This window comes from Lutjanus erythropterus, chromosome 24 (assembly GCF_056507025.1).
Source record: "Lutjanus erythropterus isolate fLutEry1 chromosome 24, fLutEry1.hap2, whole genome shotgun sequence".
Taxonomy (NCBI): Eukaryota; Metazoa; Chordata; class Actinopteri; order Lutjaniformes; family Lutjanidae; genus Lutjanus; species Lutjanus erythropterus.
The window spans coordinates 2,849,788-2,986,658 of record NC_139340.1 but is presented as its reverse complement, the minus strand read 5'-3'; the positions used below and the strand labels follow the sequence as shown (position 1 = coordinate 2,986,658).

The window sequence follows — 136,871 nt, the reverse complement described above, 5'->3', positions numbered from 1 at the left end:
GATTATTGTTGCATTTAATGGCATAGAAAATTAATTAGTAAGTCATGTATTTATCTTCATTAATTAATTTATTTTTTGTTTTGACATGTAATCATCATTTCTCCGTGGCAGAAAGTCGCTGTTTTTTTCTTCTGTTTTGTTATGATGATATAACTTTTGAATCATCTTGTGACCCCTCAGATTTATACAGTAAGCCAAGGATAAAATATATTATATTATATTATATTATATTATATTATATTATATTATATTATATTATATTATATTAAATATTTAGAACACAATGCAGAAGCAAGTGCAAGGAAAACAAAATCGTTTAAAACAAAATAAAACAATTTTACACCCTTCAAAATTAGCACAGCTTAATCACACTCAGGTATTTAATTTTTTGACGATTTTAAGATATTAAAATTTTAAATAAAAAAATAATAATCGTAATTAAATTAAGATTTTGTGATGCTGTGCTTTTATTTTGGACTCAAGATCAGTTGATTTCCTGTTCCCCTCTGTTCTCTCGTGAAGACCCCTCCCACCACTCGCCTTGTCTGACCTGTATAACTTAAACAAACATGACAGTACATACAGAGAGGGCATCAGCATGTGAGCAAAATCACAACTGAAAAATGTTTTATTCAGAGTTATAAATGTAAAAATCTGTAATTCTAGCAGAGTATTTTTGTGAGTTTTGGAAAGTTTCATGTTGGTCATATAACAGCAGGATGACTTTTACTCTAGAAACACTTCAGTCCACCCTTGAGTTTCTCTTCCTGCTCCTGATGACTGATCTCTGCAGCCTTTTAGACAGTGTGTTGTTTATGTGTAATAATTAAGTTGAACTCTGCTCAGCAGGTGAAGAACAGCCAGCATCACATTTACTATCCAGGTGGGATCTTTCAAGAACCCTTTTTTATTCCAACGGTGTCATCTAGAACCCACCAAAGGGGTTCTACCAAGAACCTGTTTATATTCCAGGGGTTTTATTTAATAGTCACCGAAAACCCTTTTATATCCTAAAAGTTTTATCTAAAACCCAAACAAGGGGTTCTACTGAGAACACTTTTTTTTTTTTAAACATTTCTTCTTCTATACACTATACACGTCTATACAGTGCTCTTAATGAAACCAAAACAAAAAATAAACTTGACAAACATTTTCTTGAAAACAAATTTCTACAGGAGCTAATGGTTTTGGGTAGAACCTCAGCTCCTCAGAAAGAACCCTTTTGGAACCCTTATTTCTAAGAGTGTCTGCACACTACACACTACAGTGATTGGATGTTGTAAAACCAAGTGGACGAACTTTGATCTCTGAACAAATACCAACAAACACCAACAAGACTGAAAATTATTGTCTGAAAAACAAATTATTTGTGTTCTTTTACAACTGATGTGAACATGAATTATTACTTCTAGGCCTGTTCTGTCCTTGTGCAGTAAATATGATGCAACATGATGAGATCACATTCTATAATCAGTGAGAAATTTAATTTAACAACAACAGAGCTGTGGGACAGAGAGTGCAGGACATCAGTCTCACCACAAGATGGAGTTAAAGGAACGGACTGTGGTGGTAGGAACAACATAATCACTTCTCAGAATGTCTTTGAACACATTTTACACTGTTTTATGTATCTTTGTTCTTCTTGTGACTCTTCTTTGAAAATAAATTATCATCTGAGGTTCTAGCCTGCAGGTCTCTGTCAAATCTTCTTTTCGTTCATGTTCTTATTTTTCCATGTTTAAAATGATCCTCACCTCTTTCCTCATCCTGCCAGACACTACTGAGGAAGGGATAGTTTTATTTGAAGCAAGGCTGTATGAAGTATTGACCCACCAGACTCCACTGACAAAAACAGTCATTTTACCTCACAGTTTTCAGAAAGATAAATACTCAACTGAAGTATAGATACCTGAAAAATCTCCTTAAGTACAGTAACCAAGTATTTGTAATTAGTTATTTCCCATCTCTGGTTATGTTGTTTTCATCTTGTTAGATCTTTTTTGTCATTTTCATCTCATATAGCTATATTGTTACATCTTGTTAGGTTGTTTTTGTCGTTCTACATGTGTACTCAGTTTTCTCCGTTTAGGTCTGTTAAGTTGTTTTGATACGTCTTTTACATTGTTTTTGTCTTGTTACATTTTTTTCATCTCTTTCATGTTGTATGTCATTTTCATTTTTATTAATGTCATTTTATGCCATTTTTGTCTAGGTACCCTTTTTTTCACATCGTTATAATTTTGTTAGGTCTTTTACGTCTTTTTTTGTCTTGTTACATCCTTTTCTTTTTCATCTTGTATGTCTTCTACGTCTTTATTTGTCTTGTTATGTCTTTTGTGTCATTTTTGTTTTGTTAGGTCTTTCATGTCTTTCTTGCCTTATTTTGTCTTTTCTTACGTCTTTTATGGTGCTTTGTCTTGTTGCATCTTTTTCGTTTTATTACATCTATTTCATCTTGTTATGTCTTTTGTGTCTTTTTCATTTTATTACATTGTTTTCATCTTATTGTGACATTTTTGTCTTGTTATGTTTTTGTCTCATTGCATCAGTCATGTTTGATATACACTGATGGATACACCAGATTGTTCTGTAAATTTAGGTTGAAATCAGTCTTGATGTTGTAAAAGCAGTGCACAATGATGCAAACTAAAAATAAACAATCAATTCCTCTCAAATGCATTAAAACTAAAGTAACAAAGCTGTTCTTAAAATGTAAAGAGTAAAAAGTACAGATATTTGTGTTCAAATGTGGGGAGAAAATGTAAAAATGCATCAGAAAAACTTAGATATATTAACAAAGTATCTGTACTTAGTTACTTCTCACCTCTGGTGAAGTATAAGTACGAGGTGACTCAAGTAAAGTACAAGTACTTATGAGTTTGTACTTAGTTACATTCTTCCACTGTTGACAGGATGAATCAGAGTGGAAAAGTACAAGACATTTGTTTTTCTTCTGTCTTCTCGATCCAGTCATTAGTACTTTTGGGTAAACCATTACCTAACAGATCAACTCCGTCCAAAGCTTCATTTTGGTCCTGTTGCTGCTGCCAGACTGTCATTAAAGGACGGATGGACTCAGTGTGTGTGTGTGGTCCTGCTGGTTCCCCTTCCAGCTGCAAAGCTACCGCTCACTCGACCTTCAGCCCCTGAAGTCAGATCGTTCCTCTGGGCTGTCTTTTTCTCCGAGCCGGTGACGGTTTGGATGCAAACGTCCTGCCAAGGTGTCTGGGACTGGTTTTAGGTTTGAGTCATTCAGGACTTCTGGTAATTTGATGAAGTGAAACGCGATGGGAAGCAGAGCAACAACAGAAGGAAGGAAAATAAAAACAACACGGGAGCAAAGATGCAAGAACTGTTCTCATGGTGTTAACTGTGGAACCCATTAAAACTCTTAAACACTCATGACTGCAGATTTAAAACCTGGCAGGAGATCATTTTAAACTCAAAAAACATGAGCCACAGTTGTTGCTTTACCATATTTTAATGTTTTAAGCATTTTATTTGTACTTTTTAAATTATTTCAGTGGCTTGTTAGTTCTGGTTCAAACTCTGAGGAATTAGGGTTCTTCCTGAAGAGCTGAGGTTCTAACCAGAACCAACTGCTAGTGAAGAACCCTTTTTTTTTTTTAAAGAAAGGGTTCATCAATTGTTCTTTACAAGACTGAGAGTTCCAACAAGACCCCTTCTCATCCAAAGAACCATTTTCTGACAAAAGAATTCCTCGTGGATTGTTGAAATCTTTGAAGAACTCTTCAATTAAATGTTTCTTTGCGCCACAATGTAAAAAGGTTCTCAGTAGCACCCCCTGGTCGGGTTCTAGATGAAGTCCTTGGAATATAAAAGGGTTGCACCATTGGAAGATAGAAAGGTCCTGGATAGAAGCTCCAGAGAGGGTTCTGGGTAGAACTATTATATAGAAAGATTCTCTGTAGAACCTCTCATTGGGGGCTCTGATTGAAACTTTTCACTGATGGTTTAAGGCATAATCCTTTGTGCTTATGGAACCCTTTTTGGAAGAATCGTTCACAAAGTGTTCTTTATAAGACTACGGTTCTATCAAGAGACATTTTCAACCAAAAAACCCTTTTTTGAAGACAGAGTCCTTCAAGGATTGTGGAAATCCTTGGGGAATTCTTTTGTAAAGATCTCTTTCTACCATAATATAAAATGGTTCTCAGTAGAACCCTCTGGTTGGGCTCTAGATGAAGCCCTTAGAATATCTAATTCTCAGAAATACTTCTCAGTATTACCATATCGGGTGGGTTCTAGATAAAACCTTTGGAATATAAAAAAAGTTCTTGATATAAACCACCATTTGGTTTGTCAGCACCCTTAGAAGGTGGAAAGGTTCCAGAGATAGTCCTGGGTAGAACTATTACACCATATGAAATATAAAGACGAAACCTTTTACATATGGGTCTAGGTATAACCCTTTATGTTAGGTTCTAGGTAGAACTCTCAGAAGGTACAAAAAATTATAATTGTTGCATGTTTTATTAGTATTTCATCCTATTAATTGAGCATTTTTATAGCATGTCTTCAATAAAGTTTGATATAAAAACTAAATAACTATGAATCAGGAAATAAATTCAAACTTTAATCAGATGAACTTTCAGCTTCTTAGAGCCTGAACAGCAAGAAAACTACCAGGATGTGAAAACTTGTCTGGCTGTAATACCACCAGTGTCCTGCAGGTGGTGCTGTCCAACCAAAACAGAGCTTCGTGCCACACAGGAGAAAACTTGTCACCTGTCAACATTCAATAATCATTAAATTAATGATCAATAACATTAAGTAGGAGAAAAAAGAAAATGAAAAAGAAAGAGGTAGAGGAAGAGGAAGATGAGGAAGGCAGGGAAAGATATACTTTAGAAGAGAGAAGACTACAGTAACTAAATAAAGGCAAAGTAATTTGACCTTATTTAGCCTACAGTATCATCTAATCCTGTCTGTAATAGGGACAATAGTGTGTTTGTGTTACTTCATTAAATATTTAAACACACACTGGCTGAGTGTGAGTAAATACAATGTGTCTGTGTGTTTATCGGCTAGTAAAACTCGCAAATGAAAACCGTGTGACGCTCGTTAATGAACTGCCTTTAAACTAAACACACACACACACACCCAAACAGACACACACCAGCACAGCCTATAACCGCTTAGTGGGCAAAAAATGAGCCACTTTTGATCATTTTAGAGACAAATTTTAGCTATAACAGGCTAATGTTAGCTTAGAGCATGCTACTTCCTTGTTAGCAAGCAGCAAGTTTGCGTGCTAGCAATGGGCTCCACCAAAGGTTCTACTGAGAACCTTTCTATAATCCAAGGATTTTTCTAGACCCCACATACAGGATTCTACCAAGAATAGATTAAACTTTTGTGCGATCAATCTTTGAACCTACTAAAATCCCAAATTTGTTCAATAGGATTCAAATCTGGACTTTGACTTGGCCAGTCCATCAGGTCCAGAACTCCAGATTCCTTTTTCTTGGTCAAATAGTCTCTGCACAGTTTTGAAGTTTGCTTGGGCTTATTGTCTTGTTGGTAATATGAACCATCAACCAATCAGATTCAGTCCAGAAGGGATTCCATGATGCACTAAGATGTTGTGGTAGACGTTCTTGTTCATGATTCTGTTGATTTTCACTAATTTGTCCACACCGTTTCCACAAATGGAACCTCATACCATGATGGAATCTCCACCGTGTTTCACTGTTGGTGCATCTGGCATCAAAACGTTCTCCAGCTTTTCTGCGGACATAAACACGATGATGCTGACTGAACAGTTCAAACTTGGACTCGTCCGTCCAGAGTACCTTCTTCCAGTCATCAACAGTCCAGTGTTTGTGCTCCCTGACAAATCTGAGGAGTTTCTGGATGTGGGCAGGCCTCAATAATGTCTTCTTAGCAGCTAGTCTTCCCTTTAAGTCTTGTTCCGTCTCTTGTCTCTAGTACTTAAAATCTGCTTCAGTTAACTTTTGTTTCCTGCCTCTTCCTTGGTGTATTTTGTAAGTACCGGTCTCGGCAGTTGACTCCAAAGCATACTTGACCACACTGTGAGACACTTTATGTCTCTCCGTATTTGTCTCAGAGACCATCCAGCATCATGAAGTGCTTTAATGCCGACTCTTTCATTTTCAGTCAGCTCTCGACGTTTTACCATTTTGTACAGGATTGAGGAATTTCAAACTGAATTCACCTTTTCATATCCAAATTTGAGCCGACTCACTGGACTTCTCTGACAAGTCAGAAATGAATCAAGTGTCTAACTAATGTATTGAATTAAAGCTGCAGGCAGGTGTGTGGCAGCTGCTGCCTCATTGTGGGAACTGGACAGACGAGGCTCTGAATTGTCCCAGTAATTACACATTATGAAAATCTCACGTAAATCAAATTATTATATAAATGGCACACATTCATTTTGAAGTTGTTATGATGAATTCTGTGGGAGGAGTTTGTTAACGACAATACAATGTGTGGAAAACGCCAAAACTGACCACTTAATTCACAATGGCCAACTTCCTGTTGCGTTTGAGCTGTGGCTCCAAGAGACTTTTGTGTGTCCGGTGTCATACGTGTGTGTACTGATCTTCATGCATGCAGGTGAAATGTGCCGTGGGGGCCACTTCACCAAAACTCATATCAGACGTAAATTTTCACCATAACTGACACAAATTTGGTGAGTTTCTGAGCATGTTTATGCCTCAAAAGTATGATTCAATTCTGAGAAAAATAATTATTATTCCTTCACCCGGGCCCTAATTAATCTGTGTTGGTGCAGCCCAGTCTTAATGTACTTAATTACCTTAAGGGATGTTTCAACTTGACAGCATCCAGCTGCTGAAGTGCTGATGTTTGTTTTAGCTAACCCTCACAGTGCTGACTCACAGAGGGTTCAGAGAGCACCTTTGAACACAGTAATGTGATGGTTGATTAACTCTCAGCTTTATGAGGCTGCGTGTGTGACAGCATCCCTGTTATTGGGAGTCGGCAGGTGAGGACATAAAAAAAAAGACGAGTTCAAAGAGAAGCTTTGGACTCTGTCAGGTTTTTTCCCTCCTCTTCATCACAGCCATAACTGCGTCCATTAAAGCCCAAACCGTCGAGGAACGAAGGGCCTCGGAGCTCCGCCAAGGTGGGAAATTTCATCTGTGACTCACATGCTCGCTGTTTGTCAAATCAATTTGAGCACTGGGCTGAGTTAACAGCGCTCTCAATAACAACAGCACTGCAGCGGCCAAGGAAAGAATGAGCCGAAATTGTTTGGAGGAAAGAAATCAAAGAGATAAAATACACTGTGAATTTCCCCAGAGAGCTGAGTAATTTCTCCACAGTATAATGCCGTCTTTTCCAGAGGAGGGGAGGTTTGGCAGAGTTGAGTTTCCCACCCGAGAGTCCCACGGGATCGTTTCTGGAATGTGAAAATATCTCCATTTTAACAAGTGATTTATTCAACCTGGTATTGAGTCTAAAAAGACGACTCCAGAGAGTGTGAGGTCTGTTCATTTCCTGTTTTCCACCTCTCTTTCAGCTTCTATCAGGCTTGTAGAAATGTTCTGTTTTCCATGTCCAGTGACGAATAAGAAGAGAGAACTGTGTAAAATAAAGCTTTAATTTATATTTCTTCATATAAAGTCAAGCTTCCCGTAAATTTCAATAATGTGTATTCCATTTTCTGCTTCACTTTCAATTCACTTTGGGTTACATTTGATACATGGAAAACATGTAGCTTATCCTTGTATGGCAAAATAATAAAACTGTTGTTAAACTGCTAGCTAACTATGCTACTTCCAGCTGTTTATTATAAATTATTATTATTATTGTTATACTATATTATTATTATTTGCTAGCTCGCTAAAAAGTTACCAAAATGTTTGATTGTTTGTTAGCTAGCTAAAATTTAACAAAATGTTATTGTTTGCCAGCTTGCTAAAAGGTTAAAATATTGCTTGCAAGTGACCAAAAAAGTTAACAAAATATCATATTGTTTGCTAGCTAGATAAAATTATGACATAATGTTTGATTGTTTGCTAGCTACCAAAAAAGTAGTTCACATTTTAGTTAGGTTAAAACTGGAAAAGCTGCTTTCATTTTTCACAGAGAGCAAGTTTAGAAATTAAAACTATTAAAGGAAACCAAAATTTTTTTTAAAAAACTACATATATTTATACATATAAGAGTGTTGGTATTAACAATTTTAAACTTTTTTGTTTGGTAGGATATGATTTGCCCTAATTGTCAAGAATGGTTAAATTTCAAAAATAGGCATTTGGTCCAATTTAGCCTTTATTCCCAAACTGTGAAAGACCTCAAACTAACCACATACATTAGGGGCTAAATCTCGTTAAATCAGGGTCCTGGAAAGTCCTGGAAAAGAGTCGACCAGTAAAAACAAGTAAATTGTTTGAGAGCAAAAGGAAAGAAGAAGATGAAGAGAGATGTCTTCCCAAACCTCAGATTTTATTTTGAAGGGGTGATTGAGTTCATGGGAAGCCGCCGTCACATTGCTCCTAAGTGTGTGTGTGTGTGTGTGTGTGTGTGTGTGTGTGTGTGTAGGGAAGTGGTGATGTTAATCAACACCAGATGAGCGAAGAGGCCAGACGAGTCGAGTCACTGTGTGTGTGTGTGTGTGTGTGTGTGTGTGTGTGTATGTGTGTGTGTGTGCAGTAATAACAGTCTAGGCTGGCGGAGTTTGACCCAAGAGCCGGCCCCCCAAAACCTCGGAGCTGACACACATACACACTCGCTCTGAAGTCACCACCTGAGAATGTGGGGACATGGGGGCCAGCGCAGCACCTTTGCGTGCGAATGGAGCTCACTGAGTGTGTGTGTGTGTGTGTGTGTGTGTGTGTGTGTGTGTGTGTGTGTGTGTGTGTGTGTGTGTCTTGGAGAAGGTTTGTTTGAGTGTGTACTTCAGTGACAGGCTCAGCATTTCAGCCCGATGGTGGATCTGAAGTCGCTGTTCCCAAATGTTTCTCCATTTACATCAAATATAAACCAAAAAGCAACCAGTGAAGTCATGATGCGTTCAAGGTAAAATAGGGTAAAATTTGTTAATAAGATAAGACACAATAAGAAACAAGATGACAAGATAAGAGAGGATAAGATGAGATAAGATAAAATATGACACAACACGATGCAGTATGATATGGTATGATACGATACTATATGACACAATACAGTACTGTACAGTATGATACAATATGGTATGATACAATATGATACCGGATGATAGGGTATGATACAATACAGTGTGATACGTTATGGTATGTTACGATATCGTATGATTCAGTACGATACGGTATGATATAATACAATACAGAACAATATCGTACAGTATGGTACAAAATTATGTGCTACAATAAGATATAGTATGATATAATACAATACAGTACGGTACGATATGATATGGTATGATACAATACGATACAGTACAGTACAATACAGCATGATTCAGCATGATACAACATGATATGGTACTAAACAGTATGATACGATACAATGCAATACAACATGATACGATATGATGCGATATGATGCGATACGATATGATACAATGTGATGTGATGCAATAAGATACACTTCTCCAAACTGGGGGCGTGTCGACTGGCATCTACTGTAGGTAACACTGACTATGGATAAGAACCTCATACAACCACTCTTCAAATAATCCAAACCATCCCTTTAATATAAGTGTCTACCCCTTAAGTATTGTTGTGTTTTTGACTACCTACCTTCTGAAATTTGTAATAGTATGTTTGAGATATCTGGGGAAGAAAAAAAAATACAACTCGGAGACTGACTTCTTCTTTTTCTTCTTCTATGGTCTTCTTGGCTGGTCAATGAACATCAAACATCCAGAGGTTATCTCAGCTCTGTTTGCTCAAAGACGAGCATCCACACACTGACGCCTGAGAGATTAACTCTGCCTGAGAGCTTCTGTTCTTCAGCCAGCTCTGGAAAAAACGAAAAGTTAATTTATGAGGAATATGTCTGAGAGCTGCATATTTTCTTCTCCCACTTCATTCCTCAGATATCAAACATCCCACACTCTTAACTGCTCATCAATATCACAACTATCAGAGCAGAGAGGTGTGTCTGCTGATGTGCTGGAATGTAATGGAAGTACATTTACTCAAGTACTATACTAGTCTGTTTTCTTTCTTGTCAGTACTTCTACTATTTTAAAAAGTCACCAGGAATTTAATTTCAGAGAAATAGACAATTACTTTGTGTGATTATATGAGATGATGTGAGACTGTATGAAAACTTAACTTACAGATGCTATCTTATCAGTTTGGTAACCATGGTGATTAGGGATACGACCTGATTTCGGTAAAAAACAAACAAACAAACAAACAACAAAAAAAAAAAAAACATTAAGGATCCTGAGTCAATGTTCCTATCCTAACTGAAGATTGGAAATGTCTATTAAATATTTTAACTTCCAAAAATCTTAAATAAACTCTCCAAACTTTAGGATAACCATTAAGCTTTCCTAACTTTCACTTTTCCACCTGTGGTAGAAGCTAACTTACTAACTAGCTAACAGTTGCTAATGATAATGATAGTGTTAGTGAACAGTGGCTAACATTACTGTTTGTTAATCATAACTAATGGTTGTGTTTGCAAACAGTAGCTAACACTAGTGTTAGGTAACAGTCCTCATGGTAGTGGGTTTTTTTTGTTTGTTTGTTTGTTTGTTTTTTAACAGTAGCAAATGGTTGTGTTTGCTAACAGTAGCCATCAGTAGTGTATGGATGCTCTTGTATTGCTTTTATCTCCTAACTGGCTAACAATAGCTAATGATAACAAAAGAGTTAGCTATAATATTAACTAACAGTAGTTTGTTAACAGTAGGTAACAGTTGTGTTTGCTAACAGCAGCTAATGGTGTTTGTTAACAATGGGTAACGTTGTGTTTGCCAACAGTAGCTAATGGTTACGGTTGTTAACAATAACAGTTGTGTTTGCTTACAATAGCTACCGGTAATGCTTTCTAACAATAGATAACAGTTGTGTTTGTTAACAATTACAGTTATGTTTGCTAACAGTAGCTAATGGTAGTGGTTGTTAACAGTTGTGTTTGCTAACAGGAGTATATGGATCTTTGGATCTTTTGCTTTTACCTAAAATTGTTATAGATCCACCAAGTGAGGAATTACATGTTGTTGGGTGAACTGACCCTTTAACTGAAACAGCCTCAGCTGTGCCCTTAAACGAGACACTTAAGTTCCAATTAGCTGGCTGGTTCTGTGGAAGCAACAGCGGCTGCGGTCGTATACTGAGCAGCTCCCAGTAGCTGACAACAGGAGGCTGTGGTCTTACTGGGCAGCTCCCACATGATAATGTAGCAGCTTTATGAAACTGAATCACGGCATTGTTGAGACAGAGCGAACGTGCCCGGTCAGCCTCCTCTGGATAAATACGGGTTGAGTAAAAACCTCAGCGGCGACCTGGGAAGTGGAGATTTGTTTTCAAGTATTTATTTGGAAGAGCTTTCAATCCATCAACCTGCTATGTGACTAACCGAGCATGCTGGGAAATGTTTTCGTCAGCGGCGATCCTTTCCAGACCCCGGAGTTTTGATGACTCATTCCCGGCCAACATAAAACCGTCTGGAAAATGAAACTGGTGTTTTTGGTAAGCGATGAAATGAAAGTGTTTCATGACGGCAGAGGAAAAGAAAAAACGCAGAGGTGCTGTGCCTTCAAGGCACAAAAAATGCTTTAATCCAATCCAAAAGTTACCAAAAGCACAAAAAATTCAATTTGGACAAACCTCTGCTCCTCTGTCTCTGTCAGTGAATTAAACAAGACACAAGAAACAGGCTGCAGGCTCAGGTTTGGTCGTTGCTCCTGGCAGCGCACAATAAAAACTTTGCTGTGGTGACTAACAGGTAGAGATGTGTTATTTGCATTGGTCAACTTATTGGTTTTTGGTTGCATGATGGGAAACTGTGACTCATCCGACATGGAAATCTCCATTATTTTGGTAGTTTGGGTCACCATTCCTTTTGGTTTTGATAATTTATGACTAACAAACTTCAGTTTCTGAGTTATGGCAACACAGATGGTCAGATGATTAAATGGTTTTAAACAAATGTGCACTAAATAAACTTTAACTTTCAGGCAAGGGACATGATTTTAGTATATAAAGTGTTGTGGTTGGTGGTCCGATAAGTATGGACCAATCACGATTGAGCTGGCTTTGGTTGCATGCAGGTAAACAGGCAGAACATGCTGGCTGAAATGCAACCCATTGCTTATAGTCTGATAATATTTTTTTTTAATTAGGTTTAAGTTTTTCTTCCCTGATAAAACCTTATTTTGAAGGGGTTTTGAGAACTTTTAGTTTTTCAAGAATTCTAAATTCTAGGGTAACGAAAAACAGAACAATTTTTATTTTTAGGTGATTATACACTAAAACGAAATGCACTGTAAAAACAAAAAGGTCAAGAAATGGCCAACCTTTTACTAGCTAATAATGTTTTGTTGAGACAATTTACTTTTCTTCTTTAGATAAACTTGAATTATTGAGTTTTTTAAACTTTTTGTGTAAATTAATTGAAATGAAATTGAATAAATTAATATTTTTCAAATGCAGCCATTTAATTTTCAAGCACCTCAAAAATGACAAATTACATTCACAGCTAACTTGACAAATTTAAAGGTTTCTAAAACTCAGAGATTCGAGTTTGTCTAAAGAAGAAAAGTAAACTAGAAAAGCAATTTCTGAAGAAATTGCGGGTGTGAATGCTTCAAGCTGAAGCCAAACTGCAATGCTGCCTTGAATACAAGAAAGTTTTGAATGATTTGAATGTTTGAATGTATGTAGAAAGGCTGATGCCAAACTGAATAGCTGCATGAATGATATAAGAAAGTTTGAATTATGTGAAATGTTTGAATGTTTGAAGAAAGGCTCACGCCACACTGAATACCTGGCATGAAAATAAATTAATATTTGAATTTAGTATAATATTTGATTTTTTTTTTTTTAAACACTGAAACTACTCTGAATAGCTGCGCTGACAATAAATGAATATTTGAATTATGTAGAATATTTGAATATTAGTTAAAAAGCCAAAGCCACGCTGAACAGCTGATATGAAAATCCAATAATGTTAGAATTATGTAGAAAATTTTGAATGTTTGTTAGAAAGATGAAAGAACTAAATCTGAAGAAAGAAAGGTAACAATTTTACATGAAGCAACTGAAACTTTGAATTTATTGACCGGTAAAAAAAACTGCAGTCTAAAATGTCCAAGGTGGACACAGAAAGACACAGACAGACAGAGAGACACAGACAGACATGCAGAGCAACAGAGAGAGACAGACAGACAGACTTTTTAAACTGATAATTTCAAACACCTTGACCTGCTTCAGGTGTAATTGTCTCTCTATGAGGTTTTAACTGCTAAGAACTCAGGCTGGTGAAATTGACCAATCACCTGTGTGTTACAGAACATTCAAATTTGAATACTGAGAGGACCTAACTGCTGTTGGTTAAATCAGCCAATCGCCTGTGAGCAACAGCACATTCAATTCTAGGCAGACAGACACAGAGAGACAGAGATAGACGAACAGTCTTTTTAAACTGTTAGTCATTTCAAACCTGGAACTGCTTCAGGTGCAATTGTCTCAGCATGAGGTTTTCACTCAGGTCCTCACAGTATTCAAATTTGAATGTTCTGTAACACGCAGGTGATTGGTCGATTTCAGCCTAACGGCTGTTGATTAAATCAGCCAATTGCCTATGAGCAACAGCACATTCAATTCTAGACAGACAGAGAGACAGACAGGTATGGAGAGTGGCAGACAGAGATAGACAGACAGTCTTTTTAAACTGTTAGTCATTTCAAACCTTGAGCTGCTTCAAGTCTAATTGTCTCTGCATGAGGTTTTAAGAACTCAGGTCCTCTTAGTATTCAAATTTGAATGTTCTGTAACACACAGGCGATTGGTCAATTTCAGCCTAACTGCTGTTGATTAAATCAGCCAATTGCCTGCAAGCAACCAGACATTCAATTTCAAATACTCCAAACAAAGGCAAAAATTGAGAAAACGTACCACTCAAACTCCAGCCCTTTAACAAACAACCGTAATTGCTAGAGCTAAAAACGGGATACGGTGAGCGAGAGGACGAGATGGCGAACGCGATGGTGCAAATTTTATTTCTGTAGTGTGAAAAATGAGGCTGGTAGGGCGATGGAAAAAACAGGGATCATCTGCTTTCTTCCAGAAATGTTGGGCTCTCGCTTAACATGGGAGCGAATGGGGCAGCCGGTTCGACTTGGCGCCCTTTCAGACCCCGCTCAGCCCAAACCGTTTGTCCGTTGGCTTCGGCGGTCACACCTCTGCAACCAGCACGGCTTTTCCTACAAAATGATGTAAAATTTGTGTATGTAGAGTGAACGGTGTGGCCATAGCGGTGAGTTAAAGAGAAAATTTCTGGATGATTTTGTACCCCCTCTCCACTCTAGCGATGACATCACCCACTCTAGCTTTAACGACCGCATGCAATACACACCCATTATAAAGTCTGAGAAGAGATGAAAATTTCATATTTTTTAAACTGCTGCTGTGGAAAAACTAAAAGAGATATCGAAAATCTGAATTAGTCACTGAAAGTCCACGTGATTGTTAGCGTTTGAGAGTTGGAATGGAGTTTCTACGTGAATGTATGAATCCATGGCGACAGGGTGAAGTCGAGCGAGTTTGAAGGATTTTCTCATTGACTTCCATTATAACAAAGTTTCAGAAAACGGTAAATAATTTTTAAAGTTTGAATGGGATTATGAAGTTGAAACAAACATAAAAAGTCAGCAAAATGTTGAATATTTTCCAGTTTGAATGGAGTTTCTAACTCAAAGTATGAATCGGTAGTCAACGTTTGAAAAAAGGTGAAATTTTGAGATTTTTGAAGATTCCGTAATTCATTTTCAATGGGAAAGCCGTTCGGAAAAAACCTGGAATATCTCGGAAAGTTTTGAATGTGACGGCTTGAAATATACATTCGGCTGTCGTAAAAATTCAGATGAACGTTGTGCCTTGAAATGGTTTGAATCGGTTGAAGTTTGTGGAAGAAGAAGCATTACAAAGCTTTTTTTGAATGGGATTTAATAGGAATGGGAATTTTAACGTGGAGCATTCACACCCAATTATTTCAACTCAAGATTACAGGTCGGCAAAACTTTGTTTAGTTTATTTGAAACTGTAAGGTTTGAATCAAAACTCAACAATTTAGTGAAGGCAGTTTTTTTTTTTTACAGTGTACAATACTCTTACATATCGCACCTTTAAATATTTATCAGACCCTTCTGGTACGTTTTATTATCCACACAAATCTGAATACGTTTTGTTAAAATACAGTAAGAACAAACTATGGTTAAGTTGTACTAGGGAAGTACTGATGTTTTGATTTGTGTGGATTTTATGTAACCACTTGCAGTTAAATTTCCCTTTTTATGTAACAAATTAAATAATAAAATACTCAAATTCTTGCATGTTGAATAAGTAGAATAAAGTCACGGACTTGTTTCTGTATTATTACTCCAGGCCGCACTGATGCTATGAAAGGCATCGAGCATAAAGGCAGAATATGAACCACAATAAATGTTTTTAAAACCATGTTGTCAATTGTGTTCAAACGCGTCTTTAACAAACAATAGAGATGTCCCATACAGGAAACAGATGGGTTAAATGAGCAATCTGTGTTTCATTCTCCCCTCGAACATAAGTGCTTTCTGGATATTTTTAATGATAAGTTCTAGTTTGTTCAGCTGCATCATTGTGTTGCTGTTGTTGTTGAAACCTCAGTGTTGTTACTTCATCATGTTCTGTGGCGGACTCATGTGGTTCGTAACGAGCCAGTGCCTTTTGTTTGTCTTCCTGCTGATGTTGTGGAAAATAAATGGAAGTACAGTCAAGAACAAAGCTTTCTTCTTCCAATAGTCGCTCTTAGTTGACTGATATACATACTGGATTTATACTTTAAAGGTCCTGATGGAGGAGAAAACAGGATTTACTAACTCATTATTTTCAGATACTAACTTACTCAGTTTTATGTTGCAACATGCAGTTTTTTCTCAAAAAACAATCTCTTCATAATTTTCAGTTTTCAAGTCATCAGCATCTAGTCTTCTGCTCTAAAAAGGTCCTATCACAACCTGTTTCCAGGTCTTGTTTGTTTTGTTTTGTTTTGTTTTGGTTTGTTTTGGCTTGGTATTTCCTTGTTTTATTTTGTTATTTTTGTTTTGGGTGTTTCATTTTGTTTTATTTGTATTATTCATTGTTTTGTTTTGTCTCTCTGTCAGAGAGCTGTGAAAGGTTTCATCCAGAACCCCCTATGAGAGGTTCTACAGAGGACCCTACTATGAACCCTCTCTGAGGGTTCTATCCAGAACCTTTATACCCTCCAAGTGTGCTGACAAGAATGCACCCAGGGGGCTGTACCAAGAACCGCTTTATATTCCATGGGTTTTTAATCAAGAACCCACCCATTGGGTTCTACTGAGAATGTTTGTTAGGTCATGTATTTTGTCAAGAACCCACTGAAGTGGTTCTACTAAGAACCCTTTTATATTACAGGGGTTTTATCTAGAACCAACCCAGGTTGTTCTATTGAGAACCCTTTTGTCTTAAAGGTTTTTTATCGAGAAGCTACCCAGGGGCCTCTACCAAGAACCGTTTCATATTCCAAGGGTTTTGTCAAGAACCCACCCACCCATGGTACAGAGAACCCTCAACATAAAAATTTTTCAAGGATTTCAGCAAAAAGGGTTCTTAATAGAACCCTTAGTCTAATCCTTGCCAAATCCTGTCTTTAATAAAGGAGTTTTCAGAAGCAAATGGTTCTGGGTAGAACCTCAATCCTTTAGGAAGAACCCTTTTGTAATCTCATTTAGTTTTTCTTCATTGAGCTGTTTCAGACAGGTCAGAGTTAGCAAACACACACGCTTAAACACGAGTAAAGTAAAGTAAACGAAATATCACCTCACTGACACACACACTCATCCTCAGATTCCTCTGCTGTAACAAATGGACTTTAATTGTCTCCGGAGCAGCGGAGGATCGCAGCAGGAGGAAGTTTTATTTATTTGAACTCCTGATTTGTGATCTCCTCGCACGTTGCTGCTGACAGGACGGCAGAAAAATTCTCCCGCTTCAAACGGCCGCGTGAGCTGCCGAGCCGCCGCTAAATCATCCGTCTTCTGAAAGCGCTTTGACCTCGACGTGTCGAGTCAAAGCCGCTGATGTTCAGGCTTAGGCCGAGACGACGGACAAATGATGAGATTCAGTCCAACCTGAATTGAAAAATGCAACACCTGCTTCCACCAGAGACTGTAAAATAAAGATATCTTCTAAAGGACGACAGAAACATCTTGTTCTGGCAGGTTTCTTGTCTCACTGCAGGATTAACTGACATATTAACATTCTGCTGCATGCAAAAGACACAAAAGAAAGTTGTGTTTTAATCAAGAGACCTAAAGCAAACGCATCTGTTCTGAAGCTTTACTGACATTTCCTTGTTTGGTTGGACACATGTGCCTTCAGTTTCAATGACGTGAGTTAAATTCCCCCTTTCTACTGGGAGGAAAAATAACATTTTTGGCAGTGTTTTGTTCTTCTTTAAACTGTGACTAAAGCTTGGAACCAGATACCTTGAACTGCCAAACTTAAACCAAACTTTTGTAACTGACAGTTCCTAAAAACTTTCCCAATCCGAAGTTTTTTTTTTGAGTTTGAGGTCTCAGATTGTTGCTTTTTTCACATAACTGATTACTTGATTGCTAACTGTACCCTTTCCTGTCTTCACTTCAGCAGTCTCTATCAAAATAAAGGCATGAAAAGACCCAGAAATATTGTACATGGACCATAAATTAGTAGGCGATACTCGACTTCAATCTAATACTGCACAAAAATAAAAATGCATAAAATTCAATGTTGTATCATCTCAAAAGTGGCATTTAAAGGGTTAAAATTCTGAAAATAAATGAATATTTGGCAGTTATGATCAGGACTGAAGTTGGCTAGAAGATTTATTTATTTATTTATTTATTTATTTAAGTGGAAAATAATATTAATATGTTATGAATTTTATACCTTTTGTAACCTTCGGGATATTTTTGTCCTTGAGTGTAAATACTGATCTTCTTATTATGGTGCACACAAGCATTAAAAACATAAATCATTTGAGTCAAACCCAAATGTATCCAGTGGGCTTTTGTTTTCAGATATCAGGCTTAACTTTACATTGACAGTTTCAGCCTTTTTAAATATACAGTCTACTACTTTACTATTTGGACTTAAGTACTTGTTTTTGCACACGCGATGGCAACTTATTTCTTCTTTAACTTATATGTACATGATGCGACATGGGTTTTCTGCCCAGAAGTTATCTTAAACAAACCATGATTTATTCTACAGCCCTTTGGACAGAGTCAGGCTAGCTGATTTCCCCTAGTTCTAGGACTAGGAGCAGTATCAGTCTTCTCATCTATCCACAGGACTGGAAGGAGAGGGTGAGATGAGTGGTATTCAGCTGGTTGCAGTTTACAATCTGACCAGTAGATACCACTAAACTCTACACACTGATCCTTTAAAAATACCTTACATCTGGAATTTACAAAGTTTTGGTTCTCGTCACAAGAAGCTTCATGGAGTGTCCAAAATCAGGAAACATTTTTCCAAATTCTAACATCAAAGGAAAGACCAGGAAACTGTAGGATTCATTATATAATTTCAAATATATTTGAAAACAGTCCAGTATTCATGAGGATGAACCAAACTGTAGGACAGCCAAACTTTGATGCAGTCAACACTGGACTCTTTATATAATAATGAAGTTATTACATGATGATTTGAATATCATACAAATATGTTTTGCATGCAGAAAGAAGATGAAAGGTGCATCCGACTTGAGCGGCCTGATAACTCTTCCCTCAAACAAATTGCTAACAAGCTCGCTGTTCACCACAAGAGCTGCTTTTAACGAGCAGTAATGTTCAGCTGTGAGTGTGTGTGTGTGTGTGTGTGTGTGTGTGGTATAAATAGGAGCAGAGGTTTCCAGAGGCTGTCAGGTTAAAGTACAGGGTAGGAGGCTGTGTAGGAGGTCAGAGGTCCAGACGGTTTCATGAGAGAGACGACTGGCAGGACAACAGTCGAGCTGTCGTCGTCTTCGTGGGAGGGAGAGCACAAAACTTTATTCAGTCTGAAACAAGTAAATAGATCAGTCGGTGAGGTGAAATGATGTCACTTCCTCCTACGCTGCTTTGAAGTGTCATTTCATTTACATAACAGATATTTTCTCTTTTACTCTTCGGAAATGTGGTGTTTAATGTTATTTAAGACTTTGTGGAGGCAACCTTTAATGCACCTGTTGGAGGAACCATTTTTAAGAGCTGGATCCCACAAGGTAGCAGAGGCCCCTGTTGTCTCAAAGGGACACATTTCACCTGGGCAGTATTAGACACAAAATAGTAGCGCACAAATAACAATATTTGTAGCAAAACCCTGTTTGCAATGTTTCCATGGATACATACAGATAACTGTCAATCAATGACTGATACCGTAGAAAACTTGGTGATTCACAGGCAACTTCTGGAACTATAAAGAGCTTTTTCTCTGTTTTGTGAGTGGATTTATGGACACTGTATCACTCTGTGAAATATTTTTAAAACATTACTTCTAGCAGGCTTGTTTGACCATCAGTGACTGTGTATTTCATCAAATTCCTACAAAAAATAGGCACTTTCTGTGACCTCAAGATAGCAATGCACTAACAATGTGCCTGACCGCACCTCATTTTAAGGCCATCACATCCAAGGACGCACATATGGGTGCAAGTACATTTGCTGCCTACACAATGAGAGTGCTGGGCAAGAAAATCATAACTGTGTCGGTCAGAAATACTGCAATGACAACTGTGCAGTGCTGCACTGCTGTAATGCTAGTAGCTCTGCTAGGCTGTTCTGCTTTGAGCTAAAAGCTAACGTCAGAATGCTAACATGCTCACAATGAGAATGCTAAAAAAAAATGCTGATGTTTAGCAGATACAATGTTTATTAAGTTCACCATCTTCGTTTAGTGTGCTAGCATGCTAACATCAGCTAATTAGCTCTAAACACACGGTACAGCTGAGGCTGGTGGAAAAGTAGTGGAAACATTCCAGCAATGTTTGAAGTTATGTAGCGAGTACTTTCCTGCAATAAGTTTGTGATAGCAGGTTTAGATGTGCTGAAATTTTAAAAATAGTCACTAAAGTTAATTCTGAAAGAACCATGAATATCTGTTTCAAATTTTGGGCAATCTATTTAAAAATGTCTGGCTGGTAGTGCTGGAAGAAAAAACAGAGAAATTTCAGGGAAATCGATTTAATTTGCTTGTTTGTTTTTTTTTTTTATATTATAGTTTGGACCAAAGTGTTTTTTAACCCTGGAGCCCAACAGTCTTCTAGCGTGGCTAAAAACAGCAGCTAACCCCAAGAGGTGAATAGCCTCAGGAGTAAAACAAAGTACTTTCTTCTAAAGAGCATTTAGTCAGAGACAAGAAGTGACTCATGTGTTTGTATGCAACTGTTTTCTTGTCTGCAGAGTCAGCCTACAATAATATCAAACATTATTTCTATTTTAATACCTGGACTTTTTGTAGTTATTAGCGTGCATAGTTATTTAATCCCACTGGTATGTCTTAAAGGATTATGGTACCTTTTCATTCAGATGTCAACCTCTGCACACTAATCCCGTAAATAATGACTAATGTGAAGGTCAAGAACGCAAGGCCTGTAACAGCTCACAGTGACTCATCGGCTCATAGATGTCAGGACAGCAACAGGAGCAATCAGGGCTGAATCTTCCCATTTGTATATGAGTTTATTCTCCTTTTCTCAGCACATGTACGGTGGAATAAGGTGATTAACTGCACTGATATCAAGAAAGATGCTTCATTGTGTAATTTTACTGCTGAAAAGTGGGATTATTTCACTTAACTGTCATTTTAAAGGCTGCATTCAGACCACCTTGAGCTGTAAAATACATTGTCGCCAGGTTATTTTGCAATGTTAAAGATCTTTAGTGATTTTTACAAACTGTGCACAGTGTTCTGGCATCTAATAAGCATTTAAATGTATTTATCTCTCACTCCAACTGCACTTCCTGGATCATATGTCATGTCTTATTGGCAGAATATGACATATAAAGTTCATAAATATGTTTTCATTAGTGTATAATCACCTGGAAATAAGAATCATTGTGTTTTTCTTACCTTGGAATGAGCTATTTATATTTCCAGAGGGAGCAGGTTCTCTTTTGTGGACACTGCCATGTTTGTACAGTAGCCCAGGCCGGACAAGACAAACACTGGCTCTTGATATGCCCTCTCATGTTTTGCATAAGTTTATCAGCTATAGTAAGTCTCCTACATGCTTGGAAGCAAGGGTGCCACCAGGGATTTTAGACCTCATGAAAACATACCACATCAGAACTTTGTCAGGCTCAGGCCTTTCAGGCTCAGCTTATCAGGCGCGATGTTACCTGATGTTGCTAATATTTGTTGGCGTCCCTGTGGGTTACGGGCCCTTAGAATTGTCCTAACTTTCCCCCTCTCATACTGGGATCTTGCATGGAAGGGGAGGGTAAGACAAAGGGTTTAAAATCTCCAACCTCTTTCTTTCTTTCTTTCTTTTAAATTAATTAATTAATTTTTTGGCCAGTTTGGGGCAGCAGAAACAAGTGCATGACACTGATATATTATCACCTCTTAAGTTCGCATGTTTAACCTTTCAGCAAACTTATTTACTTATTTACGCATCACTGCCGGGATGGTTTCTCTGAAATCAACATCATGAGAGTGCTGAGAACAAAAACTGTAAAGTCGGAGTTGCAAAGCTGAGGGGAGCTGCGGATTCAGCTGATAATCCTTTTATAGTATCATATAATTTTCACTTAGATATGTATTACAGATACACGTTTGGAGGGGCATCGTTGTTGTATGTTGTATGTTTTAAAAGAAGGCTGGTTGTTAATTGTCAGTTAATTGTGTTTTTAGAAAACCCATTCCTGACTGCTAAACAAGCATCTTTGTTGCTCCAACGGGACCTAAAAACGGCTTCGTTAGAACAAATGTGATAAAACTTCCTAAAGCAGGAGAAGAATGTGATCTTTGTCCCTTAACCTGAGAAAATCAGTTAATAATGTGATTTAGCAGCAAACAAACAAAGAACAATGCAACTTTTTCTGTTTTATTTGATATTTTTACAGTGTGAATGAGGAAACCTCTCCTCCTCCTCCTCTTTCCTGTCCTAGTTTGACCTTCAGCCTGAGGAACTAAGGAAAAACACTCATTAACTGTCTCTACTGTAATTAGTCTGATTAGTTCACACTTAAATGATGCAGCGTCTCACACCTTTATGAAGCTATTGTGCTGGAATGTGATTTTTTTTCTTGCCTTGTTCTAATCAGCTGATGTTGGTACATTGTGTCTGTATCTTCCGGCAGTTTGTGGCTTGTTTTATTGTGTTTTTATTGTTTTTTCAGAATTTGCTTTTACCATGTGTTTACTACTGGAAACTCCCTCCTGCAAACCCAGTTTTGCTGCCGGGAAACAGTTTGGATTGAACTGAATTTCTGTCCGATTTCACATCTGCTCATTGTGCAAAAATCTGACATTTGTCCTAGTGGTTAATCAAGTTTCTGTGCAAATAAGACAGGAAGCAGAGCAGATTCAGTGTTTTCAAGTTTTTTTTTCTGACTCATTGTTAATGAAAAGTTATTGATTTGAAAAGCATTTTGAAAGCTTCCACCAACATCTGCAGCCCATTTACCAGAGCACGTCTGTCCCGGATACGACTATTAACCAGAGCTGCAGCCTGCCGTGTCTACTCCGGCTGCTTTCACCGCTAACCAGGGTTGGAGGATGAGCCGCAGGTCCGACCTCTCCAGACCGGCCTGACATGGAAAATAACATGACTGCAGCAGGCCTGTAATTTCTGTGGCAGCGACCTTTAATCATATCTTGATCTACATCCTTTAGCCCTGCGCCTGTCGGTGGCCTGATGCTAATTTGAGACCTCTTATGTCTGAAAGCTTCGACCTGATCGCTGTCCCGTGTTTGGTGCCATTTCATATTTTGGAGATGCGTCAAAGAGCCAACGACAACCAGACGGAAACTTGTCAACCGACCGTGAAACCGGAAAACAGTCAAACATGAATTAAATAATATTTTTAAACATCTGGAAATATGAGGTTTAATCTTGATCTAATCTTGTTCTGCTGCATCAAATGTGGCCAAAAATATGTGGACACCTAAACATTGCACCCATATGTACAGACATGTGGTCAGGGTAGGCAGTACCTCAACAAAGCCAGTGAAATTTTGAGTAATAATTTGATCACGCATGGATTTTTCAGAAAAAACAGTCAGAATAGTTGTTCTGGTTTTACCATTTATATATTGATGGGCTTTGGATATTACTTACAGTTTTAAAGACTCTGACAGTGATTGTGCATAGCTGCAGAGTTGGATTGATCCCTTTCCCAGCTAGCTGCTAGTATTTTTTAGCACAGCAGGCAACAACACCTGACTGGCAGAATTAAGTGAGTGAGATCCAGAACTGATGTTGAATGATCAGGTCTGGCTCATGATGGAAGGCCTTGAAACCAGGACCCTGTGTAGGACAACAGACAGAAATTAGCATCTCGCTTTTAACTGAATTTCGAGTAAATCAGGAGCAAAAAACATCAATGATTGCTTGCTTCAATCCACCAATCATTATAAAATGACTACGAGCTGGTTCGTCAAGATAAGCAGTAGGTGGCGCCTGTTCTCCAGTTGGAAGATGATGTAAATAAAAGACATCAAACTGTGAAGACATGATATTTCTTTTCTAGTGTGATACCTGCACAAAATGCATATAAAAATGCGTTAATGAAAGCACAGATTCTTTTGGAGACAAGCTGGTGAACATAGTGGGGTATTTTGAGCAAGATATTTTGCTCAGAGGTTGGTGGAGACCAAAACAAAGCTAAAAAAGAGTGCATTTTGGATTTCTATTTATCTGGTGACACAAACACAACTCCAAATGCTGCACCATGGCTGCTGGACGCTTTTATTATTAAGCTGAATTTTAACTGAAATTCAGCTCCACAATAAAAGTAGTCAGATGTGGTTTACTTTTATACAAGCTGCTTTTAACATTTTCTCTGTCTCTCATAAACCCTTGAGTTTAGTCATGTTTTTCTGCTTTAAATTCCTCCTTTAACTGGAAGAATTTGATGCTTTTTATGGTTCTGAAAAATGTCCAGAAACTTTCCTGCTTTGTAATTTGGTACTAATTTTCACAGAGAATGAAGGGAGTGTTCAATTGGTGCACTTTCACTTAATTAATTACAGTTTGTACATGCAAAAATACTGTGTTACAGATTAATTCAAGGGTGTTTCTCTTTGCTCTTGTTTGTTGGTTGGTTAATTGGTTGTTTGGCTGCTTGTTTGGTTGTTTGGTCACTTTCCTGCTTGATTGTTCGCTTGGTTGGTTGCTTACTTGTTTGTTTGGTTGGTTGTTTGCTTGCTTGGTTGATTGGTTGCTTTGTTGCTTTGTTGGGCAGTTGGTTGGCTGGTTGGTTGGCTGGTCGGTTGGTTGGATGCTTGCTCCCATGCTTGGTGGTTGGTTGGTTGGTTGATTGATTGCTTGGCTGGTTGTTTGCTTGGTTGCTTGCTTGCTTCTTTGAGTGGTTGGTTGGTTGATTGCTTGGTGGTTGGTTGGTTAGTTGGTCGATTACTTGGCTGGTTGTTTGCTTGTTTGCTTCCTTGCTGGGTGGTCTGTTGGCTGGTTGTTTGTTTGGTTGGTTGCTTGGTTCTTTGCTTGGTGGTTAGTTGGTTGATAGCTTGGTTGTTGGTTAGATGGTTGATTGCTTGGCTGGTTGTTTGCTTGTTTGCTTCCTTGCTCGGTGGTTGGTTGGTTGGTTCATTGCTTGCTTGGCTGGTTGTTTGCTTGATCGGTTGCTTGTTTGCTGTATTGCTTGCTTGGCTGGGGTTTCTTTCTTGCTTGGTAGTTGTTTGCTTGGTTGCTTAGTTGGTCAGTCTCTGGGTTGCTAGGTTGGTTGGTTCGTCCATTGGTTGGTGTCTTGGTTGTTTGGTTGGGTGGTCTGTTTGCTGGTTGGTTGGTTGGTTGGTTGGTTGGGCAGTGTGCAGGATTTGTTGTGTTTTGCATCAACTGAAGTACAATTTGAATTGTCTTTTGGGAAAATATTGAATTAGGGCTTTATTAAATTTACACTTATTATGTGGAATCTGATAATGCACATTACATTTATTGATTAATTCATGACAAAGCCACGGAAGCCAAACAACATGTCAGAATAGTCTTATTCAGGGAGGATATGATCAACAATAAAAGTATAAACTAGAAACTCTTTTAGCAGCAAACGAATTCCGCCTGCTTTTGAGCAAGGCACCACTTCTCTGCTGTACATAGCAGAGTCGAACCCTCTCCCCACTTTAATTGAGCTTTAAAAGCATGACAGAGCAGAAAGTTCACAAGTTGTAGTCAGAGCTTGAGAGCGCATTTACTGCTGTGTAAATGCCACCTCTGCATGTCGCAATAAAACGCTGCAGCAGCCTGCGGTGGCACAGTGGAAAGTTACCGCAGCTCTTCAGCCTATTTGGTGCTGCCAGATATACAAACTGGTGGAGTTTAGTCATGGAGCGTGCTAATGATGAGGAACAACGGCTGCTGGATGCCTGAAGCCCTCTGTTTTCTGTATAGCTTAATCCCAAACAACAAAAAACAGGCCAGCTGAGCAGATCTGATCAGAGAGAATAGACTGATTCATAACTGTGCTGTCAGCCAAAGACTTCAGTTAACCATTATCTTTAAAAAACACTATCATTTGTTTTAATTACCCACCATAAATCAGTGTGTGGATGTCTCAATTAAGAGCTACAACTGTGCAGCTCCGTTAGCGAAATCTCAAAGCCATTAAATCCAAACTTCTCAGGCACAAATCAACCTGTCAACCTATTCAGAATTAACTTAAAGACAGAAAGAAACACAGAGCCGCAGCAGAAAGAGAAAAAGCTGTGGCTCTGTAAAATCGTCTCATAAAGAGAAGTGAGCGATTGTGGCTGCCAGACACAGCCGGTCTGAGCCAAGCTGCATTAAAACAGGGTGTATTTTAAACAAAGGTTGCTTTTTAATAGGGCCAGAGGGTGGCATATATCGTAGATAGCTGTTGACTGGTGTTTAGCGTTAAAAACAGCGTCCTGCCATGGCAACGCCAAGGCCAAGAGTTCCCCCATTGGCGGCGCTGCCAGCCAACCTGGAACTATTTTATACACAAAGAAGTCACAAATGAGAAGTGAGTTTTAATTAAAGGGAAGAAGGAGAAAGAAAAAAATGACTTTACATGAAATGGTTTATATAACTGTGTCAGCTCTGTCTGCACAGGTATCATCATCATCATCATCATCATCATCATCATCATCGTCATCATCATCCTCATCGTCATCATCATCATCACCATCACATTCATCAAAAGGTAAAGTAATAAACAAGCTTGTATCTCACTGCTACTGTGCATTATTAGATTTTACATAATAACTGTAAATTTAACTAAATTAAGCCCTAATTTAGTGTTTTCAAACTAATTGTACTAATTGTGCTTCAGATGATGCAACACAAAAAATCCTGCACACTGACCAACCGACCAACCAACCAACCAACAAACAAACAAACAATCAGACCAACCAACCAAGACACCAACCAACTAGGCAACAAAGCAAACAAGCAAACAACCACCAAGCAAGCAAGAAAGCACACAAGCAACCAACCATACATACATACAACAATAAACAGATTTTAAAAACAAAACAAAAAAACTGTGAGTAAGTCAAGATTTGTTTTAATTTATTTCGGTCTGCAAATACAAATAAGATCATCGCATATAAATCTACGAATTCATACAAATAAATGCATGGTCTCTTACAGAAAAATGTCAGATACTTAAATGACGCAGTGAAAAACATTACAATAAAACAATTTAACATAACTCAGACACTTCAGCATTCAGAAAATCGTGCTGGCTGAAGATACAGCTTATAACGCAGCCTACCCTTTTAACAACACATCATATTTAGCAAGGAAAGATCAAACAACACAACATGAAAAAACAGGCAAGCATAAAAGAAAGAAGCATAAATAGAAATAGAAAGTTAAAAATAAAGTCTGATTTTTATCTTCAAAAAGCTGCAGACATACAAATTACAAACAAATACAAAACAAATACAAACCCTACTTGGAAATAGTAACAAAGGTTATGTAATGTCAGACATATGACAATGATAAAAGACAGGACAAGAAAGAAAAATAAAACAAAATAGGGAGAAATAAAGCATAAAATTAAATAATTACAAATACAACAGAGACATTACAGCGGTGAGCCGCAGGAAAACAAAGTTGCAAGTTAAGACAAGTCAAGACACGGTGAAATGGGAGGAAAAAGTGAAATTTTATTGATCAGTTCTACTGGTGTAGAAGTGCACCATCATTGTCATTATATATGTTAAGTTGGAGTGTTCGGCTGCCACAGGAAGTTCATTCTCTGTTGAGCTTTGTTGGTGAGGGATATTCAGTGATGTCCACTTGAGGTCCTGTGATCATGATGTCCAGAAAGTAGTATATTGCTATGTCCTTCAGTTGCTTGGTTGTCAATTACATGAATGAGTTGGTATTAATTTCCCATGTAAGCCTGCACTTTCTTCAGGAAACAAATCCTGATAATAAACTAAAAGTTGGGCAAGACTTCTGAATTGCTGCAGTCTCCAATGAACAATCATGTTTGGTTGCATGCAGGTTAAAATCTGTGTGGACAGCAGAAGAGATGGAACAGAGTGGCCAAGATAAAATTCAGCTTTTTGTTTAGTTCATTTGTATTACTGTGTGACTTTGGTGAATCCAAACTAACCCTTCAAAACACAACAGTCTCCAGCTCCTGTTTTCTGTGAGGTAAAAGGGCTGATTTTGCTGATGGAGTTTGGTTGGTTTGGACAGTGTTGATATTTAGCTTAAATAACATTTTTTCCCCATCAGAAAAAGCTGTTTTATGACAAACTAAAGTGGCAAAAATATCTTAAATATGACGTGGAGTTTGTTGTAGTATCATTGTTTGTCCTCCATGAAATTGCTATCAAACCACATTTTCTGAAAGAAAATGGCTGTTACATAAGCCAAATGTTGCATTGTCCAAACCAACCAAACTCTATAGGCGAAATCCTTCATTTCACTTCACAGAACACAGGAGTTGCGGGTCTGCTGTTGCCTTGATCTGTTAGTTTATTTGTGTTATCGTGTGACTTTGGTGAATTGGAACTAACCCTTTAAAACACAGAAGTCACACAATAAGACAAGCAAACTAACAGATCGAGGCAGCGGTAGACCAGCAACTCCTGTGTTCTGTGAGGTAGAATTAGTGATTTCACCTATGGAGTTTGGTTGGTTTGGAGAGAGCAATATTTGGCTCATATATCGGTGGTTTCTGGTCCAAATAGGCTGTTTGTTCTTTTGAGGTGGACCTTTTTTAAAGTGGTTAAAATTTATTGTTTTTGTTAAAGGAGTTTGGTTGCTTCACAAAAATTAAGCAAAAAAACATAGTAAAACAGGGACCAGGTGGACAAATACTGAAGTGACTCTTTAAATCTTACACACTAGACCTGATATACAACTTTTTTTTTAATCCATGTTTGAATTTCTGCTCTTTTGCTCAACTTTTTTGTTAAAAATAAACCACTCGTTCATGAAAATCTGAATGAAAACGCTCAGATGCATTTTCTCCTGATTTTGCTGCTGTAGCAGAGAGCAGCTCTGAACCTCCACAGCTTGTGTTTCACACTCCGTCTCGTCAATATTTCCGTCCAGAGGAATCCTGATGCGTGACAGTTCATATTTACAACTGTGATCTTGGAAGTCGGCAGCACGTTACACAACGTGAGCCGTCATGACAAGAAGTTACAAATGAAAAACAACCAAAAAGTTCCAGTTTACTTTATAACGGACAGATGTTGGACTGAGTGAATAATATTGTGACGTTTTTTATTTGCAGCTTGAAGTTGCGTTTTGGTCATGTGAATTTGGCTCCTGGCGTGCTGGAGCAGGTCCCTCACCAGGAACAAAAACACAACGATGTATCACTCTGTCTCCGGCTTCATTGAACACAATGAATCCTTCAGAGTCATGACCCTGTGAAAGCTGGGTCACCGCAGTCTTAGGAGCGTAGGAGGACACGGAGACTGGCTGCCAAAGGGCCGAAAAACTGAATAAATATAGACGCGCACCTTGGCTTTGTCACAGCCCAATATATAAACAGGCGGAGGCAGAGCAACCCTGACCTGCCCGTAGCCACCCAGCTCGACTGATGAATTTACACTTTGTGCAGCCAGATCAAGTGTTTTTACAGTATTACCCAAACTCTGACAGATGTTCTCACCAGATGTGACAGTGCAGTCCTGGGAAAACCTCCTACATGACAGCGCTCCCAGTTCTGTCAAGGCTACATAAACATGTGTCCCGGGTCAGTCTGTCCCTGTGATTCTTTATTTGATCAATTCTGTCAATCTGACTGATCTATAAGGACACGGATCAATAAATAGCAGCGACTTGGAGGTCCACATGAGCACGGAAGACACCAGTGGTGCTGTGGTGAAGGAGGGGCAGCAGGCAGACGAAACACATGAAGCAATCAGCTTTAATTTATTGTGATTTGTGATATAGATTGATATAACAACAAGTTGTACTAACAAGTGTATTATTATCTTAAATGTTTTGAAATACGTTAGTCAATATTATAATAAATGTCTTTGTTGACATCTTTTTTAAACTCTATTTTAATTTTTGTAACTGTATGTGGAGTCAATGAAATGATTTATTGTAGAAAATTTATTTGTTTATTTGAATGTAAGTAGGTTAATCATATATTTTGTTATTTGTTTAATTATAAGTAGAATAATCAGTATTATATAATATTATTTATCTATTTATTGATTTATCTGAATCTTTTGCAGTATTTATGATTGTAAATGGAATTATAGTGTTGAAAATGTATTTATTTATTTAAGTGTAAGTAGATTAATCGGTATTGTGGTAATTTGATTTACTCATTTATTTATTTATTTGTTTATGTATTATGTTAAATATAAGAATGATCAATATTACAGAAAATTTATTATTTATATATATATATATTATTATATTATATTTCATGTATTTATTTGTTTGAATCTATTGTAATATTTATGATTGTAAATTGAATTATACTATAGAACATATATTTATTTAAAATGACTTGTTTGAATGTATTGTAATATGATAAATGTAAATTTATTACCGCTATATTTGATCTATAATACTAGCACAAATTGCCATACTACTACTACTACTACTACTACTACTGCTAATGAGAATAATAATATATTTAATAATAATAAAAATGAAGGAGAAGAGAGAGATAAAACACTCAAGGTTGTTTAAATATCCATCCAGTGGATGATAGAAAGCCAACAACAAATCCTAGTGAAGTTTTTTGCCTGAGTATTAACTGGAGGCAAAAATCTGCTCTGGAGATCCAGAGTAACAACAAAATCTTAAGAAGTGTGTGGTTCTGGTAAGGAAAAAAAAACTTTATTCCTGCAAAGTTGCCCTATAACAGGTGACAAGATGGTGAACAACTGCAGCATGTTTCTTCACACATGAGAAGGAGTCCACACTTAGTCAGCTAACATGACAATACATCTTTTTTGACTTCAGTCCAGACACTGCTGCCATGTTTCACAGCACACCTTCACCCTGTTACCACCAACTTTTCATTAAGTCCAGTGCAAACAGATAAATGACAGCTTTACTGCAGCTGGATGAGGCCAGAAACCATGAGACCAACCAGTACACCTATACAGGCCCCAACCAGTACACCTACTGTATACCAGCCCCAAGGTTTCTGTGTCAAAAGACAACTTTATTTAACACATAATATAATATAGTAACACAGGACCCACCTAAATTGAAGTCCTGCAAATTTCTAAACAGATTTTGAATCAGGCGGCACGGTGGTGCAGTGGTTAGCACTGCCGCCTCACAGCAAGAAGGTCCTGAGTGCAAATCCCCCAGGGGCAGGGCCTTTCTGTTGCATGTTGCATGTTCTCTGCATGTCTCCGGCTTCCAAAGACATGCATGCTAGGTTAACTGGTGACTCTAAATTGCCAGAGTGTGAGTGGTTGTCTGTCTCAATGTGTCAGCCCTGCGATGAACTGGCAACTTGTCCAGGGTGAACCCCGCCTCTCGCCAAGTGTCAGCTGGGATAGGCTCCAACCCCCTGTGACCCTTCGGGAATAAGCGGTTACAGAAAATGGGTGGGTGGGTGGATTTTGAATCAATCAAACCACCAAAACCAGTTTAGATCAAACATATGAGGGATACTCACCAGCAAAAGGATTCATGCCTCTTAAAGACTGTGGGACATGTTATGAAATCAATTAAAGGTCCAGTATGTCTGACTTAAAGGCATTTATTGGCAGAATATGACAGATGCAGCTAAATATTACATACTGGACCTTTAAATGAAATCAGCTGACAAACAATAAGCCTGGAGCTTTTGGAATCCACTCTGCTGATTACTAATGCAGCCTTGCATTTTGGGACTTTAATTATTAAGGGTTTTCCAGTGTTAGATGATGTGTTTGCAATCTGCAAGGTCACCACTAGATGCCACTAAATCCACCACACTGAACCTTTAATTTGAAATTACTTTTATATTTAAGAATGCAGATTGATTCATCATGATTATAATCAATGTATTTATTTATTTGAACTTAATATAATGTATAGATATAAATAATTTAATTAATATATAGTAAATGAATTTATTATTTTTTAAATTTGAATTTATTGTAAAGATGTAAATGTAAACAGAATAATAAACATAGAAAATGTATTTACTTATTTTTATGTATTCACAAATATATTTTTTATTTGTTTGATTAATCATATTTGAATAAAATTTAATGCGATGTATGATGTATGTGATTATTATTATTATTATTATTGGGTGTGAATGCTGAAAGCATTCAAACCCTATGTTCTTCTACTACCAAAATTCTTTAATCTTATTATTATTCTTCCGCCGCGATTTTCAAAGTCCTATAACTTCAGCATACTTCAACCGATTCAAACCATTCAAATTTCAACTTATTCAGATTTATTATGACACGGTGGGAAACCTCTTCAATTTTCCATAACATTCATATTTTCCGAAATATTCCACGTTAAAATTCCCATTCCTATTAAATCCCATTCAAAAAAAGGTTTGTAATGCTTCTTCTTCCACAAACTTCAACCGATTCAAACCATTTCAAGGCACAACGTTCATCTGAATTTTTACGACAGCCGAATGTATATTTCAAGCCGTCACATTCAAAACTTTCCGAGATATTCCAGTTTTTTTCCGAACGGCTTTCCCATTGAAAATGAATTACGGAATTTTCAAAAATCTCAAAATTTCACCTTTTTTCAAACGTTGACTACCGATTCATACTTTGAGCTAGAAACTCCATTCAAACTGGAAAATATTCAACATTTCGCTGACTTTTTATGTTTGTTTCAACTTCTTAATCCCATTCAAACTTTAAAAATTATTTACCGTTTTCTGAAACTTTGTTATAATGGAAGTCAATGAGAAAATCCTTCAAACTTGCTCGACTTCACCCTGTCGCCATGGATTCATACATTCACGTAGAAACTCCATTCCAACTCTCAAACGCTAACAATCACGTGGACTTTCAGTGACTAATTCAGATTTTCGATATCTCTTTTAGTTTTTCCACAGCAGCATTTTAAAAAATATGGCTACAAAATCATCCAGAAATTTTCTCTTTAACTCACCGCTATGGCCACACCGTTCACTCTACATACACAAATTTTACATCATTTTGTAGGAAAAGCCGTGCCGGTCGCAGAGGTGTGACCGCCGAAGCCAACGGACAAACGGTTTGGGCTGAGCGGGGTCTGAAAGGGCACCAAGTCGAACCGGCTGCCCCATTCGCTCCCATGTTAAGCGAGAGCCCAACATTTCTGGAAGAAAGCAGATGATCCCTGTTTTTTCCATCGCCCTACCAGCCTCATTTTTCACACTACAGAAATAAAATTTGCACCATCGCGTTCGCCATCTCGTCCTCTCGCTCACCGTATCCCGTTTTTAGCTCTAGCAATTACGGTTGTTTGTTAAACGGCTGGAGTTTGAGTGGTACGTTTTCACAATTTTTGCCTTTGTTTGGAGTATTTGAAATTGGATGTGCGGTTGCTTGCAGGCGATTGGCTGATTCAACCAACAGCAGTTAGGCTGAAATTGACCAATCGCCTGTGTGTTACAGAACATTCAAATTTGAATACTAAGAGGACCTGAGTTCTTAAAACCTCATGCAGAGACAATTAGACTTGAAGCAGCTCAAGGTTTGAAATGACTAACAGTTTAAAAAGACTGTCTGTCTATCTCTGTCTGCCACTCTCCATACCTGTCTGTCTCTCTGTCTGTCTAGAATTGAATGTGCTGTTGCTCATAGGCAATTGGCTGATTTAATCAACAGCCGTTAGGCTGAAATCGACCAATCACCTGCGTGTTACAGAACATTCAAATTTGAATACTGTGAGGACCTGAGTGAAGACCTCATGCTGAGACAATTGCACCTGAAGCAGTTCCAGGTTTGAAATGACTAACAGTTTAAGAAGACTGTTCGTCTATCTCTGTCTCTCTGTCTCTGTCTGCCTAGAATTGAATGTGCTGTTGCTCACAGGCGATTGGCTGATTTAACCAACAGCAGTTAGGTCCTCTCAGTATTCAAATTTGAATGTTCTGTAACACACAGGTGATTGGTCAATTTCACCAGCCTGAGTTCTTAGCAGTTAAAACCTCATAGAGAGACAGTTATACCTGAAGCAGGTCAAGGTGTTTGAAATTATCAGTTTAAAAAGTCTGTCTGTCTGTCTCTCTCTGTTGCTCTGCATGTCTGTCTGTGTCTCTCTGTCTGTCTGTGTCTTTCTGTGTCCACCTTGGACATTTTAGACTGCAGTTTTTTTTACCGGTCAATAAATTCAAAGTTTCAGTTGCTTCATGTAAAATTGTTACCTTTCTTTCTTCAGATTTAGTTCTTTCATCTTTCTAACAAACATTCAAAATTTTCTACATAATTCTAACATTATTGGATTTTCATATCAGCTGTTCAGCGTGGCTTTGGCTTTTTAACTAATATTCAAATATTCTACATGATTCAAATATCGATTTATTGTCAGCGCAGCTATTCAGAATAGTTTCAGTGTTTAAAAAAAAAAAATCAAATATTATACTAAATTCAAATATTAATTTATTTTCATGCCAGGTATTCAGTGTGGCGTGAGCCTTTCTTCAAACATTCAAACATTTCACATAATTCAAACTTTCTTATATCATTCACGCAGCTATTCAGTTTGGCATCAGCCTTTCTACATACATTCAAACATTCAAATCATTCAAAACTTTCTTGTATTCAAGGCAGCATTGCAGTTTGGCTTCAGCTTGAAGCATTCACACCCGCAATTTCTTCGAAAAATTACTTTTCTAGTTATTATTATTACTATTATTATTGTTATTATTATTATTATTATATTATTATTGTTGTTATAACTATAAGAGAAGTAGATGTATGATAATAACAATTTATTCAACAATTTATTTCAATATTATGTCCTAAAATTATATGAATACTGTAATATAATCCATAACATTGAAAAAAAAATCCTCCTTAAGGTCTACCCGGTTGGAATGCAGTTTTCCAGTCATTTCTCATCTGCGGTGTCAGTGTCAGTTGGCCCACATTCGGACCACCTTAAATATTTCTTCTCCGTCGTTACAGTGACACACACGCTCATACACACACACGCGGAGGCGGGCAGGAGCCCGCTCCTCCTCCTCCTCCTCCGCGGCAGCAGCAGCAGCGGCAGCAGCCTGTCAAATCACACCGGGGGTGAGACACTGGCAGGCATAGGTTTTACTCAAAACTCTCCGAGGACTTTTCACATTCTCTTCTCATTCTCTTTAACGCCTAAAAGTCACGTTAATCTTGGTAAACCGGTGTGGAACTACTTAACGTTCGGGATTATAAACAGTTTGCTAACATCTCGCGGGCGCTTGGACTAACTAAAGAGGACAAAAAGTAGTTTTTTCTTCTTCCAGCCAAGGACTACATATCGTAAAGGGGATTTTACCGGGTCGTTTCCAGCTCTTTATTCGTGTTTTGTCGCGTGATGTGAGTCCACCGAACACGCTTGGAGCCCTTAACCTGAACATTTGACGCCACTTTTTCTCACTTTGTGTTTGGTCTGAATCCACGATGCTGGCGAACACGGCGCTGTACGCGGCCAAGAAACGGAAGAAGCCGGTCCAGAAAATGTAAGTTTACACCATAAACACACTCAAATCCCGGCAATGTCCCGGCAATATGCACACTTCATGACCTTATGATCTCTATGGTATGTCTGCTATATTCATATGATACTCCTTTAAATTTGTCTGGTGACCCTGTTGCACTCAATGTGGTACATTTACTGTAATACTTTTGTAATACACACTAAAATCCCGCTAATGTCCCGGTAATATTCATACATTGTACATAAGAATTGGATATACAGTGATTTTATTGTAGTTTTTGACCTTAGGATCACTGTGGTATGTCTTTGGTGATACACATGCGGGCACTTTGAGTGTATTTGAACTCTCCATTGTACTTTTACTCTGATACTTTTGTAATACTACTCTTAAAACGTTGCTTGTGGTTATCATGACACATATAACTTAAAATATTTACAGGAACATTATACATTAATAAATTTATTATGCTTTTATTGCACTATATATTATATGTATGTGTTATTTTTCATTCCCAAAGCATGCAGGTGATACTTATAAATCACCTTATAAACTCATTTAAATGCCGGTAATGTCCCGACATTATGCCCACAGTTTCTCATAGTCTGTCTGAGGTACATAAAAAGTAGATATACAGTGATTTTATTGTACTGAATGATGGTATGTCTATAATATGATATTCCTAATGGCACTTCCAGTGTATGTTGACCCTAATACACTCTCTACTGTACTTTTACTGTAATACTACTGTAGTACTACCATTACAGTAACTTTGCTAATGACCCTTGACACAAATAGCTTACAATATCTCCATAAAACATCTTGCATTAGTGACTTTTATTGCATTCTAATCAGTTTTAATAATGCTTTGCTCCTTTTAAAGAAACTAAAGCACTGGTAATGTCCCAGCAATATTCCTGCAGGATCTCACAGTGTATCTGGGATACATCAGAAGTAGATATGCAATGATGTTATCACACTTTATGACCTTATTTTCTCTTTGATATGTCTGTAATATTTATATGATACTCCTGTAAGTTTATCTGGTGAGCCTACTTTACTTTGTTATAGAAATATTACCATTATAGAAACATTTCACATCACATATTTATGACTTTTTGATGCTTTTGTTGCTATTTGTTTTGTTATTTTTATTCCTAGAGCATTCATACACGAAAGCAATGGAGAATAATGAAGTACATTTGCTTAAGTACACTTTTTGTGTACTTGTACTTTTCTTGGATCTGTTTCAGGGCATTCTATACCTCTACTCTGCTACATGTCAGAGGCAAATATTGTACTTTATTGTAATATATTGAGGTAATGCTTAGATATATGTAATTCCTTAATAACAATCAAATAATATACAAATACGTCTCCATAGTATGTCTATAATATTTGAGTGTGTGTGGTGACCCTATTTTACTCTCTGTTGTACTTTTACTGCAATACTAGTGTAATACTATAATTACAGAAACTTTGCTTATGGTCGAGCAGTGAATTTATAATGAGCATGACACATATAACTTATAAAACTCCCATAAAACATTATGCATTATTGACTTTTTGATGCTTTTATTACGCTATACTTAATTTTTACAGTATTTTTATTCCCAGATGTGCAACAGTAAGTCAGTTAGCTGTCAACTATTAAATTGTCTGTATCCAAATTCTTTGATTTTAGTTCCTCTAATGTGAAGAATTTTGGGTTTCTTTACTCCTCTCTGACAGTAAACTGAATATCTTTGAGTTGTGGACACAACAAGACATTTGTGAAAACAGTGATCAACATTTTTCACCATTTTCTTACATTTTAATGATAAAACTAATTGATAAAATGGGAAAATGATTGACAGACAAACTGATAATGAAAATAATCTAAATGTTTTTGCAAAACTACTGACTTTTGGATGTTTTTACTGCATTATAATCAGACATTTTGCATTATTTTTATTCCCAAAGCATTCACACCGATAATACTTTGCACCTTATAGCCTTTACATTGGAGAGAGTTTCTTTTTTAGGTGGTTACAGCTGTGCAAACATCTCTGTACTAGTCAGTCAGTATGCAGTACAGCCTGTGCACCATGGTAGTAAGGATTGTAGGAGGTAAGAAATGATGCTGAATACATTCTGGTTTTGCAGCCATTCAAGGTTCAGGCAAGATTATAAGACCTGAACTGTTCTTAAATAAGCACTTGGATATATTTTATAGATTTCAGTACTCTAATTAACAGATATTGCATTATTTTAAACATGGTATTTAAGAAGTATCAGAGTATCTGTGCTTCTCACAAGCTTACTTCACTCTACATTTGCAATAGTAGCTACATTGTCCTTAGTTGAATCCATAAGGCCGTAAAGTCTATTTTCCCTGCTTGTGGTTATGCAATGTTGGCCAGCCAGACCGAGGTAATGTGAAGTGCTGAAGTCCAACAACACTGCAGGCCTCTCCAGCATGGAAAAATAGAGAAAACTGTTGCTTCAGTATTATTTAAATCTAATTATACCATCTGAGACAGCTGGGCTTCCCAGACTGAATCGTGCAAATGATCACTGTGCCCTAAAACTGTAGAAACTCTTTGAACTTAAAGAAAAGTCAATGCATTGAGGAGGGATTTATTGTTTATTTATGGTGACTTTTTGTTTGTGTGTGCTCTGTAGGCATGGAGGTGAACAGTGGAGCGAGTGAATCCCTGCTTCAATAAAATCAGTCTTATGTTTCTGTAAAGATCAGTAAATGTAAATGTATATTTCAATTAAAGTGCACCTTGTTTTCCCCCTCGAGGACCCACGGATGGCCCCACACCACAGTTTTAGAACCACAGTTGCATACTTTAGCACCAGAAACGCATTCTTCAGGATTGTACAGACCTATACAGTAAAGAAAGGCTGTTTTGGTGTTTGCACAAGGGTTTTTGAATTACATTTTATTCCTAATTTTATAACAATGACTTAATGGTTCTGCAAGGAACCCTTTATGAATGTTTTCTCTTGCACAGTTAATACTTCTGTACTGTGTCAGAAACAAAGTTAATCATGATTCCTCTTGATCTTTTCCTTGAAGGAGCTCTGGAGGTCTCTGGACCCCATTTTGGAATCCAGTGCGTCATACTGGAGCAAACAGAAAGTGGTTGTTTTGGTTTGCACCATAACAGAACCCTTTTGGTTTCTGATGAGTGCCTCTGTACGTTAGACTTTTATGGCACTTTAAATAACTTTTTATAAAGATTACAGAATCTGTTGTGTTGTAAAGAACCAAATTGATCCCCGGTGGTTCAGAATTGATCGTATCGATCTATGCAAGGACCTCTTCATAAAAGTCTTTTAGAACCCCTTCAAGGATCTCTTTTTGGCAGTCAGTGCTTCTCACTGGAGCAAATGGGCAGTGGTTCTTTTGGTTTGCAGTCTATGAATCTGATTGAATTCACATTGGACTGTTATGGTTCTTTTAAGAAAGATTACAGACTATATTGTGCTGTAAAGAACGCTTGTTGGTGCTCAGTACAAAAGTAAACATGTCTCAGATTTATCGTTAATGTTTCAAAGTTGAACCCTTAATAAAGGCCTTTTAGAACCACTTCAAGGACCTCTTTTTGGGAGGCAGTGCTTCATACTGGAGCAAATAGACAGTGGTTCTTATGGTTTGCACCATAACAGAACCCTTTTGGTTGATTAATGGTTCAAAATTGATCTTTTTATGTAAGGAACCCTAAATTATGAGAATCGCTTCAAGGACCTCTTTTTGGGAGCTGGTTTCTTCTTACTGGAGCAAATAAAATCAGTGGTTCTTTCGGGTTATACTGGAACAGAACCCTTGTTGTTTCACAATGAAACCATGAACCTGGCGAGTGCTGGTATGCTTGTACACTGGACTTTTGTGGTAATTTAAAGAACTTTTTTATAAAGATTACAGACTATGTTGTGCTGTAAAGAACCCTTTAGAGGGCGCAGTATACTTAGCACAAAATTAAACATGGCTGACATTGCAAGGAACGCTTAATAAAGGTCTAATAGAGCTTTTTAAAGCTTTAATCAAGCTAATGTTCTCAAATGTTTCTTTATAAACATCTGTGTTGGAAAGAACCTTTTCAAGAGGCTCTCTAAAGCATTGTGGTCCATGGGTTCTTTATGTTCCCAATGCTGGTGCAAAGAAGCCGTTATAGATGTTTTCTAATGCATTCCTCGAGTGACTCTTTAATGAACAATGTCTAAATTGTTCTTCAGAGAACCTTAGTAAATCTTTTTAAAGAGGCACTGTTCAGCATTGTGCTCAGTGTTTCCTTGTAGACCCTTGGCAGTGCTATAAAGAACTCCTTAGGCTGGTTCTATAATGCACCATGCACAAATGTTCCTCGAGTGACATTTGATTCTGCTGTAAAAAACTATTCATAAAGGTTCTCCATAGCATTGTATTTTTGTGTTTTTTTTTGTGGTCAAATAATTTGTTATGAACCCTTAATGGTGCCGTAAAGAACCCCTTTAGGAAAATTATCTAAAGCACCATGCTAACAGGTTGTTCTAAGACCCCTCATGGAGCAATAAACTACTTGCAGAGGTTCTTTGACGCAGCATGACAGTTGCCATAGGTTATTCATGGTTCTGTAAAATACTTGTTGAATGGTTCTCTAAAGCAACATGCTATAACAGTTGATTATACACCCTTCATGATATTGTGAAGAACAGGTTCTTGTGGGCAACATACTTGAATAATTGACATTTCATTGTGCTGTAAAGAACCTTCTAGAGAAATTATCTAAAGCTCCATGCCAAAGGGTTCCTCTCAGACCCCTCATGGTGCCATAAAGAACTTCTAGAGATGTTCTCTAAAGCACCATACTCTAATATTTTGTTGTTCAACCTTCATGGTGCTGTAAAGAACGTGTAGAAAGGTTTTCTAAATCACCTTGCACTGATAGTTTGTTATACACCCTTTGTTGTTCTGTAAAGAACACTTTAGAGAACCTATGTAAAGTACCAAGTGTTCTGAGACCCTTCATGGTGCTGTAAAGAACCCTGTGAGAACATGAGAGCTGTTCCAAGCCACACTGTCCTTCTCGTTGTTGTTTTACTTAGACCCTTCATGGTTCTGTAAAGAACTTGTAGAGAGGTTCTCTAAAGTACCATGCTCTAATAGTTTGTTATATACCCCTCATTGTTCTATAAAGAACTACTAGAGAGGTTCTCTGAAGCACTGTGCTGACATGTCTTTGAACCTTCGTGGTGCTGTAAAGAACCTTTTGAGAACCTAAGAGCTGTTCCAAGCCACACTGTCCTTGGTGTCATTTTATATGGACCCTTCATGGTTCTGTAAAGAACTTGTAGAGAGATTATCTTAAGTAATATGCTGAAAAGTTTTTTTTTTCCCAGACCCGTCATGGTTCCGTGAAGAACCCTTTGAGAACATGAGAGTTGCTCTCAGCCCGTGATTTTCACCAGTTTGTGATTTTTAAACTTTAACAAGCCAGACGGGAGTGTTAACTGCTCCATACAGAACCACAGGCCTGAGCAGAGAACCACGGCAGAACCCTGCCAGAACCGTGGTTTGAGTGTGTGTGTGGTACTACCTGCATTAATCATAATCAGGACGTGGAGAGGGAGCACTCTCACGCGATGTTTCCACGAGGGAGGAGGGAGGGAGGGAGGATGGCGTAATCTGAGACTCTCTCTGTTTTTTTTCTCCTCCTCCTCCGACTGCCACAACATACTTTTTTCCCGTCTCTCCCTCTCTGTCTCTCTGTGTGTTTTTTCGGGGGGTTGTTTCTTTCCTCCCTCCCTCAACACAAATTAACATAGTTCTGTGTCACGCAACCAGTTACATAAGTCTGCCATGTTCTCCCGTTTTGGTTTTTAGGAAAAGTTGGTCTCAGGGAGTTTATCTTTCTTTTCTTTGTCCTGTTTTTTTTTGGGGGGGGGAATGCAGTTGGTGAAGTGAGATATGTGTGTGTGTGTTTAACCCACAGACGAGTCTAGAGGCGGCGTTACAGTGATCTACCCCGAGGCATTTTGCCTCCATGTTTACACTGCATTGTAAAACTAGAACATTTAAATTTATGGTAATGTCTGTCTGTCTGTCTGTCTGTCTGTGTGAGAAAGAGAGACTTTACTCAAACAACGAAACGTTGGTATAGTTCGATAGACAGAGACGTGGCCAAAAGTATGTGGACATATGAGCGTTGCATCCATATGTGACAGCTTGGTATGTCTTTCCAAAACCATGTGCATTAATCTGCTGATACCAAAAACTCAAGGTATGATACCATGATAAAGATAAAAAGTCAATTCAGTTCAACTCAAAGAGGCTTAAATAACAAATAAAAATAGAAAGTAAAACAGAAATTTAAAAAAAAGTTTTAAAAAGCAAAATATAAAAAGATAAAAAGTAAAATTCTGATTTCCCCTAAAATCAGATGAAATTTACATTTACATTACATTTTACCTGGCAAAGTTACAGTGACTATTACATTAAGCCAGAGGAGGTTTTTATTTAGGTAATTCAATTTTTGATGTAATACTTTGTGGTTATTATGGTGATAACACTACTGAATTTGCCCGCAAGAGCCTCCAAAATAAACAAAATATTAAAGTTCCTTGTGTAAATCTGATGTGTACAGCATTCTTTTGTTCTTATAAAATAAGTTGTTCCTTTTCCTTTTTATCTTTTTAGTGCCTCTACTTTCCATATTTTTCCTTTTTAAATAGAAGTGGTCAGCCAAGACCTAAGCATGTGCAAAAAAATGGCAACAAATTATTTAATTATAATCAGATATCGTGACGCACTTATTGCATTAGCTAGATGCAAACAAAATTAGCATCGTGACTGTAGTAATAGTATCTGAACATCCAGATCCTTTTTGAGGAAAAAAGGTGACGTAAACATGCTAACTCATGGGATTAAAGGGATAGTTTGGATTATTTGAAGTGTGGTTGTTTGAGGTATTTATCCATATCCATATATTTTTGTATTTATCCGTGCATGTTATATTTAGAATATTTTAACCACTTGACCTTACTGTTAGACAGCCTTTTGTGATGGGAGACAATATAAGCCAAATCTCTCAAAGCAACCAAACTCCATTGGAAAACATGGTTGTTTTACCTCCCAGTAAATAGCCTCGACCCATTTGTTAGTTTGTGTCATTGTGTGACTTCTGTGTTGTAAAGAGTTAATTGGAAGTGTTATTTGGCTTATATAAATGTTTTCCATCAGAAAAGGCTGCAGTGAAAATATATACATAATACATTTTGCAGTACATTGCTTAGCTTCCTACACCAGTACTCCTGCTGCTTCTCCAAACTGTCGACCACAATCTACTGTAGGGAATACACTGACCATGGATACATACCTCATATAACCCCACTTCAAAGAATCTGAACTATCTCTTTATCTTAAATGTAAAGTTGAAGTGTGAACACACTCAGCCAAAACCAACAAAATGACTGCCAACTACAATATTTGCTTTCAGAGAGTACTCATGACAAAAGGAGGAACAGCCTTCACTTAAATATTTATTTACTGTACAGATTCTGTGACCTGTAGTGGTGGAACATCATGCAGAATAATCTGATATTTATGTAATGGATATGTGCTGAATGAAAAAGTACTTCTACTTACTGCTCCTGCAGTTGTAGCTCGGCGAGGAGCAAACGGTGTGCTCCCTCCCATCTGAAGGAAGAATGAGGTAAATGAAGGTCACAGAGCAGTGACTGAAAATGTGGTGAAAAACCTTCACCTTTTCAGCTCAGGAGGATCTCTGTGGTTTCACCTCAGTTTTCATGTCCCTACCTTAAAAAGCTACCTTAAAAAGAAAAGAGAAGTGGACCTGCTACTGGACTTTGAATCTGTGTTCAATAAAATGCTGTTAAACCCAATTCCTAGTTGAAGTCAGGGTTATTAAATAGCATTTCTCCTCTAGTCTGCATTCAGATTTTAAATTTAGGGGGAAGTCACTTATATTTGATATCTACTATCTAAATTTAGACATTGTTAGCAAAAGATCTCCCCAAAAAAACAATGAAAAACAGCCTCAGACACAAAGGAGTGCTGACAGGGGTGTCCACATACTTTTGGCTTGATTTTAAGTTAAAAATCAAAACATTTCTCATTACATGCAAGGTTGTGTGAGTGAAAATAACAAAAAACTTGAAAAATAGCAAAATGAAATGCAAAATGAATGTAATGTACATTAGTTTAACATTGAGCTTAGCTTAGCTGATTAGTTGCAGCCCTACTTTAATATGTCTCTTGTTATGATGGCTGGATGTCAGTGACGTTGGAACTTCATTAGAAGAAACATAAAAGAACACAGTGATGTTCTGTCAGGACAGTAAAATGTGGAACATGCATGTGAATCCAGAGTTGGACAACACAAACTGGTCCAGAAGCGGTCAGCAGTTGCAGCTGGTCAGATGTTTTTGTTTTGTTTTGGGTGCAGAGGTCATTCTGCTGTGTTATGTGATGATGTGTTGCTGAGCAGCCCGCTGCAGTCGACGCTCTGTTTCTCTCATGACTGACATGTGACGGACATCAGTCTCCCGACTTTCACTTCCCAGACGTTATGACACCAGTAAAACACAGTGATGTAACCGAGATGCTGCTCTGTTGTTTTCATCTCTGGGTTTATGGGGTGGCTATTTATTTCTTTTATGGGCAAATAAGTTGAACCCTTGAACTGTTGATTTCAATTCACACAATAAAAACAAATAAAACATGGATGTAACAATTACTCTAACATAAAATATGCTCATATATTGTGGAATAATGTCAGGAATGATGTTGATATGTACCATGAATATTAGTCTGCAGGATTTTTGCATCAATGTGATGAAGTGCCTGTATTGTCAGGTATTAAATTAACTTGATTAGCCTAAACCAGACCTTATCTGGTTATTTAAACTATTGAACAAGTTTCCAGACCATGTACCAGATCAGGATGTGCACTGATGTTGAACCTGGACAAAGTCACACATGAATGTGTGACAGGGGCGTTGGAGGCAAGTGGAACTTGAAAACAAAGAAGAGTATATATGGGCAGGATCAATATGTACTCACACACACAGGACAGGGATTGATTTGACTGATGGTCACCTCATCAACAGTCAAACAACAGTATTTAACGGATACAAAGTCACACAACCTAATATAATAACTTAAACTAATAAAGATAAACAGCCTCTGTGTTTTAAGCATTAACAACACACTCATTGTACAACATGTACATTGGTTAGCTAAATTTTCCATTGCCTTGATCCCTCACACATGAACCAAATCACACAAAGTAATTCATAAGTGCAGTCATATTCGGATGCGATCCAAATTTTGCACAGACCCTCATCCTCCTCGATGTCAGGTGTCCTTGCACACTGTTGAGTGGTCTGTAACAGGGCTGCCTGGCGAGCAGATGGTATTTCAGGCTACACGTTCTCCGCTGGTAACACATTTCACATCACAGTAACCTCCTGGTTACTTGGTTTTGTCGACAGGCTCATCTGGCAGAACTTTGCCGCCGAACTTGCCATTCAGAGGATTTTGTTTCCTTATCCATTGCGGTGCAATCTGAGTGGTACCATAAAGCTTTAGCAGATTTAATCAATTTAATCTTTGATTATTTGATTAATCGTGGCAGCTCTAATGTTTATTATAATTTTAAAAGGCAGTTTTTTTACGTGTTCAAGTTAAATGTCAAGTAAAATGTGAACTGATTTTGGCAAGAAAAGGCAAAACAACAAAAGACATCTATAAAGACAAATTAGAGAATAAACATACAATCCTGAACCTGTTTTTAGTGTTGAAATGATCAAATTTAAACATGTGGAACATCTGCATTCAGTATCATCTCTGTTATTGACTTAGTGAGCCTGATATCTGTGCAGCTCTGATTCTCCTCATGTGCTCTTTTTTTTTTTTTTCCTGTATCATAACTCCAACAGGGAACAGACGCCAACATCGTATTTAGTTTCTTTTGTTCTGCAGAGGTGTCGTTGCCCCGTCGGAGACAAAGTGCCTTTGTGTGAATGCAGGGGAGTGTTTCTTCAAGTCCAACAAAACCCCACACTCTCTCATACACACACACACACACACACACTCGTATATACACTCACACACACACACGCCCCTTCCAGGACAGATTTGGTAGATAAAGCGAGCAGCAACAACACTGGCTGCTCATTGTTCTTGCAGGGAGTTGTGCCGTCAGGAATGCAGCGATAGCCATCTCGCCTCGATTTCAGATATGTCGTGTTCTGGAGTATTATTGGAAGCAGATGTCTTATTTACAGGAGGGAGGGAAGAGAAGGGGGGGTGGGGGGCTTCGTCAGGGCCAATGTCCACATTTACACACATTTATTTTGCAGTTACAGGTCAGTCAGGCTTTTCCCTCAGAGTTTGTGCATTTAGTAGCTGAAAAACAAGAAAATAAAGTGGTTTTGAGTGTGAAATCAGACATTTGAAAGTAAATAAAGTCAATATTCACATTTCTGCTGGGCATCTTTGTAACAAAGTGGTTTTATGTTTAGTCTACATGTGCTTGCATGGGGTCTTAATGTAATTTTAGAGGCATTTTGGTCCTTTTTTTTTAAGAATATTTAACCTGTGATATTAAACATATTTCACAGTAGACTATTCTTACAGTCTAGACATGAGTTGTTCTGTCTCCTACTTTTGTAATCTTTGAGGTATTTTGGTTCTTTTAGACAGAAGTTGATCATTAGATTTCTTTTAAATTGAACATATTTCATAGTCATCTACTGTACAGCTACAGTTGGGGGATGGATTGTTCTTGTTGGTTATTATATTTCATCTTAATTTAATGTATTTCATAGTAGGCTACACCTACAGTGGAGGGATGAGTTGCTCTTCCTCTTAATGTTATTTTTAGCTGCATTTTGGTCAATTTTAAGACCCGTTAACCTGTGAAATCTTAACATATTTCATTGTATACTACTCTTAAAGTCTATGCATGATTTTTCTCCCTCCTAATGTTGCCTTTAGCTGCAGTTTGGTAGTATTTTGTTACGTTGTGTCTTACTTTATTTCATATTTCACAATAGACAACTCTTACAGTCCAGACATGAGTTGTGTAGCTGCTTTTTGGTTAGTGTTTTTGACTTTGAGTTTTTCAAGACATCACATCCTCCACATTCCATTTGTTGCTGAACTGGCTGTTCATTATCTACGTCTAAATTTAGCATTTTTAACTTTCTCTGCATGAGTTGTTCTGCCTGTTAATGTTATTTTTAGCTGCATTTTGGTGTTTTTATAGTAGTTAACCTGTAAAATCATACATGTGTAGATCTTAATTCCACTCTGTATCCAGCTAACCTTTCTTTAGATTTGTTTTTGACATTTTGTGCTACATGTAATCTAAAATTAACATGTTTCACAGTAGACTACTCACTTTCTGCCTCTAAATGTTATTTTTAGAGGTGTTTTGAGAGCAGCTAACCTGTGACATTTAAGTCTGTATGTCAGTTGTTCTGCTTCCTAATCCTAGTTTTGGTTTTATTTTGATGTTTTAGAGATATTTTTGTTCTTTTAGAGAGAAGTTGGTGACTACATTTCTTCTAAATTGAACATATTTCATAGTAAGCTGCACCTACATTTGAGGATGTGTTGTTCTTAATGTTATTTTTAGATATCGTTTTTCTGAGTAGCTGGTTCAGAGAGGGCTTCTCTTACCTTCCCAGCATGAGTTGTTGCCTGCATTTTGATCAAGTTTGAGAGCAGTTAGCTTATGAACTCAGATTTTTGCTGATTGAAAACTTCACCCACTCTCCTGCCAGTACTTTTACAGCTTCGTCCTTTTTTGGGAGCGTTTATCTTGTATATTTTTTGTATATTTTATCACACTGGTCATCTTAATTTAACATATTTTACGGAAGGCAACAGGCATGACCTGGCCTCTCAGTGTGAAGCAGTGAACCTGTGCAGTCTTGTACTCTGACAGCCCAGACACAAATTATTTTACCTCGTAGTAGTATTTTTCAAGGCATTTTGGTCCTTTTGGAAGCAGTTAAACTGTAAAATTATATCATAGGATTGCATATTACCGTGTAAAAGCTTGTCAAATCAAACCTCAGCTTCATAGAATTACATTTTGAGAGCCTTTAACATCTCCTTCCTGTTTTCTATTTCGTAAAACCTGCAAATAATATTTAAGATTTCACAGATATGGCAAAAATAGACAGTGATGAAAGATAAAAGCCAGTGAATCTTGGGAGGATGTTGAGCTGTTGCAGGTTCAGAGCAGCCCACAGTCACTAGTGACAGGAACTCGTTCAGTAGGGTTGATATTTGTATTAAACTTCTGTTTTCATCTCTATGTTATGTAAAATTTTCATGCATACTCCTTTGACTTTGAATATCAAGGATTGTCTTGTACAATATTTTGTGCTTTTGATTGCATCCATGCAGGCAATGAGTATTTCAGCTGAGATTTTGATGCTTGAGCAATAAGAAAAATCACAGTTATAATATCACCAATAATACAAGCCACTGATGGCAATAATTTGTGTGTTTTTGTGTGCATGTTGTCCTACTTCAAGCTGTTGAGCTATAAAACATTTGCTTTCAGCTAATCAGCGCTCCAAAAGTTTGGAGAGTGTCGGTCCGTGTTTTGTGCATCTTCAGGCTGCAGATTTTGACACTTGAAGGCAGCACTGATCAGGAGGTTAAAGGGTCAGAGTGCCTCGAAAGTATGCAGTCATGCAGGTGCACACGCACACACACACACACAGTGATAGTTATCCACACACGCACACACTGAGCGTTAGCTTCACGATTGGCCTCACCTGACCTCAAATCCCCGGCGGAGTCATCAGCAGGAACATCTGAACCTGATTTAACTTGAGGAGCAGCAGACATGCAGCTGCTCTGTGTGAGACCAACCTGTAACTGGAAGGTCACAGGTTCAATTCCCACAACAACCAGAGCTGCTCTGCTGAACGCTTCTTGAGCAACACGCTGAAACATGATCTGATGTTGTTTATTAGGTCTGTGGCTAACGATTATCTGTCAATCTGAAGCAGACTTTGACGTTAAATGACTTGTTTTTTGGCCTAAAATGTTTAAAGAAATAGTCAGATATTCCCATCACAAGTTTCCAGTGCCAAAGCTGACGTCTTTGAACAGCTTTTTTTTCATCTGAGCAACAGTCAAAAAAATCAAAATATTTAATTTGCTATCATGCGAGCCAAACTAAAGCTGCGTTAGTTTGTCTTATGTTATCGTAAATTGAATATTAGAGATTTTTCTGCTTTAATGAGGGAATCTTCACATGTGAGAGGATAAAACTATCACTTTACAAAATTATTTGGTTAACAATTATCATTGATATATCCAGGTTGTTGTCTTTTCAGTTCAACTAATCAGCTTTGTTGTACTGTAGGGCAGTATTGTGTAGTATTGTGTAGAAAAAAATCTTCATTTGATACTTTTTTAACTTTTTTTTTACTTTATTTGATAGTAGAGTTGTAATTTTTGTGCATTTTTCTTAACCAATTAATACTAATAATCAATACTAATTGAAAAGACTAACAAAACACCTTTCTTCTCTTTTTCCTTATTTGACAAATTGTCTTAATTGATTCATGATTATCTGTGAACATCCCTATTTGATACCCACCATGTGAATGGAAGCGTTCCTGAAATAAATTCTTCTGCATTTTATTCATTTATTTTAATCAGATGCCACAGGAGTGTAGTAAAACCGTACTTAGGAACATTTTGGTGGCGTCTCCGCACACTGAACCGCCACCTCCCCTCAACCACACCACAACTTCACCACACCACAGCTCGCACCAGTGATCAGCTGCGATAAAAGAACATAGAAATAGCCTTTTTTTGTAGCTCTGGGTAGAAAAAGGACCAAATGCAAGTTTCGTTTCACTTGAGAAGTTACAATCCTACGTGGCACTGGGTTATTACAACACCCAGCCTGACTGAAACCTGCTGAAATTCAAATATTGTTCAGTATGACTTTAGTTAATTATTACTGCAGAAGTCTTTGTCATTCAGTATGATGAATTTTTTGTCTCCCATACGCAAAGGTGGTGTCTTTGAATAGCTGTTTTTGTTTGAGAAGCAGTTTAAAATCCACAAAACTTTAATTTACTCACATCTAAATGACAAATAATGTTGTTGTTATTAATAATGTTTTATAGTCTATATGTACTGTCGGTGCTGAAAGTTTACAAGGTCATTTTTCATGATTTATCGGTGACATTTTTCTTTATTTTAGCTGTTTTCAGGGAGTTTTCTATAACAATTGGTGTATATATCATAAATCTAAGTAGTGTTGGGCCAGTCGCCCAACAAACTGGCTGACAGTCATCGATCACTGAGCCTTTCATCACGGCAACATCATGATTTAAAAGCCTTCTGTATTTGATGTAGTGTGTCCCCTCAGAGTTGCCACAGAGTTGTGACTTGAGTTCAGTTTTTGACATGTGGGAGAGAAATTAAAAAGAAGCTGGTGCTGCTGTTCATTACAGTACATCTCCATGTCGTGGTCATTATTTTTCTAGTAAACACAACTAAGAGACTACAGAGACTGAGACCCTTTACTCATAACACGCATAAAACACTTTTTGGGCTTCTTGTCCATGCTGGATCAAAGTTAAACCCTGTCCGCTGATGAAGACTGACTGAAAACTCCAAGAAAAAGCGAGTAAATGGACCTTGAGTTGGGAGTGTTTTGTTGGACTGCTGTTTCCAAATTTGAGAATTAGCATTCATGGCTATATTTATAATATTTAGACACTGTTTATTTAAATAAGATGAAGAAATAAATCAGCTAAATTAAAGAACTTTTCACACCGACTGTCTCAGTGGAGGGCAGAAGGAAGTTATTCTTCACCCCTCTGCAGCTTTGAACCAGCCTTGTGCTGCAAAAACTGCTCCGAATTCATTCGACAGGATCGTTTTGCAGATTTTGCCTGATGACAGCTTTCGTTTGTTGCTTGTCTTGGCTGTGATTTAGTGGCGGTTGAGCCAAACCAGCGCAGTATTTAGCTATTGGTTTGTAGATTTATATAAAGAATTAAACAGTCAAATCAGTCATATAGTGGTCTGGAAACTTTGAATGTTTGAGTAGAAAGCAGAAGTTAAGGTAAGATAAGAATCACTGAGCAGAACTTGTTTCTATTCTGATATCATTTTTTTTTCAGTCTCTCTTGTTGTTCTCTGTGCTGATTTGGAAATATTTTGGAGTGAAAGAACCAGAGAGGTTTGGAAAACTCATTAAATTAATGCACCATGTGAATAAAAATATAAAAAATAATAGAGGGTGAAAAATGCAAAAAATAAGAGTGTTCTTAAAGTGTCACCACAGAGCTCCACCAATGTGTTTTGGTTAAATACATGTGACCCAAAATCAACCAAACTAAAGCTCCAGGGCAGGTCTGAGGTGCTCCAGCATGGCTTCACACCCTCTCTGGGAAAAAGAAAAGCCCCTCTGTATGGCGAAGGTCTGGTTTGAGTTACAGAAGAGAAGCCGCCGGGTTTACCGCCGGTCATGGGAGTTCAGTTACAGACACAGACCTGCAAACAGCCTGCAGAGAGAGCAGGCTTCATTTACCTCTTAAAACAGAACAGACAAGCTTATCAGGCCTGAGTGAGCAGCTTTAATTTAGCATCCTTTGTTTTAAAGCAGATAAATATTAGACTGAAGCCAGAGGAAGCAGTTCTGCATTGTGTCGCTTTGCACTGCAGTTGTACTGCAAATGTGTGAAGTAACAGGGTTGTTCTCTGGCTAGAACTTGTAAATGTGTGAACTGGCATTTCTTTTGAAGGGCTTACACCTTTGCTTGTGAAAACGGAAGCGTACTGAGTGATAATCATATTAATGTCACTTGTGGATGTTCTGTTTCTGATCTGTTAGCTATCGAGTACTAAACCAGTATCGCTTCAGTCTCAAATATCATTTTATTATCATCAGTCTCATGATACTAAAGTCAAAGTTTTGTTGTCATGACAACAGGCTGTGGCAATGATGACTTTGGCTTCACTTTAAGCCAAAAAAAACATCAAGGGAATGTGGACTTCTTATCAGTAAAAAAAATGTTCAAAACAATGAATCACTTCTCAAAATAGTTGGCGATTAATTTATTAATCAGTTCATAATTGATTAATCGTTGCAGCTTCAGTCAAAGTAATATAAACTGATGTGGAAATGGCAGTAAAAATGGTCAGGAATGTTTGTTTATGGCAACTGTAACTCTTCAAGAGTTTCTTTGGTTGACTGCAGCTCTATTATTTTGTCTGTTTTATTTGATCAACTGTCCAAACTACAAATATTCACTTCAGTAGAGACAGTATGACAAAGACGAGCACCAACTCCTCTCATTTTAGAAGGTGGAACCAGTGAAAGTGGAGCCTAATTAAGTATCTTAAGTAGACCATCATATAAGAAAAAATCACTGGTTAACTTTTTCCTTCTGTCAGGATGGAAAACAACTTTTAGACCATCATGAGACACTTAAATCTCCCCACTGATTAAAATTCAACGTCGCGTCAGGTTTTCCAGCCTGTCTCTCTGCAGGAGGAGGCTCAGGTATATTACTTTGATTATTAGAATAACATCCTTATCTTTAGTTCACTCAGACCCTAGAGTCACATAGACATTGCAAGTTAAAACAGTAAATAAATGTGACTATTTGTCTTATTAAGGGAAACTCTTCATTTCCTCTCACTCAGTGAATTTATAAACTGAAGTGCTTCAACAGGACATGAATCCTCAGCTCCATCCGACTCTGGATCAGTTTTTTGCCGGGTTTAAGTCGTGTTTATCGAGCTGAAGCGAACTGAGTTGAACACACACAGGTGATAAACAAGTCCTGGAACAGGTGATATCAGGCTGCTGCTGCTGCTGCTGCTGACCTGGTTCCCATGGCAACAGTGGATGGAGCAGGCAGCTTGCTGCTGTGCCTCTGGAGAGTCGAGGTGGTCCGTTATTTTCCACTCAGCAAACCTTTTAATCCCTGACATTCAGCAGCTGTGAGGGAAAACAACTCGGCCTGTAAATTGTTGAATGTGATTACATGAAAAAACAAGATGAAGACGAAGTATATAATTTAAATCTGAAAATGTTGCATGTGCATTGTTCGTTAGTAGTACGTTAGCCAGTTAAAAAGAAGCAGGAGGAGATTTTTATTTAGATTTATATTTTGTGCTTATGGTGGTCGAAACTCCAAAATCTTGTCAGCTTTATACACTGTCAAGTCAAGTTTCCTTCCAAATGCAGCACAACAACAACGAACAACAAATTTTTCCAGAAAATCACTATAAGAAGATGTGAATTAGGTTAATGCACATTTCAATCCTGAATATTTGGAGTTGGTTCCTTGAGATAAGCCGTTCGCCAGTTGCGTGCCATCAAACCATTGCAGAAGAAGAGGGACAACAAGATGACAAGCTCCAGTCAAAACGATGGAAAACCAATTGGACGCAAAGACAGAAACATTGTTTCATGAGTAGCAAGTGAAGTTGAAGTCACATGCTTCATGTATGTCATGATTTATTCACTTTGTGTGTTTGTTTCCATTGCATTATGTCAACTTTTCCACCTCAACTTAGTGCAGAATCAGTTATTTCCCCTCTGGTCTTTTTTATGTGCATTGTGCACTTAGTGATGGAAATGATTAGAGAACAAAGATGTATTCATTATGTATAACATTTTATGGAAGATTTAGAGATTTAAAGCAAAGAAACGTGAGAAGCAAGTGATGTTAATGCTGTGTCACCGGAGGGTCGGACTGTTACTGAAATAAAGAAGAAACATCTCAATATGAAAATGACTTAAGAGGAAAAAAAACGACCACGCCACACTAAAGGGCGATCGATAACTTCACTGCACTTTTGACTTGGATTCTGGAAAGTTGTGACGAGCATTTGTGTCATTTTAGCGATGTAATGATTGATTAATTGAAAATATTATCAGGGGATAATGATAATTGAAATAATAGTAGTTACAGCCCTTTGTAAAAGTGACACCACTGTCTTAAGTTTTTGGTTTCAGAATCATAAGGACAAATGACACTAGAGCTGCAACAATGACTTGATTAATTATCGACTAATAAAATAATTGGCAACTACTTTGATAATTGATTAATGGGTTTGAGTAATTTTTTTTTAAAGAAATGAGTCAAAATTCTCTGATTTTAGCTTCTTAAATGTGAATATTTTCTGTTTTTTTTTTACTCCTCTCTGACTGTAAACTGAATATCTTTGAGGTGTGGACAAAACAGGACATTTGAGGACGTCATCTTGGACTGTCTCATTTTATGGACCAAACAGTTAATCAGTTCATTGAGAAAATAATCAACAGTTTAATCGATGGTGGAAATAATGGTTAGTTGCAGTCCTAAATGACACCCAAATTCAGACTTTTTCATACTCTTTTCCTTGTGTGTGTCTTCTTGTGTGTTGTGTTATCTGTGCGTCATCTCTATTTATCCCAGCTGCTGTTGCACTGATGCACTCACACACGTCACTACACAGAGCACATTTAGCCTCAAGCTTGTTTGTAAAACTCGTCTTGACCTTTTTGAATCCCAAACTCTCACAGGAAACTGACCTTTTCCGAAAGAGAAAGAGTTGAGGTTTGGAAAAGTTTTATCAGTTTGGACCACTTTTCTGAGCTAAAGTAGTAACCCCCTTTTTTTTTCTGTCTTCCTAATGTCCTAAAGTAACCTTCTTCTTTCTGTTCCCGCAGCCCCAAACCACCACCTCCCGATGGCGCCAAGTCCAACCCATCCAAACGCCACAGAGACCGGCTCAACGGCGAGCTGGACAAGCTCACCAGCCTGCTGCCCTTCACCGATGAGGTCAGAGCTCGGCTGGACAAGCTGTCCGTGCTCCGCCTCAGCGTTGGATACCTGAAGGTCAAGAGCTTCTTCAACGGTGAGTGTCCAAACTGTGAAACTATCATCTTGACCTCAGGGTTTCCAGCAGGTTTTAGGGTCGCTACGTGAAAGGTCGCTAAAGTCAGAAAACATTATATTTGACATTAATGGGACATGTACAGCATACATGTGTCTCCTGGTATGTGAGAGTGGAGCTGAGAGTGTACTACTTCTTATTATAATATTATCAAAATTATTATTAAACTGGAATGCCTTGGTTTTTATTTCAGAAATCCAACATGATTATTATTTAGAACAGTTTATGATGTATTTAGAGTATTTTACACACCACACTCGCCGCCTTCTCAACCTCCCAAACCAGTCCCTACAACCTGCAGCCTGTCAGTCTGTCACCAGGGTATTTAACGCTGTTGTTTGTGTCTCGGTGGAAGCACACGTGATATCCTTCATGTCATGTTGTTGTTGTTACCGCAGTGCTTGGATAATGTCATATTTCCCTGTAATGTGTGAGTTTCATACTGAGGTTTCAGACAGATTAATAAATCTCACACACTGTTGCATGTTTGATAAGGAATTTCAGAAAAGTGCTGAGCCAGTGTCAGCCAGGACAGTGAAAAACTTCTCTCACAAGCTAATTAATCACCTTAAAATGTCAACCAGCTTGTCAATGCCTCACCCAAAGTTTTGTTGCCCATTGAGAGTCAAGTTTCGGGCGCTGGCTGCAGACATGCTAACGTTAGCTGAAGCTATGTGGGGGACTTGGCTTTCAGGATATTAAACAGGGTGTACTCTTGAGCTTGTGGATATATTTATTTTGTGTATGACCAGCCGTTTCGTCAGGTTAGATGCATTGCCCTCTCCAAACTTGCATTTTGCATTTGCTGTTTGGTGATGCTATGAAAAACTGATGTTATGAGAGCAGTGAGAGGGAACTAATGAATATAAATCACTGAGACAAACCATAGGGCATATGTATCACACTTGCCGAATTTACAACAAGACCCAAATTATAAAGAATTTGTAGTAGACAGCATTTCAAAAAGTTAATAATGTTTCTCCTCATTCAGTAACTCCCACAATAGCAACATTTTTCAATGGAGCCTGGGGTTACTTGTGTCAAAATGAGGTTGGGAGGTTTGAATAGAAATTTAGTTTCATCTGGGATTTTTTGATGTGACTAGTTAAAATTAGTTCTAAGGGTTTTTTTTTTTCTTTACATATGAATCATATGTAGGTTTGTAGATAATCTTTTAGGGTTTCTGTGTGGGCGCTCACCACCTCTGCTGGTTTCCTGTGGGAAACCCACTTCATGGAAACTCACCTGAAATACAAACAGACAGTGGGTGAGTGAAAACAGTTTATTGCAAAGCTTTTCGAACCCGGTTTAGTTCCAGTGAGTGCACTAAACCAGACAAACAGACAGAATAGTGTCAAACATCCTGCACAAATTCAGCTGACAGAGTCTTTCTACAATTTCTCTGTTGTCTGTTTGTGACTGATAATGGAAGTAGAGAATATTTAGGCTGAGTGGTAAATGTTTAGACTGCAACCCAACTCATGCATACATATATTCATACACACTTTAATCTGATTTACAGTGTTTTAAACAGCAGTGAGAAACTTTTATTTACTAATAGAAGTTAGTAAATTTGGGAAATTGTTAAATAAAGTTAGTAATCCAGCCTCTTGTTTGTTCTCCAAATGTTACATTAAAATCAAGTACAAGAAAAGCAGCAGAAGGAGGAAAAACTCTTTTTAAAGACAAGTCTGTCCTTCTGAGTAGGTTATTGATTTAAAAACAATCTTGTATATTCTGCCATATTTCAGTCAACATGACGCAGGAGATACGTGAAGCTCAGTGAGTTTATTCCAGTGTTTCCAGCGAGCTTCCTCATATTGTTCTGCTGCCTCTTTTGAAATTAGCAGACGTCAGATCCAGACAGTCTGACAGACGAGGCGGCTATTTTCAGTAAAAGGAGGCGGGGCTGTGAGGTGGTTATATCAGTGCGAGGCTGTGAAATTTGGCCCTCATGGCTTTCTATATATTTGGAGCAGACCTGCTCTGAAACAGGAGGTGTGAAGTGAAACGGAAAAGAGATGAGCATTTGTCATGTAACTAAATACGTTTAGGCAAGTCCTGCGCTAAAGTACAATTTTAAGGTCATTATTATGTGTTACTTTATACAGATTCAGATTAATACAAAATACAAACAATCAGCAAATAAACTACGATCTATTATTACAGATTAAGATATCCAGCAGTATATAAAATAGATAAAATTAGCTTCAACCAGCTACAACATTAGTGATGCTACATTCTGTAATGGACCATCTTCATAATCTCTACTTTTACTTTTGGTATTTTACGCATATGTTGATGATAAAATTTGGAATTAAGGACTTTCACTTGTAAGAGATAATGTCTAGAGCTACAACAACTAGTTAATTGATTAGTTGTCAAAAACAAGTCAAAGTTCTCACATTTCAGCTTCTAAAATGTGAATATTTTCTGGTTTCTTTACTCCTCTCTAACAGTAAACTGAATATCTTTGAGTGGTGGACAAAAGGAAGACATTTGAGGACGTCATCTTGGACTATGGTAAACACTGATTGACATTTCTCACCATTTTCTGACATTTTATAGACCAAACAACTTATCAAATAATCCAGATCCATCAATTTATTAATTGTTATTTATTATTACAGATTAAGATACTCATGAATATACAAAATTAGGTACAGTATTACATATGCTACATCCCAATTCATCAACAGTTATAACGGAATTATATTATATTTATTATTTATTCTGAAATTTGCCACTTTTTACTTTTGTTTTTAAAGTTTCAAGTTGGCCTATAATACTCAACAAGGGCTGCAACTAACTATTAGTTTCATTATCACTTATCTTGCTGATCATTTTCTTGATCAGTCGATTAGTTGTTTGGTTTATACAATGTCAAAAAGTGGTGAAAAATATTGATCAGTGTTTCCCAAACCACAAAATGACATCTTCAAATGTCTCGATGTTGAGTTTACTGTCATTATGGAGCAAAGAAACAAGGAAATATTCACATTTGACAGGCTCAAAAAGATTCATTGATCATCAAAATAGTTGGCAACTATTGTGGGTTCAAAGATCAGAATACTGTTTTGACCAGTAGTTAATAACACACAGTACATATAGTTTGTGCATTTTTCTACAAAAGCCTTAACAAAAAAAATTTAATTGTCTCATGTCCAGTGCTATTTTGTTAATTGAATCATTTCTTTTTGTCATTTTTTGAGGAAAATGCCAAACTTTATCTGGTTCCAGTGTCTCAAATGTGATCAATTCCTGCTTTTCTACATTTATATCATTGCAAATTGAATATATTTGGATTTTTAACTTATCGGTCTGACAAAACAAGCATTTGAAGATTTGAGGGCAATTTTTCAAAACAATAATGAATGAATAAAAAGAATGTACTGAAAAAGAAAACAAGAGATTTGAAGTCATAAAAACAACACAAAACATAAAAGAGCAATGAGAGGGGAAGGGTTTTAAATCATGCAGTTAATATGTTGCAGATTTGTAATACTGGAACTGGAACTGCAGAGCTGGTGAAATGTTCTCAACACTCCTTTAAATAAAGAATTATAATAGCAAAAAAACAAATAACAGAGGTGACATGAGAGGTTTGTACAATGAACCAATAAGTAATAAATCTAGTAAAACAGATCATGTCTATAGTATTGCTTTATATTAGCTGTTTTGTCTAAAACCACAAAATATACCGTCAATAATACCTGACACTTAAGTCAGTTTTGGGCAGTTTTTACTTAGTGTTTGTTAGCTTTGACTCCTTGGCTGTGTGTCATGTTTTGTGTTTTTGCTTCCTGGTTGTAAAATAAAATCATTCAGACAAAAAAAACGCAGCCAAATGAAGCTAATGGCACTGTTTATCTTTGTCTGATTTTATTTTTGATTAATTTGCAAATGGAGTTCTGAATATAACAGATGAAACAGAGGGTAGACGACGAGTTACGAATTGTTTATATAATGAAAGCTTTTTCAAAATCTGCTGTGCATCTGGGTTAGCTTCTGCTTATCTACTGAATTTTTAAGATAGATAAATAGATATTTATTACTCTATTAGTCAATAAAATTTTAGTTCTTGTCACTTAAACAAAGTCGTCTTCAGCTGTAATTGACAAAAACAGTAAATTCTCCCAGAACAAAGTAGTAAACAAGGTCAGATCCAACAGAAACGTCTGGTGAGGAGGTGATATATCACCAGTCTCTAACACTGGAATAATAAATCTGATGTAGCGTTCACTTTATTGGTTTGAGAATTAGCTGGAATCAATGAGAGTTTTTGTTCTGGAACGGAGTTGAGGCCAGAAATCTCAGCTGCTGCCGAGTAATCAGTGAGTCATTGGCACCAACTAACAACCCTATCAACCCCCTGCAGACACATTATGGTCTGTGTGCTCTGAAACAGTAAAAACCGACTTATTGGCTCTTTACTGTGTGTGCGTATCTGCAGAAACTGTTCTCATGAAAACAAGGCAAAGTTTTTCCAACAGCCTCGAACTGTTGCCAAAGGAAACAGACAGCAGAGCCTGTTGCTTTGGACTCATCAATTATTTGGCAGCGCCGGTCACTTAGTGTCGGCTGAACAAATGTGTTTGGAGGCAGCGCCGGGAGTCTGGTTACTTTCAAACTGCTCTGTCAGTGTGGCCTTGCAGCTTCGCTCGCAGCGCTTTTATTTTGAAAGATCAGAGGGGAGTTTTTGATTCAGATAAATTAACTCCAAGAACATGAAGAAGTTTAAAGTAGCATAAAACGAAAAGTAAAGTACCTCAAATCTGTACTAAAAGGAGACCTATTACACTCAAGTTCAAAACAGTTCTTTATCTTATACTGGTAGGACTGCATAATTGTTAATAAAATTATATTGAAATTATTTAGACAGATGTTGTGATATTAGTATGAATGATCTTTGCATTTTTGTGTCACATTTTTCATTTTAACTGAAAAACAAAAACCTGAAAACTATTAAAATCATGAGAATGTGACAAACATGTTTTCTTCCATCTGGAGAACAAGCAGCACCGCCTCTTTTCAGTGTAGTCAATGATACGACAATTAAGCTATAGCTGCACTGAATTTAATGACGCCACTAATGACTGTGCAAAAACATAATTTAATAGCTTTATTCACTCATTTTGGTGAATCAGGATCATTTTATAGAGAAAATAACCCTAGCGTTTCCTCATGGACAGACAGATTTATTTGTTGCTAAAGTAACCGCTAACTGCTGCTTAATATAGAAGCCATGACACGGTTAGCTCAGTTAGCTGTGCAGCTAGCAGCGCTGAGAACAACCAACAAGGAGGCTGAAATTTTTCTTAAATTATTTCAACACAGTTGAACTGTCACAACTCTCACTGTATAAAACACAGGAATAAAGAACTTTGAATTTCACTAAAAATAAATATTCACAGACTAGTCAACACAAAGGAAGATGTGCTCTTAGAAATTAAGTCGCCAAGTTACAAACTCACTGTTTGACTGCTTCACGCCTCCTGTCCCCGACTGCAGCCTCTGTAACATTAAATCCCCTCATGGGCTGTAGTCTCTGTCAAACCAGCTTCCCATAACACCACGAACTGAGCTAACTTGCTACATGTGCGATTAGCAGCAGTGCACTGGAAATAAGGTTCATGTTGCAGCAGTTGCCTGGCGGCCTGGCATGGCTGTTGTGCCTGAAGCCAGTGACCAATAAAGAAATGTGTGACAGGTTGACGTCAGCTTGTCTCCAAAAGTAGAAAAAAAGGTTGAAAATGTTGCATGGAGAGCCCCGACTGCAGTTTTGTGTCTCTACCACTTGGCTCCTGTTGTGCCATATCCAACGTAAACCTCCGATTAAACTGGACGTAATGATCAAACTTGATATCTTTCATAATTTGCTGCTCTGATCTCTCGCTTGTTGCAATTTTTCTTTTTCAGAAAGCTGACATCCTCTTTCTAAATCCCGCCTATAAAGACCCTGACAAGTCAGTTGTTTTCTGCTGATAAGTTGGAAATACAGCGAATTAGAGATGTGTCACCAGGCTGGTGTGAGAGATAAGAGATAGACCAGAGTCATCTTAAATCTGATAACTCTGATGACATAAACAACCCAGAAATATACGCATTAATCACTATCTGACTTAGTTTTTGTATTTTCTTATATTGGACAGACTCATTTACTTCATTAAGTGGGCAGATATTGAAGTTTTCACAATGGCTTTCACTTCTTCCTCTACCCTCACCCCCACTCCCACCACCACCACCCATTTCTTGGCCGCTGATCCGTCACTCTCCCTCCCACCGAGCTCCACCCATTTCCTGTGGCGGCCCCTGCAGCACCCCGGGGCCCCTTTTCCTTCAACTGTTCAGCCTTTTCCTCAACGGCTCCTTCGTCTGAAGTTCACAGCTCCCTCCAGCCCCCTCCTCCCCCTCCCCTCCACCTCAAACAAACGCTGCAGGAGTCCAGTTTGTTGTTACAGCAGGGAGGCCTGTTCGCACGGCAGGCCTGCACCGGCACAACCCAGGGCTTTATGCATTCACCAAACTCTGCAACACACACTCACACACTTCTTCTTCTTCTTCTCCTGCTTCAAAGGTCGACTTTTAGTGCAGCGTCAGACTGCATGTGACGTGCATTGTGGTGCATGTGATTATCCACATTTGAGGCTTTTTTTAAGTATTAAAAAGTCCTCATTATGTTGCTTTTGAGGTTCTTCTTTTTCATGATATAATGACAAGTTTGTCCGTCCACCTTAAGATGAATACAGAGAGAAAAATGAGCTCTGTCTGCTTGACTGAAACCAGTTGTTCCTTAATTTTCTGGTACCTTTTTATCATTCGTGATTGTCTTTTATACTTTCATTAGCTCTTGTCTGCAGGGAATGCTGTGTCTTGCATGTGAAGTAATTTTTAGAGCATTTTGCTTTAATAATGTAACATATTTGTTAAAACATGATGATTGGGTGTGATGATTCAAGATACATTGATGCCTTTTATATTTCTGAATTGATAGTTTGGCCTAACATCTTATTTTATTTATTTTCTTATGCACAGGAACAACTAAACGCTACGGCTTACATCAAAACAGTTTGAATGAAATCTCAGTTTTAGTTTCTGGAGATTTTCAGTGTTTCAGTCTTTATAATGGGTGTGTATTGTGTGCAGTCGTTAGAGCTAGAGTGGATGATGTCATCACTAGAGTGGAGAGGAGCTGTAAAATCATCTAGAAATTTTCTCTTAAACTCGTACCCACAGCCACAGTGTTCACTCTACATACACAAATTATACATCAGATTGTAGGAAAAGTCGTGCCGGTCGCAGAGGTGTGACTGCCGAAGCAAATGGACAAATAGATTTTGTTGGCCGAGGTCCAATTTTGACATTTTTGTCTGTGGTCTATTTCAATTGTTCATAAATTCAAACCTTGATTTGCTTCAGGTTAAATTCTTTCTTTCTTCCGGTCCTTTCAGTATTTAAATTTCTCTGTGCTGTAACATACAGGTGGTTGGCCAGTTTCACCAACCGGAGGTCAGTCCTGTCTTCTGATTGGTTGATTGACCTAAAGCTGTTTTTGACAGTTAAAACCTCATACAGAGAGAATTACACCTGAAGCAGCTCAAACTGTGAAGTTATTAACAGTTTAAAAACACTGCCTGTCTGTCTGTCTGTCTGTCTCTGTCTGTGTCTTTCTGTGTCCAACTTGGACATTTTAGACTGCAGTTTTTTTAAACTGTTAATAAATTCAAAGCCTGAGCTGGTTAATGTAAAGTATAAAGTAGTAAATAAAGTTTATTTACTACTTTTATATGCAGTATAGCAATGATGCTGCTGCAATAAAACTTTTTGTTTGTTTGTTTGTTTTAACAACAGATAAAACAAAAGTGCCGAACCTCACCACAATTGTCTTGGTCAATCACCAACTCTGCTTTGGTCAGAAAAATCCATAATTCACTGTGTTAGATGTGAAAATAGTGTTAAATAAAATGACAAAAATCTGGGAAAAAAAAACCCCAAGAAAACAGCCAGTGGTGGACTATATCTGTCCAATCGACCAACTTCCATAAGGCCCAAAATGTATGATTTTAAGGATCTTTATCTCTAGATGATTCTCCACTTGGACTGACTTTCTACCATGTTATGTTTAACCATGTTGGGAGAACAGGCTCGGACAGCGACCAGGCAGGAAGTGGCTTTGATATTCTTAGCCCTTGAGCCTAGACTGAGCTTTTCCAACCTTGGCATCTGGGACAATCAGCATATTTTCCATGCAGAAGTACAACATGTGGACAAACCCAAAATTTAGATTGTCACATACATGTTGATTCATAGCTTTAGGTTCTAAAAGTGTCTAACAATGAACTCAAACCGCGTGTACGTACTGGATAGTGGCTGAGAAAGAAAGAAATCTCTGCATCTTTTGTCATTTCCCAAGGCACAGACATGAACATATCCTCTCTGTCTTCGCTCTGTGCTGCTGTGTGTGGCCTTGGTGCCGTCCAGACGCTGATGGCAGCAGGAGTTTCTCAATTAGATTATTCTTCATGAGGAATTCGAATGAACCACAAGACCTCCAAGGCTGAGAAAGCCTGGCAGGAAAGACGTGCCTGCTCCGCTGTCACTGAAACACAGGCCAAACTTTTTATCTACCGTGATAGAGACTACATTATATCACCAGACAACAACAGATTTAGAGCACAATGGGACCTTTAATTGGATGGATGGATACCTGCCAAGCTTCAAATGTCCTGAGATAAAATATCCAAGACTTAGTGGTTGATGTTAGCTCTAAAACATATTTACAACTATGATAAAATGTTTTTAGCACAACAGATGAAAGCATTGGCTAAATATTATCAAGTGGAAAGAACCAAACTCATTAAAAAGCAATGTTGCAGGGATAATAAATCCTCCCATTCCACATGAGTACAGACAAATAATACACTTGAGGTGCATGTTATTCTGTCATTAGATAGCTATCCTGGATACTCAGATTTCTCTTCTCTTTTTCACGGAAAGAATGTTGTTTCCTCGGTTAGAAAAACAACCAAAAACATTCAAATGTCGACAAGCATGGATGAATCAACACAGCTGTAGGGCTTGTTGTAACTAAATTTACAGAAATTAAAAAATATTAGATCAACAGCAACTTTATTATCCACTAAAAATGGCAGGGCACATGTGCCACAGAGCTTTAGGGCTGCAGCTGTCAATCATTTTAGTAATTGAGTATTCTATTACTTATACCATCGATAAATTGAGTAATCGGATAACAAATATTTTTATTTCATTGAAAACAGCAAATATACAAAAGAGAAAATGAGACAAGTCTCTTAAAAGGAACAATTAATTTCCTTTTTTTAGAAAAATCAACATTTCATAATATTATATTGGGGAGCTGCAGCAATTAATAAATGAATCAAAAATTAATCGGTTAATTATTTTGATCAGCTAGTTGTGATTTTTCTCTCTGCAGATGAGTAAATTAAGTGTCTGAGTTATTTATTCATAACTAACGTCCTACCAAACCCTGTCCTTTTTGAGGATATCCTTATTAAATAGCCTGCTTTGGATCATATGAGATGTGTCACTACTCAGCCTCATAAATTAGTCTCTGTGTTGACTGCTGACTGGAAGGGAAACAGCAACTTCAAGGACGTCAGCATCACATTTGACCAAAGAAAATAGGTTGGAGGTCAATCAAGTGTGCAAAACATTGCAAAAATAGACCCAGAGTGAGCAGTCTTTCACTGCTCAGCCTCTTCGCTGACGCACAGAGCAGGTTTGAATGTCTTCACTGGAAAAAACTGAAACCATCTGATGTTCACTCACTCACAAGCAGCTACACAAGAACTTTTCCTGAATAAATTAGTGTGAAATTTGATTTAAAGCAGGAATTGTCTTATAGAATCACAAGTCTAACCGCACATTTGATGCTAACTTTTAGAATGTCACAGTAAAATATGTTTATACATTAATTTCTTTATATTTTGTCATTTTGCCAGAATTCTTCTATTTTCTATTGATTTCTGTTGCATCATGGGACATTTTTGGTGTCAGACAGACTGGGGAGGAGGAGTGAGTCCATTTGTCTGCTGAGACAGACATAAAGACAGCCAGTGTCTGTGGCCTGTGTCTGTGAATCCCTCATTGTGATTGCGGCGTTACCAAACGAGCCAGTCAGAGTCTGTCTGATGGTGAATTTCCCAGAATGCCTCTCAGCGAACAAAGCCGACCCGGGAGTGTAAAGGCTCATGGGAAGGCCAGGCCGGCGCATCGCTTCAGCAGGATGTGGCTGAGAAAGGAAAGCTCTGTGTCCGTCCCCTCGTCTCCGTCTCTCCTTCTGGGCTGAGCCGCGGGACGGGGCTGACGGGCCGATGGGCCGATGGGAAATGCCCGAGGGTTCGATCCCATGGCCGCTGCTCACAACACCGCCATTGTTCAACACTGTGAACATTTTCTGCAGCAGACCTCCTCTTCAGACACAGCTCTGTTTTTATCCTCTGTCTGTCTGTCTGTCTGTCTGTCTGTCTCTTCTGCCTTCTGTCTCTGTCTCCATTTGACTCAAAGACTTATTAACTTCTAAAAATTAGATATAAACTTTTGTTTGTCTTTCATGTAGTTTTCATACAATATTTAAAATGTTCTACTGGCCAGTTTCATGAATTATAAACATAAAAAACACTTTGCTCTTATTGTTTAAAGAGTGGAGTTGGAATTTTTTCTTGGAAAGTCATGCAAAAGACTGCAAGAGACACAAAATGTCCATCAAGAAATGTCCAGAAAGAAACACAAAGCGACAATAAAGAGACACAAAAAAACTACAATAACACAAAACAACTGTAAGGAAACAGAAAATGATAAAGAGACATATACTGTCTTAAGTGAGGCACAGAACAACAACAAAGACACACAAAATGAGACACAGTAATACTACAAAGAGACATAAAATAACTACAGAGACATAAATTGACCACAAAGAGTCACATAATGTTGACAAAAAGACATAAAAAGGCTGTTCATGCTGTGTGTATATCTACATCTTTCATTGTTGATTGCTTTGCATCTAATCCTAGTAAGATAAATGTAGTAAAAACAAGAAGGTCTTGTAGAAGAAAAGAGAAAAACAATGTAATTTATCAAAAATACTGTGAAACTAGAAACAAAATCTAGTGTTGCTCTCAGTCAAAATGCCACTGAAGACAATACTTCTTTCTTGTCTTGAGTTTTTCATTCTTCCTGTGTGGGAGGTGATGTTTACTGGGCTGACAATGAATAAAGAAAGCTTTAGCACACCTGAGAGGCCGTGGTAATGACAGGTGTGAAAGTGAACCATGATGTATTTGACAAGCACTGCCTGCACTTGCAGATGAAAAATGGTTTATGTTAAGAGGCTACTTTTGAGACAAAGAAATCTATTTGTTTTCTCTGAAGGATTTTGCCCACAGAATAGCTGTTTCTGCTGAAGGTCCTCTCTGTGTTTCGATGAATTTTGAGGTTGCGACATTTTTCCAGAGTGGGTGCGTTTGGTTTTTGGAGTGAAGTCTTCATTGTGCCGTTGATGAGGCCCCAGCAGAGGAGATTTCTGGCTGTGGAGAGCCGTAATTTGTGGTCTTATAATAGCTCGGCTGAACTTCCCTCCTCCTCTGCTGGGCCTCAGGAAACACACACACTCACATACATACATGTATACACACTTGCTTTTTTTTTTCTTTGTTTCACATTCAGTATTTTCTTGCTCTCCCTCCCTTCCCCCTCCTCCTCCTCCTCCTCTTCCCCCTCCTCCTCCTCCACCATGCGTTTTCCAGATGTGTTTCCAGTGTTTTCAGTCAGCGTTCCCAGCAGATTAAAGCTGCGAGAGGTCGCAGAGCTTCCTCTATCTGAACCCTGTGACCCCCCCTGAACCCCCACATCACCTCTGACCTGTTTAATGTTTTAGGACGCAGGCGGGTGTAAAGGTCAGGGGGTCGCTGTTCTGTAAAGGGGGTGGGTGTCAGTAGATTGAAGCAGTTAGCTAGTAAGTGGACGTTTGTCAGCTGCAGTTTCAAGGGTCAAACATTCAGTTTCAAGTTCAACTTCTGAGCCAACATGGACGTTTAAACATACAGAACGACTTTTACTGCTAATGTGATACAGCTGAAAGCTCCAGAACAAACATGGAAGTGGGCCTTGAGTTGACACTGACTGTTAAAAGAAACACAAAATGACCACAAAGAGACACTAAACAACTACAAAGAGACACCAAACAACCACAAAGAGACACTTAACAACTACAAAGAGACACCAAACAACCACAAAGAGACACTAAACAACCACAAAGAGACACCAAATGACTACAAAGAGACACAAAATCTCCACAAAGACATACAAAAAAACTTCAGAGACACAAAATGAGTACAAAGAGATGCAAAACAACTACAAACAGACACAAAACAACTATACAGAGAACCAAAATGTCCACAAACAACTATACAAAGACACAAAATGTCCAGAAAATGATGCAAAACACCCACAAAAAGAACTAGAAATGTCCACAAAGAGACGCACCACAGCCACAGAGACACAAATTGTCTACAAAACAATGACAGAAAGCTCCAGAACAAGTGTGTTAACACAGTTTATGACACTTGAAAATTTAAGAAACCAGAAAATATTTAAGAGGCTGCAGTGAAAGAATTTTGACTTTTGATCATCTGTTATCACAACAATTGTCAATTAATTTAATATTCGATTCATTTTGATCGATAAATCGTTGTAGCTCTGAAACAATACTTTTAGATCAGACTTTAATATGTTTTTTTTTGAGTTGAAATATCATCTGACAAATTCCCACATCAGAATGAGTCCAGATATGTAGATTACAGACATGCACATTTGCAAGAGGCATGAAAAATGTTAAATGAAACACATATGATTATCTGTAGCTGCCAAACTGCAAGTAAAACAGATCTGAAGACCAGCGTTGAGGAATCATGGGAGTGTCGACTGTGGTTGTGAACACGCTGTCCCTGTTGTGACTCGACTTCTTCCCTCTTCTGCTTTTCTTCCCCGCTGTTTGACTGACAAGTTGATGCGAGGCGTCGACAGACACAAACCGGTGTTGCCGTTCACTGTTGTGGTTGTTACACACCGACAATGTATAGTGACAAGAAAATCAGACCCAAAACACGAGTGCAAGTCCTGCTGCAGATTCACTGTTTGGCAGGAGTCCGAGCTGGGTAACCGCCGTCAGGAAACAGATGCCTGGTTTAACTGTGTTTGGTGGAACCTGCCTGGGTCCTGAGGCAAAACGAGGCCAACTAAAGGGCCGCTGCTGCACGACTACATCAATGCTGGTCAGGGAAAGTTGTTTTTTTTTAGTCTGGTTATGGACTCGTGGAATATTAGGGACTTTTTAGAGCTGCATTACAATCAGGTCAGAGGTCACATAAGAAATTCCCCTGCTGGTGTAGGTTTGGGAAAGTCTTGAAAAAAAACTTGATTTTGGACAACTGCCAGTACTGTAAAGACTGTCCAACTGGTATTGGCTCAGTATTATGGGTTTGGCCTTTTTAAATAAACTCATATTTTCATTCACTCTGTTGTTTTTCTGCCTCGTCTCCTCATTCCTGAGTGATGAATGATTAATCGTTTCAATTATTTATAAGGGAATAAATAGCTCTTTCCAGATTCTCAGATGTAAAAATATGCAGCTTTATTTGTTTTGGTATATTACATAAAAAACGTGATATGTTTGGGTTTTAGCTTATTTTTAGAGAAAACAAGCATGAAGACAAGATGAAAACATCAGCTTGAAGTCTGGGCCTTTTTATGTCTTTTTGAAATCTTTTTGTGTCTTTGTGGACATTTTGTCTCGTGGTGGTCGCGGTTTGTCTCTCTTTGTGGTCAGTATTTGTCTCTTTGTTTGTCTCCATTTTATATCATATATGAAGACATTTTCCTGTTCCAGTGTGGGAACTTATGACGAGGGTTTATTTATAGATGTAATGATTAATTGATTATTTGAAAACGAAGATGATTAATCAGTGATAATAATTGTTTGAAGACTTTTTGTAGTTTTTTTTCAACGTATGCATGTAAGAATATAACAAATTTATTGATAAAAAATGTCTCAGTACCTGACTGGTCTGTGACAGTATCTACCGTGATATTATATGTTTAATAATGTTATTTCATTATTTTTATTTTATCTTATTTAATAAAAGGACTTCCACTGACTGCTGCATCTCAGTTTAATAGTTATTCAAACATGAATTGCCATAGACAACTCATGACAGTTTTCACGACATTATCATGCACATGCTAAGTGCATGGCAGGCTGCTTTTATTTTGTTTCAGTAAAGAAGGAGAGAAACACCATTAAATACAATAAATATCCTATCGTGGACTTTTTATTGCTGTGTGTTGAGTTTTTGGAGTTTTTACGTCCGTAGTTGGACTTGATGTTGGGTTTCTTGAGCCATCGATGTCTCTCCAGTAGTGTGAGAGGTTTGACTCTCGCAGCCACTCTCGGATTTGTTTTCATAGTTCATTTTTCTCTTCTTTATGCATTTGTCAATGAAGAGGAAGAGGATTAAGAAAAGAGAGACAGAGAAGAGAGAACTGGTTTGTGTCAGCGGAGTCTGAGCATCAATATTTGTGTTGGCAGGAGAGACAAAGTCCAACAGAGAGACCTTTAAAACGCTGCAACACAAACCGGTTCTGTTGATGAGAAGGAAAAGCAGAAAAGAAAATACTACAAGAGAACAGAAGGGAGGGAAGATGAGGGAACAATTCAGGATGGGACAAATGAGTCAATCAGAGAGCGGAGAGGCGATTGTTACGGATGATTTAACGTGTTGGAGGGGTGTAGTGAAGAGTCTTTGTCCTGGAAAGGTCCTGGAATAAGTCCTGGGACGTCTCCAGCGTGTCCAGTGTGATAAGATCGGACCTGCAGACCCTCTGCATGGAGGATCGCAGTCAAAACACAGCAGACAGACAGTCGTGTAGAAACCTGCCCAGGCATCTGGGGAAGACCAGAGTGTGTGTGTGTGTGTGTGTGTCTGTGTGTGTGTGTGTGCAGCAGAAACATGCAGGCACCGAGTCTTACCTTCCCCTGCTTTTAGATATTTTGTGTTTTCACTTTGACTTACATTTCTTTGACTCTGTTGTTCATTTTTAATCCGCTGTTAACAAAAGTATTCATCTTCTCTGTCTATGATTTATGTATTTGACTGAATCTTCTTCTTTGTCTCACACACAACTAGAGTCACTGTTTTTGATCAGCCACAATGACTTATCTAGGGCTGCAACTCCAATTATTTTTCAATTAATCTGCCAATTATCTTCTCAATTAGTCAAATACTTGTTTGGTTAATAAAATGTCAGAAAATGGTGAGAAGTGTTTATCAGTGCTTCCAAAAGCCCAAGAAAGCATCCTCAAATGTCTTGATTTGTTCACAAGCCAAATATATTCATTTTACTGTTAAAGAAGAGTAAAGAAACCAGAAAATATTCAAATTTAAGAAGCTGTTTGATTTTTTTTCTTAAGAAATTACTTAAATGATTATTTAATGATCAAAATAGTTAGCGAACTGAATCTACAGCCATAATTGCGCTTTTGATATTTTATCTCAACATACGTCAAAGCCTGGTCAGCAGTCAAAGTGACTCATTTTAAACAGAAATGAAACTTAAAATGATTACTCTGTAGTCAAAGTTATTCCAGTACTGATACCTGTTATCAAAATTGCCTGAGATAACAGCCTAAAATGCCGGATGGTGTATTGACGAGCAAGAAAGTTCCAAGAAACGGTTCAAGAACCAGAGCTGATTTAGTGGAAAAGAGCCTTAACAGACTCACACATTTAAAAAAAAAAGTTTTATCTCCTGGAGCCAGGTGGAACCAGCTGTTCATAAATTTGAATTAGTTTAAGTGTTTTTTAAATGGAGTTACCCATTTCCTCTCTCTGCAGTTTAGTGCAGCTTCAACTTTTGCTCTTTTTCCAACAGTAACAAGCTTCTGATGACAGGATACGTTTTTATTTATGACAATCTGATCTAATTTTCCTCTAAAATAACTCCAGGCTGCAGGACACGTGACTGCAGGAATAAACCAGGACATATGGAGGGTAAACAAACTTACACAGTCGCTGCTGCTGTATGTTTCCTCAGACCAGAGACTTTAAAGAAACATGTTTGTATCCTTTCATATCCTACACAGTCCGGGTCACCGTGGCAACATGCCAGGCATCACTAATAAATCCCACGTGTCCTGTCTCCTTGTCTCCTATCAGTGACATCATCTGTTGCTGGTGGGCGCACTTTGTTTTCGTGCCACGGTGTTGTTTCTGCGCCAAGCTCTATTCCTCATGCAGACAACAGTCATAAAGCTGGCAAACAATGAAACAACCCCCGTCTCTTTCATCTGTGACTCAACGCTTATTCAGTTATTTTACCCAGAATCCTCGGAGCGCGTTTTCATGTCCGACACCTGCCAGGTCCACTTTGTAGTGATTGACTGCTGCAGGGGAGATTATGAGCAGTAGTAGTAGTAGTAAAAATCTGGCTGTGTTTAAGTTTGTCAGAAGTTTGTGTTTGTTGCTGTTGTTCGCTCGAGGTGAGAGGATACTTCTGCTCAACCTCATCAAGATTTTTATCTCGTCTATGCAAAGTGGTGATTTGCATTGCCGTCTCGCTCAGCTGTCCTCACAAATCTCGCTCAAACATCCAAACAACAACGACAGAGTGATGAAAAATGTGTGGCACCTGAAAGGAAACTGACTTTTGTTAATATGTGAGGGGTGCAACAAAACAGCAGCTGTCAGTCAGTGATAACACACCTTCAGTCAGACAGGAGGGGCTAATTACTGAATGAAAACATACTGAAATGCAGACAGGTTTACGCTCTGCAGTCTTAACGTTCAGGGTTTGTTATGTAACACCGGATTTACACACTTTTGTCTGACATTTTTGCTGCTAAATGAGGTGCCGAAGCTCTGTGAACCTGTTTGAAAATGCAGTTAAAAATAGATAATAAAGGTGTCACGCTTCTCCAAATCCACAATTTGATTCGACTGTGCGATTTTAAGGTTACTGTTCCATTTTATTTTTTCATTTAAACTTTTTCTTTGCACTGACAGCTATGGCGTTTTTGCATTAATGAGTTTTGGTCGGTAAAGATCATCACATCATTGGTTTTTCATACCCTGACAACTGACAATTACCTTTTCAAATTCTTCTTTAAAAAGATTTAACAGCCAGATACCAAAAACAGGCGGGGATGTAAAGAAAAAAAAAGGGCGAATCAATGATTCACCCTTTTCTTTCAATTATTGGAATTTAAAGCTCATTTCAATCCATTTTTGATCCATTTTGTTGTTGATTCATCTGATGATTATTTTCCTGTGTAATCGATTAGTTGACCACAAAATGATTAGTAACTGTCAATCAGTGTTTCCAGAGGCTCACTGTGACGTCCTCAAATGTCTTGTTTTGTCCATAACCAAAAGATAAAGAGTTGCTGATTAATTGACTAGTACATTAATCAGCATCGGGGAATTTCAATTCCTTTTGTTCTTGTTGAGGTTGTACATCATCAGATTGTTTGGAAAACTCTACTATCGTTGTTGATTTTTTAATAATGTGTGTTGAATGAATGCCAATGATTTATTTTTTCCATTAAAGATCGTGTAAAGTAAGAATAAATGTGTTATTAACAATCTAGTCAAATTTGAAGGATTAAAAAAATCACAAAGTATATAAAACAAGATCTCAAAACCATGAAAAATGTTAATGTACAAATGCACAACATGATGATGCAAAAGACAAAAGCTTTAACTTTCTACTGCAAAAAGAATGAAGGCCCAAGCTATAATGTTTTTTATTTAACATTGATTTAAACAAGATAGTTCAGTTTTCATTTGGTTGAAAAGGCCACATTAGCTTTTTTCTTTAGCTAAACTGACAAATTCAGAACAGATGTCAAAGCACCAATCAAATTAAACATTTTGATTAACTGCTTTTAATGACTATAATTCTGTTGACCAGTCTGACACAGAGTTTTCAGTTTTCAGTGAGAGTAACAACCCCAAACCACAGATCATCTTTCACCAAGAGCCTGCACACACTGAAACCCAGCAGAGGCTTTCTGTCTTCTCTGTACGACAACAAAACTTTATTTTTCTCGCACATTTTCCACACATGGTGCTTCACAGGAGTCATCGAGGCCAAGGCATCAACATAAGTGACATAAAATGAGTAAAATGGCACATTTACAAAGAAAAACTGAGAAAATAAAACTGCAGGAGAAGTCAAAGAGTCAAATTTATCGTGCAGATTTTAAACAACAGCCCGGAGTTTAATGAGAAGCAGCAGATGAGCTCGGACCGATCTGTGCCTTGGCCAGACATGCAGCAGCTTTTTTTTTTTTTTTTTTTTTGCTGCTGAGCTCCACGTGCTTCTCAGCTAATCGGGGGAAACCTGTAAAACACGTTGACTAATCTCTCCTGTGTGTCTTACAGGAAGTAATGTTTGTCAGAGGAAGTCGGGGCGGGAGGAAGCGCCTGGGGCGAAGTCGTGGTGGATAGAAAGGTGTCTGCTAACCTCTGATCTAGCCACAGCCGGGACAAACAGAGCTGAACGAGGCTCGGATTAGCCAGAAAGGACCGGCATTGTTATTTAAAAAAGTTCAGGACATGATGTGCTCTCGGTTTTATGTGACTCTTCTTGAGTGCACACAGGAACGCAGAAGATAGATCCAAATTTGATTAAAATAGAAAGCAAATATCGAGCGAAAGTTGCCAGAATGCTAAAACTGAACATGTAGGATCCGCCAAGAGCCTGCAGGATTTCTCTCCAATCACACACGACAGCAGCTGATTTCAATCTTCACCATGCTTAGCTTCAGCAGCTAATTAATAGAAGAAAACGAGCCGCTGGTTGCGGTCGTTTGTTCAGAGTGAAAACCAGCAGACTGTCGGCCAGCTGTTCCACACATCCCTGACGCATGTAGCTGCACGTTTCTGTGTCAGTCTGATGTTTTGTAATTTAAATGTTTTATTGCATTTCATTCTATTTTCTGTTGCAGTTGTAGAAGAAAACAAGAAAGAGGGAGAAGCGTCAGCAGTCATCAGTGTTGAGCTGAGAACTGAGAAGGATATTTTTTGTCGTCTTAACCCCAAAACCTTCTCAGCAAACATCAAGATGTCCCGACGTGATTCAAAAATAGTCACAAAATGAAAGTTGTGCTGAAATTCAGGGTTTTACCTCACCCTTACATCCTTCCTGGGCATCTGATCAACATAGAAATCAGGAAGTCAAAATTCAAAATCGACTTCTTTTAGTAGAAATAAGTTTCTTTCTCTTGCACCCCAATGGCATTTTTTGTAACCTATGTTTTAGGACCATAATGGTGTCTAGTGAACTTCGAAATTCTCAAGACCAAGAAAAGTCTTGTTTGTTATGTCTAAAATCATCAGAAGTATCAATACTTAACTAGTTTTGAATACCACAGTGTAAAACAATAAAATACTAGCATTGAATTGGATCAAAAGTACCAAAAATCTTAGTTTGGTCTTTATTGTCCTGCTTGAAATCTGTCTTGCAACAAAACCAGACAGTGTTTCATGATTTTTTAAAAATCTTTTTGTCGTGGTATCAAATAGATATTAGGTATCTTTTTTTAAACTTGTATTGTATCCAAGTTTAAAGTTCTGGTATCATGACAACCTTAGTTATGTCCCAACTGTTTGAAAAGCTGGGGTTAGCACCAAAGTAAGTGGAGCAGGAAAAGGCTAACGATAACAACTAACCTTTGTACCTACGGTGTTGCAGTCGTGTCACTTTCACAAAATTTTTAATACAGCCTTGAGCTTAAATGAAATAAACCCAACACTGAATGCCTTTTATTTCTTTTTTCTGTACTGAAAACACTTGTTTTTGTTGTTAGCACGTTGTCAGCTGTCCCTCTGGCAATCCCATGATGCCTTGAGTTGAGTGTGTCGACCTCAAATACATTGTGCAATGGACTAACACAAAACTGACCCTGGCCAGTGCTTGCTGACTTGTGTAAAATGTAGCTGAAGGTTTTCTGTTTGAAAGACAACGCAAGAAAACTAAAAAAATACAGATGCAGATAGTTTTATCATGAAGATATCGTTACTGTTCTTGGAAAATAAGCAGATGTGCCTAATCAGACAGCAAATGCAACATATCTAGATAATGAGGCAACTGTTTACACCGTCATCTAGTGACTAAATTGGTGACTAATTCTGACCACAGGATGAGATAGAATCAGTCACATCATACGTTTGCATCGTGGTTATTAATCAGAGCAACACTTGCGCGGAAAAGGAATATTCTCAGAGTTACGAGCAGACACAACTTTTAGTTTTGCTTAAATGCTTGAAATAAACCTAGCTCCTTTCTGTATCATGGCCTGTAAGTTTTTCAGAACTAGTAAAAGTTGATGTTAAAGGCTTAATCAGGGGTGGAATTCTGAGGAGAAACACTCGGACAAAGTCTGCACTCAGTTACAGTTAGTTCAAAGTTATCTCAAAGGGAAATTCCAGCGTTTTTCAACCTGGTTCTTTTTCTCATAAATGTGACTGTGGATTGTTGCAATCGTCACCTCTGCCGCAGGAATTAGGGAAGCATGAGTCAAGCAGTGTGAGCCTTCTAGAGCAAATAAAAGATGCTAGATACAAATAAACCAACATAAATATTTTCAAACACTTGTCTCTGAGTCGCTGAGGTAAATGACCCTCATGGATCAGCTGTTGTGGCTCCAGTAACTGCACTGGAATCTGTTTGAAATGATGTAAATCGGTTTATTTGGAAAGCTTTAGGAGGCTTGAGCCGCTTCACCCGATAAATGTTGTTCTCTGGAGTCCTGTCGTGTACAGTACCCACCACACATAAACTCTTGACCTTAATGTTGTGAAATGTTGTGGTGTCTCTTAATGTCCTCAAATTCTGTTGTAGCTGTGGTGTCTCAATCTTGTGTCAAATCAACAAAAAATACACATACAAAAATTCACTTATTGCACCATGTCTTAAAGCGACTGCAAACTGAAGAAGTAACAGACCTCAGAGTGCCATAATTGACCAATCACAGTCGAGCATTTAACAAAGCCATGTAGTAATAGTTAATAGTTGATAAAGATTAGTTCCAACCATAATTAGTATGGACTAACAGTTAATTAATGCTATAATAAGCATTATATTCTGTCAACAGATGTCTCTCGTTTACATTTATTTGAGGTTTCCATGCGAATTAGAGTACTAACTGTTATAGTGATTAATAAAAATATTAATTAATATCTTTATTATGCATGTGACTATTATGCAAATTCACAGCTAAGAGAAAAACATTTGTATAAATGTTTATTTGAGAGTAATAATTGTCCACACACTCATCCATCCTCCAGCTTCAGACATGTTTTGGTAAAAGTTGAGAGTTTTAAGTAAATGATAGTAAATATATTGTGTTGTAAGTTTTACAAAATACTTTAATTTCAGCTTCTCAAATGTGAATATTTTCTGGTTTCAAGTTCATTTTTGTGATTTTACCTTGTCTTCTGACATTTATGAGTCAATTTCGCCAGCAGAAAATTGATATGCTGGTAAATAACCCCATTAGTTGTCAACCATTAAATTGATTAACAACTAATTAAATAAGAAAAGAGTAAAAATTCTCTGATCTCAGCTTCTTAAATGTGAATATTTTCTGGTTTCTTTACTCCTCTCTAACAGTAAACTGAATATCTTTGGGTTGTGGACAAAACAAGACATTTTTTTTTACATTTTTCTCACATTTTATGCACCAAACAGCTAATCGATTACTCAAGAAAATAATTTGTTCATTGATCATGAAAGTAATCGCTAGTTGCAGCCCTAAATATTGATGAAGATTCTCTTTCTCATTCCAGAAACATATTTTAGTGACTTTTAAGCTGCAGTGCACACAAGATCGCAATCAGGTGGCCGTCATCCTGTGCTGTGCTTGGAAACCAACCATGCAACGTCACATGTTTGATTTGTCTGATTGGTCGTAGGTCTATCCAGTTGTCCGTCCCCTGCAGTTCAAAGCTAAATCGTGGTCTTCTTCTAGTCTCCAGAACCCTTTTTTTTTTAGCAGAGTGTTGCAGTGCAGACATTTCCAGAGTCAGGATACAGTTACTGATCTGTCATGATCTCATTTTCCTCAGAGGAACAAGCTGCTTCCTGACTTCACTTCCCTTTTATCGACCCAAATCTGTCGGTCAAAGTTAGCATCTCCTTTCATTAGATAATCTGGGAGCTGTTGATGGATTTGCCTTGTATAACGAGACGCTCCTGCCAAGCACTTTGATTGGTCCGAGACGCCGTCCAACAATGACGATAATTCACGTAATGGCAGCCTTTGCAGGAACAGGGGAGCTTGTTATCAATCTTGATTAGGCTCTTTTGCTTTTTGAGTCATTTTTATGTTTTGCTCGTTGCTGTGGGGAAAACTCTTCAGCCAGTGCACATGTTAGTTGTGTTGTTGATGTCAGACTACCTCTGAGGATGTTTTTAATTAAAATTATAGCCTCTTTGATCTGACAGGATAAAACTGAACTACAAATCACTGTTTTAGACATATAAAGTATTTTTTGAAAAATGCGTTTGAGGTAATATTGATGTATGTCCTTTATTTCAGTGCGCCATGTTGAAGCTATTAAAATGATTGTGCATCTTGACATGGTACCATGCTTCATCTTTTATAGCTTTTACATCAGAAGCAGAATTATTTTGATTTCTGCACACATTTGTACAAAGATGACACCCATTACAAGTCGTAATATTGTTGACTTTTGAGCAAATTGAGCTTTATTTAGAGTTAATTTGACAAAACATGCAGATAAACACAAACTAATAACATGAAAATACAAGTGAAGATGCAGAAGCTCGTATGAGAAAGCAGACAAAGGATGTGGCTACATGCTTGTAACCATAGCAACGTAAACAGATGTGCCATATAGACTGTAGTCAATCTAACAGTTTCAGTAAGAATGCATTGTTAGATTACGTGTTTTAAATTATTGATTAATCTGGTGATTATTCGCTTGTAAGGCTGCAACTAATGATCATTTTACTTCTCGATTTATTAATTTTCTAGATTAATTGCTTTGTTGTTTGGTGCATAAAATGTCAGAAAAATGTGTAAAATGTTAATAAAAGCTCAAGATGACGTCCTCAAATGTCTTGATTTGTTCACAACCCAAAGATATTCAGTTTACTGTCAGAGAGGTGTAAAGAAACTAGAAAATATTCACATTTACGAAGCTGAAATCAGAGAATTTTGACATTTTTTCTTAAAAACATAACTGAAAATGATTTATCGATTATCACAAGAGTTGGGGATTAATGCAATAGTTGACAGCTAAATGTGATTGGATGCGTCAAGATCTGAGTGGTTTACAATTTTGTCATTAAATTTAAATGTTAAAGAAGTGTCGTGTCGTTAAAGAAGTACAGGATTGTCAGCATCTGAAAACATAACTGATACTCTTTTTCTTCCTTGTCTCTTCTTCTGCATGTGATGCAGCCTTATTGAGAAAGAATAGCCCTCCTCTATGTGTTGAATCTTCCTCACAGTGAGGAGGAAATGGGCAGCTGTCGGCGGTCACCACCTGTTTTTCTGCTCTGTGTTTTGGTTCCTTTGCGCTCAGTCTCTTTGCGGCTGTAAATCTCACCACTCCACGTGTAGAAACCAGTGACGGCTGACCTGTAGGGTTTAATATTTTAACCTTAGAACCTTCATCCACCTGAGCATCACTTTCACCTTTAATCAGCTTCTGCCCTGGAGAAAAAAACTTTTATCTTTCATCCAGAAATAACAGCCAATCAGGAGCAAGTATGAGTCATAAATGTGTGATATTAACGTTGGGAGGTTGTGGTGCTGCTGCTGAGGTTTGAGACTCCCCCCCGCGAGCCTCGCCGCACGTCTGGAGTTGCAGCAGGCAGCGCCGTCGTTTTAATGACAGGGAAGTGAGATTGGTTAGATCTTTATGGTGGAAAATTACTGGCAGGCTCTGTGCCCCGCCCCTCTCCTTATGAATGAGAGTTTACATAGGCAGCGAGGCAAGTATGTGTGGGTCATTAAGGAAACAAGACGCTGCCAACCTGCAAAAAAGACAGTTTGGTGCAGCAGGAGTTTGATCTGCTGCAGCATCTTCAGTAACAGCTTATCTTTTATTATAGAGAAGAAAAACACCCATCATCACCTTCTTTTGTCTGCAGGAAAGTTTTTTTTTTTTCAGCATAATAGGCTTGTTTGGTGCTGCAGGAACTTGACTCGCTGTTGGACATAATATAATTTCTACAGAACAGATTTAATTCTGGCTGAGAGAAATGGAGATAAACATTTGCTACATAACTAGAGCAATTAAATATTTCTCACCTGTCGTCTGTGTCTCACTTTCAAGATTTATTTTCTTACTTTTTGACATTTATGAGTCATCTTCAGTCCTGTTTGATGCAGCAGGAATTCACTTTAAGGTGCAATAGTCCAGAGTTGGACACAAATGTCTGAGGCTGACGTGATTATATATTTCTGACTTGTTTTCACATGTCTGAGTCCTTTTTTTTTTTAAAGATCTTTTGTTACTTTTTCATATTTCTGAATCATTTTCAGTCTTGTTTGGTGCACAAGGAGCTTCAGTTGCATTTTCAAGTTAATGTGCAAAAATATGTGAGAATAGCGCAGATAAACAAAACAAAACTGATATCATTTAATATTTCTCACTTTCTCCCACAAATTTGTGGACTGATTTCTATGTAAAGGACTTTTTTTTCTGTGAAAACTGAGAGCATGTGATGTTAATGTTCGCTCCAGAGTCTCTTGGCTCTCTTCAGCTCCTCCACAGTGCCAACGAGGGCTGCGTATTGGTACTTGATATTACTTGGTACCATGTATCAAATAGTATTTGATTGTTTTTGTAAGCAGACCTAGAAAAAAAAAGAATATTTGCCACCACAATATAGTTGTGTATTGCCAAGATGTAATACATATCATGATGCAGGGGTTATGATTCAGTATATTGGGATATATTACGACATTGTAACCAAAGTGATATACTGCTATTTTACTATTATTTTTTTTAAAACTGTAATATTATAAAGAACAGGAGTGAAAAAAGATTGCAGTCACAACAGTGACACAAGATAGATAACAACACTGTTATTTAATAGTCTTTCATATTTGAGTTTTATCTAAAAAAATCAATCTGTCTAAATACAAGCAGATCAATATTTTCTGTGATAATGAAAATAATTCTAACCCTAAATAACCCCAACACTGGGTGAAAACAACCAATTGTCTTGTGGTACAAATGGTTCTCAACCATTAACCACTGGGCTAAGTTGACCCAGTAGTTACAACTAATGATTTTTTTGCTGTCAATTAATCTGTCTGTATATTGAATTAATTTATTCATTATGTAGTCTCTAAAATGTCCAAAACATGTGCAACCAACATTCAAAAACCCAAAGACTCCTCATTTACCGTCATAAATGACAAAGAAAAGCAACAACTCCTCACATGTGGGAAGAAGAAACAGCAAATATTTGACATTTTAGCTTGAAAAATGACATCAATAGTTTTTTTTTCTTTCAATCAACTCATTTACTAATTACTGCAGGTCTAGTGTTGCCTTGGTGCTATGTTGACCAAAATTGTGTTTAGTTTTGTACAAATCTTTCCAGATGAGAAATTAGATTAGTTTAACAAGATTTTTGACACAGAACCCGAAGCAATAAAGTTAAACTAAACTAAAGGTCTTTATTCATTCATCATCTCACGTCTCCTGCCTGGATTTTTTCGACACGGTGGTCTAATTAGGTTTTCATCACAGCGCAGACTAATATGTCTTAATGACAGCAGATTTTCTTGTTCTTTGGAAATTCGATCTGCTGCGAGGCAGACAAACAGATTATACAGGTGGTGAGCTGTGATTACTAATGTAATCAGCAGGTTACATCGACCTACATCTACGATTGCCGTCTCTCCGTGTTTTTCATCTTTTTCTTGTCTTTTATTCAGCGGCACTTGAAGCCAAAGCAGAAAGAAAAAAAAGCCTGTTGGAGCAGATCGCCCTAAATCCCCCTCCCACCAACATCTATCCCAGCTGTCTCCGCTGCCGTTTCTGGGAATATTTTTAATCTCTGGAATCAAAGTTGTGTAATTGATAGGGATATATGCCACAAGAGAAGGCAGGATGGTTTAAAGTAAAAAAAAAGGGCCTGTTGAGCCAGGCCTGCGTCACCATCTGAGCAACTTTTTTCTTTGTTTTATCATGTTTTCGCGTCTCCCAAAACTCCCTGCCTGTGATCGGACGCCAGGAAAGTTTAAAACAAAAAGAGAGAACAGAAAAATAACTGTCCCCCAGAGCAGAAAGGTGTGAAGGAAGATCTTTTATCTCCATAAACTCAGAGGAAGCCGTCTTGTGAAATTGCCACAAAGGCATTTTGACATCATGCAGAGTTTCACAACACGCAGCCTGCAGTGCTCAAACTGCGGCTCAGTAGTTTCTACTTTGAATTTAATCTGTTTTCACTTCTCTTGTTTTATCCTTTAGTCACATACGCGGCTAAATGTTTTCACAGTTTCTCATTAGCTTAAACAGTGACGCTCAATGCTTGAATTTGTCCCGACATTGTTCAGCTGCGGTGTCATTGGTTTATATTAGTCTGGCTGAGCTCAATGGAAAGCCACAAAGTTGCTAAAATCACCAAAAAAAATCAAGACTGAATGTTGTAATCTGTAACAGACTGTAAGACGGCTGCAACTAAAGATTGCTTTTTATTATTTGCCTGACATTTATATTTTTGATTTATCGACTAATTGTTTAGTCCAGAAGTTTTCAAAGTGACATGAGTTGCTCCAAACAGTTTCAAGAGAGGCTCAGTGAGGGGAGTTGAAAAATTATTACATCAGTTATCATAGAATAGCCTAAATGTGTGTGAAAAAAGAAATATTTGATGGTTTTCCCACTTCCCCAGAAACTAAGAAATCAATGAAAAAAATTTGAGAAAAATATCAAAAATATTCACTTTGCACTGATATAACAAAAAAGTTGCAAATGCTCCTTATTTTTCTGTTGATTGACAAAATAATTACAGTAAAGGTCTCTGGTAGGGTAAAGAAAAAATACTTCTGTTTTTTTTTTGACAGATATTGAGACTGCCACATGATTCATAATTAGTGGGAATGACCACTTTTGATGTTTGATGATGTGACATTTGTTTGGGTCTGTACCAAACAAACATGTTTTCTTCTTTCAGGAGAAAAAGAGTTGTAGGCCGGAGCATCTTTGCAGCACGACTTCAGAGTATTTCATTATATACTATTTGTCAGACACTTTGGATATTTTAGATTTATTGATTAATTGTTTCGTATGTTAAACACATCTTTAAATGCCTTGTTACATCTACAACAGAAAACCTACAGATATTCAGTTTGTAGTGAGATAAAATAGAGAAAAGCAGCAAATGCTCATTATTTTTCTGTGGGCTGACTAATTGATTAATAGTCTCAGTTTTAAGCTTTTGAGTCCTTCACCAGGTGAGTGACCCACAAAAAGATTGGACAACGGGTAAAAAATATATTTGTATAAATTCACAGGTGTGGGTGCAGGAACGGGCACAGGTAAAAATTTTGGCTTTAGGCTTTTATTGTGAAAGTGTACGACACAACCTTTGACCTCACATCCATGTTAACCTGTTATATCATGATATAACAATGTCCAAAATCTATCGTGATACCAAGTCTCATATCACAATATGATATAAAATTAATATATTGTCCAGCCATAATTGCTAACATTAACCTGTACCTGCCATACCATCCCTATTCTAGAGTTTAAAAAACAACAAAAATCACATTAAGTCGATATATCAAATTGCAATACATATCCAGTGTCATGGTGTCAAATCAAATCACAGGACGTGCAGTATTTGTTACAGGTGAAATGTGGTGCTGCAGAGGTGTCCTGGCCAACATATCATTCTCTAGACTTCAGAAAACATCTTTGTTTGTCACAGATCCCTGAAAAAAAACCCACCACAATGGTTTCAATCTGTTTTTCCAATGAAAATGAGAATAATGATATAAAAATGATCCTTTCCTATAACATCGCAAATCATCAGTCAAAATAATTGCAATCATTCAGCCCTAAAATCATCGCAGCCTTAAGAAGATGTGATGTCCTGATGCTCATTTAGTGTCATTAAGGCCAAAATTTTTCATGTGATTAGACTGTGAGAGTCTGCATGGTGTAAAATGCATCATCTGGTCAGAATTGTGTACACCACATGGTTTGACAAATGCAACACCCAATATAGTACAAACAGAGACAAACAATCATCACATTCTTAAAGCCTAAACCAGCAAATATTTTAGTTTTTTGTCTTTTTTTCTTTTTTGATGAGAGCCAGTGATTGTCCTGCACTGCTCCGCCTCGGTTCCTCTGAAGTGGTGATGGAGTTGTGACCAAAAGCTGCTCTGTGGAAACATCATCGGTGTTACGATCTGATAGCTGGACTCGACCGTTGCTGCTGAGTTTCACTGCTCTGTTAGACTCCAGCCAAGTCACCGAGTGTTTCAGTCCAAATACGTAGTCAGGAAATGAAAACCTCTCTCTCTCACACACACACACTCACACACACTGTGGGTATTAATTATGCAGCTGTGTGTGTGTGTGTGTGTGCGTGTGTGTGTGTGTGTTCATGTGTGTGTGATAGTTTATAGTAGATAATCCCAGCTGTAGGTGTTGGCGTGTTGCTGCAGGATCCACCGTGACACTTAAAATCAACATCAACATGCGGATTATTACAGTTTTCTTAACGTGAAAACAGAAACAGATCGATATCTGATACTAAATACACACAGCAGAGATTAAATCTGCTGATCAGTTTGAGTCATTCATTTTTAATTTCCCTTCCTTTAATCAAATGAGGGATACAATCATGCAATAAAGTTAATAAAATTATATTAAAAACAGACTGGAATGACTTTTGTTGTCCAACACAGTGAAATGAAATTACTAAAATTAACTTGGAATAAACCTGAAAAAAGCCTGTGGTTCCATTTTATGCATGGTATGTTATCATAATTATGACAATTACACTGCAAAATAAAAAATAAATCACCTTCTTAGACTTAAAACTGTAATTTTCCTTAATCAAATATAAAGAGTTGACATAATTAAAGGATTTTGTTTTTGTTTATTGAACATTTTTAGTGCAGAAAAGTTTCCAGACTGAAAGTTTCCAGTAAAAAACTGGAAATACAGTACCAAGGTGGTTTTTCTTGCCTTATTTAGCTCAACCTGGGGCTGAGTGAGCTAGCTGCACGGCTAACCGAGCTAATGTACTAATTACCTGTGGCTTGTGGCTACAGTTTAAACAATGAATTGACTGACAGAAAATTAATGGGCAACCTTATCAATAATTTTAGTAAGTTTGCAGCTTTAAAATATGAGCATTTGCAGGTTTTTTGAGTCTGCTATGATAGTAAACTGGATTTGAACTGAACTTTTTTGGGGTTTTGGACTGTCGGCTGATATTTAATATGTCAGCTTGTGCTCTGACAAATTGTGAGCAGAATTTTCCACCATTTTTCAGACCAAATAATTAATCCAGGAAGTCACTGGCAGACTGCAGTAAATTTTCTGGTCTCTCCAGGTAGATCTGTCCGCTGCAGCTCTATTTACTCATGAAGTCCATCTGGATCCACCAGAGAAATGAGCTCATGTCTCGTGTTTTTGAAGCCGATCTTTCGTCCTCGGTGGTTTTTAAACACTGAGTGTCTCCTACTCCTCCTCCTCTGCTCCTCTCCTCCTCTTGTTTACATACTTGAGCTCCTGCAGATGAAAGAGGAGCCGGCGCCTCCTTCCAGCTGGTTCAGACATGTCGGCAAACTGGCCTTCCTCGCCGCCAGGCCCAAACACCAAAACAATGGCTCCGGTTGTGTAATCACTCTACACACTGAAGAGGGCTGCATTAACCCTTTAATGTCCTCCAGGAAACAAAGCACATGTTCAAAATAAACACTGACTGTGCAGATGGAGTTCATTTAGGATTGTAGGTTAGTTTGAAGGTGACGCTGCAGAAACATGAAGTGAAGATTAACTGACAACACTTAAACGTCTCATTCTGTATTTGCATTGTGTTTTGATTGAGCAGAGTCCAGTTGAGCTGTTCTTTGTACACTCTTAGAAGTAAGGCTTCCAAAAGGGTTTGTCCTGAATGGATGAGGTTCTACACAGAATCATTTGGTTTTGAAGAATCCTTTTTGAAGAGAGGGTGTGTCAAGTGTTCTTTGTAAGACAAGGGGTTCCATAAAAGGTTAATATAAACCCCCTGGGTGGGTTTTAGGTCAAACCTTTGGAAGATTAAAACGTCCTTGGTAGAACCTCCTGAGTGTGTTCTAGATAAAGCTCTTGGACTATGAAAAGGTTAGTAGAAACCCCTTGGTTGGTTCTCAAAACAAACAGTTGGACCATAAAAAGGTTGTTTGTGGGGAAAAAGTTCGTGTTAGAACCTTCTGGTTGGGTTCTCGATAAAATCCTTAGACTATAGAAAGTTCTCGATTGAATCATCTGAGTGAGTTCTAGATAAAACCCTTGGAGGGTAAAAAGGTTCTCTAGACCCCCCTGAGTGTGTTCTAGATATAGAAGATTATAAGAATATTCTCAGTAGAGTTGGGTTCTAGACACAGCTCTTTGAATATAAAAAGGTTATTGATAGAACTCCCTGAGTGCGTTCTGGATAAAACCTTTGGAATATAAAGAAGGTTCTCAGTAGAAGCCTCCTGTCTGGGCTTTTGCCAGCACTCTTAGAAGGTGGAAAGGTTCTAGATAGAACCCCCAGAGAGGGTTCTGTTTGGAACCATTACACCCTAGAGGAGTTCTCCGTAGAACATGTCATAGTATGTTCTGGATGAAACCCTTCACAGATGATTCTAGGTAGAAAGGGTCCCTAGTGAAACCTTTATTTCCAAGACTGTAGTGAAAATATACCTGTTCTTCTGCAAACCTCCATCTCACACACACTGAATACTGATAAGAACCTCAGACAACCTTTGAAAAATCTGAACTTTTCTATCAAATTAGAATAAAAACAAGATTTTTAGATTGGTTACCAAACAGGTTCAGGTGAATGTTCTGTTTCAGCTGAGGAGGGAACGCCTGAATTCATTCACAAATTAGACCAAAACGACTCAGCCTCGGCAGGTTTGAGTCCTCAGTGGTGCAGTCAGATCGCTGCTCTCAGGCTGCAGGCTGATCACACCCATAAACCCGTCACTCCCCTCCAGCTGTTTAAAGGTAGCTCATCATGTGTTTCTTATTGGGCTTCATGTAGCAGCAGCTGACGGAGCTCTTGAAGCCATCAGCGTCCATGTGCGCCGCAGTCCTCCGCCCGACAAAATATTTTTAGCCGTGTGTGGTGGGTACTTAGGAGCCAAATAAAACCTGTCGCCCTCCCCCTGCCAGGCTGGAAGGGAAGGTGAGAGATTCCCAGAAAACAGATCCAGTGTCCTGCATTAGACATTTGGCACATGTGCCGGGAGGTGACACCCAAAAACTATTAACAGATAGATAGATATTTTGATGGCATTTCTGATACATTTCCAACAAAGATGCCTCAGAATAATTTGTTTTAATTATAAAATACCTTTGATTTCAGCTTAAAAAATCATTAGAGTGAAAAATCTGCCACAGAAAAAGTCTTGTTTTTGACAATATTTTAAATGTACATTATTTAGATACAATTGCCAACTGACACTAAGATCATTTATCACTTATTATGACGTCTAGCTGAAATAAAGCAAGATATGGACCAAAATAAGTGTCAGATTATCAAAAGCTAATCAAGACAGATATATATTTGCTGTTTGTCACACATTTCCAAGAAGAATACAGTGGAATTATATATTTAAATTTAAATATTGTTTTTAATGTAGTGTGCAGGTAGTCTTAGTAATGACTAAGAGAGATTATTTAAATACTATTCCCAGCTGAAGCTAATTCACTGTAAAGATATGCAATTTATCATGAAATCCAGCAGAAATAAAGCCATAAAAACTAAAATATGAATCTAAATAAGTGACAGGTCATCATGATTTTTTAAAAAAGTGGTGGATGATTAAGAATTTCTGGCAATTTATGCTTCGGTTTATTTTGCTCAAGTTAACATTCAAGTTTCTTGTTTTGTTTAGAAACTTGTTTATATTATGATAATATCTTTAAAGACCAAGAAAACCAACAAATATTAACACCTGAAAAGCATTTTAGCTTAAAAAATGTAGTTAAACCCCAGTTTATTTCCTTGTTTCCGCTCCTTGTGAGAATTCTGAACTTAAACTGTGAAGTTAATTGACGGGAATAAACAGGATCACCACCACAAAGCGTTGAAGCAGGAAAGATAAAAGCGTGTAGAGAGGAAAAAAAGAGTGAAGCTGAAGGAAAACAGGGCCAGAGGGTGAATTGACATGAATGAAAGCAGAGCAGAGTGAAAGCTGAGAAACAGCTGAGAGACAAACTGCAGGGAGGAGACAACGAGGAGAGAGGAGGAGTAGAGCTGCTGTGGCTGCACTATTTCCCAGTCAGACAGTGAGGGTGGGTGAAGTTATGGATAAAGAACAGATAAAGTTGTTGAAAAAAAAAAGTTTGGCCTGCATTTTTCGTCTGCATGCAATTCAGTGTTCAGTAATGGCATTCCTTAGCTGCCTTGCTATTTAGCAGTTGTCATCGACAGTGGCGGGGTCCGCCTTTCCCGCTCAGGAATCAAGTTGTGCACAGGAATTTATAGGAAATAATTCAAGTAATTCAAATAATGCAGCAGCGATCTCTCACAGCTGTACATACACATACCCATACGTATTAATACAGCTGTCTATACTTGTACTTACACATGCACTGTATAGTTTATCCACTGTAACTGATGCACACATTCCTACTGCATATATTTACAGCAGTCATTCCCAAAGATTGGGTCTGGACCTGCAGATGGGTCACAGGAGACTTTATGTGGGTCACCAAATAAATAAAAGTCTTATGTTTATGTCTCATTTGTAAAGTATTTAAAAGATGCTCTTATTTATTGATTGGGCCTGTTGTAAACTGATTTGTGATAGTTTATCATTTTGAAAAAGTGGGCCCACAGAAAAAAAAGTTAAGGATCCACTGATCTAGAGTATTAATATTTATCCCTTAGTGTTTATTCTATTAACACTATAAATACAGTATATGCACATTTCTCTGAAGTTTGCACTTCTGTTTAGATGCTATACTTCATTTTGTTGCCACAGTATTTGACAATGAAATTTGATCTTATCTAGTATGTGTTTATACTTACCTTGTCATGGACAGTTTCATAATGTTTTGGACCAAATCCCTCAATATCTTTCATGTGATTGTATTGTGTGGATGACTGTTGGTGCCTTCAAAAAATACATGCTGAGATTTATGATAAATAATCAAAGTGAAGTTAAGTCAAATAAAGTCAAAATTTACTATAATGCAGCCTTTAAAACCAGGAAAAGAAGAAAAGACAACACTTAAAACATATCAGCATGTAAAGATATCCAAATTCTAACACAATATCTAGTCTCATATCACAGTATTAATATAATATGAGTAGATGTTCAGCCCAAATTGAACTTTTATTGAAATTTAGTTTTCTTTGTTGAAAAGATGTGAATGAAACATGTTGAATTTTCTCAGCTCCTAATTTGTTTGGCTGCACTGTAAACAGATCACCACTTTCTTAAGGCAGCGCTTAGTCATTTCTAACAGAACTCTGGACATTTATTAATTAAAACATACTTATCATAAGTAAGCACATGTGCTGCCAAAGCAACCAGGGTTGAAATTAAGCCAGGTTTCCACCACAGGAAGTTTCCCCAGGGACTAAGAACCTTCGTGCACCTATGTGCACTTTCATGGACATTATTTTACTCACCAAAAAGTCCCTGCTTGGAGGGTCGTACTTTCCAAAAGTACAGGAACTTTGAGAGTGGGGCTTGCAGCATTTAATTTTAATCAGCACTGTTACCAAAAATATATATATATATAAAAAGAATTAATCTTTGCAGGTCCTTATACGAGAATGGAAACTCAACAACAAGCTGAAGGGACCTTTTAGCTCTTTGAAAAGTAGTTCTTGGGACTAAGATTTCTGAAAATGCATCTCAATTTTTCTTAAACATTCAAGTACATTTTCTCACCTTTCCTTCAGCAAACAGTCGGTTGGCTGGATGACGTGGTGAAGGCTGTGGGATGTGATTGAAAACAATGACAGAAGCTGGAATACTGAAATTTTCTCACCACATTTATTTAATGAATCTCATTGTGGATGGATTTGGCCCATCCTCTGCCATGCTGAAGCCTTGATATGATGGATATTTTTGATGAAAATCTCAGTTTAAATATAATTTAAAGACACTTATTAAGAAAAATGCTTCTCTAATGTGAGGATTTGATGCTGTCCACTGTTTAAGATTTAAGATGAATAGTATTGGGTTTTGCACGATTTGTTGAGCAAAACAAGATATTTTAAGACCTCTCTGGGCTGTGGGAAGTGGTGTTCAGCAATTCTTTAATATTTTATAACATTTTAAAGAGAGAAAACAACAAAAGTCATTGAAAAATGATCTTGGACTTTGGTGCATCAAAGCCACAAACTAGCATCTGTCCAGTTTGCGTTTGATCGATATGACAGCTTCAATAAAACTTCAGGATAGATGAAGTCCAGGGAGATGCCACAGTAAAGTCTCTGAGACTTCTTTCCATTGCGGTCGGCGTGACGTGAAGACGGTGACGCTGGTTTGGCCGGACGTATGCAGTTTCGGGTAAAGCCTCGCCGATCTCCAAAGACGGAGACTCGCTGATGGAAAACAAGCTTTCCTGCAGCGTTCCCATGCCGTCCCGGGCCAGAATTTGGGCCTCCTTTCTTTTCAACCACCAGTGTTTACTGACAGTCAGGCATAAAGTCACGCTCGGCTTATGATTTCCTAAGTCAAATTCTGTGTTGATGCCATTCAGAGGCTCTGTCACTGCGTCTGGGGACGAGCAGCTCGCCTCCGGTCCCACTTTGGACTGTTTAGGTTGAGAGAGTTCTGTGGCGAGGCCGACCCAGAGTTTACATTGGAAGAGTTTCATTCCTAAACACCATAAATCTATTTAGGAAAAGAAAATGGATGCCCGATGTCTGTTGCTCAATAATAATGAAAGAAAACATCTCGTTCTGTCATCTGAGCGATGCTGTTTGGAGTGAAGATAGCTGAGAGCTTCGGGGTATTAAAGCTCCACTTTGATGTCAGCAGCTAGTTTGGCAGAAAAGGTGTCTTCGCTCTTCAAATGACGGTTTACAAATTCAATTCTGGGTTCGGAGAGTTCAGATTTCTACATAGTTTCCACTTTAGAGTCACAGAGGTTTTGTTTCGTGACAAGATGTGAAGATTGTGGCTGGTTGTCAGAGCCACAGAGAAATGGAAAATGCCCTCTCCTCCTCAATGGCTATGACAGTTTAAGAGCAAATACTAAAAAAGACACAAAATATTGATTTAAGTGTATTTTGATCTAAAATTCAAATATGAAAGCAGTGTCAGTCATTGCAGACTCATTCTGTGAAGCCAAATATTGTTAAAATCCACTGCAGGGTTTCTGCAGGTCTAAAGTATTAAATTTAACTAATTGTAACATCTAGAAACCCTTCTCTAGTAGCACTTTGGAGCTGCTTTTTTTGAATTTAGTTGAGTTTTAACGTCGGACAGATCATCTTATTGCCCTCTCTCTGACATTAAAACATATTTTCTGTATTAAATTTAAAGAAGCCTGAGATAATTCACTCTCATGTTGCTTTTTGCATGTTTAATGAATCAAAACAGTCCTGAGATCCATGCAAGAGTGTTAAAGAGCCCTGCAGGACTCATATTTATCTCCCATTTCCGAGGGACAAGGACGCTGTGAGGAAAGAGCTGCAGGTTACTGCAGTGCATGTAAACACAGTATCCCATTACTCATGTAACCTGATTTCTCTGACTAACTTGGTATCTTGTTTGCATGTAAACGTGCTGGATGTGAAATCTGAACTTGAGAGCCAGAAAACAACCCCTGAAGTGTGATAATTTTCCTCTAACGATATCTGTTTCTCTTCTTTTTCATGTCTGATGACCCGTCTGCACCTCTCTGCCACAGGTAAGAGGATTTTTACAATAAATACCTATTGCATTGTATGATTTTTTCTGCAGGTTTTCATCACAACAAAGTACTTCCAAATTGCTTTGTGGGATATTTGGGAGGTAAAAGAGCAGAAGATGTCGCAGCGTCAGCAGTATTAGCAGTAGTTAGAGTATTAGTAAGTGAATGAGTACTATTACTCTGACTGTGAGTAACATTCCTGCAGACATGCTGGAACAAACCCACCCAGCCTGTTTGACTGCATTCACCTCTGTTACACTGAGGCACAGACTGAGTGTCCTCACATGTGCTGCAGCTCTCTGCATGTGGAGACTGTCTGAGGCTTTACACAGAGACAGTGAACGCACCGTCGTGAATCCGCAGACGCAGGTCGCTGTTTGTGTTGAGCAGATAAAGATGTGAGTCCTGCAGGGCTCCTGATTGCTCGCTCATGGGTCACTGACATCATCTTGGAGCGCTCGCTGTCTTGTTTTTGTGTTTTAGTGAGGGGAAAGACTGAGAGAACAGCACAGTGTCTGCAGTTTTAGTTTCAGTCTGAATCAAATCATTTTAAATATGAGGATGTACTGCTGTATGTCAGGATTTCCTTTCATCCTTCTGCTCTGCTGCCACAGCCATGCTTCACTTAAGTTGTAGCAAAGTTGCAACATGCAAGCTGCTATTTGCAACGGCTCATTATTTCCTCTCCTCTTGTTTCACAAATTGAAACAAGTGCCATACTTGCAACCCAGGCGTGAGCAATTTGCATGTGGCAAACTTTTGTGAAACATCTTTGCCACCATGTGCAGTGCCCACAGCTTGCCTTTGTGAAATCCCTGGATATTACAACAATCACACCAAAACTTATTTACTATGATTTTCTCACATCAAAAGTCACTCTGACCTGTACATTGGACCCAGTTGCTGGCAATTGTCAGTCCAACAACTGGCGTTTGTTTGCTGCAAACAAAATAAATATTCTGAAACCTGCTATGCACCTTCTGAAACCTGCTTTCTCTCTTTTAAAGAATAAAATGAGCTTAATTGCTTTGTCAACTCGTCATAATACATCATTCCAGGATGCAACATTAATGCCCAAAGTCCAAAGTCAGTTGTCTGTAAAATGTCAGAGAATAGTGAAAAATGTTCATCCCCGTTTCTCAAAGTCCAAGGTGATGTATTTATGTGTCTTGTCAGTCCATAACCAGTTTAATATGATAATAAACAGAGAAAAGAAGGAAATCTCTTTGACAGACTGAAACAGCATTTCCTGCCATTTATGCATGAAAAATAACTTTAACCATTCATTGATTATCAAAATAGTTTTACAGCTTAATTGCCCAGGTGAGTTGCTAGATTTAGTAGCTCAACGTGGCATTTTTACTTGCCCCCGGCAAACAGGCAGTCATTTTTAAGCCCTGACTTCATTCAGCAGAATAGAAGCTCACCAAAACAGTGGTTGTTTGTCTTTCCACTCTTCCAACAATTTGGTCAGAATGAATCTGTCAGTCATTGTGTTAGATGTAAAAATATTGTGGTGCTACACTGTTTTTCCTCTTACGTGTTCTTCAGCTCACTGGGTGTTTGCTGTGCTCTCTCTCGTTCTTCTGAGGCAGTCCTTTAAATTAGCAAAACTGAAATGACACGAATATATGTCACTTTGCTTGCAAATTACTTGGTAAAGTTTGATTTGTGAAACATGTCAGAATTAACAGAGGAGGAAGTGATCATGTGTTGCAAATTGCAGCTTGCATGTTGCAGATTTCATAAAAACAAAACTGACACCAGTAACAGATTATTTGGTTCTGAAGTGTTTAGATATGCTTCTCTGGTACTCAGTATTTTTAAATTTGATCTGTTTGACACCACAAACTCAGTACTCAGCATTTGCTTTTAGAGAAACCACTTATATTAAAACAGTAAACTGAATTTAGGGCCAGCAGCTGCTGTTAAAGTCAAAGTGACTCACTTTATTCAACTCTGGGGAAAATCTGAGATTTTATTGTTTTATAGAAAACATAATGAAGTGTCTTGTCTCAGATTTTCCAGACTGTTTTTCTGCAGCTGTGATTGGAGGCGGATGATATCTAATATTTAATAAAAGAACAATATTGTCTGTGTAGATCAGATTTCCAGCTGTGCAGGTGTGCAGTCTGGATTTGATTGTGTGGGAGGCTGCAGGGAGCGAGCAGCAGAAACACAACACGGATCTTAAATCCGTCTGATAGATAACTCCTCCGCTCCGACATCCAGCTGAAGTTTTTCACTCCACACTTCGGCGTCTGGAGACATCTCTGGAGTCTGTTCTGTTGTCAAGTCTGTTTGTGCTCCGGGCGAATTGCTTTTAAAGTGCAATAAATTCAGTAAAGTCACCCCCACCTTCATTTACGCAATCACACTGGCTCAGTTTTCAAGTTAAAGTGGTTCATTAATGAATGATGGAGTCATTTATTGTGTTCTTTGTCCCTCCGGTAGCAACGTTTATCCAAAATACACAGAATTTCTTGGATCAAACCCTTCAAAATGTTTGTGGTTTTCTATCACAAGTGATGAAGGTTGATTAGGTTTTGGTCCTCGCTGGATTTTTGATGATTTATGATGACGACATTGACTTTAAATTATATGACCTCAAAGACATCCTCATCACTGTTCATTTTCAGCCGCACTATCTCTCCATCAAACCGCCCAGCATCAATGGAAATAATGAACCATCACTTGCATTTACATAGCATGTGTGTGTGTCTGTGTGTGTGTGTCTGAGTGTGTGTGCATTACACCACAGTGGCAGCCAAGTGCTACCACTTCCGCCTCGTGGCACCCACAACACGTGGCGTCACCTATGAAAAGAAACCAACTCATTTTAGGGTTTTAAAGGCGCAGGCTTCAGCGTCAACCAAACCTGGTTTGAATAAATGACGACTTAGTGGATTTCTTTCAAACTCTGTAATCTTGATCCTGGGACTGAGAAGTTCTGTGGAAATGAGTATGAGGTCAAGAGACAGATATTTTCTTCCACCCATACATCGGATTTTACATCAAATTTGTTTTTCTTTTAAATGTAACTGATATCAAATCATGAATTTCTCTTTTTCAGTCACAATTTAGGCAAAAACAAAATACTACTGAATTAAAAAGGACAAGACTGTTAAGCCTGTTATTAAACCTACTGCCATCAATATGATGTAAATGCTTTTAGAATATTAAAATAAATTTTTTAGTCCACCCGAAAGATTCCTGAACGTCAGTGGCAGGTGAAAGCTGAGGCGTTAGTGATGTCATTTTACTTCCTCGGGGTTTCACCGCACATTCACCGAGCGATGGGGCAGGAAGCTGTTGAGGTCGGCTGGGTTTTCCTCTGATTCAATTTAAAAAAAAAAGAAAAGAGAAAAGAGATGCTGAACCACTCAGAACAAGCCCCACAAATTCTGGGAAAAACTCATTAAAATGGCATCAGAGCGTCATTTATTGATGCTGAGTTTGACATTAGTTTGATATGTAAATCAACCACCACACACCGTCTCATGCATTTATCATCACGTGTGAATGTTTTTTGGATTACAGGAAGAGGGCGCTGTTATTCATGAGCAAACAGCTCTCTAAATCTACTAATGACACTGATTAGTCGTCTGGTCTACAGGAATAAAACATCAGAAAATATTAGAAAAATGCTGATTATAGTTTCCCAGAGCTTGACATGGTGCCTTTATTTTTTTTTTCCAACTAAGAATAAAAAAAACAAAGATATTCATTTTACTATAATGCAAAGCTGCAAAGCTTCACATTTGAGAAGCTGGAACCATAAAATGTTATTCTGAATTTTTGCCTGAAAATGGATTTGAATAATTATTGGATTATCAGAATTGTTGCTGATTCATTTTTGGTCAATAAACTCATCAATTCAGCTTTACACACCAAAGAAAAAATGTAGATGGGGAAGATTATCACAGAAAAAATCTCTCATGTTTGTTTTCTTCAAGGAGGGACAGGAAGCAGTAGGGCTGATGGGAAATGTGGTCTTAATGTGGAGAGATAAAAATAACTACTTTTGCTTGACGATACTCTGTCCCAGAAGTAATTGCAGTAACTATATTATTTTTATTTTCAGACCATTTAATGTCATGGATATAATGATATTATAATAGCTTTATAATTCAAGCACACCCAAGAGCAGTGGAGAATATTCAGACATTGGAATTATAATAATTGCCTCAACTACAGAATGCTTTTAAAGGTCCAGTGCGTAAGACTTACTGAATATAATATTCATAAGTATGTTTTTATTAGTATATAATTCCCTGAAAATAAGATTTTTTTGTGTTTTCTTTACCTTAGAATAAGCTGTTATATCTGTAGAGGGTGCAGTTCATCTTTAGCAGAGGCTGTTTCATGTAAGTTAGATTTCAGTGAGATGGATGGTGGATGAAGTCCAGAGTGTGTATTTTCAGAGCAGTGGGCTTTTGCTTTCAGGACAAGGATAAGTGAGTTAGACGGGTGATAGCAATGAAATGAGTGAAAGAGTGAGAAGGTACGAGAGTGCGATAAGACGAGTGAAAGTGATGAAGAGAGAGAGAAAGAGAAAATCTTTGGCAGAGGAAACTTATCACTCAGACATGATCAGACACACACACACTGCAGAAAACACATTAAATTGAGCCAACTCCTCTGATCAAACTGATAGTGTTTCCATGTAGCACACACACACACACACACACACACACACACACACACACGCACACACACACACACCTCTGCCAGGAACTGAGCCTATCAGTCATGTTTTCTGGGTGTGTGTTCCTACATTCTTTTCACTTGTATGTGTGTCTTTGTACATGTGTTTGCACATTATATCTGTATGTATGACCTCATGTATGTATGCATGCATGTTTGAATCATATGTTGAATGCGTGTATTTATGCATGTGTGTGTGTGTGTGTGTGTGTGTGCTCATGTCTGCAGGTGTGTGTACATTTGTATGAGTGTGTGAACATGTTAAAAGCATGAATGTGTGTGTGCAAGTGTTATGTAAGCTGTATCTGGCTTCCACTGTTCTGTTCCATTACACACACACACACACACACACATAGAGTTTATAAAAGATCCCATCTGGTCAGCTCCACCGGTTCTGTTCTGTTCTAACCTTTCAGTGGGTTCTTGATTTCTGACAGGAGTGAGACCTCTTCCTTCTCTGCAGCAGAAATGATCCCTCAGGCCTGAACAAAACATCTTTGAACAGCCGGTCCCCCCCACCCCCAACTCCTCTATCCCCCTTTGCGCTCTTGTCTAAATAAACTCTTTACACGCAACTCCACTGGCTGCCTGCCGAGCCTGTCTGCTGCTGAGAGCGCCTGTCAGTCAGCACTCAGGGCTGCAACCAGGACGCCGGGCTTGGCTCAGGACATGCCAGGAAATCACTGACTGGTTTACTGACTGGGTAGCTGGTTTACTGACTGGTTAACTGACTGAGTAGCTGGTTTATGGCCTGGTTTATAGACAAAATACCTGGTTTTACATACAGACTGCTTGGTTTACTGGCTGATTTACTGACTGGTTTATTGACAAATTACCTGGTGTTACATACTGATCAGCTGTTTTACTGATTAGCTGGTTTACTGACTGGTTTATTAACTTAGTTGCTGATTTATTTACTGGTTTATTGACAAAGTACCTGGTTTAACATACTGATGTGCTATAGTTTACTGACTGGTCTACTGACTGGTCTACTGTGTAACTGGTTTAGATTGGTCTACTGTGTAGCTGGTCTACTGACTGGTCTACTGTGTAACTGGTTTAGATTGGTCTACTGTGTAGCTGGTCTACTGACTGGTCTACTGTGTAGCTGGTCTACTGACTGGTCTACTGTGTAGCTGGTCTATTGACTGGTCTACTGTTTAGCTGGTTTACTGACTGGTCTAATGTGTTTCTGGTTTACTGACTGGTCTACTGTGTAGCTGGTTTACTGACTGGTTCATTAAAGAAGCAGCTGGTTCACTGACTGGTTTATTGGCGACATATCTAGGTTTTCTCACTATTCATTGAGTTGCTGGTTTATCGGTGAAGAACCTGTTTTAATATACTGACTAGCTGGCTGGTTTACTGACAGGTTTATTGACTGGGTTGCTGGTTTACTAGCTGATTTATTGCCAAAGTGTATACTGACTGTTGATTGAATTGCTGGTGTATTTGATGAAGAACCTTGTTTTACATACTGGCTGGTGGCTTTACTGACTTTTTTTTTGTTTTGCTTTGTTTGTTTGTTGTTTGTTTTTACCTCCCAAATGTGTAAAAAGTTACAGATTTGACATTTTGATGTTTGATAAAAAATAATTTACCTCAAACTACTGATGACTGATCAAAACAAAACATATAAGCAGTGCTCAGACTGTTAAAACTTCAATAGATGCTGCTGCTGCTCAGTTTTTACAACAGATACATTTAAACTTTATTGTACATAGATTTCTGATGACTATAAAATCCTTCACATTCAGAGGAGATCAAAGTGCAAGTGCAGATCTGTTCAGATCACTGGTACAGTGAGTCATACCACTGAGGCTTTACTGGATTAAAATTACAGCTGCCACTGGCAATAATAACAATCACACAACCTCCTCCAGTAACACTTGAAGTTGTCGCCATGTTTTTGCATCAAGACAAATTGCTGTAGCAGGAAATAAATGAATGGAAGTTAAATGTGCCCTCCTGCCAATTCTGGGCATAAGCTCATTATTTCTGGCAGTTTTTGGAGGTGGTGTTCTTCTCCAGAGTCCTGGACTGAAACTATTTTGGGTGGAGGTTTTAACGCAGTGTGGACTTTGGTTTGGTGGACAGAATGTGGTCAGAGAACATGCAAGTCTGCTCTTAAAAATGTTTAGATGTGTTTTAAAGTTGTAAATTTTTTGAACTAGGTTTGGTGCAGACAGAGTAACTGGTTTACAAACTGACATTTTAGGCAAAGTTTGGTGCAAATGGACACTTTTTTTCGAGAAGTGTGTGTGTGTGTGTGTGTGTGTGTGTGTGTGTGTGTGTGTGTGTGTGTGTGTGTGTGTGTGTGTGTGTGTGTGTGTGTGTGTGTGTGTGAATGCATGTGTGAATATGTGCATGTGTAAGCATAATAGTGATAATGTCATTTTTTAAATTGGTAAAGTTTTTTGAATAATGTTTGGTGTAGGCGGACACTTGTTTGTCCAACTTGTCCAAAAATAACCTGAACTCCTCCTTCCAGTTTGATTAGTTTGTAGATGAAAGTGTGTGTGCATATGCGTGTGTGTGTGTGTGTGTGTGTGTGTGTGTGTGTGTGTGTGTGTGTGCGTGTGTGTGTGTGTGTGTGTGTGTGTGTGTTTGTGTGTGGGTGGTTTCCTGTCCTCAATGGGTCCACGGCACGACAGCGATAAGACCACCGGAGCAACATTATGCTTCAAACTCCATTACAGTGAATAGAGCTGTTGCTCTGTGTACTCTCCCCACCCAACCTTTCTCACCTCCTCCCTTCTTCCTCCTCCTCCTCCTTCTCCCACCTTATTCCCCCCCTCCTCCCTCCACCTCCCTCGTCTTCCTCCTCCTCTTGTTTCTTTTCTCCTGCTTTTTACAAAATGTCATTCTTCGTGTTTCTATCTCTGTCCTCTTCCTCTCACCTGCTGCTGTCTTTCCTTCCTCCTCCTGTCCCTCCACACCTCCTCCACCTTCCTCATCCTCCTCCTCCCATTTCTTTCCTCCCTCTTTACCAAACTCTCCCCCTTTCACCTTCCTCCTCCTCGTACCTCCCATCATCTCTTCCAATTTTCTCCCTCTGCTCTGTTTCCTCATCAACTCCTCCTCCTCCTTACACCCCCCCCCCACCTCCCCTCCTCACTCCTCCCCCCTCATCAGTATCTACTGTATAATAGCATTTAGCAGTTCCAAATTGGAGAACATAAAAGAATATCAGACACTTTGGCAGCCGTCACCATCGTGTGTGTGTGTGTGTGTGTGTGTGTGTGTGCACACACACTCACAATAATCACACTAAATGTTTTCCCTCTCTCTCTCTCCTCGTCTTTTCCTCCACCGGCCTCCTTCCTCTCCTTTCTCAGCTCAGGATGCCGGGGATTGAAAGTTCGCACGCGAGGCTAAATGTGTGTGTGTGTGTGTGAGTGTGTGTGTGTATACAGTATATGCGTGAGTGTGTGTGTGTTGGGAAGGGAGAGTTCATTTGAAACCGCAACTACAGTAAATTAGCCGTATTTCCATCAGTTGTGTTGAAGCAAACATCAAATTCTTTCTTTCTTTCTTTCTTTCTTTCTTTCTTTCTTTCTTTCTTTCTTTCGCTTGGTACGGATGAACATCATGACCTTCTGCTTTTAGGGTTTCTCAGTTTGAATTCTTCTGAGAAAAATGTTGCCAAACTGCTGTCTACTCATCATTTCTCTTTTTCCCTTGTGAACATTTATCTAGATTTAAACTTTACTGTCTTTGTCATAGTTTCATTTTTGGAAAGAACAGAATTACAGCATGGATCCACTTTCCTGCATATTCAGCCTCAAATAGTCTGTAACTGCAGTAATATTAAGCTCAACTCAGCTTTATTTTAGTACTTCAACTAACGATTATCTTCATTATCAATTAATTTGTCGATCGTTTCCTTGATTAATCAATAATTTGTTATATTTTAGGTAAATAACTGTAAATAACGGTTCATAACTGTAATAACTGTCAGTGACCATTAATGACACTTAATAAATCTTTAAGTTAATGACTGTCAATGTTGTTAATAACTGTCACTAACTGTTAATAACATTCAGTGACTCAATGATATTAATAACTGTTAAGAACTGTTAATGACTGTCATTGTTGTTAATAGCTGTTAATAACTATTAATTACATTAATGATGGTTCATGATGGTTAATGACTGTCAGTGACTATCACTGATGTTAATAACTGTCGACTGTCAAAGACAGTTAATGACTCTTAATGATAGTAATAACTGTTACTGACTGTCATTGATGTTAATAACTGTTAATAATTGTTAATGACAGTGAACCAGAGAATTGTTTTGTTTTTTTTTGATTGTGACTTAAAACGATTCATTGATTACTAAAATAGTTGTGATTAAATTAATAATTGATTAATCATTATAGCTATTGTTAAGGGTAACAGTTATTTTCATTATCCAATAATCTGACTATTATTTAATAAGTAAATAAAATTTTAATGTAGTTTATAAAATGTCAAAAGTGAAAAAATTATGTTGAGCTAGAACGAATAGTTGCCTGCTACTTAAATGAAATTAAATGTGAATATTTTCTGCTTTCTTCACTCCTCTCTGACAGTAAACTGAAGATTGTTGAGTTGTGGACAAAACAAGACATTTTTTGACGTCATCTGGAGCTTTGATCAACATTTTTGACCATTTTTTGACATTTTATGAACCACACAGCTGTTCATCAGATGAATAGATAATGAAAATAATGGTTAGTTGCAGCCCTAAAATGATATTTTAAATTTTTTCAATGACTTAGATGATGCTGCATGTTCTCATGAAGATTTTTTAAGCATGTTTGATATTTGCGACTGTTGTCAAGATCTCTCCATCCTGGGTCTCACCAAACTCTGGGCTTATTTCCTCAGTGTTTTTGGCCTTTTAAGCACAACTGTTGCTGCATATAAACAGTAAAAGCTGGCGGTTGGTGTCAATGTTTGTTTTGGAGTCAAGTACAGGCAGCAGTTGGCGTTCTTGCAGGATGTGCGAGGTTGTCTTCTGCCAGATGAGACTGCGGCCAGTGGTTCAGCCCTGTGTCTTGTATATTTACTCAGTCGTCAGTTTTATTCTGCTTCACAAGGACAAAAAAATCAATCTTCATGTCCTCAGTGTGACACTGAGTGATGAACTTCTCCTCAAAATGGAGATGTAGCGTTCTGGAGGTGAACTCCTGAAGCTGCTCTTCATTTGATGACTGACTGGTATGATCCCACTGTGTGTGTGTGTGTGTGTGTGTGTGTGTGTGTGTGTGTGTGTGAGGGTGTGGTGGGTCGTGTGCAGTATCAGCGGAGGCACCCGAGGGTGACCTGCCGTTCAGACAGAGGAATGTAAACGCTGAGACGTCTCCACCAGACTCAGCCTTATTGTAGCACGCCCGAGGTCAGAGGTCAGCGTTGTCATAGGAAGAGCAGGTTCAGGGCTGGAGCAGTGTGTGTGTGTGTGTGTGTGTGTGTGTGTGTGTGTGTGTGTGTGTGTGTGTGTGTGTGTGTGTGTGTGTGAGGAAGTGGCTGACAGCAGGAATCATCAGTCAGCTTCAGGCCTGCAGCTAACTGAAGACAGAGAGTCAATAAATATAAAGTTTGACACCTTTTCTCATTAGAATGATAAATAAACAGGTCGTATTTTACTCTCACTGTCTGTAATTATTTCTGGGACGTTGTTTACTGTCTTCTGTCTGCTTGCCATTTGGGTGCGGCCATTTGTGAAATAGTTGTGGTTATCAAAGTGAAACTTTTAGCCGCAGAGCAGGAAGTCACAGTAACGACGGCTGTGCAGGAAGAAAACATAATGATCATGAGCAGACGATTGATCAATGGCAGCTGGTCAAGATCAGCAAAGACAGGTGTCAAAAGTGGGAAACTGATTAGCAGAAGGGGAAAGGAAAGCCGCAGAACTGAGCTTTAAAGCAAATTTAAAAGATTTGTTTTACCAGTTTAATGTTTCTTTAGGAGTAAAGAGTGCAACATACAGGATTTCAGGAGACTGCTGCAGAAAACAGCAGACATGTCACAGTAAAATAGTAGCAACTTTATTTATCCAGTGTGGTCCAATGTAACAGTTCCACCATAAAATCTAACGCTGACCATTAAATAAGTTTTACATTTTCTCCAAAAGTGCCCCAGGTTACAGCTAGGGATGTTCCTGACGACTAATTTCTGTCGATTAAATGCAGATTTAAATTTAGACTAGACTAACAGTAAGGAAACACTCGGAAAGCAGTTAAAGTGATAGTTCACCCAAAAATGAAATTTCACTCAATATCTACTCACCCCTGTGCTGATGTGAGAATGGGTGAAGATCTCCAGTTCACAAAACACTCCTGGAGCTTCAGCGGAAAACAGCGTTGCAGCCAAATCCAGTACAATTGAAGTGAATGGTGACCAGTTTTAAAATGTAAAAAAAGAACACAAAAAACACAAAATGTGTCCATTAGGGCTGAACGATTTATTGTTTTCTGATCAAAATTGCGATTTCAGACAACGTAATCACGTGATCGCCAAAGCTGTGGTTTTTTGCAGTGCTCCTGACCGACCCAGGATCTGTTGTGTCAACTATTTTACACATACATACCGTCTCCCTACCATCCTGCCAAGCTCACCAATCAGAAGCGGCAGGCTACTCGTGGACAGGTCACGCTAACCAATCAGTATTAACCTGCACCCTGTGGTTTGTAACATTAACGTGTTTTGAAATGGCTTCATCGGAACCAGAAGCGGAGTTAGGGGATTTAATCGTCAAAAGAAAAACAGCACGTCGGCCATTTGGGAGTATTTCGGGTTTGAGGCTGCAGACGTGCACCAGAAACAGGTACTGTGCAAAACCTGTCACGCTAAAGTCGCATCAAAAAAAAAAAAAAAAAAAAGTTGCAACATCCAGCGGAAACACTTGAAAAATCACCACAGGCATTTGCATGAGTGCATGACGAAAAAGTCCGGTGAGAAGTCTAGTGAACGTGATGCTCAGGCCCACTGTAGCAAACAGACTACCTGTTTGCTACAGTGGGCAGACTACCTGCATCTTTTGCAGTGTAACTCCATATGACAAGAGCAGCCAAAGACACCGAGAGATAACGACTGCCATAACACGCTATATTGCCAAGGACATGGTGCCTGTTAACACGGTCACCAAAGATGGATTTAAAAACCTCCTCTGCACGCTGGACAGAAGATACGTGATTCCCTCCCGCACCTACTTCAACCAGGTTGATAATAATTAATAATGACTGTAAATGTTACTGTACATTGTGAATATTGCACTGAGGCTTGATTTGAAGAAAATCGAATTGAAATCGCAATATCTGCCAGAAAAATCCCAATTAGATCTTTTCCTAAAATCGTTCAGCCCTAGTTATTACCCTGCCACTGCGAGTACACTTTAGATGGTAGAGTGAACATCCTATTTATTTTACTAGCGTCTTCTTCTTCTCCTGTGTATTTCTTCAGTCGGGTAGCGAGAGCTGGTCTCCAGTGTCTCCAGAGTCTCCAGTGCCTCTGGTATGGGCAGTTTGTTGTACTTTCTAGGTACCGCCTTCTTCAAACAGTTGACTAATTAATACTACATTAGTGACAGGAGATCATATAAAATATCAAAAATTTTAAGTGCGTGTAATTTGGTTAACAAGAGTAACAAAAGAGAGGGAGACTTTTACTATTTTTTTCCACTTTTCCAAAATCAGAAATTATGACATACCTCTGGGCAGACCTTTTTTTTATGTATTTAGTGGTCTAAATATGTCCACCCAGTACAACCAGTTGGATCTTAGTGTGGCAGCTTATTATAGCCCCCCCTAATGGTCAGATGATGTCAGTTTGTGTTGCAGATTACTGCACATGTGTTCATGTCAGTGATCAAAGGAGGAAAAGTCCACACATGAGACAGCAGATGATCCATGTTAAAGACACACAGAGACAATTTAAAACCAAAGTGTAGAAACACTCTGAGAAGAAGAATCTGAAACCAAATCAGACAAAACCTTTTCTGTACTTTCACAAAAGTCCTCGCCACTCATGTCCAGACCTGCACCCAGAGGATCACAGAGCGAGAGAGCGAGAGAGAGAGAGAGAGTGAGTGTCGGTGATGCTGATCTCCTGTCACCCTCCCTCCTCCTCCTCCTCCTCCTCCTCCATCCTGCAGTCCAAAGGGATGAAGAACAATGACTCCATTCAGCTCTTGGGTTTCAAAGTCGACACAAACCGCAGAGTGCTTCAGAGCGGGTGTTGGGAGATGGAGGGACGGAGGGGGGTGGTGGTGCCGTGTTCGCAAATATGATAGAAAAGCGGGCTGGTGGTGGGTGGTGGTGGGTGGTGGTAGAGGGGTTGCACCAGCCTCCAGTAACTTCATGTACTGTGGGTTTGATGACGGGGTCAACAAGTGCACAGGGTGGGTTTTTATGGTCCACACCCAAAAAAAAAAGCTTCCTCAAAGGATTTTTTGTCAACAGAACAGATCTATAGGAACCTTTTAGAGCTGTAACTAATAATTATTTACATTAATTAATAATCTGTCAATTATTGGCTGAATTATTTGAATAATTCTTAGTTTTTAGGGATTGTAAAATGTCAGAAAACTCAGAAATTGAGTTACTGAAATGACTTGTCAAAAGACAAAGAAGACATATGAAGACATGACTGTAGGCTTTAAGAAATCACTTTTCTTACATTTTATAGATGGTGCTGGTGTGCACCTGACTTATGAATTATACTGCATTATACTGTAAATCAGGCTTTATTGTCCAAGATTCAAAGCTGCACAGTTTTCTTTTTTTCTTGCATGTCTATGAATTCTGTTCAGCCTGATCTTTATCTGCAAGTGTGCAGAAATACTGGGATGAAACTAATAATATTATTTGTAGAATTAGATTCCAGTAGTGGTTGTGTAGGATGGCTTCAAATCCAGATATTTACAATAACTTAATAGTGTTTTTAAGTCCAAAAATCAAACTTTATTTAAAAAGTAACTTCCGAATTTTGCAAAAATTTATTATTTCAACAAAATATTCTGCCTCTGCCAATATTTGTTGGTGTTTATCCAAAGAGAGGCAGCACCTGTATGAACAGGGCAAACAGCATAATTAATTACATGAAAAACTGGCAACCTATGTTCACGAAAAGAAAGTCGATTAAATAAAAGAGGAGATGAATCACTTCATTCAAATTGAGGATTTTGTTTGAGGATTATTTTTATTTTTAAGGGTGGTGGCTTCATAAAATAAGATGACAGATAGTCAAAGCTTCATTCAAAAAAAATAAAAAAAAATAATAAACTTTATTTGTGTTGCACCTTTCATACAAGAAATGCAGCTTCACAACAAAGAAATTAGATGCATAAAAAAAGACAAAGTGATCATAAAAACAGGAATTTAATGCTATAATCAATGTAAAAGTAAGATAAGATGAGAGTAGAATGCACAGGATACACCATGGATAAAACCCACCTGATAATAAAAGTTTTGAATGTAAAAAAAGGTTCTAAAAGATTGTTTATACTATTATTGATGCTCAACCTCACTTTGTACATGTTTATAGCCACATTAAGTTATTGTCAAACCAATTGAGCATCATATATATTCAACACACAACCATGCGAGAGACATAGGCCTTCATAGCATCAAGCTTTGTTGGTTCTCCGCAGAACCTTTTTTTTCTCAGTGTACAGTACCCAAATGAAGCTGGAGAAGGGGTATTTTGAGCACCGCAGGGCCCCTCTTCATTATACAGCCACAGAAGAAGACGAGGTGGAGGGGATGGAGGTGGTTTGGGGGGTTTTCTCCTGTTTTACGAGGGTAGGAGTCAGCTGTTCCTTGTTAAAACCTCAGCGTTGGGGGTAAAGGGGTGAATGAAGTGGGTTTTTAACCACGTCAGGAGCAGAGCGGGGAGTTCCCCAGGGCACCTACGCCTGTCCTCTCTCATTTTATCTTTTCTTGTACATTTTTTTGATTAATTTGTGGTACTGTTCCTTTTGATATTTTATTCTTTTTTCCATTTTTTTCATAGTTTTGTATCCTAGCCCTCTTGTTTGATTCCTGCTCTGTCCTTGTCCTCGCTCTTAGTTTCACACTTTGTCTATTTTTACCTCTCGTTTCTTCTTCCTCGTCTTAATCTATCTTCCGTCTCACCCTGTTCTTCTTGATACTAAAATAGCTCATTGTTGTACCACTAAACCAGATCGCCTCAGGCTACGAGTGTGTAAGAGGCCCTCTAACTCCGAGCATGCCCGGACAGACCCCCCTCCACACACACACTTACACCAAAACCGCACTAAGGCAACAGTGAAACCAAAGACAAAGACCTACACTCTTAAAAAATTCTTGCGTCTAGTTTGGAGTAACATCCATCTTTTCTCAATATTTGGTACAACCCACACACACACACACCACATGTTGTTTGTGTTATGTTTATGGGCAACTGTTCCATATTTGCACTTTAATCATTACGCAGCCTCGCAAAATGTACAAAAGTGTCTCATTTAGGCTACAACAAGCTCCATCTTGTCCAGTTTCTGTTTGGATTTAAGAGCATTTTATCACAGTGTATGTCACTTCTTTCAGGTGAATCTAGCGCTCCAGTTTTATGTGTCATCATCTGCTGAGAAATTGTATTTGTCATCTACCATTCCTGCATTGTGAGGGAATGTTTGTGTGAGGTAAGATTACAGAAAAGATGTCAAACCCTGCAGGTTTTTGTTCATCACTGCTCCTGCAGGGGCCGGTTTCACAAAGAGAGAACAGACAGTAAGACTTCACGTAGACGTCTGAATTCATCCATTAAACAAGTGAAGGGTTTATTTTACAATAATGACCTGCTCACTGTACATTATCCTGCTTATTACATGGTTACTTACCAAAAAACTATATTTGGTGCCATTTATGTGACACACATTCATTTTCAATTGATTTTATGGCTTTATTTCACAATAATGACCCACCAACTGTACATTATCCTCCTTCAGGATAGCGTACAATAATTTGACACTAAATATTAATTTTCTTGTCATAACATTCAGGATGACGGCTCTTAATTTATAGGATTGAAGGAACAAGATTTTTCTCCTCCTCACATGACCTGTGTTGAGCAATCATTGCAAATAGCAGCTTTGATATCCGTTTCAGTCGCTTCAAAAAACCCCTGCACACTGCAGACGTACTGGCTTCATATATGCTGAAATGTAATAAGTCAGTTAATTGATTTATATATCAAAAGGTCATTAATCAGGAACTATCTTGATAATTAACTCATCCTGCACAGTTACCTTTGTGTAGCAGATTCACCTGGTAAAAAACTTTTCCACTGAAGCTGCTAAATACTTCCAGTTTATGGTTGTACTGGGAAGCTCCCAGTGGATTCTCTCAGGTGGAAATCTTTCTAATGGTGGGGATGTGAAGCAGGGCGTTGCTGGGAAGAAGTGCATGTGCTCAGCTAATCTGTCTTGAATAAATAAACACTAAAGAAATCAGTGCTTGTGTGCACCTAAACTTCGCTGTAGGCCTGCAAAACAACAGAGGATTCAGTATTTAAATTCATGAAATGTGAGAGTGCACGGAATTGATTGGCGCTGTTGTGTTTTGCCATAAATCATGTTAAACGCTGTGCAGAGCGTGCCGTGGGAGCAGTGAAAGATTTGGCATGGCAGGGGGAAAACTCCCTGAGAGGAGCAAAGGAGCATGGGATTAAAAATGAGAAGAAGTCTGTTTTAACATGAAGCTGTTGTTTAAGCTCACATGTTGACACATTTCACAACACATGATGGGGAATTACCAGAGGTTCACTGTGAGAGCAGGTAAACGTTTACAACTTTTGCACCTTTTTTGATTGTGAATATTCATCAAAAATCATCTTGGATTCCTTTAAATGCACCAGAATTAGCTATCATATTTGATTACATTATGATTCGGGATTAATGCACTGAAAACCTGACTAAGTTAACAACACTCAAAAAAAATCGAGGCTGTCAGTTGCCTCAATTCTCTTAAGTTCGTAAACTCGTAAACCTTGATTGCTGTTGTACATGTGCACTCTGATTACAGTTAAATTAAATCTGTTCATTAGGCCAGCTTGAATACATTTTAAGTATTAAAAAACGATTATTTTATGTTCCACACACTTAATAGGGACATTTTTTTTAGGCACCTTATTCCCATCTATGGCACTCAACATTTTTAAGTTAAGTTAGAACCTCATTACTTATTGCAAATAATTATTTTTAAGCATTCAGCTTCACAGTGTAGGAGTTTTCATTTTCACTGAACAAAACCTCATTAAAATCATGATGTTGTGACATTTGTACAGGTGTGTGTCAAACAATCATGCCTTCTTATATCTGGAGAACAAGATTTGTAGGCCAGGACATAAAACTTTTTTTTAATTTATTAGCAGTTATCAAATAACAACAAGGGCTGCAAAGTGTGCATCCCAGTTTCTCCAAGTCAAAGTTGAATCTCTAAATGTTTTGTTTCGTCAAAAACCCAAATATATTCAGTTTTTTTTGCATTTTTTGCATCAAAAGTCACTTTACAGAGTAATAGATTAGCAGGCCTGTTGTTGAGCCCTGGGCAGCCTGTGTTGAATGATAAACTGTTTTCATGCCACTTGCAGGATATTCCATTATCAAGGGATATGACAAGCTGTTTACAAGCCGGGGTGTATTTATTTGTGCTTTCATGGCGCATTTAAACTGTTGAAAAATGTCTTATTGCTGTTGTTTTATTGCCCAGGCCTATATTTCAGAACATATATTTAATAAACTACAGTGTACTTTCTTTTGTGTGTCATTTCATCTCTTTTTTCAGTCCCTTTTATGTTTATTTTCTTTGTGGTGTTGCATCAATAGTTGGATTGTTTGAGCCTGAGCTGCAGGGTGGCAATCCTCCAAAATGAGTGAAACAACAAGTGAAATGCAGCTTTGGTAATCAGAGTGGCTGGCAGCATCATTAATCAAACTAAATAAAACAGGCAGGGAGAGTCGCTGGTGTAAATCAGCACAAGAGGGCATCTCAGTGCCATAAATTAAATCAGAACCTTTTATTTTGCTTTCTTCAGTTAAACAGAATGATATATGGCTCCTCTCTTCCTTCAGTCTCTTTACAAACTATCTCCTGTGTATTTTGATATTTGCAGCAGCTGTTTTACAACCCAAAATTAATTGTTCTGGTCATATTTTTATGGCTCAGATCAAACTAGACACTCTAATGTGTTTCTGTTAGAGAATCAAATAGTTTGGTCACTAATGTTGCCTCAGTATTTGAGTTTCCAGCCACGGATGGAGACTGTGTCCTTTGATTTAAAACATTTTGCTTCTGAAATGTAACACCACCTGGTCTTCCTCAGGAAAGTGACGCAGACACAGATTCAGAGAGTCTGTGCTCAGTTTTTTTTGCCACCGGGACATTTCCTTCCTTTGTGCTTCAGTGTGTTTAACCAGCCCATCTGGTTCAGTTGTCCCCTGGCATGTTCTCATCTTTGTACCAGCAGATCTGAAATTATCTGATTCTCTTGGTACTTTTATGGCTCTGACCAAACCGTCTTCTTACATTTCCATTTCTGCTCTACTTCCTTTTCTTTCTCTGTACAAACTTTTTGCTGACATTAATCAGTTTCAACCATGGCCTGACTAGTCTCCTTTACAGATGTAATGCATTCTGGGAAAATTTGCTTTCTTGATGAGAGTTAGATGAGAAGACTAACACAACTTTAAGGTCTGCATGGTAATTATGAAGGAGGGCTGCACAATTAATATAGATATTATTGAAATTGAAACAACACTAACACTAACCCAGCTAAAATCAAGGATAGCCCACTTTGGAATGTGCCAGGATTGTGCCACTGGGGCTAACAGCTCTCTAAACCAGGGGCTAACTGCAGTGTGAAAAGCCCTCTAGTCTATAAATCTTGTTTTCAAGATTATAAGACTGAGCTAAACAATAAGGATTGCCTGCTCGCGTGGGGCAAGTAAAATGCTACATTGGGCCAGTAAATCTAACAACTCACTCGCCTGACTGGGTAGGTGAAAAAAAAAAAATTGCTGTTGGACCCTGGTGGTTATCATCACAGTCCTGGCTACAGATGCTAGGAGGACAGCTTAGCTTCACATAAAGACTGGAAACAGCTAGCCTTGTTCTGTTTAAAGGTAACAACCAGCACCTCTAAAGCTCACTGATTAGCATTTTTGCTTCAGGCACAGCTGAGCTATCTCTTTCCCCCAGTTTCCAGTCTTCATGCTCAGCTGTGCCATGACGTATTGATCTCCTAATGGAAATACTGACTGGCCTAAAAACTTTTCCTTTAAATTTGTACCACTATAGTAGATCCTCTTGCTTAGATTTAGCTTAAAACAAAACATGACGTGAAATGTGGCACTCCTGATGGAACTGTATTGTATTGTAATTTCTATTTGACATCTGACTGATTTCTTATAAATGCATCATAGACAAGAAACACGTGATTCATTGATTTAAAATGAGAAGTTATTTATTGATACCTCAGAAAAAACAAACATCACAAAAGATTTCCCAGTATAAAATTGCTTAAAAAGTACAAACCTAAGAAAACAGCATGTACTGACCCATCTTTTACTTGATGGTTATGTGTTCAGTCTCATTTCTCAATATGATAATAAACTCAATATTTTGAGGGTTTAGACTAATAAATAGATAAAACTCCTACAGTCTGTAAACCCCTCAGGACGTTCAGCCTGTCAGTACCCTTGCTAATGCTATGGCTCCTCAATAATTAGGGGGGTTTTTCAAAGTGAGGCAGTTCAGCATGAGCTCCGGGTTCACATCAGGCTGAGAGGGTACGCTTGCCTTGTGTGGAGGATGGTGTTAAAGCACTTGTAAAAGACGGGGATTGTTTGGACCAAAGTATGAATTGTTTCGTCGCATCTGCGCAGCTCATAAACGCTTTGAAAGTCGTGACCAGAATGTAACGGAAAATCTTGTTTCCTTGCATTGGTTTGTAGAAAAACTGGAACATTTGAGTCTCGAGACGCGCTGAGTGCCTCCGTCATGACGTTAGATCAGAAACGACAGTTTCTTTAAGGCTTTTAGAGCCATTATGGTTTCAAAATGATGGGTTTCACTCTCAAACATGTATCAAAAAAGTATCACTTCCGTCCTTGCTGACTGGATGATCACCAGACCTAAAATAACTAGAAACTCAAACACTTTTCCGCAAATGTTTTCCACTTTTTCATGTCAGTAGTAGTTTTGTCAAAGACGTGGATTATTAGAGATTTTAAAAACCTCAACAAATGACCACATTTATAGTAGAAATGTCTTCACCAGTCAGCTGGAAAACCATAAATATTATGTATTTTACATCTTACCAGATACTATACTGTGGCCAAGTTTAGTTTAAGGTTAGACTGTCTTTGTATACGTTCATTTTTTTCTTTGTTTAGCACCTTAGAACTGTCATCAGGTACAAGATTCAGCATACGCAAATATAATTTTCTTGTGCATACTTCATCTTCTTCTGGATTCATTACAAAATTTAGACCATGAAACACATTTTACAGCCATTTTTAAGAAAACTGTGGGGAAAAAGATGGAAACAAGTCAAGTAATTCTCAAGGAATCACTGACAAAGTCTGACATAATGTATCGATTGGAGTCTTGTTCATTTGTAAAAATGCACTGAGTCACTGAAACACTTCGCACTTTTCTCTTCTTGTGCATCAAGCTGCATTTCTTCATATTGAGTCTAATTAGCTCCTTGCAGAGTTTAATCTCTGTAGTTCTAACTTTTCAAATATGGATTGTTTTTTTTTTTGCTTGTTCTTGCTTGTAAATTTGCAATATTTGCATTTTGGACTGTTGGAGTAATGAAGACAGAAGAGCTTTAGGAAATTGTGATAGATATTTTCAAAGATCTTTGGCACTTAAAATACCAAAAATGAATGGATTCATTGAGAAAACAATCAGTAATGAGCAGAAACATGACCTCAAGGCGAAGCAAGATTGTACTGCCATGCTGTTCAGTTTGTGGTTGAGTTCAGTCAGAAAGCTGCTTTGTAAGAGTTTAAATCATCTGTCCACTCTCCAGATTATCATTCATCAATTTGTATTATTAGAGCTGCAATGATGAGTCGATCATCATTACTTAATTTGTAAATAATTTGATGATTTGAGGAATTCCTTCTGTAGTTCTAGCTTGTCAAGTATGGATTGTTTGCTTGTTTTTGTGCTTGATTTTGCTCATAAACTTACAATATTTGGGTTTTGGACTGTCTATTTCTTGTCAAAAAGCTGCTTTATAAGAGCTTAAATCCTCTGTCCACTGTGCAGATTATCAGCTGCAATAATAAGTCGATCATTTGAAAATTAATCAGCAAATAATTTGATAATCAAAGAATCATTTGTGCGATTTCTTCCGTAGTTCTAGCTTATTGAATATGGATTGTTTGACACTGATACAAAGATACACACACTGATACACACACACACACACACACACACACACACACACACACACACACACACACACACACATACACACAGAGCATGGAGGCTGGCTCAGCCCAGTCCTTGTTAAAAAACTCCAGGCCAAACGAGGATAACAGGCAGAGCCACAAAATTACCCGTTGGCCTCGGCGCTTTCCCCTGTGGACCGGACGCAGCGGGGTGGCGGCCATTTTGGAAGACAAGAGTCATGTGAAGTGGTCGACGAAGGCCCCAGACGCTGACGGGCAGACTCGGATCGATCTGGATCGAGCTGGTTTTTCTAATAGCGCTCGTGTGTGCAGAGGAGTTTTGTTCCTAAATGAGATGGCTGCCGATGGAAACATGCAGCGTCTTCTCCAACAAAACCAGAATAAAAAGCTTTTCATGTATAATTTAGAGATACTGGACGGATAATAACCCTCTGATTATAAGTTATAACTCCCCAAAAAAGTTATATGGAGCATTTTTTAGAAATGTTCCTGTTCTTACAGTGATTATATGTGACAAGCTCAAGTTTTTGCTCTGAAATAGGATTTTTAAACCGTCTACTGACAGAACAGAACTGTGCCAACTGTCCCAGGAAGCTTCATACTTCATGTCTTCAGGTGAGCCATTGGATTTTTACACCAAAACTGTTTAAACTCTTCAGTTTCAGTAAGATTTACGAGGATTTATTGGTGGAATATGGCAGAATTGTGTATGTTTTAGAGCTGCACTGATCACCTGGATTAATGGACTCTTAAATTTATCGCTAGCTATTTTGATAATTGATTTTTCGATTTAAAAAAATGTCAAAATCCTCTGATTTCAGCCTCACAAATGTAAATGTGTTTTGGTTTTAGATAAAGATGTAAATAATTATGTTAGATAAATAAATAAATAAATACATAAGACTATTTTCATTAATGTATAATCACCTGAACCAATTATTAAATTAATTGCCAACTAGTTTGATCATCAGTTAATTAGCTGAGTCCCTTTTTGGGGGGAAAACAGGCAAAATTCTCTGATTCTACTTTCTAAAATGTAAATAGGTTTAATTGATTAATTGAGACAATGATCAACAGATCAGTTGACATTGAAAATATTGATTAGTTGCAGCTCTGTATTCTTTCTGTAATGTTGGTGGACACTTAGAATGAAAACTTGAGCCTGTCAGTGATAAAAACAAACACTTTTAGTATTTATTTTCCCTGTTGCCGGCTGAGGAAACCTACAGAATTCATTCCATAAACTGTTACTCATTAAAACATCAAAGTATTTAAAAATAGGCCTCACATTTAAAATAGTAGAATGAATCTATTTGCTTAATAAGGAGCCTTCAGGTTCAGGTTGAGCTGATTTTATGCTGATAATTTAGCTCCATGTGTGGCTGTGACAGTGTCCTTCTCATCATCTTCTTCTTGTGTCAGCTGTCCAATAAAGACAAAAATACCAAAAAAATACATCATGAAACAGTCATAGCACAAATATCTGAGACATCCATCACCATTTTCCAACTGGTTTCCTCTCAAAAATCCACCTGCTTCCTGTCTGAGAGGATATTTTAAGGTGCTCGGCAGCAGTTATTTTTCTCTCTCTTGATAAGAACGGCCAGAGGAGGAAGAGGAAGAGGATGAAGAGTTGAGTGACGGTGTTGTAAGACGACAGGAAACATCAGGCAGCTCCACCCTGATGGGAAAAGATGTTGTGTTCCTCTTTCTGTTTTTCTCACTTCTCATTTCAACACATATATTTCTGCAGAATACAGAGAGTTTTGTAAACACAATCAGCTGTTTGTAGCTGACTTTGAGCTTCAGTATGGCTGCCAGAGGGGGCGCTGCGTCAACCAAAATGATGTTTTTTTGTCTCTTGAAATAATTTGCAAGTCTGTACAGAGATTTGGACACTGGGAGGAGGAAAGTAAAAGTTATTTCTTGAGGTGGTTTCACTTCCTGTTTGTGGTTTCTTCTTCTGTGTTTCTCTCAGGATTGTGTGAAAAGTGAAATGAGCAGCACAAAAACAACAGAAACAAGTCAAATACATTCCATTTTTGGCAAAAAAATGTGAGCGGATCAGCTCTAATGTTTACTGACCAGTTCTTTCATTTATTTGTTTGTTTGTTTGTTTGTGGAGGTTTGGTTTCTTCTTCTGGTCTCCTTGTTGTGTCAAATGTCCAATAAAGGCAGAAATTACAAAAAAAAAAGGTTTTGGGTATTAAAAAATGTCAGAATATTGTTAGGCTACGCACATGTCATGCAGATATGTAACTGGTTATGTTTTACACTGAAGCACTTTAAAAATGTGTTGTATTTTATAATTAATTAGCATCATCATTATTATGCAGCTCTGCTGGCTGAGGAGCAGGGGAGAGAGATGAAACACGGCCATGTTTTTAACTTCAATATTTACACTTTATTGCTGATAGAAAATATGTTGAACTGACACTTGATGTTAAGGTGTGGAGGTTTTATTTCTTCTTCTGTGAATTAAGAAAAGCTGACAGTGTCTTTCTTCTTCTCCTGCAGCCACCATGAAGAAAGGGCCGAACAGCTCCAGCTGGACCAGCGAGCGCAGCCTGATGTACAGAGGAAACGGCCCGAACGCTCTGCCTCCCTCCTCCACAACCTCCACTCCCCCCTCCTCCTCCTCCTCGCTCCCCTCCGCCCCCTCCTCCTCCTCCTCCCAGGTGACCTCCATCGATGGAGTCACCTTCTCTGAGGGAGAACTGCTGCTTCAGGTAAGACGCAAAAAAGAAATGTAATCAATCAGCTGGGATTAAAAAGCAGCGTGAAGCTGAATAAAGTTTTTCTCTGTTCTTCAGGCGCTGAACGGCTTCGTGTTAGTGGTGACGGCTGAAGGCTACGTCTTCTACACGTCCCCGACCATCCAGGACTTCCTCGGCTTCCACCAGGTAAAACATAATCAACTGATGATCAGTAACAATGTGATATTAATGACCTTTACTTATATTGTCCTTCTCAAAAATATTAGTAAGTGCTTTATGCCAAAAGGATAATAAAAAACAAAACACAAGAACAAAATGAAATGTCAATCAATGAATATCAGCTGTCCAATAAAGGCAAAAATACATAGAAAAATACATATTTAAACAGTCTTAACACAAACATCTGAGATAAACAGTGAATAAAAATGAGGTATTATGTATTAAAATGTAAAAATATTAAATATAAGTTAATATTAAGGAGCAATTTAAAAGATGGATTATAATTTGGTCACTCTGAGCTCTTCATGCTTGTTCTCCAATCAATTTTTAATCAGTATGGTCAGATATACTGTTGTCTGTTTTAATTGCAAGCTGTGAACTTGAACTTTATTGTTTCTTGTGAAATTTCTTGCACGAGCAAAGGGGAACATTTTTGTCGGTGAGAAAATTTCCCAAAATCATAAAAAGGCAATAAAAAGTGTGAAAAAATGACAATAATCCAACAAAAGTTCAATATAAACTTCTTGGATACATCAGGCAAACTTTACCCAACGTCCAGCTGCTGATGAAGACTGTAAAGCTGAAAGCTGAAGAGAAAACACCAGAACTGAGCAACTGTTAAATGTTGCTAAACGGTCTGCAACTTTTCTGTTTGTATCCTCACATCTCTGACCTGCTCTTGCTCTGATCTGACGACAGTTTGACACGTTAAAAGTTTGTCTAGGGACAGGGAATTTGAGCAACTCTCTGTGACGAAACAAAATGAAGAAAAGTAAAATGTGTAGATGCAAAGCTGGATGTTTTTTTCCCTTCAGAACAGCAGTTATCTGTCACAGAAATGATAAAATCAGCCTGTGTACAGAGATAAGTCTTCACTGCTTCCTTCTCACTCAGATGTTCCTCTTAATTAAACATCCTTTAAAGGTTCTGTTACAGACGTTCTACCTGTTTCCTATCTTCCATGAAGCAGGTGGTTTCGCTTCGTGTTTATGCGTTGTGAAAGTCAGCCTGCAGAGATTTGAATCTATCAGTGAACATGTTCTCTTTAATGTCGGCAGGTTCATCCTCTGACAGTAAATAGTCTGATAGTATCTGATTCATTCAGAATCCCTGTTGCTACGGGGAACGACAGCAACCTGCATCCTCTCGGTGGCAACTTGGCCTAACCCGGTTACTAACAGAAAGTATGTTAGCAGCAGTGCAAATGTTCCACTAAAACAAGCCACTCCCCTCTGACACTGGTTTGCAGGAGCACCGTCGCTGCTTCCTGAGCTCAGTGTCGCCAGAAATGACTGTGATTGGTTTAAAGAAATACAAACAATCAGAGCATTTTATGTGGCATTATTTTTTGGGGGGGTTGTCCATCTGTCTGTCCCACCTGGAAGGAATGTCTTTTGGTTGGGATTAGAACAGCAATTAATGATCATTTTCATAGTTGTTTATTACAATTAGTTGTTTGGTCTATAAAATATCAGGAAATGGTGAAAGATTGATCAGTGTTTCCCAGAACTCAAGATGACGTCCTCAAATGTCTTTATTTTTTCTCCACAACCCAAAGATATTCAGTTTACTGTCAAAGAAGAGTAAAGAAACCAGAAAATATTCACATTTAAGAAGCTGGAATCTGAGAATTAAAAAAAGTTCTTAAAAACATGGCTCATGGATGAATCGATTATCTAAATAGTTGTCGATTAACTTAATGATTGATTATTGATATTTGATTAATTGTTGCAGCTGTAGTTGGGAGAAAAAATTATTCTCAGAAGTATTGTGATTTTATTTTATTTTTTTTATGTACATAAACATCTAAAACTTGGTCTTTAACATCATGGGAATTTCCATTTAGACGCTAATGAAAATTAGCTTTGTTGTTGTGGTAATATTATTGTAAACAAACCATTTTACTTTACTTGCTTAACATAAAACAACATGTGTGCTCAGACTTAAAGACATAAATGTTTTAAACTCGATGGAAGTAAACTAATAACTACTCACTTCACCTTCATAACTCATGTTACTATTCATTCTATTATAAAAGGGCAGTTTACAAGTTTAATTTCATATATATATATATATATATATATATATATATATATATATATGTATATATATATATATATATATATATACACATATATACATATATATACATGTATACACTAAGTAATCATCTTTTCTATGTGTTATTGTTCCGTCCGTTTCAGCTGAAATCAGTCCTGATGTTGGGAGGGCGGTGGCCAAGTATTTTGATAATCGATTAATTGGTTTGAGTATGTTTTTTTTTAAGAAAGAAAGGGGGGGGGAGTCCAGATTCTCTGATTTCAGCTTCTTAAATGTGAATATTTTCACAGTAAACTGAATATATTTGGGTTGTGAGTAAAACAAGACATTTGAGGACGTCATCTTACAGTTTTGGGAAACACTGATTGACATTTTTTACCAGTTTCTGATATTTTAAAACTAGCAATTATTGGTTGATTATGGTTAATGGACTTTGAAAATTGCTGTTAGATGCAGCCCTATAAAGTACAGATACCTGAAAACTACTTAAGTACAGTAATGTTTTTCTTTTTTGTTATGTCTCACTTTATTTTTGTCCACTACTCAAGAATTCAAATACTAATTTTGACAAAAAACTGACCCAAATATCTGATAGGGTAAAATAATGATGTGATGACATTTTATATCATAGTGTAATGTAGAAAATAAACATGGACATCGTGAAGATCATTTTATATTATTCTCAGAGTAATTCAGTAATTCAGCTGGACAACATGCAAAATCATGGGCACACTGACAGGTCAGAGGGTGAAACATGTGTGAGTCATGTGTCTGAAAGTGTGTATGTGTTTGTGTGTGTGTTTAATGTGTGTGTCTGAATGTGTGTTGTTCATGAGAACTGAACTGCTTTGTTGGCTGTGAACTCTTGACTTGTAAACACATCCGTTTGAACCGGGGTTAAAGATGTCTGCAGCAGTTGGGGGGGAAAAAAATGTTGCCTGGGGAGAGTGCACGTGGTAAACAGCTCACACACACACACACGCAGACACGCACACACACACCACAGCTTTTCCACAACACAATCTGAAGTCAGGATGCTAATCAGAGCAGGAAGCATTTTGTTATCCAGCCCACAGTGGCTGGTAAAACCCAAAATTCTCCAGCTGCTTTGACTATTTATGACCAATATAAACTTTATTTATACAGCAGATCTCAGTACAGTTATAGAGAAGATAAAAGAGGAAGAGACTGAAGATAAAGAGCAGACAGATAAGATCATACCAGGGATAATACTGGGTATGAAAAGAAGATGCCCACAGTTCGGCGTCTCTGTTGTTGTATTTAATGCACCAAACATGTTCAATGGAAGACAGGTCTGGACTGCAGGCAGGTCAGTCTACTACCTGAATTCTTTTACTACGAAGACACACTGCTGGAACACGTCCACAATTTGTCTTGGCATCGTTTTGCTGAAATAAGACTGAAAAAGACGTCAGGGGTGGCATCATGTTGCTCCAAATACAGACATCTTTTGAAGTTAGCTCTGGTAACAATCTGGACGGTCCTTTTCCTCTTCAGCCTGGAGGACACGACATCCATGATTTGTGAAAACAGTCTGAAATGTGGACTCGTCAGACCACAGCACACTTTTCCACTTTGTGTCAGTCCATCTCAGATGAGCTCTGGTCCAGAGAAGTCTGCAGTGTTTCTGGATGTTGTTGATATACGTCTTTCTCTTTGCATGGTAGAGTCTTAACTTACATTTGTGGATGCAGAGACAAACTGTGTTTACTGACAACGGTTTTCCAAAGTGTTCCTGAGCCCATGTAGTATCCTTCATACAATGATGCAGGGGTTTAATGCAGTATTTAAATCCAGTGCTGCCTGAGGGGTCAAAGGTCACAGACATTCAGTGTTGGTTTTCAGTCTTGCTCCTTACATACAGAGATTTCTCTGGATTCTCTGAATCTTTTCATGATATTATGGATTGTAGATGCTGAAATCTGTAAATTCCTGCAGTTTTGTGTTGACAAACCTTCTTTAACTGTTGGTGAACCTCACCTCATCCATGTTTATGAACGACTGAGCCTTTCGAGGACGCCCTTTTAATTCCCAGTCACGATACTGTCATTTGTTTACCGGTCAAATGTTCCAAACAGATGTTTTTGGAGCGTTCCACAACTTTCAGTCTTTTGTTGCTCCTGAATGAACTTTTTAGGATCATTGCATTCTGTTTTTTAAAGTTTTGGATTGTTTTTATTTACTTTCTGTGTTCCTGCAGCGGCAAAAAGCTGAATATCACATTGCCTTGAAAACCTCTCGTGCTCACAAATCCTGACTTCAGGGTTGCTTTGAGCTCAACAAAGCCTGGCGAGCAGTTTGAAGCCATTTTTCAGCACTGTTGACAAAGGAGGGTTTTGTGCCGTCAGGTTTGTTTGAGTAAGAGAAAGAAGGTGAGAGGTGTGGTTCTCTCAGCGCCTCGCTCCCGCAGCACAACGGCGTCTCTGTGTTTCCAGCCTGAAGTCAGTGGCATTCATCCACTCGCCAGCCTGTCAGGGCTCAGAGCATTGTTCACACTGTGTGTTTCTGTGTGTGTGTTTACGCTTGCATCATCGGTCCTGAACACAGCTCGCCAGTACAAACACTGGAGGAGGTGGAGCTCGCCGACAGAACGCTCAGAGTTGGAGAAAATCCAGGGTCTTAAATGTTTGTGCCAACACAAAATCAAACTTGGGATCCATTAACTAATATTTGTCGTGATCTTAACTTTTATGCACGCATGACTGAAAACTGATGCTGAAAGACACGGATGTTTATTACCCACTTTGTGGTTGCAGGTTTGAAATGTCACAGTTCAAACTTCGCTAAAACCTGCAATGTGTAAGTCCTTAAATGCACAAGAAAAAACTGAATCTATAGGTCTCTAGATTTTTCTGAAATTTATCAAACCTCTAGGTGATGATGAGACGTGACTCTGATGTTCCAGTTAATGCTTCAGGAGGTCTCACTGTTTTAGTTTGAGAGTAAAATTGCGCATTTTTAATTATGCTAAAAACTCTCATTGCAGACTGGTGTACTTTTAAGATACAGGGAAGGTTTACGTAACATAGTTTTCTTTCATTCTTTACAGTAAGTCACAATTTTTTAGGCCAGTTGTTCAGTCAGGCTCATGCTAACAGATGGAGATTTTAAGAGCTTGTAAAATATCTCTTTCCGTCCAAATATATCGCAAATTTTGTAAAGTGGCAAAGGAAAATGCAAATTAATGTTTGTTTCCACCCATAACCAGTATGTCATTATTGAGGCAGTGAGTAGGGCTGCACAGTTAATCCAAATTTTATTGAAATAGCAATATGGCTTTATGCAGTTTTCAAATAATAAGAGGTGCAGTATTTGTTAAAGGGAAATTGTGTCAAAAAAGGTGGAAATAAATGAAGAAGAAGGTACTTCATGTGAAGGCTTTTCAGAAAGTCTCTGAGGACACAGGACATAACAGCAACAACAAGTCAGATTTATGAAAGGAAAAGTTGCATCTCTTTAACATAAATCATGATGTTACGAATGTGTTTCCTTTATTAAATCTTTTGTTTCAGCACATATGATAGATTTTTCTTCAGCTCGTGTGTTTATTGATTTATGATGAGACGACTTCACCCTCTGTGCAGCTGCAGCACCACTTTGGCTTTTTGTTTCAAGAGCTGCAAATGTCCAGATTTGTTCTGAAGTAACAACTAAATGTCTGAATTATATTAAAAGATCTGGAAGATTTTTACCAAGAGACTTCACCCACAGCTCTTTCAGATTTCCCTTTAATTTGAAACATTTATTCACACAGAGAGAGAGAGAGAGGTTTGCGTAACATGTGGTTCTCACGTTCTCATTCTCAGAAAATTGAATCCGTGAAAAAAGGCTGTAAATCTGTCTATAGTCCAAAATGACCCAGAACCATTTGCTTCTGAAGAACCCTTTTTTCCATTAAGAACCCCTTTTCATTCAAAGAACCCTTTGTAGACTCTTTCATCAAGGGGTTTTTTGTACCATAATATGAAATATGGTTCCCTTTAGAACCTCCTGAGTGTGTTCTACATAAAATGTTTGGAATATAAAAAGGTTTTCCTGAGAACCTCTTGAGTGTGTTTGAGATAACAGACTTGGATTATAAAAAGGTTCTCATTAAACCCCCTGGGTCAGTTCTAGATTAAACCATTGGACTATAAAAAGGTTCTCCATAGAACTCCTTAGTGGGAAACCTGATAAAAACCTTGGACTCAAAAAAGGTTCTCTGTAGAACCCTCTGAATGTGTTCTAGATAAACCCTTGGAATATAAAGAGGTTATCTGTAGAATCCTCTGAATGTGTTCTAGATAAACCCTTGGAATATAGAAAGTTTCTCTGTAGGACCCCTTCACTGTGTTCTAGATAAATCATTGAAATATAAACGGGTTCTTGGTTGAACCACCAAGTGTGTTCTATATAAAAACCTTGGAACATAAATAGGTTCTCCATAGAACCCCTCAGTGTGTTCTGGATAAAACCAATAGACCATAAAAAGATTCTCCTTAGAACCCTCTGAGTGGGTGCTTGTTGGCTCTTAGAAGGTGGAAAGGTTCTGGATATAACCCCCAGAGAGGGGTCTGGGTGGAACCATTACACTAAAGAAGGGTTCTCTGTAGAACCTCTCACACAGGGTTCTTGGTGGAACCTTTCACAGATAGGAAAGTATAGCTATAAAAAGTATAGTAGAACCTTTATAAAACGTTCTGACAGGAAGCAAAAAGGGTCCTAAGCTAAAGAACCCTTCATGGTTCTAGTTATGACCTTTATTTCTCGTAGTGTAGTTGTGATGTTGCAGTTTATTGATAAATGACAGAAATAAATAAAATAATTGAACTCTCTTAATATTAAACGTTTGTTTTTTTTGATGTTCTCTCTGCAGCAGAGGAACATTGAAGTGTTCTTTATATCTTGGACGTGGACATTAAACGTCTGTTTGAGTTTAGTTCTGCTGCAGGACGTTCTACACGACCCTGAGCATCAACATTTATGTTCCTGCTGCCAAGACGTTCTCTGCAGCTGCAGCCAAGTCTTCAGGCTCAGATATCCAAACTGACTGGAGATCAGCCAGACAGCTTATAGTGTGGAAACACACTCAGCTCAGCTGGTCCCTGCTCAGTGTGAGGAGAGCATTAATACATATTAATACTTCAGACTGAAGTCCAAACACATGATTAAAGAGCAGGAGTTATGAGTGTTTTGTTTTTCTTTATCTTTATAATGATTTTTATTATTTTATACTACTATATTCAGCTGCACAGAGAGGCTGATTAATTTTGATGTGTTTTATTTTGATAAATTTGTGTCAAAAGTGTAGAAAAGAAAGCAAATAGAGCCTGATCAATACTGGAATTTAGGGAATAAAAAATCTGACATCTTTCTGGAATCATACTTGTGGTTTGCAGTATATTTCATTTTCTTTCATAGAGCGTGGAGAAATGATGGTTTGTTTGTGTGTTTGCAGTCGGACGTCGTGCATCAGAGTGTGTTTGAGTTGATCCACACAGACGACAGAGCTCTGTTCAGACGGCAGCTTCACTTCGCTCTCAACCCCGCTCACAGCCAGCAGGACGGCGTCGCATTGAGTCCCGGTAAGTCCAGTGTGCTGCTGCTCATTATGGACACCTTACACCTGTATCACACCTGAGCAACACGGAGACAGAGACAAAGACCTGCGGAGACCAAAAACATGAAGTAGCAACATAAAAACAAGGAAATAAGTACAATACAATACAGATTTGTGTACTTCATGTCAGCGGTTAGCAGATGTATTTTGTAGGTTAGTGCCACAAGATGGCAGTAGATACTAATGCTTCATAATAAAAACCTTGTCAGGAAACTGAAAGACACTCAGTTAACACAACTTGTTAACTGAACATCTTGCTGAATTTATCTCCAACTATTCTGATAATCTATTAATTTTTCTGGGTCATTTTTTAAGAGAAAAACATCCAAATTCTCTGATTTCAGCTTCTTAAATGTGAACATTTTCTTGTTTCTTTAATCTTCTTCAAAAGTAAACTGAGATGTAGACAAAACAAGACATTTGAAGACATCATTCTGGGCTTTGGTAAACAGTAAACAACAAACAACTAATCAATTAATCAAGACAATGGACAGATTAATTGACAATGAAAATAATCGTGTGATGAAATCCTGCAGGTGAGCAGAACTCTGGAGACATCAGCAGCAACCTGATGACCTACGACCCGCAGGCCATCCCTCCTGAAAACTCCTCCTTCCTGGAGAGAAACTTCTGCTGTCGCTTCCGCTGCCTGCTAGACAACTCCTCCGGCTTCCTGGTAAAACACACACACACATTCACCACTAAAATATGCAGATTTGTTTATTATTTTCCAATTTTCCGTAATAACTAATTGAGAACTGAGAGGATTTTTTCAGTCGAAGCTCCAGTGTGACACTCACATCACATCAGTTCAACTCAGAGAGGAAGAAAAATCGAATTACTTCTTAGAAATTAGGTGGTACTTGAGAATCTAGGAAGTCAATCATAAAATTTTAAAGCAATGTTCTTATCAAAGTAAAGTTTAGCTCTGAATCATCTGTTATATTTCATAAAAATCTTGAGGTGCTGGTTTTCTTCCTGTAGCCACTGAGGTCTGTCGATTCAAAAATATTCCAGAGGTAAACAGATCTTGATCTTTTGTGATCAGCTTCAGTAATAAAATTGAAGAAGCTATTTAAAAATTCAATATCAGCTCCTGTTTAATCTGAACATTTTGTCCGTCCTCAGGCCCTGAACTTCCGTGGCCGCCTGAAGTTCATCCACGGTCAGAACCGAATGGCCGAGGACGGGACATTGGTCCCGCCGCAGCTCGCTCTGTTCTCCATCGCCACGCCGATGCAGCCGCCGTCCATCCTGGAGATCCGCACCAAGACGCTCATCTTCCAGACGAAACACAAGCTGGACTTCACGCCCATGGGCATCGACACCAGGTAGACACAGACACACACACAGGGCCAAATAAATCCAATTTAAGAAGCTAAGACAGACAGATTTTCTTTAACAGATTAAGATATTTCCTCCACTTTAATATTGTCTTTTAATGAAATGAAACAAACCTGCAGACTTAACATGAAAACAACACAAGTCTCAAGTGTAAACAAGCTGTTTTTGGTATCAGAATAATATAATATTATGTTTAAAGAAGGAGAATCATCATTGGATCATTTCATTTTTCTATTATTATAATGTAAATTTAGCAAAAATCTGAATTTTATTGGTGTTGCTAATTAATTTAGGAGATTTATTTTTAAATCAACTGTATTTCCTCTGTATTTCTATAACTTTAATGCTTCCCTAGAGCAGAAAAAACACATGACAACAACATTCAAAAACAACACATATAAGGCCAGAAAACCAACAACAAAGTAGTCATCAGAAACTGGAGCTTTAAAATCTTAATGAATTTTGTTTGAAAAGTTTCTTTCTCAAGAACAAAATGAAGCTGAAAGCTTCCGACCTTTAATGTGTTTTTACTTGAACTGAACTGAACTTTTTCTCCTCCACAGAGGGAAGGTGGTTCTGGGCTACAATGAGATCGAGCTCTGCATGAAAGGTTCAGGATACAACTTCATCCACGCTGCAGACATGATGTACTGTGCCGACAACCACGTCAGAAGTGAGTCACAAGCTACATGTTATATGTGACTGTCAGAGTGACTTTTATTTTATTACTTTATAATAATAATTACTATATAATTAATAATAATTACTTTACTTTATATTGAAGATTTTGAGGATTCAAAGTTGGAATGTTAAAAGAAATGTTTAGTTCATTACAGCCCTGAATAAGAGGTTGATTAAAGTCCAGTTGACATCCTGTTGAATAGTTTTTACAGACTGATCTGATCTGACAATAAAATGATTTCAGTGGTCTTAGAGAGCAGAAACCAGATTTACACATTAATCTGACAGCATTTATCCTCTTTAATTCCCAGAGTTTACACTTAAATCTATGCCTGTCTATACAAGAATAGAACCTGAATAAGATGGACTGATGTGATGCTTACATTGGCCAACATTTGCTCATATTTTCATTTCTATATGATTGCACATTGAAATAAAGGTAAAGTGCAAAAAAATAATCTAGCAGCATTTAAATCAGACTTCTGTCAGGTTTTAAAATGATACAGAAATGTTACAGATGATCATGTTAAAGGTTGTGTAAATGGATATTTGGATAAATATATGTGACTCTTTCTTTGTCTCATGCAGTGATAAAAACAGGAGAAAGTGGTTTCACCGTCTTCAGGCTGCTGTCTAAAAGTGGGACGTGGATCTGGGTCCAGGCCAACGCCAGGCTGGTCTTTAAAGGAGGGAAACCAGACTTCATCGTGGCTCGACAGAAAGCTCTGACGTAAGCTAACACATTTTCTTAATGCTCTTTTTGAACAGGGAAAGGTTCTGTTGTCAAGTGTTATTGGAGCACAGAGCAAAAAGGGGCGGGGCTAAGAAAGGGTAAATTGTTTCTGCTACAACGACCCACTGTTGTTTTGTTTTTGTCACAGAAATGAAGAAGGTGAAGAGCAGCTGCGTCTCCGTCGGCTGCAGCTGCCCTTCAACTTTGCCACTGGCGAAGCGCTTCTCTACGACGTAATGCCGACCACGGAGCCCCCTGACTCGTGCTCCGCCCCCAAGCAGAGGAAGCTGGACAGCTACACCGTCAGCCCCAACTCCATCCTGGGCTGCATGCTGAACCAGGACCAGTCGATCTACTGTGAACAGAACAACACCAACAACATCAACGCCCTCAACGACGTTGCCTTCAAGGACACTCACGCCACTGTTAACGTCCCCGGAGACGTCTGGCTGGACTCTACACCCAAACCTGCAGTGGGAAGTCTGATGAAGTCCGAGACCACGGTGCAGGACATGATGGACACCCTGCAGCAGATTCTCGGGGACAACGACCTCACCGACGTCTTGGACGTGGGGCCGGAGGAGCTGAAGAGCTGGGAGAGCACGCTGCTGAAGATGAGCGCCAGCACCTGTGAGATGAGCGAAGACCTCAATGACATCCTCAGCAACGACATCCTGTCATACGTGGAGGAGCAGCTGCAGAGGGAGGGCGGGCTCAAGCTGCCTGACGAGCTGGACGACATCCCGCCCTGTCTGTCCTCGCTGGAGCTACAGAACTCTGAGCAGCAGGTCGCGGAGCAGAACTTCGGCTGGCCGCTGGAGAACCAGCTGATACCGAACGGAGGGCAGATGATCCCTGGACAGACGATGAAGTTGACACACATGGATCTTCCTCAGCTCAACGGTCCAACTCTTCAGCAGATCGCCTCCCAGCAGACATCAGCTGCTCTTCAACTGGGCAGCATGGCTGATCCAGTCACCTTCAACACCTCCTTGGCAGACTCCTGCGCTCAAACACAAAACCACCTGAGAACTTTACAAGCCACTGCCAAGGACAACAACCTGGGAGCATTCCCGATCAAGCAAACCAATCAGATCCACTCCAATCAAATGCAGAACCACGTCCCAACGAGGAACGTTCTACCAAATGGCCACCAGGACCAAAGCGCCAATCCCGTCTTCACCTTCCAGGGCAACCAGTGGAACTCAAACCAAACCGACAGCTTTGTAGAAACATACAGCCAGAATATTTCAAAAGATTTTAGTGCTGATTCGTCCAGCTGCCTTCAGGGACACTTTTCCCTCCAGACGCAGAACAGCCAGAATCAGAGGCAGTCCTGGCAACAGCAGCAGCAGCAGCAGCTGGTCTCGGGCGCCTGCCTCAACCAGATGTCAGGATTTCAGAGGAATCCTCTTCAGAACGCCGTCAATGGCCGGCCAATGTTCAGGACTCCAGAGACTTCAAATGTTCAGTTCCCCATTCAGCAGAACGTGGTGGAACATAGCAGCTGTATGTTCAGGAACGCCCCCTCCTCTGTTCCTGTAAACGGAGTTCACCTAAGTCAGAGACTAAACCCCCCCACCAGTCAGATTCCCTCCAAACCCTCCTGTTTGTATCAGAGTCTTCCTGGAGGAGGGTCTGTGCCGGGGATGACGGTGATCCCCAGTTCTGATGAGGCGCCGCTGTCCTGCCAGATGACGGCTGGACTCGACCCGGACAGCCTGTTGATGCAACAACAGCAGTACTTAAACTTCAGTGAACAGACACAGGTAAGACTGGGGTGCTGTAAACCTTTAACTTTTTAGGAAAAAAATAATAAATGTCTGCCCAACGTGGGGACAGGTGATAGGTAGGGATCCTACCAATATGTAGAAACATTTTCACACACAGCATGCGATAACTTTGAATGAATGTTGCGTTTTCGATCCGCTCCGGAGTGAATCTCAACCCAGCAGCAGCGGCCACGTTAGCACATCCTCTGCTGTTAATACTAGGGGTGCGACGGATCGCAGTTGATCCGTGTCCCGTACGGATCGCCCTCTACGGTTTGGCACACATGTGATCCGCGGACCACATGTGAGCATCATAGTTTTACTGTCACTGTTACTTTTATATAAGTTGTAATACCTGAAATCTCAATGCAGAGTTGCAGTGAAAAGACAGGACAGATACTGCTGTGTGCAGGGCATCTCTGATTTAAAAGCCGTCACATGACTGCATGAAAAGCACGCTTGCAGTTGAGAAAGGTGGAGGTAATATTGTTTTTAGGATGTGTGCCCATCTTAAAAACTACCTGAGTTATACTTCCTGCATATTGACAGTGGGTGGAACAAGTTTGCAGATGTCAAAAAAGTCCAGAAAATCAGTTAGTGCTTTCCTGTTTCCCCAATGTGGAGCCTGATCAGAAAAAGAACATATTTTTTTTTATCTGAAGGAACTTGTTGTAACACATTTTCGGTGGCTTTGTTTTAGAATTTAAAAAGCTAAAATAAAATATTTGGGGTGTTGCCATTGACATCCATAGTGTGTATGTTCTGTGGTGGGAGAAGTACTCATATCTTTTCAGTTCTGCTTTCCAAACTTCAAATGTGAAAATAAATACAAATGGGTCTTTGTAAACTGAGACCTAATCTGTCTCTTCTCTTCTCACAGATCAACAGTTGTCCAGTTGTCGGGAATGGAGGTTTCCCATTCTCCTCGCTGCCCAATGGGAACGCATACTACTCAGAGAACAAATAGGAATCAGCCGCTGTGACATCAGGACGGCAGAGGATCCACACCTGGACTGAAACGGCAGTTTAAAGGAAGCAAAAAGACTCCTGTCTCTAAACACAAACGTGGAGTAGACTGAAGAACAGAAATGTGCCCGAGGAGGACAAGGAGAGACAACAGGACGCCTCTCCTCCTCTTTGTTTTTATTTTCTTATTTGGAAACAGTGATGGAAGCTTTAAGAGTTCATGTGTTCACTTCAGGGCGGCTGCTGGAAGAAAAAGAGTCTGAATCCTCTCTGGAGCTGGATGGATTGTACCAAAAAAAGGAAAAAAGATGATCTGTTTTGTGCAATCATGATCAAGTCTGAGAAACTCTGATGTCATGTTTTTTTCTCCCTTTTTGGCAGCAGCTCAGCTGATGTCATCACTCGCCATCAGTCAACCAGACAACAGCACTGTCCTTTTTCCTTATGATAGCATTTGTTGCATCAGATAAGTGCTGTTTTTTTAAGTCTCCAAAATGTCTGATATTTTAGAAGACTTTTTAGATGTTTGGGGAATGAAAACGACTTCAGGTAATCTCATCTGTGACATGAGAGACAGGCAGGATGATCCCTGAGGTGAGGAAGTCTTTTCTCTTGTAAAGCAAACTCAAACTGTATAAAAGCACTTCAAACAAAAGCCCAAAATGAAAACAATAAGAATGAAACTTGTTCATTGGTGCACTGTTTGCACCTGTGCCTTGCAGCAAAAATACCTGGTTAGGATCAGGAAAAGATCACATTTTGGTTTAACAGTAAGAAAAGGACACTTGTAGTATAAAGAGAGACAGAATCTGTGTCAGGAGGATGATGAGGTGGATGTGTGGGTCAAACAGGGTTTATTTCATATGTAAAGCAAAGCTTTTTTCTTCCCTGAAACATAATTTATTTCTCTTTTACACCCTTCTTAAACATCCTACACAAAACAGAAATCTACCATGTGTAGAACTTATCATATTGCAATTGTTTGCATGTTGATTAGCTCCCTAAAACTGGCCTTTGTGTGGCTTTTTTAAAATGTTTTTCGAGCATCCTCAAAGCAGTGATTGGCACATTGTTGCCCCCTTGTGGCCTGAGAGCAGAGTGCATGCCTTTTTTGAAATAGACTTAATTAAAAATAAGTCACGTTTTCGCTCTGACAGTCTCCTCATGGTTCTGTAAAACATCCACAGATCTGATGTAACCTTCCGCACATTCAAACATTCAGCTGCATTTTATTTTTCCTTGATTTACTAGAAATTCAGTTCAAATTTGTGACACATTTGGATGGAAACATGGCCTCCACAGTGTCAATGTGAAATAAAAGCAGCCTGCGTTAAATGGTAATTTATAGCTGTAGGTCTTTAAATTTATGGTATTACAAGCAGAAGAAATGCATCATGGGGAAAAAATATGAAACACAGGAGGCTGAAAAGTAGTGTCAGCCAGGAGAGGACTATAGATTTTTTTTTTTTTTTTAAATGTGGACGTGGGAGAGGAGGGTGATAGAAAGAAGAAAAACTAAGGGGGTAAATTTTCTTGTAAAAACTCACACATTTATGATAAAAAATAACAGAATATTCTCTGAGATGATAAAGTCATAAATCTGCAAGAAAAAAAAAAAGGAAATTCTCTCAGATTAAAAACAAGTTTACAAGAAACAGTCCTACAATGTCCAGAGAGGACAAAGCTAACAGAGATGAGAGTGGTGGCCCCGTGCAGGTCATGAACACTTTCTCAGGTTGTTGATGGCGTGCCGCTCAGAATTCAAGCGTAAAAATAAGGAATGGATTGAGAGAGTGAAACTCACTTCAAGGAGCAGAAGCAGGAGGAGTTTGTTGTCAGAGCAGGTGATCACAGCACAGAACAGAAAAAGATGACATTTAGATGATTGTATTATTAACAGATTTGTTGGTGGAAGTGGAATTCTTTACACATGTGACTGTTTTAAACAAGTTCTGGCTTCGTCTATAGGACGAGTTTGTTTTACAAGAGAAAAGACTTGAAGGATGACGACTGAGCGGGTGGTTTGGTGAATCCTCGGCCTCTTCTTTCCAGTAGAAAACATCCACACCCGTCTCCACGCGGTGGACAAGACCTGAAAGTTCAAAGAAAGAACACCGAGACAACTTCCTGTTGATCCTCTGCCGTCTCTGACCCACAAACACCCCCTAAAAATTCTACTTTGAGCGCTCAGAAGGATAAAATGTGTCTACCTTTTGTTGTTTTGTTTTTGTTTTTGTCCTTTTGAAAGTGCGTCTTGATTAAGTTCATTTCAACTCTTTACTGTCCCAGTGAGGGAGATTTGCTTTGCAAACAGGGTATAGAAACAAAAAAACGCACAACAACAACACAACATCATCCTACGACAGTAATAGATGATTTTTACTTTTGAAACATGACATGATTCAGTGAGAACAGCTGCTTCTTTAGTGCCTCTTTATATATATTTTAAAAGCATTTTGTCATTGAGCCAGTTTTGTTTTCTTTCTTCTTTACTGTCATATTTTACCTGCGTTGTCTCCTGTTGTAGGAGGAAAAAAACAAATACAGACGGTGTCTTAAACTGACAGAACTGTTTGAAACTTTAAAGGGACAGTCTGCTACATTTTGGAACATTTCCACTGAGAATATCAGAAAAATATGTTGTGGAAATTGCCCAAAACCAAAGTTTTAAACTTGTCCTCGCCTTAAAGGGATGATTCGGATTGTGTGAAGTGTGGTTGTCTGAGGATTTTATCAATAGTCAGTGTGTGACCTTCAGTAGATATCGGTTGCACACCCACAGTTTGGAGAAGCAGCAGTAGTACTGGTGTTTTTATTTAATTTTTAATTTTTGTTTTTCATTTGGTGTAGTTTCAGTTAGTTTCCAGAACAGATTTGCTTGTTTCAGTTCAGTTTTTATTGTTTAAAAATGTGAAAAAATGTTTTTTAGCCACCCAAAAAAATCAATATCAGTTTAAGTGTATATTTAGAATATTTTCACCTTGTTACCTTGCTGTCAGACAGACGTTTCTGACAAGAAACCAGTTATATAAGCCAAATGTTGCTCTTTCAACTCCATTGACAAAATCTGTGATTTTACTTCACAGAACATGGAAGTTGCGAGCTCACCATCATTGATTAAGTTTGTGTCTTTGTGTGATTTTGGTGTTTTAAAAGGTTAGTTCAGATTCACCAAAGTCACACGTTAGCTCAAACAATCTGAGCAATTAAGGCAGCAGTAGACCTGCAACTCCTGTGTTGTGCAAGGTAAAATTAGTGATTTTTTGAATGGAGTTTGGTTGGTATGGAGAATGATATTTGGCTTATACAACAGGAGCATCAGAAAATTAAACTGATATTTATGTTTTATAGGTGTCTATATTTACTTTGATTATGGATAAGTACCTGTTACAACCCCACATCAAATAATCCGAACTATCCATTTAAGAGGTGTGGTGGAAACTGATATTTTATATTTGCCTTAAACCAAAGTTACACTTGCCCCTTGCCTTAACTTCACCAAGCCAATTGTTGAAACATTTTGCACTATTCCTTTAAAGTGTTTGCCAAAGCATAGCAAAGAGAAAATAATTCACAAATCCTTCAAGAACTTTATAATAAAAATAAAAAGAAATTCCTTAAACAAGTTTTTGAATAGAAAATTTGCACAAATTAAGATGATTTTAATACTTTGAACAGACTGGATTCTCTAGATTTTATACAGATTAGATCATAAAATCATTTTTATGGATTATTTGAATATAAATCAATTTAAATTAAGACTATTTTTACATTCAGAAGACACTTTTTTAAAGAAATAGACCTAGACTGAGAGTCAACCGCCTTAAGATCAGATGAAACCTGAACATTAAAGTCCAGGATGCAAATCAGTTCATGAGACACTGATTGTGAGAGTGGACCCTTTTCAATTTCCGTCCTCTTCCTCTTTCTTAGTTTCTGTCTTTGTGGTTAATTTATCGACGTTCTCGCTCGGACCGATCAGGAGTATCGACGATCGTCCTGCAGCGAAACACAGAAGTAAAAAATGGTTAAAGGCAGCTATTGTATATTTTAAACGAGGGGAGAAAAAAAAGGAAAAACTGAACACAAGTTTTTGAAAAGGGGTGGAAACTTCAAGTGCCTTTTAATTGAGCTCTTTGTGATTGTTAAATTCAGCACTTAGATTAAAAAGAAACGCCGCGAGAAAGCCTCAAACTGCATGAAAATGTGTGTCGCTTCATCCAGTACTGAGCCTGACTTTTTACCCAAGCAAGATCTGTGTCACCACTGATCAGCACTTCTCCTAGAATAAGTAGTCCTCAGCTGATTTCAGAAGCTGCAAAAGACAAAAGTAGTGACAGAAAACTTGAATATTTGACGTTAATACCAAAAACAAGTCAGTAAAGCCATCTGTGATGTTTTATTCTTGAGGATACCAAAGGGACAAGACAGAATATACACATCTACTGCTGGAAAATGAGTTTTCTGTTGACTCTTTTATGATTTTTAGGATGATTTCTACACAGAAAACAGCAGGAAAGAGACCAGAATGATTGTAGTTGTGGTTTCACAAACTGTGAAAAAGTTTTGATCTTAACAAACAAGAGTTATGCTGCGTTCACGTCATATGAGAGTTGCTGTAATTAACAGTTTCCAACCTGTAAAAAGCCTCCAGCTCAACACGTGAAGTCATGTTTAAGCTGGGAAACGCTGATTTTTCTGACGGCTTCTAAATTTACAACTTAATGCATCAGAAACCAAACAAATAAAGACGCATCACATCAGCCAAAAAATGACATTTTCTGGAAATAGTGTGTTTAAATTCAAATTTAATGGGGATTTATAGACAAAGTAAACATGTTTTTATTGCCAAAGCAAATGTGAAATTAAAAAAACAATAGAAAAATGTGCATAAACAGAAGAATTGGGATTTTTCTAGCAATATATAGGACATTATATATACAGATAAACACTGTAAAATAAAAAAAGAGAAGAAACAAATGTAGGCTTGAGGCAAGAAAAATAATTATATCATTTAAAAAATATGTTTTAACTGTCACACGATCAGCTCTGCAGTCATATATCCCTCATATATAAAGTTGTCCAGTGACATGAACATGAGCTTAAAAAATTTAGAAAATGTTACAATTTGCTGCTTTTTGTCATCACATCGTTGTGATGTAAAATTTAAACTATTAGTCAAATAAAATGACGTAACCCTGGACTCGACTCTTTATTCTTTATTTAGATCCACATTAGTATCAATAAGTCATGAAAATTCAATATAAAGTAATAATAATAATAATATGAACATCTGAAAATGAAATAATAGAATAATTAAATCTAAACTACAGACTACATACATACTTAACTGCTTTATATTAACAGGAATTGATACGTGTTCGACTTGAGATGTCGATTGATTACATATTTTTGTTTTCCAGCTGAGATCAGCTCCTCTGTTTCCCTTGTGCACTGCATTGTGGGAAAAATGCCCCTTCTGTCTGGTTTGAACACACTATGTTCTAAAATCCTGCTTCAGATGAGTGTGGAGAGCAGATATATGGGATGTACCATATGACGTGAACGCTGCATTAACAACAACCTGCCCCCTTTCTCTTAGAGTTGTTGAAAGGCATTCTGGGTAATGTAGTAAACCACTAACTGCAGTAGTAAAGTAAAGGAGGCAGGTTGAGTTACGATTGCTTTGGATTAATTTTCATAATGTGCAAAACTCAAAATGTTAAAATGAAATAAATATTAAACTAAGAATAAGAAAGGATCAGTTTATTGTATAGTTGGACAGTCTTGTTACTTTTTTAGTGTCTATAAATTGTAGAGTCACAATATATTCCTTCAGTTCACATAGAAATATGGTGAATTTGTGGACATTATTTGCCACTCTGCATTTATGTATATGATCTTTAATATATTGGATGAATAAGTTTAGACTGAGCAATTGTTTTTAAAGATTTAGTCTGGATTTTTTTCATATTAACATCTGTGAAAATTGAGCCAAAGCAATTGTGAAATAAACAAATATAAAAATAAGTGAATTGTAATAAAGACCCTCAGATTTCCCCCTGTGCAGATCCCTGTTGATGTTTCTGTGAACTTTAACTTGACTTTCAACACATCTGCAACAAGCTGTTTGAGGAACCATTCAGTGGTGCGTTCAGGTGCTTTAACAAAATCACTAGGTGTGCCTTTACAGCAGATACACCAAAAATAAAAAAAATTAGACCAAAACTCATCACAGATGTAGACTCAGTACAAAATGAAGCGCTTTTTTCAGAGGTTAACGCCTCTTCTCCTCTTTAAAATCCAGAGTGCTTTCATCAAAATATAATATAAAAAATATAAATATATCATGTTGCTTGCTTCTAGATAAAAAAAAAAACTTTGTACTTATTATACATTTATTTTTCAAACCCCAGGAGGCCAAGGCTCCAAATTGCAGTATCTTTGTGTACCTGTATATAAATATATATATTTGTCTCCTTATTTTTTTCAAATACGTATTGTCCTATATTGTGTATTTTAATGTCATATTGCCTTAATCTGATTCACGCCTATCATTTTTTTGTACATTTTCTGCACAGCATAAACAAATGTAACCTCTCATTATGATGTTTTTTCTTTTGTAACTTTTCAGCTCATTATAACTTGTGGATTTGCCTTCATCAATATTTTGCCTCTATCAGTGTATTTGAGTGTTTGAGTCAATCTTTTCATGCTGACCATATTAAACGTGATCTGATCACACAGTCCTCTGTGCTTCCAAATACATTTTTTTTCATTGTGTTTCAACCTGTTTTAACAAAAGGAAAGTGACATAGGAAAGGAAAAATAAGTCTCCATCTATTTATGGCTGTTTTTACTCTGTAAATATCAATTAATACAAAAAATAGAGCTAAAATAAATGAGTTATAAATGAAAACAAATTAACTTAAAAATTGGTGGAAAATATAAGTCAAATTGTCATGAAACTAGCAAAGAATTTTTCATCAATTCAACATTATTTTAGTGGTTTTTTTTATGTGCTTTTGATCAGTGTGATGGTCTCCAGTGTCCACTAGGGGACAATGTAACTTTGTTTTAGTGAGCAGCACATTAATGCATCTGCTCCAGTTGGACAATCTGCTCCAAGTTAAGCCCATAATGGTTTCACTGCAGGATCAAACTGGGCCAGAGTGGATCAAACAGTCTTATTGTCTTACTCTGACACACTGGATTACAAAGCAAGTACAATGTCCTCAAAGTATTGACAGTAATATGTCCTCATTTAATAAAAACTGTGACTGTAAAGCTGAAAAAAACTGCCTAAACCTTTAACCATTTTGGACTCCTCAACTCATAAAATAACAATATATGGAGTGTTCACAGCCTTTACTGAAATAAAAGTAGGATTATCACAATCTAAAGATATTTATTTGCATTAGTAATAGTTTTGGTTCAGCTGATCACAGTGGAACCTAGTTTATTATTTTATATCCTACTGCTGATTATTCTAATCAGATCAAATGACACCAAATTCAGACATAAATGAAAATATTTTACAAGTCCTAGAAGCTGTTTGATAATTGTAATAGAGTAAAAAGTGCAATATTTGCTCCTGAAGTGCAGCAGGTTTGTGATAAAACTATTGAAATGTAGCTCATTGTTGGTTACACATAAAGTTTGCTAAGTGAAGCTAGCTAACATTAGCTACAATAACCCACTGATCATACCAGACCAGGATCAGGACCCAAAGTATCAAAACCACCAACACAGAGTCCTGATCTGAATATTGATACCGGTGTGTGGATCTAAACCAGAAAATGGATCAGTCGCATGTTAAATGGTGTCCTGGGCAAATGAACATTCTGCAACACTTTACTCACAGCTGCTGTTGTGCATGTGATCATTCACACAATGAACTTTTTAATTTTAATTATCAACTTTTTAATTTATCGCAAACGCTCTGGTTCAGGCAAAGTCACAGAATCATTCTTAAATGTTTATTTAACTCGACATAATTTTTTTACAGACTTGTCAAAATTATAATTCACAAACACCGTAAAGTACTCATTCTGCACAAAATTGACGCTTCCCTAAGCCCCACCTCCAAACAGCATCTATCCAATCATAGCTTAGCAACCGTAACAAGAGTGGCCTTGCTTTTCTTCCTATTTTGGAGGTGTACAGGAGGCGAAGAAGAGTCTTGTTGTGTCTGAAAAACGTGAACCCAAGAGCACACGTGTGGTGAATGGATTAAACTCTGTCTTCATCTGCTCTAACATAAACTGCAAACGTTAGCATGTCTGGCTAACTAACACTAGCTTGCTAGCTGCAGTAACTTTACCTCCAGATAAACTTGTTAGATCCCACTGCATCTGCATTTGTTCTGTGGGTGTTGGAGGAGGATATGGACTGATGCAGAATCAAAGTGGGTCAGTGATGATGCATCTCTCTCTGGCTCGCTGTCTCAGGTCTAAACCGAGTTAGCTTAGCTCTTATTCCGGCTCTCTTCTGCGATCGCGGTCTGGCTGGGTGCCCCGTCTCAAGGTCTGCTGCACTGATCGAGTCCCTGCGCTTCTTTTTCTCACATTAATGTCTGTATTTCTGACATCTATAATGAAGATATGTAAGCTAGCTTTAGCCTCAGTCTCTTAGTTTTCACATGATATTATGTATGCAGCTGTCAGCGAAGGATCCTAATACATTTTGTATTACACATTTTTTACTATTTTTTAAAAATATTTTGTTAGATTTTACTTATTTATGTTTTATTATTATTTTATATTTTAATTTTACTTTATTTTCTATTCATTTAATATTTTATACTATATTATACATGTATTGTACATTTGTGTATGGGATTTCCGGTTTTCTACCAGAGGCCCGACAGTATGGTGAAGTACCCGTATGTACCGGTGACATCAAATGTAGATATTATTAAACGTATTAAAACAGCCGTTCTGATATATTGAAAGTCCCTTATACTAGTTTTGTGTTAATTATCAATGGAGACAACATTTGAAAATGTCTACCGTCATTTTTTTTTCCTTACGTCACCTTTGACCTGCTGCGCGCTCCCGACGTCA

At 38.2% G+C, this 136,871-nt stretch overlaps 1 protein-coding gene across 1 annotated transcript; it reads left to right on the top strand.

Moving 5' to 3' along the window:
• The first annotated feature begins 35,180 nt into the window (after nucleotides 1-35,180).
• Nucleotides 35,181-128,466, top strand: LOC146304515 (aryl hydrocarbon receptor-like). The gene is made up of 11 exons (XM_084713340.1): nucleotides 35,181-35,458; nucleotides 54,145-54,332; nucleotides 114,211-114,422; nucleotides 114,507-114,596; nucleotides 122,149-122,275; nucleotides 122,847-122,986; nucleotides 123,439-123,641; nucleotides 124,218-124,327; nucleotides 124,924-125,065; nucleotides 125,217-126,837; nucleotides 127,721-128,466. Exons 1-11 carry the CDS (start codon nucleotides 35,400-35,402, stop codon nucleotides 127,805-127,807), a joined length of 2,979 nt encoding a protein of 992 aa, XP_084569466.1. The 5' UTR covers nucleotides 35,181-35,399; the 3' UTR covers nucleotides 127,808-128,466.
• The last annotated feature ends 8,405 nt before the right edge of the window (nucleotides 128,467-136,871 follow it).

Coding starts and splice junctions, on each gene's coding strand:
- LOC146304515 (XM_084713340.1), top strand. CDS start 35,400: ATGCTGGCGAACACGGCGCTGTACGCGGCCAAGAAACGGAAGAAGCCG. Junction 124,328..124,923: donor TGCCGACAACCACGTCAGAA/GTGAGTCACAAG, acceptor TGTCTCATGCAG/TGATAAAAACAGGAGAAAGT. Junction 125,066..125,216: donor GCTCGACAGAAAGCTCTGAC/GTAAGCTAACAC, acceptor TTTTTGTCACAG/AAATGAAGAAGGTGAAGAGC.